Source organism: Ovis canadensis, chromosome 1 (genome assembly GCF_042477335.2).
Source record: "Ovis canadensis isolate MfBH-ARS-UI-01 breed Bighorn chromosome 1, ARS-UI_OviCan_v2, whole genome shotgun sequence".
Classification (NCBI taxonomy): domain Eukaryota; kingdom Metazoa; phylum Chordata; class Mammalia; order Artiodactyla; family Bovidae; genus Ovis; species Ovis canadensis.
This window is the reverse complement of record NC_091245.1, coordinates 229087838-229232016: the sequence shown is the minus strand read 5'-3', so window position 1 is coordinate 229232016 and position 144179 is coordinate 229087838. Positions and strand designations below refer to the sequence as shown.

At 39.8% G+C, this 144179-nt stretch overlaps 1 protein-coding gene and 1 pseudogene across 2 annotated transcripts; both read right to left on the bottom strand.

Annotated features, from left to right (window-relative positions):
• Positions 1-59533: 59533 nt before the first annotated feature.
• Positions 59534-60932, bottom strand: LOC138429614 (MAD2L1-binding protein pseudogene; annotated as a pseudogene).
• A 9290-nt stretch (positions 60933-70222) lies between these two features.
• Positions 70223-101032, bottom strand: SPTSSB (serine palmitoyltransferase small subunit B). 2 transcript variants are annotated; one of them, XM_069560978.1, is made up of 5 exons: positions 100618-101032; positions 99493-100351; positions 87851-87944; positions 73235-73375; positions 70223-71219 (listed from the first exon to the last, which is right to left on the bottom strand). In XM_069560978.1, the coding sequence occupies exons 4-5, from the start codon at positions 73284-73286 to the stop codon at positions 70957-70959; spliced, it is 315 nt and encodes a 104-aa protein (XP_069417079.1). In that variant the 5' UTR covers positions 73287-73375; positions 87851-87944; positions 99493-100351; positions 100618-101032; the 3' UTR covers positions 70223-70956. The 2 variants fall into 2 exon arrangements, with proteins under 2 accessions (XP_069417079.1, XP_069417088.1); XM_069560987.1 differs by lacking the exons at positions 73235-73375; positions 99493-100351; positions 100618-101032 and having other exon boundaries at positions 87851-87942.
• Between the last annotated feature and the right edge of the window lie 43147 nt (positions 101033-144179).

Here is a 144179-nt window from a genome sequence, read left to right as displayed (position 1 = left end):
GCACCATGATTGGAACAATACATGTTTTGGACATAAATTCCTTTCAAGGACTGTCAGATGGAGTAAGATGGAGTTGCAAAGAGTTAAACATGACTGAGTGACTGAACAACAACAACAAGATACAGGTCAAAGATAGTACCACTCTTTTCCTAATTAATTATTTCAACAAGTTTATTGAGAACCTACTCACATATTAGACACTGGCCTACTCTAGACAGGCAATTATGAATAAGACAGACAATTCTTACCTCTAGGGAGCTTATAGTCTTCTCTACTTTCATGCTTCGGTCTCTCAGTTTATTTCTGCTATTCCTGGCAAATCAGTTGTTGCTTCTGGTGGTGGTCAGCTGAGCCAGACCACTCCTTCTGACACACCCGGCACATGGAAAGGAACTGCTGGTGATGGTGGTAGAAGCAGCAGACAGCCTGGCAGAATTGGGCCCTCCTTCTGACTATACTCATGATAATTGTAACATGTCCAACCATCGTTTACTGTTGCCCACTTCTTCCCAAGGGGAGCACTAGATAAGCTCAGTGGTAGTCTCATGCCTCTGGCTAATGACTAATTTGATCTGCGAACCTAGGCTTGATCTTTTGTAGTAGATACTCAGGATGGATGTGTGTGTGTTAGTCAGTTAGTCATGTCTGACTCTTTGCAACTCAATGAACTGTAGCCTGCCAGGCTCCTCTGTCCATGGAATTCTCCAGGGAAGAATACTGGAGTGGGTTGCCATTCCCTTTTCCAGGGAATCTTCCCGGGGATCAAACCTGGGTCTGCTGCATTAGCAGACAGACTCTACCATCTGAGCCACCAAGGATGGATGGGACCGGGTAATAAGGAGGGGATCAAATCATAGAAGCCAAGTTCATTTCAGATTCAAAGAACAAGCATGGAATGGACAATGGAGGGGGGGCCAGTGTTCAAAGTTTAGAGGCAATACTGTATTGGGGTGAAGCTGGGAATTGTAGGAATGGAGCTGGAGGTTGAGAGTTAGGTAATTGATAGATCCAAGAATTTTAAAGTAAAGAAATCTGGAATGTCCACATTGTTCCATTCCTGGATTGCTCAGCTTGCTGAAAGATACAGGGCTGGGCTCTTTGGGGAGTGACATCAAACATATTGCTGACTAAGACATCCCTCATTTGTGGTCCTCTTCCAACAACAACTTTGCATCCATCCAAGGACAAAAGTGCCTTTGTGGGAGCTGTGGGATCCAGTGCTATAAACCAAGGAATCCAGGAGAAGTCTTGTCTACCCATGCATCAGGTAATAGGCAACTGAACCTTGGTCCTGGCCCTAGACCCAGCTGGCTTCAGCCCCTCTTGGCTACAGACCAGGAACCCCTGGAAAACACTGTCTTAGACAGTCATCCATGAACAAGAGAGCCATTTTGGAAATCAGAAATTTCCAGTGCAGAAGTTCTAGCACACCACTGAAACAAAAACGTATGATGCACTGGAGTGGGTAAGGGAGCTTGTTCTGTATCACCCCATCCCAAGACAGCACTGCTTAGAGCCAAGAGAGATTTCTGTGATTTCTCCTGTGGGAGAAAATGAGAGTGTATGAATGAGCACCTTGCCCCCGCAGTTTTGTGGGCTGCTCAAAGAGGCTCATTTCTCTCTCATTCCATCCAGAGTCCCTATTTGTGAGTGGCATGACTGGGCAGGTACAGGGGAAGATGGGAGGCACTGGGCTCTTGGAGGGCATCAAAGGGACACAGATCCTCCTGTGTCACAGACTTCGTCAAGAAGCTTTCTCATGAGCTGCTGGGGACACCTAACAGCAGAGCCTCCCGAACAAAAGTCCAATACCAGATGCATCACATGTGAATTCTACCAAACATTTAAACGAGTTAACACTTGTTTTTCTCAAACTGTTCCAAAAACCAGAAGAGGAAGGAATGCTTCCAAATTCCTTTTATGTGGCTAATATCACCAGATATCAATACAGACAAAGACACCACCTCAAAAAAAAAAAAAAAATTGTAGGTCAGTATCACTTGTGATCATAGACACACAAATTCTCAACAAAATATTAGCAAACTGAATTCAACCATACATTAAAAGGATCATAAACCATGAAACATGATCTATTGGGCTGTATACCAGGCATGAAAGGATGGTTCAAATTCTTCAATTAGTGTGGTACACCACATTAACAAATTGAAGAATTAAGAACACTATGATCATTTCAATAGATACAGAAAAAGCTTTTGACAAAATTCAATATCTATGATAAAAATTTTCAACAAAGTGGGCATAGAATATATCTCAATAAAGGCCATATATATCAAACCCAGGGGTTCCCAAGTGGTGCCAGTGGTAAAGAACCCACCTGCCAATGCAGGAGACATGAGAGACACAGGTTCGATCTCTGGGTCAGGAAGATCCCCTGGAGGAGGGCATGGCAACCCACTTCAGTATACTCGCCTGGAGAACCCCATGGACAGAGGAGCCTGGTGGGCTGCAGTTTTGGGGGTTGCAAAGAGTTGGACATGACCGAAGTGACTTAGCACAGCACACATGTGAAAAACCCACAGCTAACATCATACTCGGAGGTGGAGAGCTGAAAGCATTTCTTCTAAGATCAGGACCAAGACAAGGATTCTGCTTTGCCACTTTTACTCAGCATTGTATTAGAAGTCCTAATTGCAGCAATCAGACTAGAAAAAGAAATAAGACGAGTCCATATTGGAAAGGAAGAAGTAAAATTGTCACTGTTTGCAGATGACATGATACTACACATAAAATATCCTAGAGATGCCATCACAAAGCTATTAGAACTCATCAATGAATTCAGTAAAGTTGTAGGATACAAAATTAATATACAGAAATCTGTTGCATTTCTGTGGACTAATAACACTGGCAGAGAAATTAAGAGAAGAACCCCGTTTACAGTTGTCTCAAAAAGAATAAAATACCTAGGAATAAATCTAAGAATTTAAAAGGCCTACTCAAAAAACTATAAGACATTGGTAAAAGAAGTTTAAGAGGACATAAATGGAAAGATCCCTCATGCTCCTGAATTGAAATAATGTTAAAATTGCCACACTACTCAAGGCAGTCTACAGATTTAATGCAATCCCTAGCAAAATACCAATGTCATTTTTCACAGAATTAGCACAAATAATTCTAAAATTTGTGTAGAAACATGAGAGGCCCTGAATAGCCAAATTATCCTTGAGGAAGAAAAACAAAGCTGGAGGTATTTCTGTCCTTGATTTCAAACTATACTGTGAAGCTACAGTAATCAAAATATTATGGTACTGGCACAAAATAAATTAATGGATGAGAATAGAGAGCCCAGAAATAGGCCCATGCCTATATGGTCAAATAATCTATGCTGAAGGAGGCAAGAATGTACAATGGGGGAAAAGACAACCTCTTCAATAAAAGATATTGCGAAAACTTGACAGCTACATGAAAAAAATCAAACTGAAGTACTTTATCATCATAGAAAGATCCCCTGGAGGAGGAAATGGCAACCCGCTCCAGTATCCTTGCCTGAAAAACCCCACGGACAGAGGAGCATGGTGGGCTGCTGTCCAAAGGATCACAGAGTCAGACATGACTGAGTAACTGAGCACGTGCACATGCAAAAATAAACTAAAAATGGATTAAAGACTTAAATGTCAGATCTGAAGCTGTAAAACTCTTAGAAGAAAATGCAGGCAATACACTCTGACATCAGTCTTAGCAATATATATATATATATGTATATATATATTTTTTGGATATGTCTTTAGGCAAAGGAAATAAAAATGAACAAAATGGAACTATACCAAACTAAAAAGTTTTGCACAGATAAACTGTCAACTAAATGAAAAGGCAACCTATGCAATGGGAGAAGGTATTTGCAAATGATATATTCCATATATATCTGAAATATATAAAGTCATGCAACTCAACTTTAAAAAAGTCCAAATAGCATTAAAAAAAATGGGCAGAATATGTGAATAAACATTTTCCAAAGACATGCAGATATCCAACAAACACATGCAAAGGTGGATCAACATCACTTATTACTAGGGAAATGCAAGTCAAAACCACAGTGAGATAATAACTGTCAGAACTGCTGCTATCAAAAAGATGACAAATAACAGCTTTTGGCAAAGATGCGGAGAAAAAGGAATCCTTGTGCATTGTTAGTGGAATATAAATCGGTGCAGCCACTGTGTGAAACTGCATAGAGATTCCTCAAAAAATTAAAAATATAATTACATGATCCAGCAATTCCTCTTGGGTATTTATCCGCAGAAAATGAAAACAGTAATTTAAAAAGTTATACATACTTCTGTGTTTACTGCAACATTATTTACGTGGGCGAAACAAAACTGCTCATTGATAGACAAATGGATAAAGAAGATTTATATATTTTATATCAGTCAGTTCAGTCACTTAGTCACGTCTGAGTCTTTGTGACCCCATGGACTGCAGCACGCCAGGCTTCCCTGTCCATCACCAACTCCCGAAGTTTACTCAGACTCATGTCATTGACTCGGTGATACCATCCAACCATCTCATCCTCTGTCATCCCCTTCTCCTGCCTTTAATCTTTCCCAGCTTCAGGGTCTTTCCCAATGAATCAGTTCTTTGCATCAGGTGGCCAACGTATTGGAGTTTCAGCTTTAGCATCAGCCCTTCCAATGAATATTCAGGACTGATTTCCTTTAGGATGGACTGGTTGGATCTCCTTGCTGTCCAAGGGACTCTCAAGTATCTTCTCCAACACCACAGTTCAAAAGCATCAGTTCTTTGGCACTCAGCTTTCTTTACAGTCCAACTCTCACATCCATACATGAATACTGGAAAAACCATAGCCTTGACTAGCGGACCTTTGTTGGCAAAGTAATATCTTTGCTTTTTAATATGCTCTCTAGGTTGGTCATAACTTTTCTTCCAAGGAGTAAGCATCTTTTAATTTCATGGCTGCAGTCACCATCTGCAGTGATTTTGGAGCCCCCAAAAATAAAGTCTGACACTGTTTCCACTGTTTCCCCATCTATTTGCCATGATGTGATGAGACCAGATGCCATGATCTTCGTTTTCTGAATGTTGAGCTTTAAGCCAACTTTTTCACTCTCCTCTTTTACTTTCATCAAGATGGTCTTTAGTTCCTCTTCACTTTCTGCCATAAGGGTGGTGTCATCTGCATATCTGAGGTTATTGATATTTCTCCCAGCAGTCTTGATTCCAGCTTGTGCTTCATCCAGCCCAGCGTTTCTCATGATGTACTCTGCATATAAGTTAAATAAGCAGGGTGACAATACACAGCCTTGACATACTCCTTTCCTGATTTGGAACCGATCTGTTGTTCCATGTCCAATTCTAACTTGCTTCTTGACCTGCATACAGATTTCTCAGGAGGCAGGTCAGGTGGTCTGGTATTCCCATCTCTAAGAATTTTCCACGGTTTGTTGAAAAAATATGTATAATATATATATATTACTCTGCCATAAAAATAATGAAATCTTTCCATTTGCTACAACTTGGTTGTACCTAGAGGGTATTATGCTACGTGAAATAAGTCAGACAGAAAGACAAATACCATATTTCACTCAAATGTAAAATTTAAAAAAAACAACACAATGAACCAACAGAGCAAAACAATAAAGACACATGCAGAGAACAAACTGGTGACTGCCAGAGGGATGAGGGATGTGGGTGACGGGTGAAGGAGATTAAAAGGTACAAACTTCCAGCTGTAGAATAAATCATAAGGATATAATATACAAATAGAGAATATAGTCAACAATATTATAGTTACTCTGTATGGTGACAGATGGTAGCTAGACTTACCATGTGTTCTTGGTTGCTCAGTTGAGTCTGACTCTTTGTGACCCCCATGGAAGGTAGCCAACCAGGCTCCTCTGTCCATGGGGATTCTGCAAGCAAGAATACCAGAGTGGGCTGCTATGCCCTCCTCCAGGGGATCTTCCCAAGCCAGGGATCAAACCCAGGTCTCTGCATTGCAGGCAGATTCTTTACCAGCTGAGCCACCAGGGAAGCCCAAGAATGCTGGAGTGGGTTGCCTATCCCTTCTCCAATGGATCTTCCCGACCCAGGAATTGAACCAGGGTCTTCTGCACTGCAGGCAGATTCGTTACCAGTGAGCTACCAGGGAAGCCCTAGGAATTCTGAAGCGGGTTGCTATGTCCTCCTCGAGGGGATCTTCTGAACCCAGGGATTGAACCCAGGTCTTCTGCATTGCAGACGGATTCTTTACTGTCTGAGCCACCAGGGAAGCCCGTGAAAGATTTATCATGATGATTATTTAAATACCAAATCGCTATGTTATATACTTGAAACTAACATAATATGGGTATGTAAATTATATTTCAATAAAATTATGTATGTCAATTATAGTTCAGTAAGAAAGTAAAGTACAGAACATATTGTTAAAGGTAAGTATGTAGTCAAATTTATAATACTCTAATACTGTAATATGGTGGTGTGTTAACAACTTAAGTCTAGAATAAAGGTTAAAGGACAAGAGTATGAAAAAAAACCCACAGTTACCTTAATTTGTTAACAAATATAAACTATAAAAATAGATAATTGTGACATCAAAACCAAAAAAGCAGAGGAGTAGAAGGGTGGAGCTGGAGTTGCTGTCAGCATAAAATGGATTGTTTTAGTTACAAGATGTTTTATGTGAACTTTTTATGTAAACATGGTAACAACGAAAGCAAAAACCTTTAGTAAATTCACAAAAAAATAGAGAGGAATCAGAGTATACCACTATGGAAAATCACCAATTCACAAAAGTAGGCAGAAAGAGAGGAAAAAAGGAATAATGGAACTACAAAACAAGCAGAAAGCAATTAATAAGATGGCATTAGTATGCCGTTAACTAATAATGACCTACTTTATAGCACAGGAAACTCTACTTAATACTATGTAATAGCCTACAGAGAAAAGAGTCTAAAAAAGAGTGTCTATATACATGTAGGTATATTCACTATGCTGTGCACCTGAAGCTAACACAACTTTGTAAACCAACTATACTCCAATTTAAAAAAAAATAAAAATGATTACTCTAAATGTAAATGGATTGAATTCAATAATTAAAAGGCACTGCATGACTGAATGGATTTAATTGAAAAACAGGACTCAACCATGTGCTGCCTACAAGAGACTCACTTCTGCCTTAAGTACACACATAGGCTCAAAGTGAAGAAATGGGAAAAAAATATTTCATGCAAATGGAAAACAAAAGAGAGCAGAGGTATACTATACTTCTATTAAACAAAATATACTTTAAAGCAAAAACAGTAACAAGGGACAAAGAAGCACAGGCTTATTCACAGCCACACAGTTCTGTCTCAGTTGAGGACCTCAGTGAGATAATTTACATGAACAAAGGAAAGGATAGCAGCAGAATGCTCAGAATGCAGCCTCAGTCAATTCAACTTTCTTCTTCTGAATATGAAGAATATCTCATGGAAATACTCCTGTCTGTCATACTTCAGCCATGGGAAAGCTAAGAGTACTCCAAACTCTTCTTTGACCTAAGAATGGTGTATAGCAATGGCTGCTACTTGCAGGTTGGCATTTTACCACATATGGATGACACAGCTTAACCTACCTTTGGGACTAGGAGAGTTTCCCAGCTTCACTTGGAGCTTGACTCACCTTGTTGGCATCTGTTGCCCTTTCTGTTGTGTGTTTTCCATTCTGCTAGATTGCCTTTCCCTGATTGAAAAGATGGCCACTCAGCACTTAGGCCTGTGCAGCACGTAAGTTTTAGTACTAAGTGGGAGTTCCATATGTGTTTTTTCCCAAGTTCTGCACTTAACACTTGTCTTTGTGTTAGGAAGCATGGAATTTTGAGTTCCTCTGAGGCATGAAATAAGATATTATCATTAATAACTGGCTTTCCCATCCTTGCTTTGCTGTCAGAAGAGAACTGGATAATATAACCTATGATTTATTTGGACTGGCTCCCTTAAGAACTGACAGAGTGATGATTTGATTCCAATAATGCTTTATTCTTACTCTCCATTGTTAGTCACTAATTCTAAACTTACTACAAGAGTATAAAACAGTACACATCACCTGAAATTTCACTGGAGTTACCTTTGTCACTATAAAACTTTATAAGCCTTTCAGAGTCTTTCTCAAAATATTATTAGCAGATTGTAAAGTCTAGACAATTTACAGGCTCACTTTTTGACTGACTGACTGACTGAATAGCCCTTACAGGTGTTTCAAAGGGGCCTTGCAGCTGGTTGTACAGTGATGAATGCATTGGTTAATTCATTCAACATAGGTTTATGGAGTGTTTACTCTCTGTTATGCTCTGTTGTAGGTGTTGGTAATAGTGCACTGAATAAAACAGAAACCTGTCCTCATTTAGTGATGGAAGATGGACAAAAAGCAGAGGAAATTAAGTAGTTGTTTTGGTTATTTGAGCATGAGAAGAGCTCATGAAAAGGAGAAAAATAAATTGGGGCAGGAGCTGTAGGCCACTGGTTTGATGGAGACAATTAGGGAAAGTATTTCAGTTTTAAATATTGTTGTCTGGAAAGGCCCCACCAAGAAAGCAACATTAGAGCAAAAGCTTGAAGGAGAGAAAGGAGTGAGCCATGGGGGGAAGAGTTGTACCAGGCAGAGGGAGCAGTGGGGACAGAGGGGTCCTGAGGTGGGAAGTGGCTGTTGTGTTCCAAACCAAGCTGATGGTATCAGCACACAGATGCAGTGCTTCCTGCATGACTGACACTGTCCTAAAGGCTTTGCATCCATTATCTCAGTCATCCATATTTCCCAGCCCCGATTTATAAGTGAAGAAATTAAGGCACAAACAGCTTAGACAGCTTGCCCAAGATTACTCAGCTAGAAAGTGGTGGAACCAGGCAGTCTGGCTCCAGAGTCTGTATGCTCAGCCACGCTGCTCTGCTGCCTGGTTTTTAATCCTTTGGAGATGCAGATGGCACTGCCCATTACACTGCAGTGTGCCACTTTGCATTCAGGAGGAAGTCTTTTCTTGATCTTAATATTGGCATTAGTTGTGCTTGTCTTGAGCCCCTGGTTTATTTCAATCTAATGAATCTGTGATCTGTGATGCTCACTGATCATTGATTCTATACTAGCCATTGAATACTTAACCACTCATATTTCTCTTTCTTTCTTCATGTTGTTATATTTTGTCTATCACTGTAAACTACCTTATATCCTTTTAGGTATAGGGGATGATGAATGACTAGAAGTACATTTTAAAGAAGACTCAGAATCCTTAGTCTGGAACTAGGAGGCAAGGAGCCCTGGCTCTGGGAAAAACTACCCGCCAGCTTGGCCTTACACAACTATGACTCCCGTTTCTCCATTCTCCTGGGTATGGCCCTTCTCTTGTTGCTCATACTTGGGATTCCCACAGGAGCTGACAGAGGGTGAAGAAGCAGACTTCTCTTTGAAATTTCAGCCCTGACTACTGCAGTCTATGTGGCAGTTAGGAACATGGATTGATGAGATCAGGCAAACAATTCATACCCTGACCACCACCCACCTGGAGTCTGAGACTTCACATCTTCATCTGAAAAATGAAGATGAAAATAGTGCTTACTTCTTAGAGTCATGAGTATTAAGTAGGATAATATTCACATACAAAGAGCACAGCACAAAGTTGATGCGTATAAACACTATGGAAATCTTAGCTGTTATTTTCACTAGTTACTCTTTAAGTAACAACAAACAAAACAAACCTCTGTCTTTAAACAAAATCCCTCTGAGCCTGGTTGAAATCTGGCTCTCCACCTTATCCCAACTAATGCCCTGTGGGGCCCTTCTGTGATACTGATTCCTTACATCTTGGCTCTCAAAATGGAAATGGCCTATTGGAAACAGAATACAACAAATATGAATAAAACCAAGGAGCAGAGCCAAATTCCAATTTCCTGAAAGCCTCAGTCATGCTAAAGATAGGGCTTTGCAGAAATGCCATGAGAGAGAGCACAAGTACCTCTGCTTTATCGGTCCCCCTACCTCAACCCCTTCCAATTGCTCAAGAATAGTCTAGGCTATCTAGACTTCTTACAAAATTGGCATTGACTTTTTTATTCTCTTTTTTAAAAAATTTATTCTTAATTGGAGGATAACTGCTTTACAATATTCTGTTGGTTTCTGCTGTACAACAGCATGATCGACTGTAGGTATACATATATCGCCTCCCTCTTGAGTCTCCCTCCCACTCCCACCCCCATTCCACCTCTCTAGGTTGTCACAGAGCACTGAACTGAGCTCCCTGTGTCATACAGCTGCTTCCCACTAGTTATCTGTTTTACACAAGGTAGTGTATATATGTCAGGAATTGCCCTTTTTAGGATCACTTCAAGTTCTATAAGAAGAAAATAAGCCTGCAAAAGAAGCTTACTAAAGTCAATTAGATTTTAATTAGAAATGAAAGAAAGGCTTTTTCAGAAAGCTTGCATGTTTAATACTATTTTTTTTAATCCTGTCAGAATGTTGAACCCTGACTTGGAGTGGAGTGGCTTGGTACTGGGGTAAAACCACGTGCATTAAACTTGACTCCTGACTCTTCATTTGGAGGCTCCCCAGGTGGCGCTAGTGGTAAAGAACCCACCTCCAATGCAGAAGACAGGAGAGATGCCAGTTTGATCCCTGGGTTGGGTAAATCCCCAAGAGGAGGAAATGGCAACCCACTCCAGTATTCTTGCCTAGAAAATCCCCATGGACAGAGGAGCCTGGCCAGCTACAGTCCAAAGGGTGGTGAAGAGTCAGACAACTGAAACGACTGAGCAGGCAGGGATTCATATTCATGAGTGGTGTTGCTGGGACTTAAAGTTAGTTAAGGAAGTTCCATCAAGGCCACGGGGTCCTCCTCTATACAATGGGAATAACACCTACCTCACAAGCCTATTGAGAGGATTAAGTGACATGGATCTAGGAAAGCTAGATCCATGAAAGTAATAGACTTTCAGTGATGTTAATCTGATCTTTCTGAAGTTTTTCTTCAATTATTTTACTTTCTGCCACATCATTAGGACTGCTTAATTTTTCAGGATTTTTACATCCAGGTTATGGATTATCAAAGTCATTTGCTAGTAAGTCTGTCTCTGCTGACTATCAGCCTGTCAATTATGAATAATAGCAGATAATTTGACATTAATATTGCTGAATGCCTTGGTACAATGATTTTATGAAAAAGTTAGAAACTGTAGCTTAAAGGGAGCTTTATTTATTTATCTATGGACAAATTTTGTAAGTTGACAGTTTCCTCATTTTTAAGGTTTTTTATTTTTCTATTTTGTGCCATTACTACAAAAATGTGAAAGTTGGAATAAAATCACTCATAATTTTATTGCCCCCAAATAACCAATATTAACTTTAAATTTTTTTTCTTTTTATCATAGTTCTTTATATGACTTTTTCCACCTAAAAGTCTATCATAACTACTATACCATATTGCTAACATTTAAATTACTTTAACAATGATTATTCTGTGACCTACATAATCATTCTCCTAATTTAGACATTAAGATTCTCCAAAGTATCTCAGCAAGAAATATTCTGGGTGTAAGCCTTTATCTGCATTCCTGATTAGTGCCTGAGGATACATTTCTAGAAGTAAAATTACTGGAGCAATATCAGGTCAATATTTATTCTGTGTAACATATACTCTAAACTTAAACCTAGTCACTTAAAACAACAGCAGTCATTCATTTGCTTGCAATTTTGCAATTTGGGGAAATTTTTTCTTTGCTCTTCATGTTAACTGGCAGAAGTGGCTTGGCTGGGGCTGGAGGATCCACTTCCTAGGTGACTTTCACATGCCTGACAAATTGGTTCTGACTGTTGGCTGGGGCCTAAGATCCCCTCCAGTGTGGGCTTCTCCACTGGCTTCTGAGGCAAAGGAGCTGGAAACTGCCAGTCCTCTTGAAGGCTAGGCCTGAAACTGGCACTGTGGCTCTTCCAGCATGCTCTGTTGATCAAAGCAGTCACAGGTCAGATTCCAGAGGTGGGTGAAGTAGACCACATCATTTTCTAGGGGAAGAAACAGGGAATTTATGGCCACATTTTTGCTGCCATAGACAAAGAACATATTGTTGAGGGTCTTTATACGTAGTTCCCCAAATCACTTTCCAGAAAGCTGCTGATATGCAGTTCTAACAGTTCTGCATGAGAATGTACACTTACCAACGTTAAATATTAAAAATCTAAAAATCTCTATTCAGCATATAAGATGTGAGGTATCGTTTTACTTTGAATATACTTCATTATTAGTGAGCTTCTATATGTTTGATAAAAATTTTATATTTCTTCCTTTGTGAACTGTCTGTTCTTTTGGGGGGTATTTGTTTATGTGTTAAACAAACTGGTAGAATCACATGAGTTTATATATTACTGACATTAAGGATGGGTCATACTTGTAAATATTCCTTTCATTTCTCTCAATTAAAAATGAAAAAGCTTTCCCTGTTATTTGAGAGAAATTAGACAAAATTATTTTCTATTTACATGATTTTCATAAGTCTGGCAGTCAAATGTTGGTCTCAAAATACTATTATATGTTATAACAAAATATTTTTAATAAATGTTTGTTTTACTCACCTAACATGTCAAGAGAAACCCATGAATTAATCTGATTTATTTTCATTTTTGAGGAACTGAACTAAAAAATAATTTAGATAACTTTACTGGAACTGAAATGGAGGAACAAAATTATGTCACCATAATTTTCCCTTTATCCCTTTAGGCTCCTGGTAGGCAAGCCCGTTAACCTCTCTGAAATCTCAGCTTTCTTAACTGTAAAATGTGGAGAGTAGCAGGTATGCTGTGAGGCTTAGAGAAGATGTTTTTAAAGGGCCTAGCACTGGCAGGGCCTAGCATGTGGTGGGCAACATTATTGTTTGCCTCTTATGTTCTGCTGTGTGAATCAAGAAAGACCTTACTGCTTGAATCTCAGTAAGTTCTCTGAATGGCCTCCCAGGTTGGGATTTGGATTGCATGAATGCCATTATTCAGCTTGCCTCTGTCCTTTAGTCCTGGGTAGATGTTACTGCATAGAGCATTGCACTTTGGGGCAAATCAGGGGCTTTGTTCCAAATAGCACATCACTATTGTCAGGCCACAGCTGGAGAAAATTTCTGTGGGGTCATATGATGTACTCCTTGAGAATGACTCTTAGGGGAGCGTCTCAGAGCAATCTGGTGTTGGTTTAACATTCTGAGAGTTCCATGCTGAAAGCATTATGGCTAATATTTTTTACTTTTATGGCACTGGGTAGTTTCCACAGTACTTTCATGTGTTTTGTCTCCTTTGATCTTTATAACCATCCTGGGAGGCTTGAAAGTCCAGGAATACTATTTCCTTAATGAGTAAGAAAGTCAAGACTTGGAGGGGTTATGACTTGCCCAAAATTAAAAAAGCTAGAAAGTGCTAGACCCAGAGGGTTCCTACAGACCTCGTCCAGAAATTTTCTATTGGATCCTCTGCTGCCTAACTCCTCACCACTAGGATGAGGAGATATATAGGATTGATTTTTTTTTTCTGTCTTCCATTAAAATGGGTGGGCAAGTATTGCAGTCACTGTGGACTCTGGAGTCATTATTTACATTTGGATCCTTGCTCCATCTCTTGTTAGTTGTGTGCCCTTGAGGAAATTATTTCACCTCTCTGTACCTTTTATTTCACTCTCTTCTTTCACTTTCATCAAGAGGCTCTTTAATTCTTCTTCGCTTTCTGCCAGAAGGGTGGTGTCATCTGTGATGAAAGAGGAGAGTGAAAAAGTTGGCTTAAAATTCAGCATTCAAAAAATGAAAATCATGGCATCCAGTCCCATTATTTCATGGCAAATAGATGGGAAAACAATGGAAACAGTGACAGACTTTATTTTCTTGGGCTCCAAGATCACTGCAGATGGTGATTGCAGCCATGAGATTAAAAGATGCTTGCTCCTTGGAAAAAAAGCTATGACAAACCTAGACAGCATATTAAAAAGCAGAGACATTACTTTGCCATTGAAGGTCTGTCTAGTCAAAGCTATGGTTTTTCCAGTAGTCATGTATGGATGTGAAAGTTGCTCAGTAGTGTCCGACTCTTTGCGACGCCATGGACTATGTAGTCCATGGAATTCTCCAGGCCAGAATACTGGAGTGGGTAGCCTTTCCCTTCTCCAGCGGATCTTCCCAACCCAGGGATCAAATCCACGTCTCTTCCTTTGCAGGCGAATTCTTTACCAGCTGAACCACAGATGTGAGAATTGGACTATAAAGAACGCTCAGCACCAAAGAATTGATTCTTTTGAACTGTGGTGTTGGAGGAGACTCTTGAGAGTCCCTTGGACTTCAAGGAGATCAAACCAGTCCATCCTAAAGGAAATCAGTCCTGAATATTCATTGGAAGGACTGATAGTGAAGCTGAAGCTTCAATAGTTTGGCCACTGATGCAAAGAACTGACTCATTTGAAAAGACCCTGATGCTGGGAAAAATTGAAGGCAGGAGGAGAAGGGGACAACAGAGGATGAGATGGTTGGATGGCATCACCGACTCAAAGGACATGGGTTTGGGTGGACTCCAGGAGTTGGTGATGGACAGGGAGGCCTGGTGTGCTGCAGTCCATGGGGTTGCAAAAAGCTGGACACAACTGAGCAACTGAACTGACTGTACCTTAGTTTCTTCATACATAAAATGAAAATGCCAGTACCTAACTTATAGGACTGTTGGGGGTTTAAATGAGACTGTGAGAAACACTAGTACAATGTCTGGCATCTAAGTAAATACTAATTAAAACCCCTGTTCTTACTGGATGTGATCTGAGAAATCGAAAGCTTACTTCCGTTCAAACTGTCTGCGCTGCAGGCCTTTTGATGAACCTTGGACTTCAGGCATTGGTTTCAGGAGGCCTCTGTAGTAAGAGAACAATTTTCCGTGGGAGAGGCAGCTTTCCACACCACACTGCACTGAGCCTCCTGCACCACATTATCACAGTTTATCAGATTGGCTCTGAGGAGATGGAGCACAGGACAGGTAAGTATTGACTGTTAAAAAAAAAAAGCACCCATCAACCACTTTTAACATTTTGGTATACTCCTTGCCTGACAGTCAATCCTAAAGGAAATCAGTCCTGAAAATTTATTGGAAGGACTGATGCTGAAGCTGAAACTCCAACATTTTGGCCACCTGATGCAAAGAACTGACTCATTGAAAAGACCCTCATGCTGGGAAAGATTGAAGGCGGGAGGAGAAGGGGATGACAATGGATAAGATGCTTGGATGGCATCTCTGATGCGATGGACATGAGTTTGAGTAGGCTCTGGGAGTTGGTGATGGACAGGGAAGCCTGGTATGCTACAATCCATGGGGTCAGAAAGAGTCAGACATGACTGAGCAACTGAACTGACTTGCCTGCCTTACATAACCTTTGAAAAAGCAGAATTGAAGGAAAGTAGAATATGCTGGATAATTCCATGGACAGAGGAGCCTGGCGAGCTATAGTCCATGGGGTTGCAAAGAATCAGACACAACTGAAGTGACTTAGCACATGCAAAATATGCTACACCCAAAGATGCCATTTTGATGTGTTGATTACTTTGAATTAAAGTTACCAAAGAAACATTCGGTGCAAAAACACTCTGACCTTCCTTTGTACCCCTGAAAGCAAGAAATCTCCCATGTGAAAGGGACCCTCCCTGTACCAGGAAGCTAGAAGGCATCCTTATCATCAGAGACAGGGAGAGAATTTAGGGCTAAGAATGACATGTAATCAAGCCTTGTTACTTCTTTACTAATTTACTACTGGTTTCTTGCCGGGCAGGTATGAAAGCTGCCTGCCTTGGTCACTTCTTTGAGTCATATTTTTTATTGGGCTCTTGTACTTACAAAATTAGATTTGTTTTTCTCCTGTTAATCTGTCTTATGTCAATTTAGTCCATCATTCTACTGGAGTAGCATGACCACACTTTCAGATAGGCATTAACTGTACAAATGAAGAATTGGAGACCTGAGAGTAAAAACTTGGTTAAAGCCATACAACCAGTAAGTGGAGTCCCTGGGTCTCATACCTAGGTCTCTTTGGCTCTCAGTCTAGTGTACTCTCAGCTATTATTTACAGTTCTACTGTATATTAGGAGCAGGTTTCAGGTTTTGAGGCCTTATCCCTGCCTTGGGGCCTTTGCCCTTTCTATCTGCAGTGTTCATCTTGCGATTATCCACTTGGCTCACTCCCTCACCTCCTTCATTTCTCTACAGTGATGCTGCTTTCTTTGTGAATTCTTCCTTGATAATTTCAAATATCTATTACCCATCCCGCCCCACCATATACACTCAAAAATTTCTTTGTGGAGCGTGGGTTCTAGGATGCACAGGCTTCAGTAGTTGTGGCATCTGGGCTTAGTTGCCCCGTGGCATGTGGCATCTTCCCAGGCCACGGATCAAACCTGTGTCCCCTGCATTGGTGGGTGGATTCTTAACCACTGGACCACCAGGGGAGTCCTCTTTGCCGTTTCATTTGCTTTATTTCCTCAAAGCACTTACCAGCCTCTGATAATATTATATATTTACTTATTAACACTCACATTTAAGCTCTGCAAGGACAGAAATAAAAATTACTCTGTGTCCTGCTGTATTCTAGACCTAGAGCAATGGCTAGGCTGTATCCTAGACCTAGGCATCTAGAAGACAATCTATACATATTTATAAAATGTGTACAAATGAAAAATAAATCCATGCAATTTCAAGTTTGAATTTATAGCAATACAATTGACTTCTATGGCAGTAGTCTGAATGGCCTGATTTCTAACTCCAAATTCTTCATTCATTCATTCACCCATTCATTCTGCTTTGATGTTTCTCATATACCTTATCACCACCTAAATTTTTATCAAATACTTATTTATTGTCTCCTTCCTTAATTGTATTGTAAAGTCCGAGAAAGAAGGGATTTTTGCCTGCCTTGCAAACTGCTATCTGATGGTGGTGGTTTAGTTGCTAAGTTGTGTCCAACTCTTGCGACCCCATGGACTGAAACCAGCAGGTTCTTCTGCCCATGGGACTCCAGGCAAGAATACTAGAGCAGGTTGCCACTTCCTTCTCCAGGGAGGTTTCCTCATTTAGACACTGAATATTAATCTCCTGGATTTCAGGAGGATTCTTTATTGATGAGTCACCTGGGAAGCCCAAAGTACTATATCACCATGTAGAAAACAGTATCTGGCACTTTACAGGTGTTCAAGAAGTATCTCTTATATGAATTAATAAGTGTGTTTATTTAGGAAACATTTGTTAAGCTCCTGCTATATTCCTGGCACAATCTGTCTTTAGTCTCATGAGGGAGAAAGACAAGTCAATAAGGAACTGACAACACAGGTAAGATTTACTGTAGAAGAGAGTAATTCAGTGAGACCCCTAAATGACTGTGACAAGTCACAGAGAACTTCTCAGGTAGGATTTATCCTGAGCCAAGCTTGAAGGGTGACAGCATATGCAAAGGCACTGGGCCGAGTGAGGATATGGCAAAGTGTTGGAAGTGAAATATTGTGATAAAAGACTGGGAGACAGAGTTGGAGAAGGGACCAGAGCGGGCTGGAGAGCCTAGGAGCTTGTGTGATGTGCTGGGGTGATGGACTTAATTCTGAGGTGAGTGGAAGATTTTAAGCAGGAATTTGGCATGAGCTGATTCTCTTTATTATCTCACTGTAAGATCAAGAAGAAGGATAAGGCAGCAAAAATCAATCTTCATATTAGATCCACAAAGTCAGCAAATTGTAGGTTTGGTAAGACAATTGAGCTCTTCAGTTTGTCAAGCACAGGCATGAGATGGAACTGTACAGCCCAATTAGCCTCCTGCCTGGCTGGTGAAGAAACCGGTTATAGGTTCAGCCTTCTGTGAGTGGGAGGTTGGGGTGTCCCATGGCTCCATGAAGACGGTCTAATTCCAGTGTAGCTCCTGGTGACAGTTTATGGGTATTTTTGAAATGCCTGCCAGGAGATTTCTCACTAGTGTGAAACCCAAAATTAAATAAAATTCTAAAAGTCTAAGTATCTTGATAAGCTAGTTATTCATACTCTAACTTTAGAGAGTAATAGGAAGATAAAAACTCTCCTTTCCTCACTTTCATCATGTGTACAATTTTGAATAATACATACAAATATTACACTTAATACTTAGAGGAGAATATTTTAAACAATAAGGTGGGTAAGCAGAAAATTAAAGTGATAATATGAAGGTGATATATTAAACAGACCCACACAAATCTGTTCAACTGCTTTATTTTTCAATTGAGGTCAAATTACTATAACATAAAATTAACCATTTTAAAGTGACAGTGCATTCACAATGTTGTGCAACTACTGTCTCTAGGTCCAAAAAATTTTTGTCACCTCCAGAGAAAATCTTGTACCTGTTAAGCAGTTCCTCCCAATTTCCCCCTCTCCCCTGCTCCTGGGTCTGCATTCCCTCTCTAGGAATATTCCTTTCTAGGATATTTCATATAAATGGAATCATACAATATGTGACCTCTTGTGTCTGCCTTCTTTCATTTATAAAATGTTTAGAGGTTCATTCACTTTGTAGCATATATCAGTGTTTCATTCTTTTTATGGCTAAATAATATTCCTTATTTTGTCTGTCCATTCATTAATCAATGGACATTTGGACTGTTTCCACCTTTTGGCTATTGTGAATAGTTCTTTTGTGAATACATGTGTACCTGTATTTGTTTGAGTACATGTTTTCAACTCTTTTTAGTATATACTGCAAATTTATTTTTGGCAAAGAGTCAAAGTAATTCAGTGGAAGAAAGATTCTTTTCAATGAACTGTGCTGGAGTTGGGCATCCATAGGCAAAATAAACCATGACCTCCTCCCCACACCCTGAAAGTGAGAGTCACTCAGTCATGTCTGACTCTTTGTGACCCCATGGACTGTATAGTCCCTGGAATTCTCCAAGCCAGAATACTGGAGTGGGTAGCCTTTCCCTTCTCCAGGGGGTCTTCCCAACCCAGGGATCAAACTCAGGTCTCCTGCATTGCAGGCAGATTCTTTACCAGTTGAGCTGCAAGAGAAGCCCATAATTCAAAGTGAATCATAGATATAAATGTCAAATGTAAAACTATAAACAGTTTTAAAAGCATAGAGAACTGTTCTTAGAAATGACATGAAAAGCATTATTCATATAAGCAAAAACTGGTGAATTGGACAGCACTTTTGTGTTGTAAGCACTATTTATAGAATCCAGGACATGGAAGCAACCTAAGTGTCCATCAATGGATGAATGGATAAAGAAGATGTGGTACCTATATATAATGGAATATTACTCAGCTATAAAAAAGAATGAAATATTGCCTTTTGCAGCAACACAGATGGACCTAGAGATTATCATACTAAGTAAGTCAAACAGAAAAACACAAATGTGATTTCACGTATATGTGGAATCTAAAAAAATGATGCAAATGAACTTGTTTACAAAATATAGACTCACAGACAGAAAACAAACTTACGGTTACCTAAGGGGGAAATGGGAGAGGGATAAATTAGGAGTTTTGGATTAACAGATACACACATATATATATAGAATAGTTAAATAACAGGGACCTACTGTATAGCACAGGGAACTATATTCAATATCTTATAATAATCTATAATAGAAAAGAATCTGAAAAATAATATGTATATTTTTCATATATATATATATGAAACTGAATCACTTTGCTGTATACTTGAAACTAACACAATGTTGGAAACAACTATATTATTTCAATAAAAAATAAATATAAACAAAACAAAAATTTTGTGCTTCAAAAGACACTGGTAAGGACATGAAAGCAGGCTGAAGGAAAACATTTTTAAACCACATGATTGACAAAGGTTTTGTGTCTAGAATATACAAAAAGTTCTCACACTCAACAATTGAAAAAAAAAAGAAAAACTAACAATCCAATTAGAAAATGGGCAAAACACTCTAAGGTATTTCATGAAAAAGTGGATACTGATAGAAAATAAGCTTATGAATATGTTTAATATCATTGGCTGCTAAGAAAATGCAAATTAAAACTGCAAAATATCACTACCTACATATAAGATAAGCTAAATATAGTGATAATACCAAGTGCTAGAGAGAAAGCCAAGAAACTGGATTCCTCATATGTCAGTGGTGGGAAGGGCATAGTTGCTCTGGAAAGATAATTTGGCAGTTTTTTTTTTTATAAAATTAAACATACAGTTACCATAATGATGCAGCAATTGCACTCTTGGGCATTTATCCCAGATGAAAGAAAACTTCTGTTCATGCAAACTTCTATACATGAATGTTTATCGGAGCTTTATTTGTAATAACACCAAATGGGAAACAGTCAATAGTCTGGTACGTTTGTACCATGGAATCCTGTTGTATGTGTGTTAGTTGCTCAGTCATGTCCAACTTTGCGAACCCATGGACTGTAGCCCGTCAGGCTCCACTGTCCGTGGAATTCTCCAGGCAAGAATGCTGTAGCAGGTAGCAGTTCCCTTCTCCAGGGGATCTTCCTGACCCAGAGAGCTAACCTGGGTCTCCTGTATTGCAGGCAGATTCTTTACTGTCTGAGCCATCAGGAAGGCCACCGTAGAATACTATTCAGCAATAAAAAGAAATGAACAATTGATGCATACAACCTCCTGGATGGCTCTTGAGGGCATTGTGCTCAGTGAAAAAAGGTCAGTATCAAGAGGTTTTATACTTTAAAACCTTTAAATATGTTACGTATACTTTATAATTCCATTTTTATAACATTTTCAAAATGATAAAACTACAGTTGGAAAACAAATTAGTGGCTACCAAGAGGCAGGGATAGATGTTGGGAGGGGAAATGAATAAACTGCGTATGAGAGGGATCCTTTGTGATGATGGAACAGTTCTGTGTCTTGATTTTGGCTATATCACTGTACATACATGGGATTGCATGTGCTTATATTACATAGAAACACACACACAAATGTGTGCATGTGAAAACTGATGAACATCGAACATGGTCTGTAGTCTAGTTAAATATATTGTACCAATGTCAGTTTCCTGTTTTAATACTGTATTCAAGATGCCACCATTGGGGGAAGCTAGATGAAGGGTATTATAAATGCTTTAAAATAAAAAGTTAAAAAAAGCCCTAGGTAGTGACTAAAAATGCTTATAAAATTTTTAGAAGCATCTGTATTTTATTAATAATGAATTAAGGCAATAATGATTTTGAACATAACAGAAGTGTGATTTTTAGGACTTGCTGAACATTCTAGGTGAGTTAGAGGGAGTCCTCGCCTGCTCGGTGCCTACAGGCAGTGGGGAAGATGGTTCAGTGAATGGCACGTTGTCTACTGGGAGGTGGGCATGTAAACAGCCATCTGTAATCTGAGTCAAATCAATTGAATAATTATAAGCCAAGTGTGGCAGGAATTGAGAGGAAGGAAATTTTAAAGTGGCCTAAGAAACCGGAGGAAATTTATTCGAGGAGGTGATTTCTGAAGTGAACCTTGAAGGATGGATCTGATTCTGAAGGTAGAGAAGAGAGTTAGGAAGTTTTTAAAATGTATTTCCTAGATTTTTTTGGGTTAGTATTTTCTTATTCAAGCTTCTACATTTTTTCCATACTTACTCTTTCATGCCTTTAGCCTATGAAGCTAGATATGTTTTTTTTTTTTAGATATGTTTTATACGCGGTAAAAATTCACCATGGGGACTAGCTTGAAATGTGCTTTTTTTGAAGTTCAAAGAGCATTTAGAGTCACTTTGTAGTTCTTCAAAGAGAAATACTTTGAGAGAGAACTTTGAGTCCTGGGTTCTATTGCCATTTGCCTAGAGGTAGCAACCTGCAGCCATGTAGCTGGGAACCCTGCCAAAATAAAAGAGTATTTCCTCCACCCTCTTAGTTTCCTTTTCTCTTTTAAATCAGGAAGAACTTAAGAAATAAATCAAAATTGAAAACCAAGTGCTGCAGACAATAAAAAATACTGCCCCAGGTAGGGATACAACAAACCATTTGCAGTTAACAGAGTTTTGATTCTGGTTGTTTTTTTTTTTTCATGTGTGTGTGTTTACTTAAATTTGAGCTCCAGCCCAGAGGAGCCAAATTCCAGAGGAAAGCTGAAAGCCAGATATAAACACACCTGGAGCACAGGCAATGTATTTCATCATTTATTGAAATGAGGGACTTATATTTTACTCAGGCTTACCTTATCTTATTGGCAAGTATTAAATGTATTGTTAACCTAGTAAAGTTTTACTCTATTTTGGCAGACACGACTTTGTCCTTCAGGAGAAGACTGAAAGAACCCTTTAAATTTATTTCACAGATGATGAAACAGACCCGAAGAAAATGCTTTTTCTTCCTCAAAGAATAACTGGTTTTCAAGCTGTTCATTCATTCCTTTGTTTGTTCATTCACTGCCTTCTGAGCATCTATAAGATACTTATTGCTCTGGGTGTTGGGGATATAGAGACCTGCACCAGGGAGCTTACCTAAGCGTGTTTGTGAAGGAGGGCTAATTTAGATAATTTAAGAAGTAAACAAATGAAATGCCTATTTCATCACAGTGTTAAGTGTTGTAAAGAAAAGAAGTACAAGGAGAAGAACTCCCTGATGGGGGCGGAGGAGCCCAGGGAAGGCCTTTTCCAGGAGACAACATTGAAGCTGAGACTTGAATGGTGAGAAGGAGCCATCTGTGTTACGACACTAAGGGAGATTGTCAACAGGTAGAGAAACTGCTGAGGCCTTGAGGCAGGAAGGCAGCTTTAAAGAATCCAGAGCAGACAAGGGCCCCAGGAAGGAGATGCGCTGTTGGGTGAAGAGCTTGAGGGCTGGAGCCTGCAGGCCTCATGGGCCTAGGGGGAGACTTTTGAGGCCATTGAAGGTTTAAATCACAGGAGTTGCAGGAGCTTATTTATCTTTTTAAAGTATTTTGTTGAGTGTGACGTGGAATGGTAGAGAGGCAAGAGCAGAGACAGGGAGGCTAGCACCACAGTCAGGCCTGACAGGAAGGTTCTGGCCTAGCTTGAAGGTGGTGGCAGAGGCGAGTGCAAGAATTGAGTGGATTCAGAATATATGTTTGGAGACAGAACTGTTAGGACTGCAGTTCTTTTGGATGTGGGTTTGAGGCCAAAGGAGAAGGACTCAGAATGAAGGTTTTTGGCTTAAGCGATAGGGTAGGACCATTTCCTAAGATGGGCAAGTCTGGAGAGTTGTAGGTTGGGAACAGTGTAGATGGGAGAGGAATAATTTATTAAAAAAAAAAAAGCTATTGAGATCAGGAAAGATAGGAGTAGATCCATTTTGATAGAGCAGTATGAAGGCCTCACTCAGAAGTTGGCATTTATTTTTACTAAATGAAGTGTCAGCTATTATATTTTATTTTTTTTATTGGAGTATAGTTGCTTTATAATATTGTGTTAGTTTCTGCTGTACAGCAAAGTGAATCAGATATATATATATATATATATATATATATAGATATATATATATATATGTATCCCCTCTTTCTTGGATTTCCTTCCCATTTAGATCACGATTTAGCATTGAGCAGGGTTCCCTGTGCTATATAGCTGGTTCTGATTAGTTATGTAGAATTCGACATTTAAGGTAAGATATGAAAGCTATGTAGAGCCAGCAGAGAGAACATTCCAGACAGAGGGAAGCAGAGTGCACAAGCACAACGGAAGCAAATGGGTTGGCAAGCCAGAGGTAAGCAACAGGAGCTATCGTGGCTGCAGGGTTGGGAGTGAGGTAATCAAAAGAGTGGTTTCTGCTTTTCATATTGCTCAGGGACAAGTTTGACACTGTAACTTAGATGTGCAAAAAGAAATCTTGCTTTCTCTCTCTCTAGAGCTGACCTGATTTTTCTCACAGCTGCCACCCTGAATGGGAGTTGAGGCTGAAAGAAGGGACCAGAAATTAGAAGCTGCCAATTTGCAGTATATTCATCACTCTCAGATGACTCCATTGTCTTTGCAGGGTGGCAGGGAAGAGAGGCCTCAGGTCTGCCCACCAGTTGTCTGCTGTCTTCTAGCTCCTCCTGTCTCCATCTTGACAGGTGGAGCCAGAGCTCTTGTCTTGCCCTTGTCCAGTCAGTCAGGTGATGGGGTTGGGAGCACTTTGCTTACCTGTCTCTGGAGAAATCTCAGTCTATTCCCTTGGCTCAGTTGGTGCAGAGGTCTTTCCTGCAGACTCACCTTTCTTCCATTTTCTCTGATGTCCCAGTTTCTTCTCCCTAAGTTCTGAGGACTCCTGTGATTCCCAATTTAAAGTACCTCAGGATGACCTCATCATTTTGCTCTGTGGCCTCTTTGCCAGCAGCAACATCATCTTCTCATATCCGTCATGAGGCAGACAGGAAACTCTAAATTTCTCCTGTGCCACAAGGAAGGCTCTGGTTAATGATGCTTTCATTACCTGACTGGGCCGCGCTGCCATTTTCACTTTGCTGCATCATTTATTGTTGGTACCCTTTATGGTGACATCTTCCCAGAGTTATGAATAGGAAGCGGCAGAAGCTTCTCTACTTCTAGTTTTCCTCTTAACTCTTGCCTTGCCTGATACCAGCCTCTCAGATCTTATGGTGTGGAGAAGTGTGGTGGTAATGATCCCTAGCACATGATACATCTTGCTTCCCCTACCTCTCCTCTTTTTCTAGTAAATTCTCTGAGCTGGAAGGAGCAGGTGTCCTTCTTCCTTATGGTGGTTTTAAAAGGTGTCTGCAAATTCCTTGATGCTCTTTCCATCAAGAGGTGGAGTCTACATCACTTCTCATGAACCTGGGTAGACATCTGCTCAATGAAAAGAATATGGCAGAAGTTATGCAATGTGACATAAGGCTAAATTGGAGAAGGCCATGCCATTTCCACCAGTTTCTCTTAGGACTTGCTCTGGGAGCCTTCAGTCACCATGTGAGTCCAGCTACCCTAGGACAGCCATCTGAGGAGATGATGTGGATATGAGAGAAAGTGCCAGAGAGGGAGGCAGAGAGAATGAGAGAGAGGGAGAGGACAGTGAGCTGTTAGCTACTCATGTGTGCCCAGCCCAGGTGCTGACATGCAAGTTAAGAAGGCTTCAAGGTGGTGTCAGTTTCAGTCAATGTTTGACTGCACCCTCAAGAGATGCCCTGAACAGGAAACACCCAGCTAAATTCATTCCATGCTCAGATTCACGAGTGAAATAAATGATTGCTCTCATTTTAAATCTCTTTCTGGGTGGTTTGTTCAGAGGACTGAAGCACTGATTCCTTCTGGAGCTCACATTCTTACCACTCTGTGTCTTCTTTCTTCAATAATCTCTACACTGTGGTTCATAACTAAATTGTAGGTCCAGAACTCTATGTGGAGTGACCACTTTTCCTGATTTGGAATGAAGGGATTCATGGGATATGGGACTTTCAGGGCTAAAACTGAGAAAGTCCTGGGCAAATAAAGATGGGTTGGTTAAGGCTTGCTTTTGTTATATAAAGGAAGCTGAATGTATTTACAGAGATTTTAGAATTAGTGATTACTATTTTTAAAATGAGAATTTTAATAAGAAGCAATTCTGGGCATGGATACTGACCTTTGTTCTAGGTTGTATCTGCCTTCCCAAAGGGGTAAATGCTTCATGAGTGGGCTACCACAGGCAAGGACAACTGTAGGATATGAAAATATTTTTTAAAATGTCTCACAATGTACAGATGGGAAGAATGAATCCAGACCAAGTCACTGGTTTTCTCAAGGGCTAATAGAAACTAGGCTGTGATTGGGATCAGATATTTGGATTTCAGTCCAGGGCTCTTACCTCCATATTATGTCATTTCTAATCCTTATCATTATTACCATATGAATTTGGTATAGTAGTGAACCCTGGAAAATACTTAGGCTGAGGAGAGGTGTCTTTATCAGTAAGGTTGCTCACATCTTCACCTCTAGGCAGCACTGATTAGACTGAAATCTAAGTCTCAGCCATACCTGGATAAACTAGGAACCAGAAAGTACATCTGGCTTGAAAACAAAACCCTAAACCAACTTCAGGTCTGTTTGGAAACCAAGTGTTTAACTATCTCTTTAAATGTTAGTGAACAATTTTTGGCTCTAGTGCTGCCGTCCTAGAAGTCAAGTTAACTTTGGGCCCCAATTTTAGTGCTCTTCAGGAAGATGAAGGATGGGAGGCTTCCAGCTGGTAGCAAAGCCAGTGTAACTGGATATGGGCAGGAAGCCTTCCTGGGTGTATGTTTTGGCAAAGAAACCCAGACAGCTTTGGCCAATAAATAGAAGGCTGGTAACTATCTGCTCTGCCTAGAGCTAAAGATGACAAACCAGGTCAACGAAGGGTGGAGGAGAGGAGCATTACTGACTTGGCAGGAAACAAGCATTGTGGTTCTTGCCCCACCTCTGTTAAGAAAGTATATGTGGTGTGCTTAGGTGTGGGCTCAGTGTGTACTAACAGCAATAGAGCTTTTAATAAAGAAGGCAAATTGCTCAGTGATATGACTCCAATGACTTGGCTACAAAGAACCAGCCCCATCCTGTCCAGGGGAACCAGGAGGAAGCTGTTCTGACCAGCAAAGCAACATGCTAACTAGGCCATGAATCACAGACAGATTACATTCAGGTGATGTGACCAGGCATGCGTTCATTTCATGTAATGATCACAAGAAAAAGCCCTATGATTTTGCACAACCCTTGGACTCATTCATGAGAAACTAAAAGGTTAGAAAAAAAGAAGAAAGAGTTAAAGCTCTTGGGATGGGATACTATTTGGAAATTTTTAATCTTTGCGTTTCGTCTATGTTTCCTCCTCTCTCTTCCTTCTATTGATGCAGGGTAGTGAAGTCTTTTCTTTGCTTCTGTGAAGGAGTATGGTTGGGAGAAAAGCAAGCGTAGTCTACATGTCTTTCTGGCTTTGGGGGCAAAGGTGAGGAAGGTGTGGGTTGGAAAGTACTGAAATAACATATTGGCCAGAAACCCAAATGAATAGAGGTTTCTCTGAGACTGGAGAGGGAGTTTCTAGGGCTGGAGAGTAAGGAAAACAGAGCACTCTGAAGTCCTGGGACAAAGAAGGAGCATGTTCTGAATCTTTCAACATTCATTCATTCCTTAACTTCTGTATACACCATGAACTAGTATAAGGGCAGTGAACAAATGCACAAAGATCCTTGCTCTCATGCAGCTTACATTTTAGTGAACATCAAAACGTGTGGCATTCTGGTATGCCAGAATTCTAAGTGCATGGCATGTATTTACTTCTTACAACCTATTGAATTAGATACTATATTCCCAGTTTACAAATGAAGAAATTGAGACATATGTTATATAATTTGCTCATCTCATAGTTACTAGGTATCAGAGCTGAGTATTGAAGCCAGAAAGCTGGTGTTTTGTTTTTTTTTTCTTAACTGTTTGCTTAATTTCCGGGCAAGGCTCTGGGAAGGTGGCAAGACTCTAGAGTTAAGAAAGCTGCTTGGGACAGTTCCTCAGAGACTCCCAGGCCCCAGCAAGGTTAGGGCAGCAGTAGGAAACCTCTGAAATTCCAGGGGCCACCACTTTGATGTTAGATGTCTCCGAGTCTGTCTTTTCCTGACTACCTTCCACTGCCTGGATTCTGACACCCAGCATGACCAGAGGGGAGGGACCATGGCCTGAGGCTGGGTTTCCTCTTTACCCAGCTGGATGGAAGCCCGAACAGAAATTAAAAGAATTTAATTAAAAGAATGAAGATAGTGAAAAGTGAAAAGAATGAAGATAGTAAAATAGAAAGAATGACAAAAATAATAAAAGAGAATACATATTTTTCTGTACTTCTGAGTTTGTGGGCTTAAATCCAGCTGCATATTCTAGGAGGTGTGGGATTAGAACAAGCTAGATAGCATATTCAAAAGCAGAGACATTACTTTGCCAACAAAGGTCCGTCTCGTCAAGGCTATGGTTTTTCCAGTGGTCATGTATGGATGTGAGAGTTGGACTGTGAAGAAAGCTAAGTGCTGAAGAATTGATGCTTTTGAATTGTGGTGTTGGAGAAGACTCTTGAGAGTCCCTTGGACTGCAAGGAGATCCAACCAGTCCATTCTAAAGGAGATCAGTCCTGGGTGTTCTTTGGAAGAATGATGCTAAAGCTGAAGCTCTAATACTTTGGCCACCTCATGAGAAGAGTTGACTCATTGGAAAAGACTCTGATGCTGGGAGGGATTGGGGGCAGGAGGAGAAGGCGACGACAGAGGATGAGATGGCTGGATGGCATCACTGACTCGATGGATGTGAGTCTGAGTGAACTCCGGGAGTTGATGATGGATAGGGAGGCCTGGCGTGCTGCAATTCATGGGGTCGCAAAGAGTTGGACACGACTGAGAGACTGAACTGAACTGAACTGAACTGAACTGAAGCACTGTCAGTGTGAGGAGTTAAAAATCTGAATCTCGACTTCACATCTAACCCTTGATACTGGGGCCTTGTAAGAGGAGCACCTAGGATTTCATGATTGCTAAAGATGGAGACCTAATCAAGTTAGAATATTCATTGATTTTTTCCAGAGTGGGTGTGGTCTACTCTGTGTGTCTGTTAATATTCCGTTAAAAAATAAGTGAACAACATGCAGTATTACTCTCTGATCCATACAAATACATCAGAATATTTAGTTTCCTCACAAAACACAAACCAGAAACTGTAGTAAAGTTTGGGAATGAACTCTCTGTAATCTGTGCCCTCAGCTACCCACACTTGGAGAAGACTTTCAAATCTACCTGTTATAATTCAGAGACATAAACAGATGAAGGTCTTGTCTACATAGGTGAAGCTTATTCAGTTTCTGTTAAAAAAAAAAAATGAGGAAGTGACTGCTAATGAACTGGTTTTTAAAGCCAACTTTTCTTAAGATTTGAGGCCATATCCCTTGAATGTGTGTGTGTGCTTAGTCGCTCAGTTGTGTCTGACTCTGTGCAACCCCATGGACTGTGGCCCACCAAGCTCCTTTGTCCATGGGGATTCTCCAGGCAAGAATACTGGAGTGGGTTGCCATGCCCTCCTCCAGGGGATCTTCCCAACCCAGGGATTGAACCTAGGTCTCCTGCCTTGCAGGCAGGTCTTTACCTTTGGTAACTCATTCAGGTGGTCTAAACTCTCTACATTTTTTTTTTTTTAATCAAGTTGGATTACTGAAAAGAATATATTCTGACTCTATTTGACTTACTCCCATAAAACTTGCTTTCCCTGGGCTGTAATTGAAGAGTATGCTCTGGTTTTCATGAGGTTTTAAGAATGTCTTTATAAAATTGTGGCTTGAAGACATTATCTCTTGTGTTATGAATTTCCCTTTATTTAAGAATCCAGTGCTTTGTTATTTCTAGAATTTATGGGTAGACAAATTGGTTTCCTTTTATAACAGGCAGTGTACTCACTGACTTGACTGATTTCCTCAACCCCTGATCATGAATCAGTCCTCTGAAGCTAGGCATTCTGCTCTCAGCTCTTGCCCTCTCAGGGCACCAGTGACTTTCAGTTTTCTGTATTCCCCCTCAGCTCTTATCACAGGCACTGAATGGATGTTTTGTTCTTCCTCACGTATGCTCATGCAGCAACTGTCATCACACTGCCCTGTCTGTTCCTAAATGAACTTAAGGCATAAGGGTGTCTGCAGTGTCCAAGGGGAGAGAGGACAAAGATGTTTGTATTAATTTCCTTTTGCTGGTGTAATGAATTACCACAAACTGAGTGAACACGACTCTATCTTGTACAGTTCCGGAGGTCAGAAGTCCCAAATCAGTTTCAGTGGGCTAAAGTCAAGGTGTTGGCAGGGCTGTTTCCTCTGGCAGCTCTGAGGGGAGAATCCATTTCCTTGCTTCGTGTAGTTTCTATGGTCACCTTCCTTGCCTTTCTTGGCTTGTGGCTCCTTCCTCATCTTTAAAGTTTATCACTCCAACGCTTGTTTCTGATATTACATTTCCTTCTGTCTGACTCTGACCCTTCCTGCCTCCCTCTTATAATGACCACTGTGATTATATTTGGCCAACGTGGATAATCCAGGATTGCCTCCTTATTTCAAATCCTTAACTTAATCACATCTGAAAAGTCTCTTTTGCCATATAAGGTATGTATTCACAGGGTCTGGGGATTACCAATATGGATATATTAGGGGCACCATCATTTAGTCTACTACAAAGGTCAGTAGTGAACCTGCCAGAGTGAAGGTCCCTCCAGGCCCCAGTACATCCAAGTCTGGGATGTTCAGCAGCCCTCCCTCAATAAGAACACAGCTCAGCATTGTTTGTGAACTCTCAGCATCTCTGCTGCCCACTGTGATCTGTAATTAACAGCAGTTCAGTGCACCTGGTCATCTTGTCTTCCTTCAGAGTTGAGCAATTCTGCTTCCCATTGCTGCTGCTTCCTCTATGTGTTCACATTCACCTTCCCAAGTGCATGAGTCAGGGTTTGCCAGAGAAACAGGCCAGTAGAAGATCTGTATATATAGATACAAATATAACCAGTAGGGTATCTATCATATCTATATCTATCATATCTATATCTAAGATATCTATATCTTCTTAGTCTCCATCATTGTGTGAGCCAATTCTTACAGATACCAGTTCAGGTCAGTCACTCAGTCGTACTCAACTCTTTGCGACCCCATGAATTGCAGCACGCCAGGCCTCCCTGTCCATCACCAACTCCCAGAGTTCACTCAGACTCACGTCCATCGAGTTGGTGAGACCATCCAGCCATCTCATCCTTTGTCGTCCCCTTCTCCTCCTGCCCCCAATCCCTCCCAACATCAGAGTCTTTTCCAATGAGTCAACTCTTTGCATGAGGTGGCCACAAAGTATTAGAGTTTCAGCTTTAGCATCATTCCTTCCAAAGAACACCCAGGACTGATCTCCTTTAGAATGGACTGGTTGGATCTCCTTGCAGTCCAAGGGACTCTCAAGAATCTTCTCCGACACCACAGTTCAAAAGCATCAATTCTTCAGCGCGTAGCTTTCTTCACAGTCCAACTCTCACATCCGTACATGACCACAGGAAAAACCATAGCCTTGACGAGACGGACCTTTGTTGGCAAAGTAATGTCTCTGCTTTTGAATATGCTATCTAGGTTGGTCATAACTTTCCTTCCAAGGAGTAAGCGTCTTTTAATTTCATGGCTGCAATCACTATCTGCAGTGATTTTGGAACCCCCCAAAATAAAGTCTGACATGGTTTCCACTGTTTCCCCATCTATTTCCCATGAAGTGATAGGACAAGATGCCATGATCTTAGTTATCTGAATGTTGAACTTTAAGCCAACTTTTCACTCTCCTCTTTCACTTTCATCAAGAGGCTCTTTAGTTCTTCTTCACTTTCTGCCATAAGGGTGGTGTCATCTGAATATCTGAGGTTATTGATATTTCTTCTGACAATCTTGATTCCAGCTTGTGGCTTTTCCAGCCCAGCATTTCTCATAATATACTCTGCATATGTTAAATAAGCAGGTGACCATATACAGCCTTGACGTGCTCCTTTTCCTATTTGGAACCAGTCTGTTGTTCCATGTCCAGTTCTAACTGTTGCTTCCTGACCTGCATATAGGTTTCTCAAGAAGCAGGTCAGGAGGTCTGGTATTCCCATCTCTTTCAGAATTTTCCACAGCTTATTGTGATCCATACAGTCAAAGGCTTTGGCATAGTCATTAAAGCAGAAATAGATGTTTTTCTGGAACTCCCTTGCTTTTTCAATGATCCAGCGGATGTTGGCAATTTGATCTCTGGTTCCTCTCCCTTTTTTAAAACCAGCTTGAACATCTGAAAGTTCAAGGTTCACTTATTGCTGAAGCCTGGCTTCTAAATTTTGAGCATTACTTTACTAGCGTGTGAGATGAATGCAATTGTGTGGTAGTTTGAGCATTCTTTGGCATTGCCTTTCTTTGGGATTGGAATGAAAACTGACCTTTTCCAGTCCTGTGGCCACTGCTGAGTTTTCCAAATTTGCTGACATATTGAGTGCAGCACTTTCACAGCATCATCTTTCAGGATTTGAAACAGCTCAACTGGAATACCATCACCTCCACTAGCTTTGTTTGTAGTGATGCTTCCTAAGGCCCACTTGACTTCACATTCCAAGATGTCTGGCTCTAGGTGAGTGATCACACCATCGTGATTATCTTGGTCATGAAGATCTTTTCTGTACAGTTCTTCTGTGTATTCTTGCCACCTCTTCTTAATATCTTCTGCTTCTGTTAGGTCCATACCATTTCTGTCCTTTATCGAGCCCATTTTTGCATGAAATGTTCCCTTCGTATCTCTAATTTTCTTGAAGAGATCTCTAGTCTTTCCCATTCTATTGTTTTCTTCTATTTCTTTGCATTGATCACTGTGGAAGTCTTTCTTATCTCTTCTGGCTATTCTTTGGAACTCTGCATTCAGATGCTTATATCTTTCCTTTTCTCCTTTGCTTTTCACTTGTCTTCTTTTCACAGCTATTTGCAAGGCCTCCACAGACAGTCATTTTGCTTTTTTGCATTTCTTTCCCATGGGGATGGTCTTGATCCCCGTCTCCTGTACAATGTCACGAACCTCCGTCCATAGTTAATCAGGCACTCTGTCTATCAGATCTAGTCCCTTAAATCTATTTCTCACTTCCACTGTATACCTGAATGGTCTAGTGGTTTTCCCTACTTTCTTCAATTTAAGTCTGAATTTGGCAATAAGGAGTTCATGATCTGAGCCATAGTCAGCTCCCAGTCTTGGTTTCGCTGACTGTATAGAGCTTCTCCATCTTTGGCTGCAAAGAATATAATCAATCTGATTTTGATGTTGACCATCTGGTGATGTCCATGTGTAGAGTCTTCTCTTGTGTTGTTGGAAGAAGGTGTTTGCTATGACCAGTGCGTTCTCTTGGCAAAACTCTTATTAGTCTTTGCCCTGCTTCATTCTGTATTCCAAGGCCAAATTTGCCTGTTACTCCAGGTGTTTCTTGACTTCCTACTTTTGCATTCCAGTCCCTTATAATGAAAAGGACATCTTTTTTGAGTGTTAGTTCTAAAAGGATAGATATAGATATAGACATAGACATATCTGGGGCTTCTCTGATGGCTCAGTGGTAAAGAATCTGTCTGCAATGCAGAGCCCCCAGAGAGAAGGGTTCCATCCTTGGATCAGGAAGATCCCTTGGAGAAGGGCATGGCAACCCATTCCAGTATTCTTGCCTGGGGAATCCCATGGGCAGAGGAGCCTGGTGGGCTACAGTCCATAGGGTCACATAGAGTTGAACATGACTGAAGCGAACTAGCAGGCAGGTAGGCATAGACATATCTCTATATCTATATGTTTATATATCTCTCTATATATCTATATATCTGTGTCTATGTCTATATCTATATCTATCTATAAGAATTGGTTCACACAGTGATGGAGACTGAGAAGTCCCATAATCTGTTGTCTGTAACCTGGAAACCTAGGAAAGCCAGTAGTGTAATTAAGTCAAAATTCAAAGGAAGTTCTGAGAACCTGGGAAGCTGATGGTGTAAATCCCAGTCTGAGGACTGGAGAAGATGAGATGAGGTGTCCCAGCTCAAGCAGTGAGGTAGGGAAAAAATGGGCACATTTTTCTTTCTTCCACATTTTGTTCTATTCAGACCTTCAGTGGACTGGATGATGCCCACCTACGTTGAGGAGAGCAATCTACTCTACTGAGTCCACTGATTCAAATGCTTATCTCATCTGGAAATACCTTCAAAGACACATCTAGAAATAATGTTTAATCTGGGCACCTGTGGCCAGTTAATTGATGTAAGATTAGCCATCACATTGAGGAAGATGCTCTGCCTGCATGCACAGGCACACAATCCATGAAGGGGCCCTGCTGGACATGGCTGAGCCCTTACTGTTCAAATTCCCTCTAGGTTGAATTGACCCAAATGTTAATTAATGATATGCAGTCTTAAAACTGCAGGTTGTACGAACTGCTCTTGGATAAAGCTGCATGGCCCATGTTTTAAATATATTTTATATAGCCCAGAACATGTTTTTATTTTTCTAGGTACACATCCAGTCATTATGAATTGAATGGATTTTTGAACTTGAGACACCACAAATACAAGTGAAGTGAAGTCTCTCAGTTGTGTCCAACTTTTTGCGACCCCATGGACTGTAGCCTACCAGGCTCCTCTGTCCATGGGATTTTCCAGACAAGAATACTGAAGTGGGTTGCCATTTCCTTCTTCAGGGGATCTTCCCGACCCAGGGATCAAACCCAGATCTCCTGCAATGCTGGCAAATACAGAGAGGAAAACAATTAAAATTTTACCCAGATTGATTGTGTTTATTGAATACAAACTGCATTGGTTTTCTCACTTGAAATCCCACACATTCTTTGTGTAGGTTGTCCTCTGGTTTGGGTATCCAGTCCATGACTGTAGATTCAGTCCTACACAGTCACCTGCTTCTCCTTCAGGAGAGAGAACATCCTGACTCCAGAAAGTGCTCCTGTAACATCCTGTACATATTTCAATCGCTAAATTTAATGAATTCCATTGTCATCATTATGTCTGTCTACCCTACTGGATGGTGGGCTCTTCAAGTCATTTTTATATCATCTATCTTTTATCCACTCAGCAAGTATGATGTCTGAGGCATTGTAAGTCTTCCACAAATATTTATTAAGCGGATTTGCTTATTGAAGGAAGAACTCATGTACTTTATTTGATTATGTGATCCGAGTTTTGCATCATTTTCTGGTTTTCTTTTCTTTTGCATGCCAGAAAACTTCAAGCCAGACTTTATGCTCTGGGATAATAATTATCTTATTCCGATTCTAAAAGATTTTTGACTTCTGCTCATTTTGCTTTAAATTAGCCTGATTACATATTTTTATTATGCATACATGCCCAGTTTCTTCAGTTGTGTCTGACTCTTTGGGACCCTATGTAGCCTGCCACGCTCCTTTGTCCATAGGATTCTCCAGGCAAGAGTACTGGAGTGTGCTGCAATGCCTTCCTCCAGAGGATCTTCCTGACCCAGGGATTGAACCCATGTCTCCTGCATTGCATTTCTATTTTATAAGTGATGACAAATGTTTTTTAGAACTACAAATAACATAATTTGTAAATAAAAATATTTGGCAAATTTCAGTTCATATCTGTTTCATGTTTAAGGAAAATTAATGCCTTTTGCCATAGTGAACCTAATCGCTGTGATGGTAAAATTAAGAAATTCAAGGAGCAATAGCTATTAGATAAACATGAGAAGGTGGTATGTGTGTTCATTGGAAGGACTGATGCTAAAGCTGAAACTCCAGTACTTTGGCCACCTCATGCGAAGAGTTGACTCACTGGAAAAGACCCTGATGCTGGGAGGGATTGAGGGCAGGAGGAGAAGGGGATGACAGAGGATAAGATGGCTGGAGGGCCTCACTGACTTGATGGGACATGAGTTTGGGTAAACTCTGGGAGTTGATGATGGACAGGGAGGCCTGGCGTGCTGCAATTCATGGGGTTGCAAAGAGTTGGACACGACTGAGTGACTGAACTGAACTGAACTGAACTGAAAGGCCTAGGGCCAGAGTGAAATGAGGAAATTGGAAACAATAGAAGAGAAAAGAAAAATCAAAATACTTGACAAGCCAGAGTTTTATTTATTAAAGTTTTACTTTGGAAAATTTGACAGAGTAAAGAAGTCCAGCATTTTCTTGAGCTGGAAACAGACCATTGGTCTTACTTCTAAAGCAAACAGCACTTTCTAAATGAAAACAAATAAATGAAGGCTCAACAAAAAAGCAGTCATCTCACCATGAAGTGCATCAATATTTGCTCTTTATGATGACCAGAAATTGTTTTTTAAACCTGATGCTATAAAATTTTAGAAATTCTTACTAAAGGTTAAAGATATATAGTTTAACATTAGTAAAAAATTGAAAAGAACTTTCCAACAGTAATAGAAGTTGCTCTTAAAAATAAGCTCCAGCTTTAGAATAAAAAGTGTCCTCATTTAAAATGGTTTGGTTTGTCAAAGTTGATGGAAACATCTAGACATTGGGAGGTGGGAAAGGAATGTGCCTATGGGAAATGCTGGGATCTGCAGTGGATCTGGGGGCTGGCTGTCCTTGGCCTTCAGTGAGAGCTCTCATTCTTGGAAGTTTCTCTCAGAGGGGACAAAACATGTAGTCTTCATTATATTTGAAACTTCCTACATTCATTATTAATATTTGATCAGGATATTTCACATGCAAAACCACATTTCTCTTGAAAAATCGGATAGCATGCCACCATAGTAGCCATCACTGAGTAGAACTGAATAGTGGCTGCTCATCTGGGATGGAGCTAGCTCCCCATTGTCCATTTCCCTCTCACCCTTTTATTTCCTCCAGACATTGAGGCTGAATGTCAACTGTCATCCATCCATCCCTGTGATGGTTGGACCTCTGATGGTAGAATTAATAGAATATTAAAATATGTCCTGTGACCTCATCTGTATCAGAAGAATGTGGCAGACCAAGATGCCATATGATCCAGAAACAATGGTAGAAAGCATATTTCCTTTTAGAAGCGAAAATATCCTAGGGATTCATAGGTATGTAATATAGACCTGTACAAAAATCACCTTCCTGTTTTGCTCACTTACTCACTCATAGACTTTGGGTTTAAGATGCCCAGTTTAACTTTTGTACCTGTGATCTTATCTTGGGGCACAGATTACCCCTGAGACTGTTTATTATTCCAAGAGGCAGTCCTCTTTTTTTTCTTTTCAGTGAGAGTCTGGAGTTTGTTATGGTGGCAAAGTGCATGTATCTAGGCCCATGCCAAAAATTTTAATCACATTCCTGTATTTCTCAGCTTCCCTTGTTTCTAGCCATGCAATCCAGTTTTGACCAATGAGATGTAGGTAGAGGATGCTGATGAGCCAGGGACTATTTTATTTCCCTATAAAAGATGACAGGCACAGCTGGCTTGGCCCTTGACCATTCCCTCTTTCTTCTTTCTTTGAAATCAACAAGTTTTCTGGATATGCAAAAGCTACCTTGTACCCATGGGGAGATAGCCATGGGGGGCAAAAGCCAATCTGTGAAGGATATTGAACAAAAATATAGCAGGAGTTTTTAATTTTTGGTGTAGCTGAGTAGCTAACCTAGTTTTGGTTATATGAGAAAAATAAATTCTTCATTGTTCAATTTATGGTTGTTCATCTTTTCTGTTACTTGCAGACAAAGGTGTTCCTGGTTGATACGGTCTTTATCCCACCTCTCCACTCATATGCACAATGCTTCCCACCATTCCTCTACATGCCACACTTGTCAGATTATATTAACACCCCAACTCAGTTCCTGATGGACAATATTTGTAAGGTAAATGGAGCAAGGTCTTATTCATCTACAAAATGAATAAGACAAATTCCTTGCCTTTAAGTAGCTTGTTATCTATAAAGGAAAATTAGGTAAAGGCACACATAATTGCAACACAAAGTAGACTAGGACAGTATTATGGAAGAAGTACAGGTTGTCATGGAGCAATCCGAGGGAAGTGACACAAGTGCATATTTTGGTTCACAACCTCCTTGGGAGTTTCCTGGGTGTAATCTAAAATTGGCTCCCACACACAGAGGGTAGGGAGAGACTCAGGGAAGAGGCAGATCACTCCAGTTTGGTAGGTGACAAGTTTAATAAGGAAGGGAATAAATCTACATTGCTTATCTTGGGTGGCCATAAGATGAGTAGATTTTCCCACTTACCCACCAGGATCTTAAATTTGAGGATAGCTTTCTCATTATTAGAGAACTTTTGGTATTTAGTAAAGATAGGCCTTGCTGGCTATCACTGAAGCCTTGCTGGGTGAATTTAGTAAGGGCTCCTATGTGTGTTGGCAACCCACTCCAGTACTCTTGCCTGGAAAATCCCATGGATGGAGGAGCCTGGTAGGCTGCAGTCAGTGGAGTCACAAAGAGTTGGACATGACTGAGCAACTTCACTTTCACTTTTCACTTTCATGCATTAGAGAAGGAAATGGCAACCTACTCCAGTGTTCTTGCCTGGAGAATCCCAGGGACGGCGAAGCCTTGTGGGTTGCCGTCTATGAGGTCGCACAGAGTCGGACACGACTGAAGCGACAGCAGCAGCCTATGTGTGTACCAGTGGGAAACAGAACATGATTGTACCAGTGGAAATCAGAACATGCCCACCTAGCCCTGAAGAGACAGGAGTTGACAGCTTTAGGAAGCTGGCCTGCTTGTGCACACCATGCACACTGCCTGGGTAGGCCGCACACTTAGGCGTGAAGAGGTGGACTGAGGATGAGATATACTAGATCAGGACCCCCACTTTCTCCCCTCTGTCAATACTATGTGTTCAAATCCAGGTGCCATGTGTTTCAGTAGGTCCAGCTTGCAGCAGGACAATAGGATCCCAGAGGAGATTGAATAATTCCCTTTCACCCAGGGGTGAAAAGTCTCTGATCCAGGTGAGATGTCCCACTGCAAATTCCAGGAGATAATTCCCAGGAGTGATGGGGCTTGGTGTTCTCAGCAGCATGACAGGTTGATCCATGGTGAGACCCTGGGCAGTGTTTTTTTTCCTGCCATTTCCATAACTTTACAGTACTGGGTGCCGTGGCAGGGATGCCTAAGCAGGCATATAGGGCAACAGATTATTCAAATGTCTCAAAGCCTGAGAGAGTATTTTAGTTCACCCTGCCAAGGTGATTTTATTTGATAGTAATTTAATGTATTGTCTTCATATTCCATTTTTGGTTTCTACCAGCCCTATTGTCTCGCATATTGTAGGGGAGATAGAACCTCTATTTAATATCATGTTTTTTTGCCTAGTCTTACACAGATGCCCTTTGAAATGTGACACCCAGATCACTGCCTGTTTTAGGAGGGTGTCCATACATGGTCCTCAGCTTCTCTAATCCCCTAACAGTAGTAGCCTGGTTTGCATAGCTTAGGTTAAACCACACACAGTGTCCACACAAACCAAGACATGTTTTGAGCCCTCACTTGTAGGGAGGGGGCCAATATAATAAATTTACCAATCCCTCCCCAGTTGAGAACTGTGGTAGATGAGCCCGATCATCCGTAATGTTGCCTTGGGCATTGTTTAGAGCACACAGGACATGCTGTTACTACATTAACCAAGTCACTGTACTTCAAGGGCAATTTGGCATCCTTGGCAACATGCTGGCCTACCCAAGCACTATGGTGGCTACCCCTTTTATACACCCAAATCCACTGTATCTATTAAAGGATCAGCTGCTAGGGCTCGTACCTGAGCTGGAGCATCAACTTCTGTATTGCCAGAGGGTGTCAGTGCTTTATGAGCCAGGACGTGGAAAACAGTGAGGACTGCCTCTGGGGCAAAACCAAATGTCCTTCCACACTTCCTGACCCACAGGGGCCCACTCTTGGATCACCTGTGCTTGCTTTCCATTGTCCAGAGCTGGGACCACAATCAGAGGGGCACTCTCTCCCTCTGTTTTCTCTGTCATGGTGCCTGACCCATAGACATATCCAACCCAAAGGGTAGCTCTGCTTGGGACATGCCCAGAGCTTTAATTGATTTCACTGGTATTTTTACCTTTTCACAGCTGGCTTGCTGCTCTGACCCCTGGTCCAACATGTGCCCTTTCTTTAACACTGTGCTGGGTAGGGAAGAAAAGTCCTCTAAAAGCATAAAATCCTTATGAAAGCCGGCATCTCTTTCACATTAGGGATTTTACAGGCTTGCATCTTATCAAACACAGCTTCTGGGACAACACAGGTCTTACCCTACTAAACAACTCCTGTCAAAACTTTATGGTGGTACCTGGGCCGTGACTTTTCTGTGAGTTTACTCCCATCTTCTCTCTTGTAGAGGTTCTAGCAAAGCCTGTAAAGTGTTCTGCAGCAGAGGCAAGTCTTCACATTGTTAGTGTGATATTATCATCAAACAAATCAAGACAGTATATCATCAGTGTAATGGACCATGTTCCTGATGTGGGGGAGGAGGATAACAGGGACAGGTCTTGGCCACCATCACATGACATAATTTGGGACTGTGCAGGTAACCCTGAGGAAGCACTTGAAAGGTCCATTGTTGCTGCTCCTATTTGCAGACAAATTGATCTTAGTTATCAGAAACCTGTAGTTTTCAAAATCTTTTCCAAAAATCTTTTTGAGGATAAGCACTTTTGCAGGTACACTTTTGTCAAAGCATCAGAGTAAAACAATAACTGCCTAAATAATGGCAAAAGACAAAAAAATGACCAAGTTAAAGGTCTGATTAGAGTTCATTATAATGCATTATAATGCAATTATCAAAGAATTTGGTTATTTCTGTCACATACATTTTAAAGTTATGACTGATAACATAGTCCTTAGCTCTTTTACAAACAATTTTGGTAATACCCTCTGCAGGTAGGAAAAGATCACACATACACAAACATACATCTATAGACTTACATAAACATACAGACAAAAGCAGAAACTCCATGGCTTTTATCCCAAATCTTTAGCTATGAGTCAGGTACCCACTCATATGGCTAGAGCTTTTTATTGATATTTTTGATCTTATGGAGGCTGTGGACTAGATTTTTGGGCAAAGGAACTTCTACAACAGTCTGTATTTTAAAAAGTCTCTTTCCCTGTCTTTTTTTTCCAGTCTCTGTGAGCAGTGTTTTGGTTATCTCCCAGGGTGTTTATATTTCAAAGACTTAATAAAGATTTACAACTTCAAAAGACAGAGAAAAAAATGTGAGTTTTCTGCTAGGGTTTTGAGGTAATTGCTATTTAAAATTTCCCTGTGTAATTGGGTGGCATCAAGTGTTTCATCTGCTTCCTCATCAATCACCATAGCATTCTCTTTATTCTCTTCACATTCCCAGGGATTTCACCTCTTAGTGTCCTAATCAGGCTTTATCACAAGCACTTGGACCTATTCATGACAACTTGTGTCCTCCTATCTTTGCAAAATGGTATGCTGAGGTCTCAAACTTATTGTCCTACTCTCCCATCTTGTCTGATGGCCCCAAACCTAAGAGTAATGGACAGTTCCATATCTTTCTCTAACCTCAGCTTTTCTTCCAACTTTTTAACTCAAGCTCTGGCCTCCAATGGGGCTTTGATGTCCAGGGATGAGCCCGGGTCTCCTGCATTGCAGGCAGATTCTTTAAGAATGCAGGAGACCCCAGTTTGATTCCTGGGTCAGGAAGAACCCCTGGAGAAGGGAATGGCAATCCACTCCAATATTCTTGCCTGGAGAATCCCATGGACAGAGGAGCCTGGTGGGCTACAGTCCATGGACTTGCAAAGAATCAGACAAGACTGAGCAATAAACACTTTCACTTTTAGGCTTCCCTGGTGGCTCCGTCGGTAAAGAAATCGCCTGCAATGCGGGAGACCTGGGTTCAATCCCTGGATTGGGAAGATCCCCTGGAGAAGGACATGCAACCCATTCCAGTATTCTTGCCTAGAGAATTCCATGGACAGAGAAGCCTGATGGGCTACAGTCCATGGGGTCGCAAAGAGATGGATATAGAGTCCAGCCCATTGCAGCAGCCCTTCATTTTCCTTCTTTGGTGCAGTGTGCTATGTGCAGTTTCTCAAACCCAAAATGCCAGCTGGCATTTTCCAGGCATCCCCATACTTATGTGGCATTCCACAAGCATCTGACTTACAGGCCATCCAGCCCCACACAGAGATTGATGGTCAACTCAGGATTTCCCCCGTGGATGCCTCTTTTTCAAAGCCCATTTCTTCAGTCTCCTGCCTGACTTTTGCCAAGTAAGCTTTCAGTCAGCTTCCTGGGTATAATCAAAAACTGACCTCCATACACAGCAGGGAGAGACCCAAGAAAGAGGCAAATCATTCCAGATTGGTAGGTGGTTGGTTTAATAAGCAAGGGAACTTACTTAAGAGGCTTGTTTTGGGCAGCAGCATGATAAGAAGATTTCTGGGGACTTCCCTGATGGTCTAGTGGCTAACACTTCCAATGCAGGAAGCCTGGGTTCAATCCCTAGTCAGAGAACTAGATCCTACATGCCACAACTAAGACCCAGCACAGCCAAATAAATAAATGCATATTTTTTAAAAAGTGGATTTCTGCACCTATCTGCTAGAATCTGAAAAGTTTACAGAGAGGCCTAAACTGGGTTCAGTCGCATCCTCTGTCCAGACTGTCCCAAGGATTCCACACTTTCTCAAGGCTGTGCCCTCAGAACAGCTGCCACAGTGGGAGTGGTAGGTAGAGTGTACATTCCAAGGACAGAGGGTGAGTAAGCAGCCTCTGATTACCTGGGTTCAGCTCAAGGATCCTGTCTTTTCAATAACCTCCCCCAACACTACTGCACCTAGTTCTTGGTTGGAGTTGTCAGGAGAGATTTCTTAAGAAGGTTGGGATTGGTGATGAGTCTTGAATGTTTAATAAAATGTTAGAGGATTGCCTGCTAGGGAGAGACTGGCATGAGGCAGAAACATGTGTATCATGTTTGGGAGTGTGGGTTTGGGAGTGTGGGTTCTGCAGCTCCCTTCTCTGTCACTCCATACCCACTAGTCTCATTTGATCTTTGAGTGAGCAAATTGGTCCCAGCTCTGCCTCTTCACACATGTGTCTCCTCCGGCTCTTGGGTCTCACTTCTCCTCTTGTCTGCTTGGCCATCCTGGGAATAATGTTTTCTTAGAGAAGCCAAACTCAGGTACATCCCACCTTCTTTTGCTGTCTTCTACTGTGTCCTTTGCTTTTACACAATTTATATGTTCATTTGTTTAGCAATTGTTAATATTTATTGAAGACCTCTAGTATTACTGGCATATTATATATGTCTGTTGGCCATCTGTATGCCTCCCTTGGAAAAATGTCTATTCAGATCCTCTGCTCACCGTTTAATTGGGTTGTTGGTATTTTTTGATATTGAGTTGTATGAATTCTTTATATATATTTGGATATCAGCCCCCTATTGTATAGATCACTTGCATATATATCTCTCATTCGATAGCTTGCCTCACCACTTTGTTGATGGTTTCCTTTGCTGTGTAAACACTTAGTTTGGTGTAATCACATTTGTTTGTTTTTGCTTTTGTTGCCCTTATCTGAGGAGATATATCCAAATGCTAAAACTAATGTCAAAGAGCTAACTGCCTATGTTTTCTTCTAGAATTTTTGTGGTTTCAATCTTTCACTTAAGTCTAATTCTTTTTGAGTTTATTTTTGTACATAGTTGAGTGTATTGTATATTTTCATGTTACTAATTAGCATCATCTTATTTCAGCTGGAAGAACTCCTTTAGTATTTCTTACTGCCATTTCAATAAGTTGGTAAACTCCTGTTGGTGGTGAACTCTGTCAGCTTTTGTTTGTCTGGGAAAGTCTTTATGTTCCTTCATTTCTGAAGGATGGCTTTGACAAATACAGTACTTCTGGCTGGCAGTTTTTTCTTTCAGTATTTTGAATAATATCATCCCACCATCTCCTGGACTTTAAGGTTTATGCCGAGAAAACCACTGATACATAACAAGTTAGGTAAATAACATAACTTAACTTGTTCTCTTGTACATAACAAGTTATTTTCTCTTACTGCTTTTAGGATTCTCTCTTTATCCTTAACTTTTACCATATTAATTATAGTGTCTCAGGTATGTGTTTCTGGGCTTATCTTATTCAGAACTCTCTGAGATTCCTGGACCTGAATGTCTTTTTCCTTCTCCAGACCAGAGATTTCAGCCAGCATTTCTTCAAGTAAGTTTTCTAGTCCTTCCTTGCTCTCTTATTCTGGGATCTCTTTAATGTGAATTTTATTCTATTGATTTTGTCCCAAAGGTCCCTTGAGGTATCTTCACTTTTAAAGTTATTTTTTCATTTCCCTCTCTGTCTGGGCAAGTTAAATTGTTTTGTCTTCCAGCTTGCTGATTTATTTTTCTGCCTCATCCAATCTGCTGTTAAACTCCTTTAGGGTATTTTTCAGTTCTGTTATAACTTACATTTGATATTTTCTTGTATTTTCTATCTCTTTGTTGAAGTTCTCACTATGTTCATCCATTCTTCTTCTGAGTTCAGTTAGCATCTTTATAACCATTGCTTTGAACTCTTTATCAAGGAGATTATTTATCTTCATTTTGTTTAGTTCTTTTTCTGGGGTTTTATTTTGTTCTTGGATTGGAACATATTCTTCTTTCTCCTCATTTTGCATACAGCTCTGTGCTTGTTTCTGTGTATTAGGTAAATCAGCTATCTGATTTGTCTTGAAGGAGTGGCCTTATTTAGGAGTTGTCCTGTGTAGTTCAGAAGTGCAATCCCACTGGTCCACCAGAGCCAGGAGCTCAAGAGATGCTCCTTATGTGGTCTATGTCCCCCTTCCTGTTGTGGTGGGGCTACAGCTGCTGTGGTGTGCTGGTGGGCTGGGCTATTGCCTGCCTTTCCCCAACTGTGAGGCCGGGCTGAGCTGTAGGGATGGGCAGGACTCTCGGTGGGCATGCCCAGTGATGCTAACAGATTAAGGAGAATTCCAGAATGGCACCCTCCAGTGCTGGCATTAGTAAGGTAGCTTGAGTTCATAAAAATGGCTCCCATCAGTGTCTCAGTCCCCGGGGAGTGTCCCAGCTGGTTCTTGCCTCTCAAGTAGATGTATGAAGATTACTGAGTCCCCTTCACCTGTGGTTCATGTGCTTTTCAGCCTGATGTTTTTCTGCTGGATTTTGGGTTGAGTTAGCCTGCACATGAGCTCTTTGAGAGTGGATTTCTATTACTTGCAGTTCTATAGTTTTCTTTGGTATATTTACCATTGATTTTCAAAGTCAAATATTCCCACTTCTCCTGTGTAGGATCAAGGGGCTGATGTAGAACTCTAATCTCTCATTCCTTAGGGAAAAGATCTGTACCTCTGTGATCTCTCTTAATTGTGGATCACTGTGACTGGGATGTACACTTTTTTTCTTGGTGAGGCCCATATCTCTGCCTCTTCTCTCAAGCTCAGTGTGGTTCTTTTGCCTTTTTTTGTGGAAGCTCTGTTCATCCAGTTATTCTCTATATAGTTATAGGTGTGTTGTGTTTGTGGGAGGAGATAAGTCAGGATCTTCCTATGCTACCATCTTATATACATGTTTGTGAGGGATTTTTAAAATGTATATATTATGTTGGAAATATTGGTATTCAAAAAAGTAGTTTGGATATATTCTAAAATCTAAAAATTTAGATTTCATCAATTCGTTAAAATCAGAAAAAATTTAATGGCTTTATTTTTAAAAGAAATGTTCATTCTTTTAAGACTTAGCTGAGACTTAATTTATACATAAATGATTGCTTGCCAAAGTATCAAACATGAATAGCAGTGTAGCAAGAAAATAAATGAGCATGAATAATTATTTACACAGCAAAAGAAACAATCAACAAAGTGAAGAGACAATTTACGGAGTGGAAAAAAATACTTGTAAATCATATATTCAAGAGGATGGTTAACATAAAAAAATATATTAAAAACTCATATAACTCAATAGCAAAACAAACAGTCCAACTCAAAAAGTGGGAAAACGATTTGAAGACATTTATTTTCAAAGAAAATATAGGAATGGCCAACAAGTGCATGAAAAGATACTCAATGTTATTAGCCATTGCATCCATGCTAATTTGCTTTAGTTGTGTCCAACTCTGAGACCTCATGGATTGTAACCCATGGATCAAAATAAACTGTGGAAAATTCTGAAAGAGATGGGAATACCAGACCACCTGACCTCCCTCTTGAGAAATCTGTGTGCAGGCCAGGAAGCAACAGTTAGAACTGGACATGGAATAACAGACTGGTTCCAAACAGGAAAAGGAGTACATCAAGGCTGTATGTTGTCACCCTGCTTGTTTAACTTATATGCAGAGTACATCATGAGAAACGCTGGACTGGAAGAAACACCAGCTGGAATCAAGATTGCCGGGAAAAATATCAATAACCTCAGATATGCAGATGACACCACCCTTATGGCAGAAAGTGAAGAGGAACTAAAAAGCCTCTTGATGAAAGTAAAAGAGGAGAATGAAAAAGTTGGCTTAAAGCTCAACATTCAGAAAACAAAGATCATGGCATCCGGTCCCATCACTCCACGGGAAACAGATGGGGAAACAGTGGAAACAGTGTCAGACTTTATTTTTTTGAGCTCCAAAATCACTGCAGATGGTGACTGCAGCCATGAAATTAAAAGACGCTTACTCCTTGGAAGGAAAGTTATGACCAACCTAGATAGCATATTCAAAAGCAGAGACGTTACTTTGCCGACTAAGGTCCATCTAGTCAAGGCTATGGTTTTTCCTGTGGTCATGTATGGATGTGAGAGTTGGACTGTGAAGAAGGCTGAGCGCCGAAGAATTGATGCTTTTGAACTGTGGTGTTGGAGAAGACTCTTGAGAGTCCCTTGGACTGCAAGGAGATCCAACCAGTCCGTTCTGAAGGAGATCAACCCTGGGATTTCTTTGGAAGGAATGATGCTAAAGCTGAAACTCCAGTACTTTGGCCACCTCATGCGAAGAGTTGACTCATTGGAAAAGACTTTGATGCTGGGAGGGATTGGGGGCAGGAGGAGAAGGGGATGACAGAGGATGAGATGGCTGGATGGCATCACTGACTCGATGGACGTGAGTCTGAGTGAACTCCGGGAGTTGGTGATGGACAGGGAGGCCTGGCGTGCTGGGATTCATGGGGTTGCAAAGAGTCGGACGTGACTGAGCAACTGAAATGAACTGAACTGAACTGAACTGATGGAATTTTTTGTCCATGGAATTTTCCAAGCAAGAATACTGGAGTAAGTTGCCATTCCCTTCTCTGGGGGACCTTCCCAACCCAAGGGTTGGACCTATGAATCTATGTCTCCTGAGCTGTCAGGCAGGTTCTTGACCACTAGCGCCACTTGGGAAACCCATTAGCCATAAGGGAAATGCAAATCAAAATTACAGTGAGATATTACCTCATGCCTATCAGGATGGCCATCATCGAAAAGAGAAGAGATATCAGATGCTTGTGAGGATCTGAAGAAAAGGGAACCCTTGCGTACTATTGTTGGTGGGACTGTAAACTGGTACAGCCATTATGGAAAAATATATGGAGGTTCTTCAAGAAATTAAAAATATAACTACCACATGATCCAACAATTGTTCTTCTAGGAATATATCCAAAGGAAAGAAAAGCACTAACTAGAAATGATAATTTCACTCTTATTGTTTTAGCAGCATTATTTATAATATGTAAGACATGGAAACAGTCTAAGTGCTCATCAATGAATGAGTAGATAAAGAAGTTACGGTATACATGTAATAGAATATTACTAAACCATTAAAAAAAAAACACAAGAAAATTTGCAGCAACAAGGATGGACTTTAGGCATTATCCCAAGTGAAACAAGTCAGATAGAGATTGACAAATACTAATATGATTTTAATCATATGTGAAATCTTAAAACAAACTCACAGAAAAACAGATTATATTTATGGGTACCAGAGGTGGGGACGGGGAGTAGGTAGAACTGAAAGAAGGAGGTCAAGAGGTACAAACTTTTGGTATATATATACATAAGTAAGTACAAAGGATGTAATGTATGATATGATGACTATAGCTAACATTGCTGTCTGATTATATATATGTATATATATAATATGTATGTATATATGAAAATTATTAACATTAAATCCTAAGAATTCTCATTACCAAAAAAAAATTGTTTTGCTTTTTAAAAAACTATCTATATATGATTATGGGTCCTACATAAATTTATTATGTTCATTTCACAGTATATGTAAGTCAAACCACTATGCTGTACACCTTAAACATATACACTATTGTATATTAATTACATCCCAGTAAAACTGGGAAAAATAATTATTTAACCAGCAGTAATAATCTAGACTACCTTATCATACATTTTGGATGCACAAAGAATAGAAAATATTGTCATAAGATTTTATAGCATACAAAAATGTTTGATCCTAATTCATCATCATTAATACTCCTGTCTTCTTTGATCGTGATGGAACTAATTTATCTTTTGTCAATTAACTAGGTTTATTTTATTTTTAAATTTTTTCTGGCTGCACTGCCGCAGTTTGCCAAATCTTAATTCCCAGACCAGGGACTGAACCCAGGCCCTCGGGAGTGGGAGCATGGAGTCCTACCACTGGACTGCCAAGAAATTCCCTCATTAGGTTTATTACATGAGCCATAGTATAGGCATATGTGCAGGATAGGGTTTGAATGCCAACATTTGTCATAGACTACTTTAAAAAGATACAGGACTTCACTGTTGATTTCATTCACTAGGTGTAATCTTTTCTTTTGAGATGGATCATGCTACCCTTTTGGTGTTCTTTTCTTCGGGAGGAATGAATGAGCTGCAAGATCAACAAGTAACGCACTTAACTGCTAAAACAGACAATAGGCAAAGCGAGAAAGTAGAGAAAGCCATCTCATCCTGGGGGATCCTGGCTCTGGGGGGCTGGGATGGCTCAGGATACACCGGAAGCAGCACCTGTCCCATACAGGCCATGTTTTCTGTAGCACTTTCCTGGAGTACATTTACCTTTAGTTGAAACTGCTGGTCCTGCATCAGCATTGGCTGCCTCAGTCTTAGCTGGGCCATACTGTTGCCTATATGGCTGTAGCTTGTTCATTTTCTCTGCTATATAGCATTCCATTGTTGGAGGCTGCCATAACTTATTTAATTTGATGAATTCTTTTTTAACATCTCTCATTCCTCTAGGCTGCTCTGCTTGCAATGCAGGAGCCATAGGAGATGCAGGTTCAGTGCCTGGGTTGGGAAGAGGGCACAGCAACCCACCCCAGCGTTCTTGCCTGGAGAATTCCACAGAGAGAAGAGCCTGGCCGTTATGGTCTAAGGATCGCAAAGAGTGACTTCAGACATGACTGAAGCAGTTTAGCACCTGTACACTCTAGGCTGCATCTCCACATAGGGTCCAGTTGATTTTTTGTTGGATAAATGGATACTAAGTAGATGATGTGAGATAATAAGGCAGAGCTAGTTGGGGTCTTATTGTAGAGAAGCCTAAAAATCTAGTAAGAAGTGTGCACTAGTTTCTTGGACAAACAAGCTTTAGGGAGGTGAGGTTAAAACTACAGAGTATGGAGGCAGTCTATTTGGATTTGAAGGCCAGTTCTACTTACTAGCATTTACTGGCTACGGAACTTGGGGCAACTTACCTGATATCTCTGTGGCTCAATTTCCTTATCTAAAATGAACGGGTATCACAGGAAGATTATAAAGATTAAATGAGTAAATCTAGTAAATTATAAATTGACTACACCAGTACCCAACACTTAGTTAGTTCTATAGCAGTAATTGTTTAATAAAATGAGAATCCACTGTAGGTTTTTGAACAGGGAAGTGACATTTTTGGTGTAGGATGAAAGGGTAGTAAAGGGAGGGCCAGTGGTCCAGTTACTATTTAGCTACTGTTTTTGTCAAGAGGCTGATTCTCATTGACCCAAGGTGAACTGACTGCACAGGAAATGCTAAAGAGCAACTCACCTGTAGAGAAAAAACTTGAAAATTAGAATGAGATATGTACATTTCCAAGATTCCATCCTTTGCCTCTACAGACAAATTGTGAATGGGTGGTTTGGAATTATAACCTGTAATTAGAAAACTTTCATCTTTTGTAATTATCAGTTAGCAAACTGTAGTTGCTACAGCAGTGGAATTTCAAACCAGCAGGAGAGGGATTTTTTTTCCATTCCACTGAAATGGCACAAAGTAAGAACTGCCCTCTTGCCTACGTACATGGCTGGTCTGGTGAGATTTGCAGAAATTTCCACTGGGAGTTTCCTGCAGTGAAGTTGTCTGGGTTGTGCTCTCTCACACACAACCTGATATCTATCCAGGTTATCTCATGGATCAAACTATGGAACAGTGAATATAAAGGTATCTGGGAAGAAACAGATGCTACACTCCAACAGCATAATTTGAAAATAATATAAGAAAAGAAACATTTATGGAGTTAGGAAAAACACCAAGGATAGTGCAGAAGCCTGGACTAGATAACTTGGGAAGACATGGCCACCCTAGGCTGGAGAGGCAGTGGGAGGGAGGGCTTATCAGAACCAGAAGAGGGCTAGAGACAGAAGATGTGGGAATTGGTAGAGGAGAAATCCAACTGCTAGCTCCCCGGTAAGGAGGGAGCTGTGAGAATGAATACAGGATAAATACCAGACTTTCCTCTTACCCCACCTCCTAATCTCCTGCCAGTGTACCCACTGGCTGCACCTGTCTGGAAGCTGGAAGGCATGGGAGTCCATAGATGTCTTCATAAGGGTCAGCCTTTCAAAGGTGCTGAGCAGGTGGAAAAGATAGGAATGGACCTGAAGAGGCAAGTAACTAATGTTCAGCAGAAACAGAGAATTATGGCATGGGCCAGGTAGCCCATTTGGCTACTTCAGAGTCAACCTAATCTCATAAAACAGCTGTAATTAATATTAGTAGTAATAATTGATACAGTAAAAAAAATGTGGCTTTTATCTACTGGGCATCTCCCATGGGCCAGGCAGTATACTCAGCACATTGCATACTTTATTTTATTTAGTCTTCATGATAGTCCCATGGCTAGTATCAGTGCTATCTTGCAGAGTAAGAAAATTGAGATTTAGAGAAATTAGATGACTTGCCCCAAATCCTATAACTCATAAGAAACATCAGAATTAAAGTTTAGTCTCATATTTTCTAAAGAGAAGGTCCATGCTTTTTTTTTTAAGATGAATTTATTTGTATTAAATGGGAACAGTACAGAAATGATAGATTCAAAAGTTCAATTTTATCTCTGTCCCCCCAAACATGTCCCTCCTCAGGAGTTTTCACTGTTAATGGTAGAGTATGTCTCCTTCCAGACTCTTTTTTCTATATATTTACAAAGTTGCATATTTATAAGCACCTACATAGCTATTTTATTTTACAAAAATAAGATCATTTTGTTTATAATTTGTTCAACTTATTACTCTGGTCTTTTATTCCTCTTTGGACCCCTGCCTACCATAGTGACTTGAGTTATGTTATTATTCTGTGGCTTAAATAGGTATAGCTACATAATTAGGTATAAAATTCCTTGTGCTTCTAGGTGGTACACAACTATAAAACAAGAATTAATTAAGAACCAATAAAATTTCAAAATAAAAATTAAACTATTTATGTTAATGTAATTCAGTTTAACATACTTGAATTAAAATTGCCAATGCGTGTGTGCTAAGTTGCTTCAGTTGTCGCCTGACTCTTTGTGACCCTATCGACTATAGCCTGCCAGGCTCCTCTGTCCATGCAATTCTCCAGGTGAAAATACTGGAGTGAGTTGACATGCCCTCCTTTGGGGATCTTCCCCACCAGGGATTGGACCTGTGTCTCTTATGTCTTCTGCATTGTCAGACAGGTTCTTTATCACTAGCACCACCTGTGAAGCCCGTAAATTGTCAATGGTTCAGTTTGATAATAGGAAGAACTATTAACAAAAGCATTTTCCATGTATTTCTACAATTACATGTTCTGAGAGTGAACTTTTGCAAGCTAATTAGATCAGAGGGCTACATACATTTTCTTCCTACATGGTACTAATGATTATATTACTAATCTTGATTAGTCTGTTTAGAGTGATACAACTCTTCAACAAATATTTCCCTCCTCAAACTATTGTTAAGCTTTTAGACTGCACAAAATGAGGTAATTTGGCCTATAGTTGACCTTGGTGCTTCATTTCCATTCTAGGTCTGCCTCAATTCTTTCATCATTAGACTGCTTCAGTAGAGTGTGTTTTACATACTGTAATTTTCATGATATATAGCAAAATCTTAGTTTACTAAGTTACTTAAGAAATAGAGTTTTAGTCCATGAGAATGTCTTTCAGTTTTGAGTATCACTTCAAACTAAAGATTTATCTTTGTAATTGGTTAATGTAAGTACAATATCAGACATAGAATGTTGTCATTTGGATGTTAGGACATGCCGGCTCAAATGCATTCAGTTATGCCTATTAGCACATAGAAGTTAAATGCTATCCCTTCAGATGATCAATTAATAGTAACCTGATTATAAACCACAGTGCAAAATTATGAGCACTGGATTAGTATCTGCTGTTGGTACTGAGTGACCCAGATTGGGTCAATCCCGATTGACCCAGAATATACCTAAGTTATTTTTTTCAAGAGTTTCAATCATTTGAGAAAAAAGAATTATAATAATCTCAAGGTATTTGTGGATACCATTCCCTCCAACCCCTACCCCCTCACTCTAGTATAAGTGAGCATTTCCCAGTTTGAGAATCACTGTGCACTATGTTCCATGAATACTTTCCTGCATGGAGTACAAAGGTCATCAAGATTGGAGGCAGTTACCACTCTACTAGTTTGTACTGTGGCTTGAGCCCCCTTTTTCCTGTTTCAAAATATATTCATTCTAAAAGATGACAGGGAAAATCATAATGGTGATTGTATTGGTATGTAATAACCTCAGAAATGTATTATCCTGCTGTGTAACTCATCCAGGAGGCACTAGTGCCAGACATGTGTTTTTGTTTCTAGATCTTTCCTTGCAATTCAATATGAGAATATCTCATTTAAATGTCCCTTTAAAATGCTCCTTGTTTTCGAAATTCCTGGTAGTTAAGAAAAAGACACAAAAAGTTAATTTACCTTTTTCCCCCCTCTCTCTCCTTTTCCTCTTTCCCTTTCTCCTCTCCTCCTCCTCTTACTTCTTTTTTCTAAAAAAACATCCTTTGGGCTATTTTCTTTGGCTTGGAAGTACAAAACAGACACATTCCCAAGTTGATAAAGGTTATCAGAGCAGAGCTATTACTAGACTTGGCGAAGGCAATGGCACCGCACTCTTACTCGACTAGGATCTCCAAGGTTCCCAGGGCTGTGCTCTCCATACTAGACATCTGCTGAGGAACATAAATCAATACTATATTAGGAAACATTCCTCTTTACTGAATTCCAATAATAAATATAGTAGGAATGAGGGAAATACAAGCCATCATTAGGCAAATACCACAGTAATAATTATTGCAGGCAAGATCTACTGATGGATAAAATCAGTTGTTGAAAGCTGTTTCTAAATAGGATATTAGCAAAATTGCAAAACTGTCTCTCCCTAGGGAAAAATGATAACTTGTAACAGTAATTTGCAATGAAGAAATCCAAATGGTCAAGGTCAATGTCACTGGTACTGAGACATAACAGTATTTCCTACCCCTTTTATATAATATACTGAGAATTACACAAGATCACTTTTGCAGATATCTTGTCAAAAAAAAGTGTACACTTCTGTTTAATCATGAGATAACATCACTTAAACCCAAATTGAGTGATATTCTACACAATACCCATCTACTACTGTTTAAAGGTCATAAAAGACAAGGAAAGACTGAGAAATTATCACAGGTTGGAGGCGATTAGGGAGACAGTCAAATGCAATGTTGGATCCTGAATTGATCCTGGAACAGCAAAAGGACATTAAGGGAAATACTGGAGAAATTCAAATAAGATCTATAGTTGTCAACTGTATTGACTGAATATTGGTATATTAATTTCCTGGTTTTGATACTTGTGCTAAGGTTATACAACATGTTAACATCAGAAGACAGTAAGTAAAGGTTATATGGAAACTGTACTACTTTTGAAATTTTTGAATTATTTCAAAATAGAAAGTTTAAAAAAAATAAAGACAGGACAGAGATTTTGTCTTCTTGAGAAGGGAAGAAACAGTTGAAATCTTTAGGCCTAACTTTAGAGGATCAGGCATGTTGATAAAGTTCTTTGAAAACATCAGTATATTGTAGTTTGCATGAGGAATTTTACTGATTTTATTTTGTATTCCCTTTCTCATTCTCCATCAAAATATCTTGCTATTCCTTGGCAAGTGTGATTTAAAAATTGTGTTTTTTTTAAATGTTATTTTTTAAAATTCTGAGCATATAATTTTTTTCTGTTAAGAACTCATTTCCAACTTTACAGGAAGACAAAATGAGTTTTGATTCTCCTAGTTACCTATGGTAATCTGCTTTGAGGGACTGTATCTCATCTTTTAAATGAGTCACAGTTGTATCTAAATCTAATAAAATTAATCAATCATCAAGTGTCTACTTACCACTTGCTGAGAACTCAGAACATAGCTGCTGTCCTCTATTAAACTTATTAGCTCACAACATCTTTGAAGAAACAAGGTGAACACTGAGAAATCAGGGCAAAACCTTAAATGAAGCTCTGAATGAGATCCTGGTACAGGATTTAAGCACTGTTGGAGGAGAAGGGGTTAGGGACAGGAATGGTCAGTGTAAGTTTCCTGCACACAAAATTATTTGAGTATTAATACATCAATTTATATATCTTAAATATATATATATATAATTATATATCAAAGGTAATCTCCATTAAGCTGTTAAAAATAAATTATTCTCAGTCTTAAATTGTGGGCAGAAATCCACAGATGGTAGAGGAGGAAAAGATTTCATAGAGAGAGAGAACAAACCACCCTGGGGTGGTCAATGACAGGGACAGCCTACCTAGAGTGGGCAGTGGATACTGACCTGAGGTTGGATCAGTAAGCAGTAGTAGGGGAAGAGGGGAGGTTGGATTATGGAGATTCCTGAAAAGCAGGTCAAGGATATTAGAGTACAGGTCTGCTGCAAATAATAGAGAGCCTTTCCATGTTTGGGAATAGGGAGGCTGTTGTACTAACCCAGATGGGACCTGAAACCATGCTAGGTTTGCATGTTGATATTGGGGATGGGGAATGGATATGGCATAGAATATCATAGGAAACATTAAGATTTGATGAATATAAGATGTGAGGGAAATAGAAAGGAGTCACAGAGGACATGAAGCTTTTAGTCTCAGATGGGTGGATACCACTACCGCTGACAACAGGAAAATCAGGAGGCAAAGGAATTTAGGGGAAAAGGATATCATTTTGATATAAAGTTTGAGAAACTGCAAGAGATTCAGATGGAAATGTTTTAATTATAGTTTTATCAACATTCATTCATTCAACAAACAATTACTTGCTTTGTGCTAGGATTTAATGTGAGGTGTTGAAGATTAAAACAAACCTGTGATATGGCGCTTATCCTTAGGGAATCTGGTAGAGACAGACATACATGCTATGTTTGTAGGGAGGATGAAAAGATTCTAGGAGCACAAAGGAGGTACAATTTCCCCAAGGTTTGGGGAGTATAAGATTATATTAGTAGCTCAGGCAAAATAGGAAAGATGTGAAATTTTTTGTCATTAGCAAGAAGTAGTAAGTGATATCTAAGAATGACTGAGTCCAATTTTAATGAAAAAATAAAAAAGGGCAGGTGATCAAGGTGTGAGTCCCATTGATACTCTCACTGAGAGAACAGGAGAAAGTTGAGAGTCAGTGATAGAAACAGAGAAAGTACTGGAAAAGTTGGAGAGTCTGTAGTGTTGTCACAGAGACCAAGAGAGAGTTTCAAGGAGGAGAGAGTTTGCCAATTGTTTGGATTTGAAACAGATTTGAGGGGATTATTTCAGTGAAGTGGAAAGGGCAGAAGCTGGACAGTAACTAGAGAGGAAATAGAAGCATTGAGCACTCATTTGAAAAGTGTGTAATGAAAGAAAGTTGTACAATAGGAAGGTAACCAGAGTGGGCACCAAGAACTAGTGCAGTAAAATCTCCACTTGTTCACTCTACTGAGAAAATATTGATTCATTTACCAGGCACTGGAATGGGTACTTCAAATATATATTTCTATTATAGTCCTCGTGACTTATTGAGTGGATATTAACTCTCCAGCAAACATTTACTGAGGGCTCCTTGGTAGCAGATAGCACTTCAGGTGATGATGATACAAAAGTGGACAAAAGCAGTCACAGTTCCTTCACTCTTGGCACTATTGTCTGAAGGGAGAATTCACATTAAATAAATCATGTCACACTTATGAAAAACTGCTACAGGAAAGAAAGCATTCTAGTATGGGAAACAGTGATCATTCAAATAAGGTGGTGCTCCAGTTCAACTTTGTCCTGTGAACAAAAGCTCTGCTAAACAAATTAACAGAGGAAAGGCCATGACATCTTCATGAAAAATGTTCCAATTTGCAGAGAAATATGCAAATCCCTTATGATTATACAGTGGAAGTAAGAAATAGATTTAAGGGACTAGATCTGATAGAGAGTGCCTGATGAACTATGAATGGAGGTTCATGACATTGTATAGGAGACAGGGAGCAAGGCCATCCCCAAGAAAGAGAAATGCAAAAAAGCAAAATGGCTGTCTGAGGAGGCCTTACAAATAGGCATGAAAAGAGAAGTGAAAAGGAAGGATATAAGCATCTGAATGCAGAGTTCCAAAGAATATCAAGGAGAGATAAGAAAGCCTTCCTCAGTGATCATTGCAAAGAAATAGAGGAAAACAATAGAATGGGAAAGACTCTTCAAGAAAATTAGAAATACCAAGGAAATATTTCATGCAAATATGGGCTCAATAAAGGACAGAAATGGTATGGACCTAACAGAAGCAGAAGATATTAAGAAGAGGTGGCAAGAATACACAGAAGAACTGTACAAAAAATGACACAGATAATCATGATGGTGTGATTACTCACTTAGAGCCAGACATCCTGGAATGTGAAGTCAAGTGGGCCTTAGAAAGCATCACTATGAACAAAGCTAGTGGAAGTGATGGAATACCAGTTGAGCTATTTCAAATCCCCAAAGATGATGCTGTGAAAGTGCTGCACTCAATATGCCAGCAAATTTGGAAAACTCAGCAGTGGCCACAGGACTGGCAAAGGTCAGTTTTCATTCCAATCCCTAAGAAAGGCAATGCCAAAGAAATGCTCAAGCTACTGCACAACTGCACTCATCTCACACGCTATAAAGTAATGCTCAAAATTCTCCAAGCCAGGCTCAAAATTCTCACAACAATACGTGAACCATGAACTTCCAGATGTTCAAGCTGGTTTTAGAAAAGGCAGAGGAACCAGAGATCAAATAGCCAACATCCACTGGATCATGGAAAAATCAAGAGAGTTCCAGAAAAGCATCTATTTCCCCTTTATTGACTATGCCAAAGCCTTTGTGTGGATCACAATAAACTGGAAATTTCTGAAAGAGATGGGAATACCAGACCACCTGACCTGCCTCTTGAGAAATCTGTATGCAGGTCAGGAAGCAACAGTTAGAACTGGACATGTAGCTCCAAATAGGGAAAGGAGTACATCAAGGCTGTATATTGTTATCATGCTTATTTAGCTGATATGCAGATTACATCATGAGAAATGCTGGGCTGGAATCAAGATTGCCAGGAGAAATATCAATAACCTCAGATATGCAGATGACACCACCCTTATGGCAGAAAGTGAAGAAGAACTAAAGAGCCTTTTGATGAAAGTGAAGGAGGAGAGTGAAAAAGTTGGCTTAAAGCTCAACATTCAGAAAACGAAGATCATGGCATCTGGTCCCATCACTTCATGGCAAATAGACGGGGAAATACTGGAAACAGTGGCAGACTTTATTTTTTTGGCTCCAAAATCACTGCATGGTGACTGCAGCCATGAAATTAAAAGACGCTTACTCCTTGTAAGAAAAGTTATGACCAGCCTAGATACCATATTCAAAAGCAGAGACATTACTTTGCCAACAAAGGTCCGTCTAATCAAGGCTATGGTTTTTCCAGTAGTCATGTATGGATGTGAGAGTTGGACTATAAAGAAAGCTGAGCATCGAAGAATTGATGCTTTTGAACTGCGGTGTTGAAGAAGACTCTTGAGAGTTCCTTGGACTGCAAGGAGATCCAACCAGTCCATCCGAAAGGAAATCGGTCCTGAATATAGATTGGAAGGACTGATGTTGAAGCTGAAACTCCAATCCTTTGGCAATGTGGTGTGAAGAATTGACTCACTGGAAAATACCCTGATGCTGGGAAAGATTGAAGGTGGGAGGAAAGGGGACGACAGAGGGTGAGGTTGTTGGATAGTATAACAGACTCAATGGACATGAGTTTGAGTAAACTCTGGGAGTTGGTGATGGACAGGGAGGCCTGGCGTGCTGCAGTCCATGGAGTTGCAAATAGTCAGACATGACTGCGTGACTGAACTGAACTGAACTGATGCAAATGGGCACACTGGGTTTGCTGTTACTTTTAGGGCCACTTTGATTGTGGACACTGATGTTAGATGACTTCAGGTGGAGACTTGTTCTGCTGCCCTCCTAAATGTTTTCACTCATGAGCGGTACCTTTTCAAAGTCAGAAATGGATCCAAGAATGTGCTCCAAAAGTGGTGGAGCTGGTGTTTGGCACTGGACACTGGATCAGTTTGACCAAACATCCCCCACTCCTCAACCTCTCTGGAATTTAGAACCTTCAGATACCCCTTACCAGTGCTGGGAACTGGGGAGGTTTGGGCAGTATTCCTACTCCAGGGGTGCTGAATTTTCTCACTTCAGTCTGGACTCCCTCTTTCTGTTCTCCTAGCTCCTGATTATTTTCCCTTTTGCCCAGATGCTGATGGTAAACTGAAATCACCTCTGACTGGTTTCTTGTTTATAAGTAGATTTTTGTCTGTGGAAGAGTTAGGCTCCCACCCTCCTGAAATTTTTCCCCTTTGCCCATCACCTGGCAGGCAGGCACCTTCAAGTTTCCTGGATATATGATCATCATTAAAGCAGATAGACTTTTGAGCTGGGTTTGAGTGTCCTCTTATGGTAATTAACTCAGAGCCATCCTGGTGTGGCTTTGGAGAAGTGAAAAGTGTCCTTCCTGCCTTTCTTCTCTGAATTTCTCAATGCATTCAGGTAAATGTGTCTTACAAGGCTCGTATCTCTGCTTGGCTATGGAATAAGGCACTGTTGTGGTCAGGTTGAAAATTATTCATTATTGTAATAAATTTGAAAATATATAACTGTTAAAGTCATGATCACCAAACCAGAAATAAAGATGAAGTCCAATGTGGTTCCCTCTTATTCTTTCTCTGATTAGCATGCTTTCCTATTAGCCCAATCCTCCCTAAACTAGGTCTCAGAGTATAAGTAGAATCAATTTTTATTTGTCTGAAACTCACCAAAATGTAGCATCTTTTCCCTCACATCCTCATGGAGTTACCAGCTCATTACCTTTGATTTATTGGAGAGTCTGAAGTCTTGACTGTAAGAAGAAACTTTCCCTCACTCTCTTGTGTCCTGAAATGTTTGGCTCCAAATTTTTCTTGGAGCCAAAAAAATTCCTAATTTTTTGGAATCAAGAGTTTCATTAAATCTTTCCCTCCCTTTCTAACAACCCAAGGACATCACCTGGAAGTGACCTTTTAAAACTTTACACATGTAAAGTAAGCTACCATGATTATGATGGGACTGACTTTTTTTAGTTTCAGGAAAAGTTACTATGAATCCATTCGCATTATATTTAGGTTCATGAGTCATACCCACATTATGTCCCTGGTAAAAATTATGAAAAGCCACAGAAAATAGGAGAAAAGGAGCATATGAGTGTCTATTTATGGGTCCATGTTTGCTTTCCTACCTCGAATAGAAATACTCAACTCCACACTCTCTGGGAAAATTAGTCTTTGATTCAAAAAGATGTTCTATGACAGTATTACAGCCCTAACCATACCATCAGCCCACCAGGAAGTCTGAGGAAGAGAGACAGGCAGGCAACCAGAAGGACAGAAACTTCCTCTCACGAGGAAGTAACCAGCTCCAAACAAAAGATGAGTCACTTGGTGCCACCAGAGAAAAGATAATTTAGCCATTGTGTTCATGATTAAGAAGCATTCCAATTCAGTCATGGAAGACTTTTAGTGTCACTAGTGCCTGGAGCCAAATGTAATCTTTCCAAGCTGTGGTTGGGATGGAGGGTCATCTACAGAACAAGGTCAATTTGTGACCCTGGCTGGGCACTCTCTAGCTGAGCTTGGGTCCAGACCAATCTCCACAGTCACAGTTGCCCTGTGCTGTTATCATGGTGCCCATGAGCAGAGTTGCTGCAGCTCACTGAAGGCATCCACAAGGAAAATGGCTCGCAAGAGTCGGCGCAAACAAGCTGCTGTGCTTCATCTTGGGTCCATGCTATTGATGGTCAAGCAGGACAAGTCAAGGTGGTAGGACTGAGACAGGCTGGGACCTGGGACTCTTTCCTGGAGGGCTTGCATTTGTACTTCGACACATATCTCCTGCAAACAGAACATAAACATAACTATGCTCATGGGGAGGTAGGGCAAATTATGAACAATCAAATACAAAATGCCACAAACCAACTAAGCTTTCTGATGTGCTGAGAGCAAAAGCAGGGTCCTATCCATGATACCTGCACACAGCGCTACCAAGAGGGTGAGCAGACCACTTAAGCCACCCTTCTAGCCTGACCTGCCTATCCGCCTCTCCCCTCCCCCCATTTAAGGAACCAGCATGCCTTCCTTGGAGAGTGTGAGCAAGGGCACCTGTTCTTCATTTTGTCTCCCTTTGAAGCAGCATGAGTCCCAATAAAGCACTGCCTGAGTTCTTCATCTGGCCCTTAATCAATTTCTATTGATTACAATAGAACTCCTTGGAACTTCGGGCATTGCCCCCAAGGAGCATCAGCACTTGTGCTAATGTTCAGGCAAAAAGACCCTCTACGTGTCCAAGGACACTCTCCAGTTCTGCCAGGACATATTAGCATTTCCTGCTGCTCTCCTCAGCAGTGGCTAGAGATTTCTTCTTCACCACGTCCTCTCCCGGGTCTGCACTTCCAGCTTCTGGGGGGTAACGTTACTACCCTAGGACTGAACTTTTTTTACAGGTAATTTAGTGTTTTCTCTGAATTTGGGGAAGGGATAGTCAACTTCATTTACAAAAGGATGTATTCTGGAGTCCAAATAATATGAACAATTGGCAAGGGAGAATCTTTTTATTAGAGAACAAACTGATCCTAACTCCCAATTTTAACATGACTAATTGGTATTTATCCCTAAATAACTCAGTGACTCAGGCATCACTTCACGTAGGAAGGCTTCTCTGAATTTCCCCACCTCCTTCCAAAGACACAGAGTCAGAAAACCAGAATGTATGCTCACCCTCTGTAAAATTATGTCTCAGTCTCAGAGTGCTTTCCATATTAATAGATCTCCTGTACTCACACAACCAGAAAATGATAGAATGCAAAAAAAAGTATGGTATAGGGGATGGTTGACCTGGATATTCAGAAGGTACCATTTCATCCAATGGTTAAACACATTTCTTTAGAGCAGACTGCCTTGGTTCACACTTGAGCTCTCTCACTGACTGTAATCTTGAGCAAATCACTTAACCTGTGCCTCACCTTTCTCCACCTGTAGAATAGGAATAAATAGTATCTACCCAAGAGGGTTGCTGTGAGAATTTAATGAATTATATGTACAAAATGCTTATAGCACTGCTTGACACATTGTAAATGCTACTGAAGTATCGCCAATTATTATTCTGGCATGTGGTTGGTCTAGTAAACAGGTAGAATTTGAGATGGAGCTCAAGGATAAGTGAGTTGGATAAAGACAACTTTTTACCAGGATTTAGGAACACACTTTTATAAGGCTATAAAAAGTAGTGGTTAAGGTGATATAAATAGTTGTTTTCATTTTATTCCTACTAGTCTCTATTCACTGCAGTGGTCTGGGAAAGTAATCCTTCGGGATTTGGCCCAGTGGAACTTACACTCCGCTTCCCTACTCCTGAGCTCATGACAAATTCTGATATATTGATAATGATATTCTTTCCAGTGAGAAGATGCAACCTTAGAATGCATCTCCCTGCCAATGATTGGAGGAAGCAAAAAGATAAAACCACATACGGCATTCCCTGGTGAGTCCTTGTTTCACCACAGAGAGACTTAGAGTCTGAAGAAGTTAAGTGACTTGCCCAAGTGTTATACAGCCAGTCAGAGTGAGAACTGGAACTTGGACTTTTCTACTCTTTGGTTGATATTTGTCATTCCATCATATATAATGGTATTTATTTTCCTAACATCAGTTGGTTAGCTTAGTTCCTAATTAGAATGGCTTCTGACACCAAGTACATTGATGTAATTTTATTAATAAATGGTTAAATATACATATATATAAAATACATGTGTATGTATGTGTATATGCATTTGTGTAGATGTGTTGTCAAAAGTTCATCAGTAACAGAAGTAAAACCAATGAATCATTGAACCGGTAATCAGTAAAAGTTTATTGTGCTCACATCACAAAGATGGTTCACATACCAGGAGCCCTCAAATCAAAACATGGAATAAGGCTTAAAGTGTATTGCTAAAAAACAAATTATTCATTGGAAAGACAGTGCCTTTTTATTCTTCACCATGATTGGTTATAATATTAGAATTTTGTTAAATGTTAGGGAACTGGGTTAGTGGTTGCTGCATAATCTGCTTGGGGAAACAGTTGTAAGTTTTGCTTTTGATTTTCAGAGGCATAAGCAAGAAATGACCCAGGTCAAGTCGGTCTTGTAAAATAAAATAAATTAAGCTTTGCTTGTATGATTGAACTGATTTTTTCTGCTCAGGGAATTTTCCAGGCTGGTCTCTGTTTGTTTCTGATTTTGACAATATCACGTATTTATTAAAGACATGTAGATGCAAATAATTAAAAACAATAGAAAGCATGATACACTCATTCATCCAGGAGATGCCTGACACCATTGTAGTGAAATTCATAAGCCTTGCTTGCTCTGCAGCAGTGCTGATGGCACTATCTGTCTGGCTTAACCAAATTATTGTGACATGATCTTGTACTCAGGTTGCAAATTGAAAAGCTCCACCAGGCTCATCAACAGCAGACTGAGGATACTTAGAGCTTTGTGCCTATAAGCATAAATTGTGATATTTTACAGCTTTTAAATGATGCATGATGAAATGATTGAAGACATCATTACATGGAACAATATCCAGCAGAGAGTGTGATATTCTTAATGATTTAGCACTTCAAGCCCTTATGGGAGTGTTAAGTACTTTTACTAAAGAACTGTAGGGAAGTGGTGTTTGTTACAGTCAAGAGTGAATCTAGACCAACAGTAGAGACTTGACCATATCATAGACATGTTCAGGGAACCTGGCAAATGGGAGAAAGTAAGTGGAGTGTCTGGCTCTAAGCTGAATGTGAGTGATTTAATTAGCATTACTGAAACCCTGGTAAAGTGGTTCTCAATCTTTGCTGAATATTAGATTCACCTGGGGACTTTTAGCCCTCCCATGCTGGGGGCCTGTTCTAGGGATTGTGAATTAGTTTTTTGGGTGGGGCCAGGTGGTGGTGGTTTTCAAAGCTCCCAGATGATTCTAATGTTTAGCCTAAAACATGAAGCAATGATGTGGTCCTTGGGGAGCAAATGTAATCAATTAGCTTTTTTTCTTTTTGATCCTCCTTTTAAACAACTCTTGTGTAGGGATTGCTGTGAGAATTAATGTAGGAGTGGAGAGAAGGAGCAACAGGTAGGAAAATACAGAGGATGGGGAACAATTTCTCAAAACCATCACCTACTTGTTCACAGTTTGGAAACTCTCCTTATAGATAAGTCATTCAATACAATTTATAATGACAAATCATATCTGGAATATGACTCTATGCTTCCTAACATGGATTCGTAAAAATGACTTATTCATCAATTAAATTCACTTAATGAACTTTTGCAAGAATACATGGGGCAAAAAAGTACAGTCTCTACTCTCCAGAAATGACAGCTGGATAATTTTGTGGAAAATATCATAGGAGAGGCACAAAATATGCATATTTGGGCAATGGACTTTTCTTCTTCCCTCCTTTGGAGCCAGGTACTTTCTATGGTTCATGAAAATGTAACTTGGGTGGGGAGGATGGTACTGCCTTTGTATGAGGTGCAAGAGATAAACTAACAGAAGATAATATTCAACAGCTGATTTTTTTGGATCTTTTGTCTATTGGCTAGAGCAGGGCATGAACCCCCTTCCCTCTTTTTTTTAATTCTGCTTAGAGCTGTACTTCCTCACCTCTGATTCCTCATTTTTCTCCCACCTGGTGGTGACAACTGAGATTGCAGTGAATGACAGTAAAACCTTCCTGGGGTTACATATAATACTTGACAGGGTGAGGGCTAGGAGGAGGTTAAAAGGACTGAGGGGCTATGGGAGACTGGGAGGATGGGGTATGGATTAGGTGTGGCTACTGAAATGCGAGCTGAAGCCCCCAGAGAGGCCTCTCCCATAAACCCACTGTGCATTGAATGAATAGATTTTCTCACCTCAGCCTCAGGTAAAAGACAGATTGATTGCTCTTTGGGATTTTGTATAATTATTCATTTGTAGGCTATATTATTTCCATAACAATGAGGGTTAATGCTGGGGTTAGGAAGGCCATAGGATTTCAGAGAGAGGTCAGACGCTTGTCAATAACCAAAGCTTCAGGAAGCTGAAGCTGGACTTTCATAGACTGTAGACTTTTCAACTGGAAAAGTCACTGGAGACACTTTACTCCACTCTGATTTTCTAATGAAGAGCTAACCTTGAAAAATAGTGATGGAGTGGGGGTGGAGATGAGGTGAGGCAGAGAGAACCTTATAAGCCAGGCTGTAAGAGAAGGAAGATCAAAGACCCACTGGATAAAGGAGAGATCAGTTGCCTGATTATTCAGGTTTTAACACTGGGTAAAATTGAGTTATTTTAACTAAAGAAACTGAAATATTAATATGAACCAGATGTGAAGCATTTAGTTATGACTTATGTTAGAAAAAAAATAAAAGATTAGGGTAGTTCTTGGAGAGATAAGGACAGAGGAGCAGCATTGCAATTTACTTGGAAGTATTGCTGTTCAGTCACTACGTCATGTCTGACTCTTTGCGACCCCATCAACTGCAGCATGCCAGGCTTCCCTGTCCTTCACTATCTCTTGGAGTTTGCTCAAACTCATGTCCATTGGATCAGTGATGCCATCCAGCCATCTCATTCTCTGTCACCCCCTTTTTCCCCTGCCCTCAATCTTTCCCAGCATCCAGGTGCTTTCCAATGAGCCAGCTCTTCGCATCAGGTGGCCAAAGTATCGGAGCTTCAGTTTCAGCATCAGGACTTCCAATGATTATTCAGGGTTGGTTTCCTTTAGTATTGGACTAGTTTGATCTCCTTGCTGTCACTTCGAAAGCATCAATTCTTTGGTGCTCAGCTTTCTTTATAATCCAACTCTCACATCCATACATAACTACTGGAAAAACCATAGCTTTGACTAGATGGACCTTTGTTGGCAAAGTGATGTCTCTGCTTTTTAATATGCTGTTTAAGAAGTGAGGCCTTCCCATGTAAGCTCTGAAAACAAAAGGATAATGCTTCTTCCTTTTCCTTTTCCCTCTTCACTACTCTCCCGCATTTTCTCTCCTCTTCCTTTTCTCCAGTCCAGTGTCATCACTGAGTGGCAATCCATGCTGAGTGACATGAGCCTCTCTCCAATCAGTGCTTCCCTAGTGATGTAGATGGTGCCACCCAAGGAACTCACCTGCTGTGTGTGGGGATGGCTGTGCCAGCAGAGGATGGAAGGTGGGGCATAGGGGTCTCTCGCCTCCATTTTGCAGTCTCCCTCTGCCCCACAATCAGACATCTGGGTTAAGTGTTACCTCTGTTAGAAGTAGAAATTCAACAATAAAAAGGAGCAATTTGAATTTTAAATTTCATATGGAAATGATTAGGAGTATGAATATTATCAATGGAATACATCATCATTGCTATAAAAATAGACTTTGGCCTTACAGTAAAAGCAACTGTAATTTTATTTTGGAACTCCTTTTGCCTTCTCTTTTCTTATAATCTCCAAGAAAATAATTGAAATAAAAAATTGGTCCTCTCTTCCTTGCTAACTCCACCATTAAATCTCCTCAGTACTATCACATTCATTATTATCAACATAATAATTCAAGAATGAATCAAAGAGAACCCAAACCCTGAAGTCTGCTCTCAAAGCCTTTTCAAGCTCTAGAATTTAGTGTTGGTTCAATTTAATCTGCAGGAATAGTGATGCTTACTGGTGTTTTGGTTAGTCAACTTCGATGATGCAATGTACCTAGAGAATAACATTCTATTTCATGGTGGAAAATTGTAGTCTTTCCTTTCAATCAGAAGTGTAAGGACTCTTGATGAGATACAGTGAAGCTTCAAATGCTACAAAAAGTAGGTGAAAATGTTGGTAGCCAGCGTGAGGAACTCTGCCTGTGGCAAAGGTCATGAGGAAGGAGGCTCAGCATACGCAAAGGCAGGATTGAGCCTCAGGGGAACCCCTGTTCCCGAGCATCTACCTCCAAAACCAGAGCCTGCCTACTTTACTGCTTTATGCTGTCATCTACACCTCTGACTTTATGAGGGGCTGTCCCCCACCACCTCTCTCTGAGAAGGAGTTAACTTAGAGCTCCAGTTAATAAATTCCTGGGTGTGACAAGAGTGTTTCAACTTACAAACTCCTCTGAAAGTTCTGTAGCTTGCCTGACAGGCTCATCCAGCCACATGTGATTGTTCACAGCCTCCCAACCATGAGAGGCACAGGACACTTACAACATTCTAGGAATGTAGGGGCTTCTGAGGAGTCAAAAATCATTAGAATAGGACTGATTAAGGGTTTCATTTGTTGAGCCAGTACTTGTTGCCAAGTTTTCATATCTTTTATTTGTAGATATAGTTGGCATGCAGAAAAAACAGGTAGTAGACCTGGTATTAGCAACATTAGATCTTTGAGTTAAGTACTTTCTTTGTTATAACCCACTGCACCTTTGTTCTACAGGAATGTAACTTTATTTAGTACTTTGAGGGTGATGCAGATTAAAGAAAAAACACTTCAAGGGAAAAAGAGTTTTCTGGTTGATAGACATTTATCTAGGAAAATAGCCATAAAAATGTTAACAGGCCCCTTGGCCAGAAGATGATGTAAAACCACCTGGGACCTTTTGTATACGGGAAGGTATGCAAGAGGAAAGCCTGGTCTCAATAAGGGTCAGGACTGCTGCCCCTGCATAACTCTGCATATTCCATTATTTCTTTATGTACAACTTGGGGTATATAAGCTACTTTTGAAAATAAAGTTGTGGGTCTGCCACCAATGCTTGGCTCCCCCATGTTGTTCTTTTGTCACTTTTCTGGCTGAATTCCCATCTGGAGCATGGAGGCTCACCATGTATACTTATTTGCCCTGGTTTCTAAGACCCACACAAGAGGGAGCTCAAGGCGGGGCACCCTTTGCTATTCAAGTGGGCGCCGGTGGCCTATGTAGATGGTGCAAGTTCCTTGTCTTGGAATTTTATTGGTTTTCCATGTAAACCAAGTTATTCAGCATCTTTTCTCCGCTAATTTTCCTACTATACTATTCTTTCCTAATCTCTCTTTATATTTCTAAATAAATAAGTTTTTCCTCGCTGACTCTGTCCCCACTTCGAATTACCCTGGATCTACCGGGGCTGGACCCCGGCAGAAAATATATGAAATTTGTTTCCTTGGACCTCTCAAAAAGACTATATCCTTTCTTTAGGGCAGCTAATCGCTCTGCAAATAACTTTCCCAAAATGAGGAGGAAGTTTCCTTTAGATGATTTAAAAAAATACTTCATGTATTTAATGAAATTACTCCTTTGCTCCAACCCATAAGCAAGATATGTTGATGTTATTATTTGTTGACTTTTATAGCTCCAAAAACTACATCACATTACACTGTGTCTCTGATGCCACCATTTTAGTCTGGCTCTCATCTGTGTTGGCTCCACCTGCTCAGACTCATTCCATCTTCTCACATGCAACAACAGCCAGTGTCCTCATCTTAGAGTGTAAATGACCTCCCACCCCACATTGCTCACCTGCTGAAAGACTTGCCCTGAGAGAAGTCTGAATTCCTCTAATGCAGTCCCCTCTCTCCTATCGTCTTGTTTTCTCTCCAGCACTCTGCTGTTTCTTTCGAAAGACTTTACAATAATTTGAAAATAGTTCATTTGCTTATTTTTTATTATATCATTTTGCCCAGATTGTATGATTCATAAATTCAGGGATATTTCTGTCTTGTTCATCTTTGGTTCCTAGTGGCAATTGCAAAAATGGACATGATGGACTTTTCACACAGCATTTTTGAAATAAAAAACTTCAAGCATATACGATAGAGAACTTTATAACGAACACCTGAATACCTAACCCCTAGTTTCTGTGTACTTTCTTCATCATGTGTTTATCCATCTCTCCATTCCTCTATCTACCCATCAACACATGGTTGACTTTTAATACATTTGTTGAATGAATGGGTAAATGAAAAATTTACCCTTTGGTAAATAGAAGTTGTATGTCCTAAGGTGACTCAACACAAACACTACACTTCCTTGTTTCTGTGTGGACACAGGGTATGGAGAACTATGTTATGTTCCGTACTACGTGTATCTGTTTAGCTCTGTACCGGGCATTGGGCTAGAAAACTGAGGAGGCCAGAAAAATGAGAAATAAGGACAAATTTCCTGCCTTTCAGGGGCACATGCTTGAATAGTGAGAAGATCCAGATATATTAGTATCTGATGGAACAAGAAAGAAGTAGAGAATGTAGAATAGAGATTTTTTTTCTTTTTGCATGCATGGCTTGTTAATAAAGACCAACCAGTGCTATCTCAAAGTTAAAACTGCCTGATTTCTTGGCCTTTTATGTTTGTTGTTGCACAAGTAGGCAGAAACAATTGTTGACTTGGCCAATACCAATGAAGGAATATTTTATATTCCTAGTTCAGTGAGTGACAAATGCAAGCCCACTGGAACTCTTAGCTTTTTTTTTTTTTTTTTAAGTTCTGTACATACCATTGAAATATACACATTATAGAAGCAAAGGAAAACATATAAAAAGTATTGCTTATTTAGGCTAACTATTGTCAAGGTAAAGAGCATCTCTGCCTAGTCTGCAAAATTGACAGAGAAGAGCAGGTAGAGCTTTCTTCCTTCTGCATGCACATAGTTTTTTTTTCAAACTACGGTCGATTATATCTTTTGGACCCTGCATTTATTATTTTGATTGCTCAGAGGAAATGCTTACCTTTGAAGTGACATCCTGGGGCAGTGCTTCGCAATATCCTTTATTAAGCTTTACTGTGTCTATTCACATTTATTTTAATTCTTATTTTTAGAAGGAGGATTTTAAGAAGGTCAATGCATTTAAGAAGGTCAGTGATTGAATTCCAAGAGTACTTAGCAGGGGTCCATGTATATAAGGGGTTGAATCATTGTGAACTGGGAATGCATCCAAGTTTATGCTTAACTGAGAATCCTCTGTGAAATATTTAAAAGGGAAAGCGTTCTTTTAAAACAGGCCCATGGGCTTGGACAACATAAAAATGGTGAACACAGCGCTGCATGAGCAGTAGAAGCAGAGCTGAGATCTGGGCTTGTTGTTCTTCTGATCTTGGCTATATCCTCAGCCCCTCACCCCTTTTATTGATGACATTCTGCTTTCTAGCATGTCAGGGACCCTCAGCCAATTAACTTTCATTTGCTCACACTGTCCTCCCATGGGCTTCTACGTGGCAAATATTTCAGGGCTCAGTATGGTCCTGACCTAGATTTGTTTCCTGGCTTTGCCACAAGTAGTTAAAGGACCTTAAACAAGAAATGTACTTTTTCTAGGTTCTAGGTTCCTTATCTGTAACTGGGAGACCTTAATACCTATTTGAACATATAAAACATGTCTGCCATGTAGAAGACTCTTGATAAATGTAGTCTTACCTTACCATCTTAAGATCAGTTGCTACCTTGGATTAGTAAGAAATGATGTTTGCATAGAAGTATGGATGTAAGTATCTAGATATTGAGTGCAATAGGAAAAAGCAAATCTGGAGGTGGATATTTTATTTATAAAATTAAACCTAATTTTATTTTGAAAAATCAACAAATACATGTTCAGATCTGTTTTATCTTCAAAACATGTTTTTGTTTTTTAACAAACATGCAAGGTAATTTGGCATGCCAAATATCTTTCTCTCTAGCTCTCCTTGAGATTTTCTTTCATAACACAAAGAAAGGTGCAAATATTGTCCAAAAACTATTTATATTTTTACCCTCCATATTTACTAACATTAATATTTATTGAGAGGAAAGGAAAACTGCAAGGTTTGTTCTTTGGCATTCATATTTGACTCAACAGTATAATTAAAAACTTGTATTTGTTTCTAAGATAAACACTTTGAAGGAAATTTGATAAATCTTGTTTTTGCTCTGCAAAGGAGCCACTATATCAAAGCATTTAACTGAAGCTGTCGAATTCCTGCTGGTAGAATATTACTTCCAGCCTATTTATTAGCTTTTCTTCCAGTAGCCCAATATATGATCCCTACCCCCCTCTCCACTGAGTGAAAGCACAGAAAGGATGCAATTTCTTGTCTCTTTTTCCCCCCAGCATCATGCAAGGCAAGGCAGCATCACAATCACAATATCTGAATTTATTTTGATTATATATTTTTTCTTATGCTTAAAATTATTTTGTATTATAATACTTACTGGGTTATCAAAAATCAACATTGTTGCTTTTAAACTGTTACAAAGCCAGACTTTTAGAGACATTTGAAACAATTCATGAACCATGTCTGAAAGGAGTTAATTGCCTTCAACCAATGCCTTCAATTCTTTTGCACTTGAAGGAAAAGAATTTTAGGTATTAGCAGGTTACTAGAAAATAAGACTTTAGGGGTCCATATAATTTACTCAGATCTTTTTGTATATTGTAAACAAAGATAGGATACTTTGACTGTAGCTTATGAACGAATTTTTAAAAAACATATCCTTAACTATAGAATAGGTATCAAGGGAGCATTTTCAATATGATTCTGATAGATCTCTTATGAGCCTACTTTCCAGAAAAAGCTTATAGGCAATTTACCAATTAAAAACAAAATCTAAACTCATAGATTTAAGTTGAAAGAATATGGTACGTGAGGTCAGGTCATTGTGTTATCCATGGTCTGATGCACAACATGGTGTGTACAAAAGAACCTAAAGAGACATTTATCTCAAATTTCAGGCAGGATCTAAGACTGCATAGAGAGGGGAGAGCTTTTCAGGTTAGACAGTGAAAGAAGCCACAGTATTCACCTAAATCAATGCGTTGGAAGCAACATACACATATGCAATGCCAGTTTGCAGAATGCAGAAAAGATCAATTAGAAATTGTACTGTGATAGCCACACATTTTGGAGAAAAATTCCCAAGCCAGGCGAATGTGGATTGGGATAAAAACATAGGCGGTGTACACTACCATAGCAAAGATGGTTAGTATGATGGTATTGAACATAGATTGCTCCCAAGGCTCCAAGACAGCACAGCAGCTAATGATTTGATATTGATAGTAGAGCCAGGATAAATAGTCCTTCACACGCTTGAAATCCATGGCTGGTTCCTTAAAGCTGCAGAAAGTCTGTCCTGTTAAAAAAGGTAACAGATTAGAACAAAACATAAATAAGGCACTGAACACAGAATCACCTTAGATTTTCATGATCTCAGCATGTTAAAAATTTTCAAAGGTTAGTGAACTGAATGATCATTGAGTGAATTACTAATAGGAATATTACATGGACATAATATACAGCATGTTAATCATAGAATTAATAATATTGTCATTACTACTAATAATTACTGCTAGAATTAATAGCAATATTATTAACAGTAATATTTATCTAAAAATCATTAATACTAGTAATAATTCTAGTGATAGTAGTATTTACAATTGAGGCTAACCACATTTTCTTTAGCCCTGTACATCGAGAGAAATAAACATGAATTTTCTATGAATTTTCCTACAACTGTATTTTGGAAAAAGAAGTTTAAAAAATAGTATGCAGGAAAGAGTTAATATAGCAAGCCTGAGGCTGCTATCTTTAGAAGGGCCCCTGGCTGGCATCTGGGAACTTGGTTTTTGGAATGTTCTCTTCATTCCCTAATGGATAAGGATGATTCACCATGCCTAGACTGTGTAAACACTGTAATTTATGGTGAACACCTGCTTTATTCTGGGAGCCTGGAATTTTTGTAATTGCCAGGCAGAGAGTATCCATATAACCAGCTCCAATAAAAATCTTGGTGCTGAGTCTCTAATGGGCTGCCCTGGGCAGAAACTTGACATGTTATCACGGTACTTTTTGTTGGTAAAGAAAGAGGCACGCTCTGGGTGTCCACTCATGGGAAGGAGTGAACATCTGAAGCCTATAAATGAATTTCTTCAGACTCTGCCCATGTCTCTCTTCCTTGCTGATCCTGTTGTTTATCATTTTGCTACAATAAACCTTAGCTGTGAGTGTGAATATATGCTGAGTCCTGTGAGTCTTTCTAGTGGGGCACTTGATGTGGTTGGTCTTAGAACCTCGGAAACAAAGGGGAAGCCGAAAGTGTACCTTTGGGTGTTCATTTGGTTTGGGGGTAGAGAACTTATGAAAGCCAAAAAAATGTTTTGTTGGCCCTCAGATAGGATCACAGTTAAAACTTCCTAGAAGGAAGGCCATCAGACACTCATAGACATGGTGGGTGTCCTTGTAGATACAAGCTGACCTGTGCTTGTTCTCCTTACTCCTAAGAATATCATGGTGCCACATCATCTAAGCCCACCTTGATGACTTTTACTATTAAAATCACAGTTACATCTTTTGAAGATCATTCCTATGTTCTGACATGAACGTATCTCTCTTTTCTTTGATCCTCATTTGAGTAAAAGCAAAATATTTTTGCTGCATAAGACCGTGGACTCCTCAGGTTACGGGGAGATTCTCATGATCCTAAGGCCTAGCATAGAGACAGTCATCAGTGAATACTTGCTGAACAAATAAGTAAATGAATGAATAACATGTAACTAACTTAAAATAGAGAGGACTCATAGTCTGGACCTAAGTGGGATACAGTTGGCTATTGCTGACTTTCAGTACCTTGGCTTTGATAATAAGTACCCCTTTCTGATAAGGATAATTTCCACAAAAACTTAAAATGGGAAAGCTTTTGTGTTACTAGGTCATGATTATTTGTAATAATGGTCAGAATAATCCAAATAAGTAGATAATACAAACTGAAGTTGTTTTTACTTTCCTATGAAAAGAAAAGTGAGCCTCTCATCTTTTCTAGAAGCTGGAGTTGGGAACTAAGTAATTGGATATAAAAGCATTGCCCTGGCATCTGGACTTCAGTGAGGAGTTTCCTCCAGTGTTCTTCATCCCTAACTCTAGTTGCAGAGAAAGGTCTTAGAGAAAATGAGTGACAGAAGGAGTGATAATTTTAGTGAATAATATTATCCAAGCAACCAAGACTTTCCATTGATAGACTCACAGAGAAAATTAGGAGATATGACTATTTGAGCTTTTAGGCTGTTTCATTAGACTACTGTATGTTTCAAACTAAATTTGATTTTTAAGAATTTCATTCATGGATACCCATACTTGCTCCCTCTTCATTACCTAGACAGTTTAGGGTGGTGCCAGGTAAGTGACCAGGAACGTGAGAGTCCATTCATAGGTATGAAGCTCCAGACTGTGCTGGGTGAAGATGGGAGAATGATGGCTCAGGGAAGCCCAGATCTTCTCCTTAAGAAGCTTGATCTGGTTGTGAACACAAGTAGCAATCAAACAATATATATAAATATATAATTATCAACTACATTACACCCTAAAGGACAGGAGCAATGTATAAAGGGGCTGTGGGAAAATTAATCCAGCCTGAATATGTCTGTGAGGAAGAGATATTTGAGGTAAAATCCAAGAGATGATTGTGAGTCTAACAGATAAGTCAGGTGGGGAGCATGGTCAAGACAGAAGAATCAACTTGTGTTTGTTCAAAAGTTAGAGGATGGAAGGAGTTTGATAGGTGATTGGGTGGGGCAGTGAATGGAGCACAGAGATCTGGGGAGGGAGACTGGGAGTATGAGAAAACTGAAGAAGAGGAAATGACCAGAGTGAGGCCATACACTCTAAGCTTGAACCTATGAGTGAGGGGGCTCAAGAGGTTTTTAATACGGGAATGCTGTAGTGGGTTTGAGAGGATGAGGCTTTAAGTTTATTAGACGTGTTGCCTTCCCTGTATTCTAAAGCCAAGTTGAAATGCTTTTGAATTTTCAGTAAATCTATGCCTCTGCCCTCCCATAGGAATTAGTCATTCAGAATCAACCATTTACTGAAAATCTGTTTAAAATATTTTCAATTACTCTTTTTACTTTTATAAATGAGATAAATCACTCTTTTAGAAAATCATTGGCTTTCTTCCCTATACATTTTAGCTTTTAAAAATGTACTAATTAATTGCCTAGCCATTGGTTTCTCTTAAAAAATTAAATTTCTTGCTTGAGTAGCCCCAGTGGACACCTTGATTGTACCCTTGTGAGGGATCCTGAGCCGAGGCACTAAGCTAACTTGTGCCCAAATTTCTAAGCCACAGAAACCCTGAGGTGATCAGTGTTCACTGTTTTTAGCTGTTAAAGTCAAACAATCAAGGAAACAACAGCTCTAATGCATACCAACATGCATCACACCAAAGCTGGATACCTGGTAAAGCCTTGGTTACATATTGCTAACAATTTAAAGGATAAGATTGAATTTTTTTATTCTCACCCATTTCTACAGTGCCCTGGATCATTTCCCAGCCCTCTCAGTTGTCACCTCTGACATGCTTTTATGGTCCCATTTCATTCCAGTCTCACAAAGTAGGAGAGTCAATAAAAAGCATTGATGTCCCCCTTTCCTTTGGTTCTTTTCCCCCTTATTAATGAGATGCAGTTTTAAAGATTATCTATTTACTGTTGGTCATGAAAAGGTGAGAAGAGAGTTGGTTATTATTGGTAAACCATCTGCTATAACCTATTGTTAGAATATACACTATATTTAGATTCTAGATTTGCTTAGTTAATATGTTTTTCCTTCCTATTGAGTCTATTTTTAAATTTCCTATGGGACAACATGCAAGATTTAAGAAAACCACTTTAGACAATTTAAGATGAGTAATGTGGGAAGGAGAATTCATTCATTCATTAAACAACTGCACTTTGAATACTGCTATGTGGTTTTTTCTGAGTAGTAACAGCTTCAAAAGGAATCTATTCCAAAATGGCATTGCAGATAGAAGATGCTCTTCTTGGCAGCAGCAAACTGGACCACGTAGCAAACATGCAGTGATGAGGGCCAGGAATGAGCACCAAATGAGGGGAAAGGGCGTGGAAAATGCTAAGAAGCAAGCTAGGAAAATAGGCTGAATTTGGGAAATAAGCTGACAAAAATGGCATGAAATTAATTATCCACAGGTAACCTGGAAATGTTATTGTTGTTGTTTAGTTGCTAAATTGTGTTCAACTCTTTTGTGACCCCACGATCTATAGCCTGCCAGGTTCCTCTGTCGATGGGATTTCCTAGGCAAGGATACTGGAGTAGGTTGCCATTTCCTTCTCTAGGGGATCTTCTTCACCAGGAATTGAACTCGCACCTTCTGCATCTCCTGCATTGGCAGGATTCTTTATCACTGAGCCACCAGGAGAGCCCAACCTAGAACTAGATAACAGCAAACATCTTAATGTCTTAATTTTCACTGTGAAGTGTGAAATTAACTTGTCCTTAAAGACCTGATGGCATATCCTAGTAACGCTAAACAAAGACATAAAATGCTTACTCTATTTAAGCATACTATGCATCTCCTTGTTTTTAATTATGTGTTTTTTAAAAGATGATTCCTGTATATGGAAAAGAGGGAGCAAGTAGTTCGTTTTTTCTCTTCCTCCTCCTTCTTTTAATTTTTCCTCTAAACTTGATGATTTTTTAAAACCCTCTTAAATGTTTAAGGAGGTTGTGCATTCAAAGGTGACACTGCCTAAGCACATGGTGGTATGCGTTCAGTAGTACAGTGGCCTAGATGGGTCTGGCTCAAGCAGCTGAAGCTGTGCGTAATGCCTTCAGCTGAGTGGGGAGGACTGGGAGGCCATGCAGGACACAAAGTCAGTGAAGTGCTTGGTAAAAAATGGGGGTGGGACAAAGGCCAGCACTGTTGCCTGGAGGGATGGATTGTGAGGCCAGAGGAAAAGCTTTCTCTGGGCCATTGTTTGATTTTTAATGTTTCTTTCTTTTAATGGAAGTATAGTTGTCAATGTTGTGTTAGTTTCAGGTGTATAGCAGTGATTCAATTTCTGTGTGTATTTATATGTGTGTGTGTAAATATATGTATATATACATATATGCATATAGATGTATGTATATGTGACTAAGCCTAAGCACTGGCTCAAGTTCTGATTCCTCTACTTGCTGGGCATGTAACCTTGGCACAGTTATTTAATTATTCTGGACCTCAAGTTCCTCATCTGTAAATGGAAATAATAATCCTTTCTGTTTAAGGTTGCTGTGAGGATTAGCAAAAATGCAAGCAAAACATCAAGTAAAGGGATTTGTATATGGAAGAAGTACATAGATAGGAAGATGGAATCTAACCAGAGACAGACTTTCCTCTCTTTCTACCTTCCTTTTTATTTACTACCATCCTGGTAAGTGCACTAGGAACTGGAGATTCCATAGTGACTGAGACAATCATGGCCACTGTTCCCCAGAATGATAATTATAATTTAGCTGGATATAGTCCACATATATGCATTTTAGACAATATTTACCATGTGTTAAGTAGCTAAAGTGGAATCCTAGAATGTTAGTGGCTGGATGGACTATAGAATCCCCTAGACCCAGTCATTAATTTTAAAGAAAAGGGTCAAGCCTATGAGGCTAAACATTAAATGGATATTAAACTGCTTGATGTCAAATTGGTTTGTCAAACCGAATTAAAGTGACTAGATTATTCCAGGTGGTGAATGCCCTGTGTTTTGTGAACTGATGTTGGATGAAGGAAGTAGACATTCCAGTGGAGGGTTTCTGTTATCTTCAAAGATTCAAAGTTGAGCAAGGACATTGGTATCAAGTGTGTAGGTATCTGGAAGAACTTCAGCCCCACCTTCTCTCAATTTCCCCAGATTCTACTCTTCTCTTACTCAAGACTCCTGAAACCCCAGATTCTCTTCCAGTCATATAAAGTCTGAATGCCCACTTATTGCAGATATTACTGGGAACTGGCAAAAGCCAAGGTTCCTATTAGCAGTGTACAACTTAGCATGGATAAAAGAGCCAAAGTAGAGTTTTGCCAAGTTGAGGGGAGAAAAAGCTGGGAGAAAGATTATTAGAGAATGATTAAGAGAGTCTCGGGAACCAGAGGGAGAGAGAGATTCCTGCAGGGAACCCAGGGAATGAATGGGGACACAGTGACAGTAGAAAACAGGACTTGGAATTCCGCTAAGAAGTTATATCATAACTAATTGGAGAGTTAGTGGCTATTTTTAATTTCCAAATGATTTTTTTTTATTTCTGAATATGATCACTGAGTGATTTTTCTCTCACTAGATTGTATACAGTGAGGAAAGGTAAGTTTTAATCTCGTCTCTCACAATGAGAGGGAAAAGTCCTGGGATGTGGGATCCACATGAGCCAGGGACAAAACTTTCTTCTGGCCTGAGCAGAGAAGAAGGTTAGAATAAATAGAGCAATTAAAAAAAAAAACCCATATGCTCTCATAAACCCATGTAATACATGAGTCACAAAATGAGAACACTGTTAAAGGAACCTTCAGGGTGGGGACGAAAGTAGAGGCTGGGCTTGCTCAGGAGGCTTTTTGGTTTTGGCCCTCTCCATGGGAATGGAAGCGGTAAAAAGTTAGGCAACCACAGTGAAAGATGAGTACTTGATGATTTGTCAGGGTGGTGTTTACCTTGGGAATACTGCAAAAGACTTGATCCTGTAGCCCTCCTCTGCCTAAAGAAAGGACTCCAAATGATTGGATTTTCTAAGAAAGGGATTTTCCTTTCTAAACATTGGCTAAAAATGAATCTTCCCTCCTTAGGTGGGAAACCACCAAAAACACATTTTGGTTTAAATCTCCTTCTAAAATGTCAGAATCTGGGGCTAAAGAGAAAAGTCAGAAGGATCTACACTTGATCATGGGCTAGCTCCTTCCCAACTTATTTTGGAATTCTACATCAATCACTCAGCTTTTTCTGTGCTTCATATTTGGAACCTGAAAACCTGAGAAGTGGGAAAAATATCCTGCCTGCTGCCGCAGAGGGAGATGCTGTATCTAAAAAGAGATTGTGTCTGTACTTGGAAGTAGCTTTCTTTAGAAAGAGCTCAATATGACTGACTCAAGTTGAAGCCTTCCTTTAATTAACTAATTCATTTAGAGAAGGAGCAGAGTGATTTCCTTCCAAAGACTACAGTGTGAAAAGTGGTGATAAAAGCGAGTAAATTTACAGAGGAGGAGACTGATAAGCTCAGTCAGCTGATCAAGGCCACTATCAACAGTGATAACTCAGGCTGACAGTATGTATCCATGATATCATGGCGTGAAAATAGCACTATTCTACTGTCTTCCTCTCCCAAACTCACAGCCTCAGTCTAATCATGAGAAAAGCACCTGGCAAATTTTCAACAGAAGAGCCTCTAACAAAAAGCCTGCCCTTAAAATTCTTAGCACTTAAAATTCTCAAGGTCATCAGAAACAGGCAAAAACAGAAAAATTGTCACAGCCCAAAGCAGTCTAAGGAAACATGACAACTAAATGTAGTATTTTAGCCTAGATGGAATCCTGAAAACAGAAAAAGGATTTTAGCTAAAAACAAAGTAAATTTGAGTAATGTATTGGCTTTAATAATTGCACATCAACCCTGGCTCATTAATTGCAACACGTGTCATATTAATGTAAGGTGTTGATAGCAGAAGCTGAGTGCAGGGCATATGGTAATTCACTGTATTATTGTCTCATTTTTCTGTAGGTCTAAAAATGTTCTAAATATTCTAATGTTCTAACAACAGCAAAAAAAAAAAAGAAGAAGAAAGAAAGTCCTAAAACATCCAGTTATCCTTACTCCAAACTCCAGTGAATTTTGCTTATGTTGTCTTTCCCTTCTGGAAATCTCTTCCTCATAACTCTGAATGTAGCTAAATAATAGCCTTCCACAAAAGACTGACTTTCAAACATTTTCAAACACAATATAGAAGAAAAGTACACTTTACACTGTGATCCGTGGTACACAGACATACACATACCTTTAACTGAAATAAACATCTCTCAAAATAATACTCTTCAGTGCATGCTGACATTTTATTTCCGATTCTGTTCTACTCCATTCATTTCTGTTCTGCTGTCTTCTGTGTTATTGTCTTCATTCATTACAAAATACCAATTGTGAACTACCACATCAATTTTTGGGGGGCTGTGCTGCACTGCACAGCTTGTAGAATCTCAGTTACCTGACCAGGGATCCAACCTGGGACATGGCAATGAAAGCCCAGAATCCTAACCACTGGGTCATCGGAGAACTCCCTACCACATCAATTTCTTAACCCACCAATTGCAACCTGCAGTTGGAAAAACTCTCCTTTAAGGTTTAACTCAAGATGTCTCTGCATTGTCCAGTTTGGCAAACACTAGCGACATGTGGCAATTTAAAATTTTAGTGCTCAGTAGCCACATGTGGCTCATGGCTACCATATTGGACAGCACAGATACAGAATATTTCTATCACTGCAAAAAATTTTGGGGGGCAGTGCTGTGGACTCTCTCCATTTCTTATTTGGACTAATGTAATAGCCCATCTACCACTTGTCTTCTTTTCACCTTACACTCTTCCATGCTGTTGCTGGAATTAACTTTCTAAAATAACAGATTTATTTTTCTGGTTGAAACCCTTCAATAGCTCTCCATTTTCTATGAAATGAAACATTCATCTAAGACCTCCACCTCTCTGAACTTTCCTGCTAAATGCCATTCACTCTTAAGCTTCTATGTTCACCTGCTTACTTTTCTAGAAATATTTTTTCTTTTAGAGAAAATCTTTTTTGTTTTCAAGATGTAGCTCCTATATTCTCTCTTCTACGAAACATTCTCAGGAGACTACCTTTCCCAAGAAATGTATATTGCTTTCTTCTATGGGTTACCATTGTAGCAATTATGCTGTGTTATAATTAGCCACATATTCAATACAATGTTTCCCCATTAGACTATGAGGTCTTTAAATACTGAGGATAAGCCACAGTCATCTCTCAATCCCCAGTGTCTGGAATGTGGGATACTTATACACCAGCTCATGAGCTGGTTGGCTGACTGACTGACTTACTAAATTTTAAGGTTGTGGAGCACAGGGACCACACTTGTACTTATTTAATATTTCTGTAGCACAATCTGGGCACATAAAAGGAACTTATGAATTCTCATTATCTGCTTTCAGGCAATGAGTTTTAGACATATTGTTTTCTAAGTACTGTCAAATTCAGTGTAATCTGTTTTTTTGTAAGATGGAAGGGAGTTGGTACTAATTTTTTTTATTATGACAAATGCTTTTTAGTTTTCTAGTACTGTTCAAAGTTCATGGACTCTGTGAGGGAGATAAAAACACTTCTAAAGTTGTCTTAAATCCCATTAAAATGACTTTTTACAAGGGAGTATTCTAGGTGAATAACAGTTTAAGATTGGTAGGTAGAAAAGTGGTCCTAATGGGAATAATTCCAGATGAAAACATCTGAAGACCTGAAGTGTATTACAGCTTTTTTTTTCTATTCATCTCTTTTTCTCTTTATTTCTCTTAATTCATTCATTATTTTGTGTCTTTGAGAAAGTTCCAAAGGCTTTCTGTGTCACAGCCTCTCTATGTGAAATGGAGATAATTGGTAATTTTCTCTCTGTCTCAGTGATGTAGTAAGGAATATAGGCATAGTTTGTGAGTTCTTCAGGAATATTTTTAAGAGTCATAGTAATAGATGTTTGTTGTTGTACCTTGTGGATTGGTACAACTTTAAACTATTTGCAAGATTTTATTAAATCATAATTTAGAGTCAAAGATTCTTCATAGAATAGTCTATAATGCTCATCTCAGCAATGGAGTGCTTCGGGAAAAAACCTCATTCCTATTTATGTTTGCTAGATGAATTGCCTAGTACATTAAGAAATTGTAATAAAACAACACATGTATATAGTCATTGCCACAAACTATTACTTGAAAGGTGTTATAATCTTCATATAATTTTTAGATGTGTTTGGGCAGGGCCACCACATACCATTGTGTGGACTGTGTGTTGCATAAGCTTGTGTCATTGTTCATATCTCAGGGACCTAACCACAGACTGCTTCTTTACATGAACACAATTTGATTGACAGAGGTAAAATTTGTATTATTAAAGGAAAAAGCTCACATTGTGTCTGTGTAAGAATCAGACATATCAATAGTTTATTGACTTCCTCTAAGTTTGGCTCTAAGTTTTCTGTGGGTGACTCCAGTTTTTTCTGTATCCCACAGAAGGTTCTATTTTTGCTTAACATTTTCTGGAGAATTTCCTTTTCATCTTAAAATACTCTCCAGTCACCCTTTGGCAAGTCAGATACCAAGGTGAATATTGGATATCAGACCAGAAGTGATGGATTTGAAGTCCAGGTCTTCAGAGGGAGCTTTAAAAAACAAAAACAAAAAAACTTAAAAGTTTGTGAGAAGCAAATCAAATAACTATAGGGCAATTAAGGAACTTTCTTTATACTGTCATGAATTAGATGGACAATTTATAGACTCCTCAAAGAGGAAGAAATAAACAATTTTTAGTTGAAGCATATTTCTGCTTTTAGGCAGCTAAGTTATTCAGTTTTATAGTCTTATACTTAGAAGTGAGTTACTGAAATAGTATACTAAGAGGAAAAAGTCTCGACAACAATTTAGCCCAGTTGTTGTAGGTATGGTGTTAGTTTGACTAATACACAAGAGTAGAGTATTTTTGTGGAACCAAACTTTTGGCTTCCAATTTCCATTAAGACCAACAAAAGCAAAACAATAGAAAACACGTATTTCTAGTCCAACTATCAACTGAGGCCACTGGGCAACACAGTGTATGTTGAAATACTAATTTCAAAGCAGTCCTTGCTGTTTCGCATTTTATCACAGACTCTAGAGGAATTTATGAATGAAGGACTTCTCTCTGGGAAAGCAAATTTGGAATTTCACTTTAAAAGAAAATTTCATAATCATTTAGGAGATACAAAATTCAGATTAGATAAATTTCAATGTCATGTGGCTATTAAAAAGATGATGCACATATTAAAACCAAGAAAAAAACAGTACGTATATTAATGCTGAATAGATGTTATGAATAGGAAGAGAAACTTGTAATAGGGGATGATATAGTGATTCCTGGTATCCTGTCATCGACTCATATAGAAACAGGGCAAGGGGTACTCCCTGATGGTCCAGTGGTTAGGATGGTGTGATTTCACCATGTCTGGATTGTTATTGGTCAGGAAACTAAGATTCTGCAAGCCATGTGAGGACAAAAAAAAAAAAAAAAAAAGCCTCTCAAAAAAAAAAAAAAAAAAAAACCAGCAAAAAAAGAAACGGGGCAAGTATCTTTATTTCTGCTCACTTGGGAATGGAGAGTAGGACTTCTGGACCAACTTTTTAACTCTAATGTCACTTCTTAGGATGAACCTCTTTACTTTATTGTTTTGTTTAAAAAAAAGAGAGAAAAACCCTGTTACCCTAAGGAACGAAGGAAAAAATACAGCTTCTAGGTTGTATTTTCCTTCTGCAGATATTGTTTCCAAAGCTTACCAATTTGTTTTTTGTTTTTAGAAGTAAAACGTGAATATAGCTACAACACTAACAGTTGACTTAAAGACATGAACAGTCATTTTTAAATGTCATTAAATGTACACACATGTTAAAGCACATTATTCACAATAGCCAAAAAGCAATCCAAATGTCTAAATGGATAAACAAAATGTATTAATAGCACATACCTGCAATGGAATATTATTTATCTTTAGAAAGTAAAGAAATGGTGACATATACTGTAACCAGAATGAACCTTGAGGATATTATGCCAAGTGAAATAAACTAGTCATAAAAAGACAAATGCTGTATGATTTCACTTATCTGAGATATCTGGAGTGGTCAAACTCAAGCAAACGAAGTAGGATATTGATTACCAGGGGCTGGAGAAAGGGAGAAATTGGGACTTGTTTATTGGGTATGAAATTTCAGTTTTGCAAGATACATTAAAAATACTCAAAACAATATCTTTTAAAAGTCATTGAGAGTCTCAATTTGTAGTGGGGCACTAATAGTCTAGCAAAATTGCTTGGATGGACCATCTGGAATTGAATAAATGAATAACCCTAAAATATCTTCAAATAATCATTTTAAGGTCCCAATTGGGGTTTTCCTCTCCTTGGCTTTCAGGATATAAGAGGAAAATTGGAAACTGCTGAAATGCAAAGAATCTTCTGAGAGGAGGGTTGGTCTATTTAGGTTGATTCTTGGCATCTGTGAAATTTTCATAGTTTAATTTCCTATAGTACTTGTGGGAATTATAAATTCTGTGATATGCTTACCTGTTTTTGACAAGACTGTGAAATAAGGGGCTCATAAGACCCCCAAACCCAGAATATTTAAAAGTAAGCGGAAAAGTGGCTAAATCATTTGACTGAAGCTATTACTTTTCTACTGTCATTATAGACCCCTTTACTGGCAACTATGTGCCATGTGCATCATAACAATTCTGATTTTCTCTTTTCATCCCCAGGTCTTCACCATCAAACCTATACTTTGGTAAAGGAAATACCCGCTTACTGTTCATTTCTAAGGACTCAGTTTCCTTAGGAGCTAGAAGCCTGGAGCACAAAAATCAAGCCTTTGTCTCATCCCTGCCTATTGCCATTATATTCAATGTGTCTTCAGATATAGAAGACTTTTTTCCCAAGGAAGATCTGAAGGCAAGGAAGGTGAGTTACTACAATATTGATTTGTCAAAAGCATACTTGCTAAGCATTTGTTCCCAGTGTTCTGCCAAAGGAAATCTGGTTGCATAAGCAGTTGGTCAACCAAGACTCTTCCAATAGTATTTTCTAATACTAATTTTCTGGTTTTTCTTTTTTTTTTTTTTTTTTGGTCCTTTGGGGGCAATTTTTTGGATGACATTGAATAGATTTACTCATAAAACATTCAATTGCTTTTATTTTTCTGACCTTCCCCCTCCTCCTCTTTCTTTTCCTCATTCTTCTGGCTTATTCTTTACATCTTATTGCATTGTCTGAAAAGCTTTTGGTGATGAGTTCAATAAGCCTTTGACTATGTGGATCACAATAAGCTGTGGAAAATTCTGAAAGAGGTGGGAATACCAGACCACCTGATCTGCCTCTTGAGAAACCTATATGCAGGTCAGGAAGCAACAGTTAGAACTGGACATGGAACAACAGACTGGTTCCAAACAGGAAAAGGAGTATGTCAAGGCTGTATATTGTCACCCTGCTTATTTAACTTGTATGCAGAGTACATCATGAGAAACGCTGGGCTGGAAGAAACACAAGCTGGAATCAAGATTGCTGGAAGAAATATCAATAGCCTCAGATATGCAGATGACACCACCCTTATGGCAGAAAGTGAAGAGGAGCTAAAAAGCCTCTTAATGAAAGTGAAAGAGGAGAGTGAAAAAGCTGGCTTAAAGCTCAACATTCAGAAAATGAAGATCATGGCATCTGGTCCCATCACTTCATGGGAAATAGATGGGGAAACAGTAGAAACAGTGTCAGACTTCATGTTTTTGGGCTCCAAAATCACTGCAGATGGTGACTGCAGCCATGAAATTAAAAGATGCTTACTCCTTGGAAGGAAAGTTACGACCAACCCAGATAGCATATTCAAAAGCAGAGACATTACTTTGCCAACAAAGGTCCGTCTAGTCAAGGCTATGGTTTTTCCAGTGGTCATGTATGGATGTGAGAGTTGGACTGTGAAGAAAGCTGAGTGCCAAAGAATTGATGCTTTTGAACTGTGGTGTTGGAGGAGACTCTTGAGAGTCCCTTGGACTGCAAGGAGATCCAACTAGCCCATTCTAAAGGAGATCAGTCCTGCGTGTTCTTTGGAAGAACTGATGCTAAAGCTGAAACTCCAATACTTTGGCCACCTCACGCAAGGAGTTGACTCATTGGAAAAGACTCTGATGCTGGGAGGGATTGAGGGCAGGAGGAGAAGGGGACAACAGAGGATGAGATGGCTGGATGGCATCACTGACTCAATGGACAAGAGTTTGGGTAAACTCCAGGAGTTGGTGATGGACAGGGAGGCCTGGCATGCTGTGATTCATGAGGTCGCAAAGAGTCAGACACGACTGAGCAACTGAATTGAACGGAACTGAACTGAACATTGAACTTGCATAGGTGTGATTTTTTTGTGAGAACAGTAAGACAGTCTTACTGGTTTTCTTTTTATTTTTTTCAGTGCCCTTTTACTACCCTCACCTGACTTGCTTTTGTATCTCAGTTATCACTGCTTTTAAGAACGAACGGAGAGCTAAGCTGACTCCAAGGCTCATGGAGATAGATACAGCATTGTTGAGGTGTTCTCTCTGCTAACCCCCAGCTCAGGGGAGATTTCCCTACCGGGTTGGTTAGCAGTGTAGGTCAGTTTCTAGGGTGGGACAGGGAGAGTTGAGAATGGAGGGGCAGGAGTAATAGAGTTACCTCAAGACATCACTGCTTTTAGGCAATTAAGTTAATTAGATTTTGTAATTTGATACTTAGAAGTGAGTTACTTAAGTGAGATACGAAAAGAAAAAAGCATCAGTGACAATTTAGCCCAGTGGATTCCTCATTCTTCTGGGCAGAATGGTATAGACATATTATGCTGGCTTCATTCTCCTTTAGCTGCTCCCAGGTGCATGGGTACCTGCATGCTTCTAGTGAAAAGCAGTAAAGGGCTGAACTCTAAGATTATTCTTCTAAATAAGTAACAGTTGTTTGTGTCCAAAGAACATTGTTGATTCTCAAGGAGAAGGCTAATGGCAACTGAGCATATTAAGAAAAATATTTCAACCAATAGATTTGTAACCAATTTAACTATAGGCTCAAACTGGATGAGATGAAACGTTCTTTGCCCTCTTTGAAAAAACATGGGCTTGTTTGTCAAGAATACCAGAGGAAATCTGCCAAGACAGAAAAATATTTGGGTTAAGATATTGTAGTAGGTTGAATGGTGACCCTGCAAAAGATACATCCACATCAAGAAACCTGTAAATATAACTTTATTTGGGGAAAGTGTCTTTGTGGAAGTAATTAAGTTATAGATCTCTGAAAAAGCTCATCTTAGATAACCCAGGTCAGTCTTAAATCCAATGACAAGTGTCCTCGGAAGAAAGGCATGGAAGTGAGGGCTAGCGAAGACAGGCAGAGATTGGAATTATGTAGCCATAAGCCAATAAGCCATCAGAAGCTGAAAGAAGAAAAGTAGAATGTCCCCTAGGGTCTTTAGAGGGATTGCAGCCCTGCTGATATATTGATTTCAGACTTCTAGCCTCCAGAACTATCAGAGGATAATTTTCTTGCTTTCAGTCACCGACATTGTGGTCCAGAGTTACAGCAGCCCTAGGAAATGAATTCAGATCTCTTCCTTGAAGGTACTAGAATCGTATCATGTGGAATTCTCTTTAGGGAACAGAAACAGCATTTATTAAGCAGCACTGTGGCAGGCACTGGCTAAATGTTTAACTTAAATGATTCCTATTTTATGATGAAGAAACTGAGGCCCAAAGTCTCACAGTAACCACGTGAGGAGCTGGGTGAGAATCCACATAAGAGTCCTGCCAAGAGGCAGGGTGGAGTGTTTATGAGCCCTGTCTCTGGATCCTGTCTGGGTTTGGCCCTGGCTAGGTTGCTCAATCCTTCAGACTCAATTTCCTCTACTGGAAAAAAAGGACTGATAATAGACTTCACTCATACAATTTCTGGGAATATTAAAAGGTATAAAATATTTAGAATAAAACATAGAAAGAAGGCCTAAGTGAATATTAACTGTTATGATTATTATATGCTATACTAATATATTATTGCTGAGGCTATGAATACCAGGCAAAGAATAAATGAGAATGAGATCATTTCAAGGCAAAATGTGTGAACTTTGGAGAAGGAAATGGCAACCTATTTCAGTATTCTTGCCTGGGAAATCCCATGGACAGAGGAGCCTGGTGAGCTACAGACCATGGGGTCATAAGAGTCAAACATGACTTAGAAACTAAACCACTACAAAACAGATTTAATAAAAGTGGGTATGTGGCCAGTGGTAGTCAAGGTTTTATCCAGTCCATTTCCTTTTCTTTCTTTCTTAAAAAATAAGTTGAAAGAAAATGAATGTCCCATATGAACATTGACCAGCCTTACTTTCATTAACATTTTGTATGAAAATGTCTTTATCAAATTTCTCTCTTAATTTGGTTAACTGAGAACTTATTGAAACATTTATTCCTTTCTTGTATCAGAAGTCTTCCAGGATAAGACACTGCTCCATTTAAATAAAAAATGAAGGATGCAGAAACAGAGCAGCTTTAACCAGCAGACCCATAAATAAGATAGTAGTTGGTGCTATGTAATCCTTACTTTGGCACTTGTACTAGAATTGGCCAGAGGTTCTTAACCAGGAAGCCAATAACTTGCTGTGTGTGAGGGGGGAGGGTGTGGAATCTATGAACCTCTTGAAATGTTTTCAAGTTTTGCAGAAACATTTTTTTGATATCCATTTCAAAGTGCTAGTCTCTCAGTCATGTCTGAGTCTTTGTAACCCTATAGACAGTAGCCCGCCAGGCTCCTCAGTCCGTGGAATTCTCCAGGCAAGAATGTTAGAGTTGGTAGCCACTCTGTTCTCTAGGGGATCTTCCTGACCTAGGGAATCATACCTGTGTCTCCTGCCTTGCAGGCAGATTCTTTACCATCTGAGACATCAGAGAAGCCCACTTCAAAGGAGCCTGTAATATCTCTAAGTTAAGAACCACTGTTTCAAAGCCTCATTATTAAAGCTAATTACACATTTCAGTCCTATATATCATCTAAGTGCCTTTGTAAAATCAAATATATCGTAAATGTCTCACGGTTGCTTAAGAGAGAACCAGAAACTTCATCTTGTTAAAGATGTCATCTTGTAAGGAAAATGGGCAGATTTCTAAAAACAATACTCCATGATATAACCAGAAGAATCTACCTACCTAGGAGAGTCCAGGTCTGATTTCTTGTCCTTGCTTCCCCTGGGGAATGATTCTGTGTATATTACTTCTCCTCTCTGGGTTGCAGTTTCTTCATCTGTGAAATTAAGATTTGAATTAAACAAACTCAAAGATGACTTCAAACTTTAAAACAATTCTATTCTATATAAAAGGTCTTTAAACTGTAGAGAGATGATCTCCCATAGAATTCTAGAATGTATTATATTAATAAAAACAAGGTATCAGAAACCAGCCTTATCTTAAAATTTATTTTAGAGGTTACAGCTTGAGGACATGCCATTGACTAGTGACTTCCAAATGTACTCTGAGGACTATAAGGTGCCACATTACTATCTATGGCGGGGTTAAAGGGAGGCCCCAGGTGGGACAAAGAGAGAGAATCTAAGAGCCCCCACCTCATTTATATCGGAGTAGACTGCTTTTAATCTGCTTTAAACACTAGGTTTCTGGGTTTTCTATATTTTTTATAAACAAAAACACTAGACTTTGTTTATAGAAAATAAAAATATTTCATAATTTTAATTAGTCTCTGTTGATATCTATATGAGGGGAAAAGGAAAAAGATTAGGTTAATCATTGTACTTAAACATTCATCTTTGAAAAAGCACCAGAAGCAGAGACAGAAGCTGTAAGGCTTGTTTCCTATTTTGTCATTTATTAGCTGTATCACATCAGGCAAGTCAGATAGTCTTTCTGAAGCTCTGTCCTCATGTACAGAATGGTGGTGCTAGTGGTAAAGAATCTGCCTGCCAATGCAGGAGACAGAAGGGACAGAAGAGTTCAACCCCTGGTTGGGAAATCCCCTGCAGGAGGACCTGGCAACATGCTCCAGTATTCTTGACTGGAAAATACCATGGACAGAGGAGCCTGGCAGGTTACAGTCCATGGGGCTATGGAGAGTCAGACAAAACTGAGCACAAGCACAATAGAATGATGATAATATTTTTTCACAGGTGAATTATAAGAATCAAATGAAATGATATTTGTGAAATTGTATTATAATTGGTGAAGCATTTATAAAGATGGTGAGTAGGACTTTAGTGATGAGCTCTAGGGCTCTGCATCTTGTCCTCACAATGGTAGCATTTTTGTCCATCTGAATTATGTCAGGGAAAGTACCACTTCAGTCGTGTGACCCCATGGACTACAGCATGCCAGGCCTACCTGTCTATCACCAACTCCCGGAGTTTACTCAAACTCATGTCTATTGTGTCGGTGATACATCCAACCACCTCACCCTCTGTCATCCCCTTCTCCTCCCACCTTCAATCTTTCCCAGCATCACGGTCTTTTCCACTGAGTCAGTTCTTCACATCAGGTGGCCAAAGGATTGGAGTTTCAGCTTCAACATCAGTCCTTCCAATGAATATTCAGGACTGATCTCCTTTAGGATGGACTGGTTGGATCTCCTTGCAGTCCAAGAGATTCTCAAGAGTCTTCTCCAACACCACAGTTCAAAAGCATCAATTCTTTGGCACTCAGCTTTCTTTATAGTCCAACTCTCACCTCCATACATGACTACTGGAAAAACCAGTAGTCAAACCTTTGCTGGCAAAGTAATGTCTCTGCTTTTTAATATGTTGTCTGGGTTGGTCATAACTTTCCTTCCAAGAAGTAAGCATCTTTTAATTTCATGGCTGCAGTCACCATCTGCAGTGATTTTGGAGCCCCCCAAAATAAAGTCTGCCATTGTTTCCCCATCTATTTGCCACGAAGTGATGGGACTGGATGCCATGATCTTAGTTTTCTGAATGTTGAGCTTAAGCCAACTTCTTTGCTCTCCTCTTTCACTTTCATCAAGAGGCTCTTTAGTTCTTTGCTTTCTGTCATAAGGGTGGTGTCATCTACATATCTGAGGTTGTTGTATTTTTCCATGTAGTCTTGATTCCAGACTTCATCCAGCCCAGAGAAAGTATAGGTGGTCAAATTTGCAGATGAACAAGAGTTATGGGATGGAGTTATAAAAGACTTAGTTGATTACAGAGTCCCAAGAATGACCAAGGGTAAAACTTTGAGAAAAATACAAAGTCTTGTTCTTCAGTTCAAAAAGTTAATTGTCCAAGGATAAGATAGGGGAAAATGTGGACCACAATCAATTCAAATAATAAAGACTAAGGAATTTTATTTGACTTCAAGTTCATTATGAACCAATAGTGTCGTGAAATGGTTTACAAAGAAGTGATCCAATTGAATTAGTCTGTTTGATTTATTATAACAAAATACCATAGACTAGGTGACTTATAAATAACAGAAATTCATTTCTCATGGTTCTGGATACTAGGAAGTCTAAGATCAAGGCACCAGTGTGGTTGTGTTCTGGCCAAGTCTTCTTTCTATTCCTAGTTGCTACCTTCTGGCTGGTCAAAGGGACAAGGGATCACTCCAGAGCCCGAAGAACACTAATATCATCATGAAGATCCCATTCTCACAACTAAAGCACCTCTCAAAGGACCCACCTCCTAATACCATCTCCTATGGGGGTCAGGATTTGACATATGAATTTTGAGGGGAAAACATTCAGACCATAGCACCAATATTCTTTATATTTTTAGAATTGTTGTGCCACAGATAAGAAAAGGGGACCACAGCTCTTGGCTTTGGTTAGCATCCTTCTTCCATCTGATGAAAACAGTCACTCCAGAAAGCTGACCATGTCTTCAGGAAGCCAGATGGAGAAAATCTGGAAGGCTTCCAACAGGAAAGGTTGCAAGAAGATTTGAGGGGAAGGAATGGATCATGGAAGTCTTAAAAGATCTAAGAGACTTTAAATGGTGTTATAAGCTATAATGGAGGGAAAGGTTTGGAATTATTTTATTGTTTTCAGAGGTTAATCTCAGAAAAACTGGGGAATTCCCTGGTGGTCCAGTGGTTAGGACTCAGCCCTTTCACTGTGGCGGCCTGGGTTCAATCCATGGTCGGGGAACTAAGATACCATAAGCTGTGTGACATGGCCAAAGACAAAAACAAAAACTCAAGAAAAACTTTAAACAGTAAGGGTAATCTAAAGGGGAAAGGGCTAGCTGATTGAAGTAGTGAGAATTCCATTAGGGAACTGTTCACAGAATCTGGATAATACCTTCTGGGGGTTGCTAAGGATAAGGAGGAAGGGTTGAAGAAGAGATCACTAAGCTTTCATCAAATCTAAGGTGCTATTTCCATAACAGAATTCAATATCCCATTGGAGAATGATTTGCTTCATTAATTTTTTTCCATAATAAGAGAATATGGATTTTGAAATTGGCAAACTGGAGTTTGCTGTCATGTGATCTTCAGGATATTGATTAACCTCTATAAACATCAGTTAAGTGTTGGTAACACAGAGATGATTAGTTATTTCTGTGTTGTTGTGAAGATTACACAACGTTGGTAAATGATACTTAATGGAGCCTGGTTTTAATAATGGCTCAATGATGGTAACTTTTAATCAGAATATTATTTGTTCCTCTTATTTCCTACATGCATTTTATTGTTTCTCCCAAGAGAGTCCTTTTAGGTGACTCTTTTGAACTCATAAAGCACAAATGATGTAACTGGGTAAAATGGTGAGTCTCATGAGTCTGGGAGAAAGAATTCACCCTGTAGGTCATGGGGAGGGGTACCATATCATTTATTTTACATTTGCATCAGGGTTTCCTAAATGGAGGAAACCTGTAGAACCACTTTTTTTGTCCTGAATTATAACATGATTTTCCTGCCCATCAAGATCAGAACTAGGCCAACCTGATTGATTTTTCCTTTGTTTAAAGTTTTACGCAATAAGATATCCTATTAAAAATTTAATGACCAAGCTTTCCCTTGTGGAGTAAAATATCTGCAGCCTCAAGGAATAGAGTTGGTAATTGAAGTATCAGGGTTTGTTACAAATTCTTACTCTAATTTTTTTCTATCCATAAAATGACTCTAAGCTAGTTTTACTTAAAAATTACTCTTAAATGGATGAGTTAATAAAGGAGAATCAGTTTGCTCTTAGGAGAAGATTAAAAAAAAGAGAGAGAGAGAGAGATTCCCCTATGATTGGGGAAGAGGCCAAAAGAATTCTCTTTAATAGCAGTAGAGGGAAACATTAAAATTACTAGGTTTCCACAGACAGTTACAAGTTGGCATTTCACCTTATTTAGAAGGTAATAAACACTGTATTTGAAGAAGTACTAAGATAATCCTGACTACAGATCTCACGCAAAAAAGATTATTAAACTTTCAAAAGAAACAAAAAAGATTATATAACACTCTTAGGTTTAGATAAGACGACTTCAAATACAAATTTTTCCCACTTTTCTTTCTTCTTCTGCATCGGTAAACACTTACTGATATTTATTGGGCATGACATCCTATGAGGCACAAGTCTGCTCTAGAACAGAGATGAACTGGCATGTTGGCTGGTGGATGTGAGAGAAGCAGAGGTATTACTGCCCCAGAAAAATTGCTTTGGACATGCCATCTTGAGCACTTTCCCTTTTTTAATTTTCTTGTTCAATTTCTACTTATATTCATTTCCAAATTCTCCTTTTAATCTTTTCTGAGATCTTGAACCCAAAGTGATAACTTTAGCCCTAATGGACATCCTTTGAGCTTATAATGGAGCCAAAAGGCAGGGATGTGATATTTGGATAGCCAATGGTCACCAAGGAAACCACCATTCTGTACTGGTAATAATAGTGGATATTTATTGAGCAACTTATGTCTCAGAATTTTATATGTATTACCTTAGTTCACTTAAACAACACTGTACCAGAGGTACTATTTCTATATCCATTTTACAAATGAGGAAACTGAGGCACTGAGAAACTTAAATATTGACCCAAAGTCTCACAGTTAATGTTGAGAACACACTCTTAACTACTGTTCTTCCAGACTGCCTCTCTTGGCAGACACCTCTGGTAAATCATCCATCCATCCGTCCATCTAGTCAGATATTCAGTAAGCATGTACTAGGGATATATAAACTGTGAATAACACTGACATACTCTCTTCAGACCACTTTTTAGAGAGGAGGAGAGACAGTTACACAGGCATCCCATGCACTGAGATAGGTGCTAAGACAGGGAAGTGGAGGGTACTCTGGGGCATGGGAGGAGGCTCTAATCTAAACTAGGAGCCAGTGTCAGGACAGGCAGGTCAAAAAGTTCTTGTCCTCGTCACTGTGTGCTCTGACTACTTTGTAACAAAGGGCATATAAGGGAACCCGAAAGAAAGGTCTTTGAAGCAAGGCCTGTGTTGTTCCCCCAGTACTTGACACAGGTGGCTGCTCAATTAAAATATTTTACTAAATAAATGAGAATTCTAACGCTCCATAACGACTCCATTACAACAGGAGGTTTTTGATTTATTTCTAACTTGACTCTTAAACACTTCTCATCCAAGCCTAAAATAAATGTTCCCTTTTGACTTAAAAAAATAATCAAGTCCCTGATCCCTTTTAAGCCATTTTCTAAAAGTCCTATTTCAGGCGAGCTGCCACACCCATTATATTTTACTAGAACAGTGTGTTCTCAGGTATCTTTTAAGTATCAAATATCAGATATCTCAGGTATCTTTAATCCTGAGGAGAGACTGTGGGTTGGTCTGGGAAAGCAGGTTGCTTTTTCCCTTTTCTCCAGTTGATCAGTGGGGTTCCTATGTTCTGTAGTTCTGAAAGATCTATTCTCCTTTCACCTTTCCAGAGAGGCCTGGAAATTCTTCTTCCACTCAAACTCTCCCGTAGTCTCTTCACTCTTTCAAAAGGTGTTAACTTTGGGAAAGTGGTTCTTAATCATTGACCACACAATCCTCTTACAGACTATAAGAACCAATACAGTACTGTAAAGTAAAATAAAGTAAAAATAAAAATTAAAAAAAAAAAGCAGGGTGACCAAAAAAAAAAAAAAAAAAGAATCCAGGGCACAGCAAGAGAGAAAGGCCAGGAGAAACTGAAAGACCAGGCTAATGACTTTCCTTAACAAGAATTTTTGTTGTCATAAGGTGGTGTTTATTTGGGTTGTAGTTCTTTAAAAAAGGCAAGAAGTTCTGTCTTCCTTGTGCTTGCTTGGAATGTTAGGGCTAATGTAATATTTTCTTTGGTGAAACAGCAGTAAATTCAAGGTAATAAAACAATGCTGACGGGAAGGGGAAATGAAGCTCCCGGGGGTAAAAAATTAACTTGGAGCAGGTAATCCTCATGGCCCATCCCATACATGATCTTTATATTATCTAATTACATAACTGTACTTCCTAGCCTGATGCCACAGTTTAAAATTGTAACTTGTTCCCTTCCCTGTTTAATTTTTCTGCAGAGCCCTTATCTCCTACTCATGCACTGTATAATTCACTTAAAATTACATATTTATATGACAGCCCCTCTGGAATGTTAAGTTTCTTAAGGGTTAGGAATTTTGTCTGTTTTATTACTCATCCAGGGCCTAGAATTGTCCTGGTACAGAGTAGATGCACCATAAATATGCTGAATAAAAGAATCATTAATCCTGATCAAAGCAATATTAATAAATAATAACTACAATCAGATTTTTCATGGATTTAATTTATAGACATTTGGTTGGAAATTTAAAACTATTTTATAGAAATCTGACAAAACATGACAATATGATCTCTATAAAACCTTCAATGGTCAAAAATTGCGTGGAACCCATTTTCATCAGCATGGTATGCTCTTCTAAACAGATATATGGAAGGATAAGCTTGACCTGGTGAGAATGGAAAATCCTGAGGTTTCCTGATGCAGATGGATTTGCTTGAATCCCTAAAGCTAAGGGTATGCTTTGGCTCAGTGTGCTCACACCTGTTCCTGGCAACAAGTTCAGGTGTTAGTGACTACCCCTCCGAAACTCAGACTCACTAATTTTATCTTCCCATTTTTTAACAAAACATTATCTCAATTCTATGGCTTTTAGTACCGGCTCAGGTAGTTTATAGAAACTCAAAATATAGAAGTTGAGTAGAGGAGAATATTAATTATTGGAATCTTCTATATTTGAGATTGTTAAAACCCACTAGAGATGCTTCCTAGCAGTGACATGTCAGTGTGTTCTGAGTACTATCGTGGCTGCTCCAGCTCTTCCTTTCTCCTGAAGACTTCTACTTCTGAGCCATTCTAGTGTAAGTGAAACTGGGGTTGTCTAAGTGGCAGACAAGTACACTTGGGCTGAGATTCAGGTACCCTCCTTCCTTCTCTCACCTACTGTGGCTTCTCTCAACAACTGGCCTGAAGAAATGATAAAGGACTAGACTTAACTAGAAACAGGAGGAAGGACTGGTCTCACTGAACTTGTATTAATCTAATGAGTGCATGAGTTAAAAAAGTTAGGGTATTGCAAACCAGTTCGCTATAGGACTGCATTAAAGACATTTGACATTTCAAAACAGAGAAAAGCTTGGGCAGGCGTGTTGCTGCTGCTGCTGCTAAGTCACTTCAGTCGTGTCCGACTCTCTGTGATCCCACAGGCAGCAGTCCACCAGGCTCCCCCGACCCTGGGATTCTCCAGGCAAGAACACTGGAGTGGGTTGCCATTTCCTTCTCCAAGGCTGAAAATCACATTTGTATCACATGTATCACTCAATTATTTCATCTATTTCAATGTGGCCCTTAGGAAAGAGGTTCATGTAAACTATTGGTCTGGTGGTACATGAAGATTCATGAACTCCAAATTCTGAACCTATATATTCTTTTAATACCTTGTATAATTTATTAAAAACAGCGCAATAAAGAGATATAATTAAAACATGATACAGTTCACCCAAAGCACACAATTCAGTGGTTTTTAGTATACTCACAGTTATGCAACCATTACTAATCAGTTTTAGACCATTTTTGTTAGCCCATAAAGACACCTTGTACCCTTTAGCAGTAACTCCCCATTCCTGCTCAACTTCACCCCTCCCCTCCTTCAGTCATACTTAACCACACACACACAAAATCTACTTTCTGTCTCTAGGTTTGTCTGTTGTGGACATATTATATAGATGGAATTATACAATATATGGTCTTTCACTTAGTATAGTCTTAGATGTTCATCCATGTTGTGGTACAAAGCTTTTCCTTTTCATTTCTGAATAATATTCCATTATTCCATTCCATATCACATTTTATCTATCCATTCACCAGTCAATGGATACTTTAGTTATGGTCTCTTTTTGTGTGTTATAGGTAATGCTGCAGTGAACATCAGTGCACAAGTTCTTACATGGACCTAGATTTTCAATTCTCTTGGATAATACTTAGGAGTGAAATTATATGAGTTATATGGCTAGGCTATAATGGTAAATTTCAGTTTTTTTGTGTGTGTTAATGAATATCTTGTGTGTTTATTCTCTTTAAAACAACTGATCAAGATATCACAAAGTAAAACAAATAGCTTACACAAAGTACCATGGAAAACATAAAGTCAGCATATCAGCTGTTAACACTAAATAGAAACAGACTAAATACCTTTATTAAAGGACAGAGATGATTTCTTTCAGTTAAGAAACAAAATCCAATTTCAAGTTATTTACAAGTAAGAAGCAATTCAAAGTGATAAAGCAAATTTGAAAATAAAAGAGAACAGGTACATGCAAATAAAAAGAAAGCACAAGTCACATCATTAATATTAGATGAGATAAATTAAAAGGCATAAACAAGACAAGAAGAGACACGTGATCATAAGAGGTGCAGGTTAGGATCATGTCTAGCGTTAAAGACACCTATGTACACCAAAACTTACAGAGGCTAAATATGTGCACTTTGAGGTGACCTTTTATCCATGTATGGGTTTTTTTTTTTTTTTTTTACTTTATTTTACTTTACAATACTGTATTGGTTTTGCCATACATTGACATGAATCCACCATGGGTGTATAAATTTCAGTTTTTTGAGGAATTCACAACCTATCTTCCACAGCAACTCACTCATTTTATATTCCCACCAGCAATATATGCTGGTTCTAATTTCTCCACTCTCTCTCCAACAATTGTGATTATCTTTCTTTTTGATTAGAGTCTTTTTGGTCGGTATAAAGTGGTATCATGTGTTTTTGATATTTATTTCCCCTAATGGCTAATGATGGTAAGCACCTCTTCATTTGTTGATTGGTTGTTTACCCACCTTCTTTAGAGAAATACCTGAAGTCCCTTGCCCATTGTAAAATGGGTTAGTTCTATTTTAGTTGTTGAGTTTTTTCTCTTTTGCCTTAAGAATGGGGGATGGTTGGAAGAAGAGAGCCTCAGACCGTTCACTTGCTCTTAACTAAAATAGAGCTTCTGCAACCCTGGTGGTGGATGAGATGCTGGTGGCCTATTTTCTCCGGACATAACATAGCCCTCAACTGTGATCTAGGTTGAAAGTGAGCCCAGTGTTCTTGGCTGCACTTCCCCTCAGAGTAGAGCACCATCATGTCCAGGTGGAGTTGGTGAAGGAAGTGGATTGTAGCTCAGAATCCAAGCTCTTACTGTTCTTACTGAAACTTAATAGATTGTCTTTAACAAAGTTTTCTTCATTTGTTTTATTTCCTCAGGACAATTTCTAGAGACCAAATAGTTGTTTATGTACAATTTTCAACAGTAATTTTAAAGTTATTGTTGTTTTGCTAGAGAAGGTAGGTTTACAGAGTTCCTCATACCACCATACTGGAAGTTGAGTCCCATCTGGATAATTTTTAATGAAGATTTTCCATCTTGTATACTTGGTAGTAAAATAGTTTATGCTGACATAAAAGCCCAGTGGATATAGAATTACAAAGGACAGTTTTTACGTAAGTATTTGCAAATTTACAAACAGTGGATTAAGAAAGCTAACTGAAGTTGAGGATTGGTTGACTTTCAACTTTATATCCACTACATTTCTAGAATGCCCATGAATTTGGCTGGCAAACCATTGTTAATTTGTTGTTATCAAATAGTTGTATAGAAATCTTTGGGTAATGAGGGTGATAGTACATTTTACATGTTTGCTGTTGCTCTAGTAATCGATGCATAAAACCATCAACAGCCATTGAAACAATCATCAAAATGATTCCTGTTTTACAGACTTATGGATTCCAGGGGTGGAAGAGGGGGATTGGATGAATCGAGAGATTGGGACTGACATATATACACTACTTCTTGCCTCGGAAATCCTATGGACAGAGGGGCCTGGTGGGTTGCAGTATATGGGATAGCAAAGAATCAGACACGACTGAGCAACTAAACAACTTATAAAATAGATAACACAGGTAGCACAGGGAACTCTACTCAGTGCTCTGTGGGGACCTAAATGGGAAGGAAATCCAAAAAAGAGGAGTTATAGCTGATTCACTTTGCTCTACAACAGAAACTAACACAACATTGTAAAGCAACTATCCTCCAATAAAAACCAATTAAAAAATAACAATAAAAAGATGTCTTTTAAAAAGTATAGGAATAATTCAGAAGTGAAAATTAAGTTATTAAAACTTCATTAATTTTACACACTAATCTATAGAACTCACAAGCAAAAATAATCACTCATTTCTTAACATTTATTTAATTCAGAAGAACTACCAGACCACAAAGTCATATAGGAAAACAACTGCCCCAACTTTCTTGGTGCATTTATTTGTAGTTTTAGGGATAAAATTTAAAGTTAATAATTCTTCAAATTCTTTATTTGATCAAGGGCTGGGTTCATATGTTGATTGCCAATCAGTTGAATGTCATTTTAGTTGACACAGATCTAGAATCTCTGCTCATATCTAAACTCTTTTCCATCCATTCATTATGCCATATCCTCACCCCCTTGTCAAAGTTATCTATATGTACTTTTCTCCTTGGGTTTAGAAGTCTAGTTACTTATAAGTGGTCACTTAATCGTCTCAGAGAGATGATATGGGGTGGGAGGTGGGAGGGGGATTCAGAATTGGGAGCTTGTATACACCCGTGGTGGATTCATGTCAATGTATGGCAAAACCAATACAGTATTGTAAAGTAAAATAAAGTAAAAATAAAATTAAAAAAATAAAAGAATAAAACCCTTTAAAAGACCAAAAAAAAGAAAAAAGAAAATACATACTGCTTAATTGGAGATGGAAATGGCAACCTACTCCAGCATTCTTGCCTGGAAAATCCCATGGACAGAGGAGCCTGGTGGGCTACAGTCCAGGGGGTTGCAAAAGAGTCGGACAAGACTTGTCCACTAAAACAAACAGCAATACAGCTTAATAATCATGATAAAATGTTAAAATGTATCCCTTGTTGGAAATTCTTTACTTTGGGGGCAATTGACTTGTGTGTATTATTGCCTCAAGTAGCTTATGGGCAAAAAGTATTGTATAAAAACATAAAACAAGATGAACAAAATATTTAAGAATGAAATCAAGCAACACCCAATGACATTTCTCTGAATAGTGTTACTGCATTATACAAAGATAAAAAACAAAAGTAATTAACAAAGTAATTTTCTCTTCTTTTGGCTGGGAAAGTTTCAGTAGTAAAGTTTGGCTTCTGTTGACTGAAACATCTTAGTTTCTAACATAGTTAAAGGCAAATGGAAAAACCCATTCAATTCTTAAAATTTTTAGTGCAGTTAAATAATACGCTGGTACATTGCTTTATGGCTCGGTATTATTATTCCTTCTAAAGACAGGAATTCTATCCTTTAAAAGCTACGTTACCGATCAAGCATGTATTTGGAAGATGCTTACCTCCCGGTTGGGCTGGGTATATCTCCTGCGGCTTAGGTGAGCACCAGCGCTTTGGCTCCTCCCCAACTGCTGCGAGCTTCCTACTGCGCTGGGCACCTCAAAGCTCCGGGAGTTAGGTGTTCGGCCCCGCCCTCTGCACTATTGCTAAAACTCCAGTTCTGTCAGCCTGATTCCGGTGATTAATTATTGACGAAAGGAAAACACTCCCAGGCAAACTTGTGTCCAACCGGTCGCTGCTCCCAGCGACTCCTTTCAGAGGGAATGCCGGCTGCACCACTCCCCTCCCCCCTTGCCTACGGTCCCAACTTCCCACACGCTGCCACTCTCGGTCCTGGGCGATCAGGCTCGTCCTCGGAGGAATGCAGCCCAGCGACTTCTACATTTTTAAATTTGGTTTCCTGCAGCACGTTAGCACTTCTCTAGGGCCAGCCTCTCAGAAGGAGGCGCTTTCCGGAGGCTGGGGAAGCCGGGGCTCTGAGAGCAACGGAGGAGGCTCAGGCGTAGCTGTCACCTCCGGCTGCCGCAGTAAAACCCCGAGTCGCGGCGGGGATGGGGAGGAGGGGATGGGGAGGCGCCCTTTCCCTCGCTCGGGTTTCAGCGCCAACACTACCAGAGGGGCACGTACTTCGATGGTAGTGGTGGGAGCGGGCAAATAAATAGAAGGTGAAGGTGGGAGCTTTGGGGCTTTAGCCTAGGGAAAAACCTACGCCCAGCATCTATCGATCTGCAGACTTCGGCAAGGGGCAAAGCCGGGCGGATGCTGGGTACTGCGGTCTGAAACTCGGCAGCAGGCTGCGAAGTGAACCCGGGCTCCGGGCCGGGGCGGCAGTCGGCCCAGCAGGCATCCCACTGCATTCGTCTGTCAGAAACGGAAGAAAGCAGACTCTTTTAGCTTTGGCAGTTAATTTTGGTGCCTCTGAACGTGCAAAATGCCTCCCACCCTTCACTCCGTCCATCCTGCACGTCCCCTCCTCCCAGTAGCTGGGAGGTTAATGGTTGAAAGGCTGGATCCCATCGGGAAACGGAAGGATCGTGCCCAGGGAAGAGAATTAATTTGGGCCCGGACTGCGGCAGGAAGGCAGTTTGGGGAGAGAGGGCTTGGAGGAGGCTGGGTTGCCCACACACACCGCACAGGCTGCCGCGGCTCCAGCACCACCGAACCCAGCGCTCGTGCTCTCGGCGCTCAATTATCTTCCCCAGGAGGCGCGGGACCGTGAGGAGCATCTTCCCTGATAACCCTCATGCCGAACACCATAGTGCTTAGACAGAATGCCGCGATTGCTGGATGAGATCTCAGAGGCCCTTGACGCTTCCAGCCCAAATATCTCCGTAGCTGAGACTATGCCCAAGACCTGGGGGAGTCCGGGGCGAAAGCGTCCTTTGATTGACGAGTCTTTGGGCAGCAGCTGCCAGTCAACCTCCACAGCCTAAGGAAAAGACTCCGTACTTGCTCGGTCTCATAGTGCTGAAGCGCGAATTTTAGCTGCGGGCAGGTTTCTGCTCCCTCCACAAAGCGCTTCCAGTAGGTTCCAAGCTGCCTGCCTTTGCAACGAACAGAGAGACTCACACAATTGGGCGGGGGTTTCTCCAAGCAGGAGGAAGGTGTCCTCAAAGGAACCTGAAGGTGTTGGGGCCAGGGAAGGGAACCAAAAGAAAATGAGCACCTTGGAGTCTGTGTTGCCCGTTTTACATTTTGTTATCTTCTATCTTGTATCGATATATTAGCAACCTCTGCTAATATTTTTTTTATTTATTACTTTATGTTCATATTTCTTACCCCTTGGCTTCTCCTGACAAACCTCGTCAAGTTGGGAGCACAGGTGTGACCATTCCCATTGAGAGATAAGGAAATAGAAACCTTGAGGAGTGACTTGTCCAAGGTCACCAAGCCATTTTGTGGTGGGATCAATACTATTTACACTCGTTTTTAGGTCTTATTATTTATTCTTTAGTTTTCTTATCAGATTCTGACAGCTTCCCCGCATCCTCCCTGTGACTGTACATTTGTGGAAATGTAGAAACAAGTCTCTCTTTTTCTGTCGAAGGTTTTTGAAATGGCAATGAGACCTTGCAATTATTTGAACTGTAGGTGGGAGAAACTGGTATCTCTTGCAGAAGCATCTATACCATTAAAAATCATTTTAAATGATGTATGTAATATAACCACACATATCTTTGCACCCCCCCCAATGGAGAATAGGTTTTTTTAAAAAATACAAACAGAACATTCTCAAAACTTAACTAGATCGCAAATAAAGATCCACCTTTTTCTTTTTTCTTTTTCATTTATTTTTTTAAGCTTTTTATTATGCATTGGAGTATAGCCAGTTAACATTGTTGTGATAATTTCAGGTGAACAGCAAAGAGACATACATGTACATGTATCCATTCTCCCCCAATCTCCTCTCCTATTCAAGCTGCCATATAACAATGAGCAGAGTTTCATGTGCTATATAATAGGTTCTTGCTGGTTATCCATTGCCAACACTTTTTTCTAGATGGACACATTTTAAGTGGCAGAGATTATAAATAGCACATTTCCCCTTGGTTGATATAGCACAATTAAAAATTTAAGAATGTGTTAAACCTAGATTAAAGGGAAGCACAAATGGGAAACTACAAACTCTTTAGAAACAGAAGAAAAACAAAAATCCTACGTAAAATCAGGAGAGTATAAAAAAGCTTTACAATCTTCAATGTATTTATTGCAAAACAACATACAAACCAAGAAACTTAGAAGAAACTGCAAAAAATTATGTTAATTCCTTGAAAATAAAAGCAGAAATTAATAAAATAGAAAAATAAAAAGCAAGGCAAATTGATCAAAAAAGAAAAAACATTTATTGAAAAGATAAAGAAAAAAATCAAGAAACAAAAATACAAGCCTTATTAAAAAATAAAGATGGTATACAACCACAGGTGAGTAGGATATTAAAAACAAAATAACAGATAATGTTTTTTGCCCTCAAGGAGGAGCCTCCTTTTGTGCTGATAACTAGAAATTGTGAGGTAACAAATGGTTAAGTCGTACCACAGCTTATGGAAAGTGGAATAAAGTTTGAAGAAGTAGGCAAAATTGTTTAGCATGTAATAGTATAAGAATATGAAGTAATTCTAATTGTATCAACTGAATTTTGAACCAGGCCTTTCATCATGATTATCATAAAGCAGTTGTTGAATAACTGAAGAGCACATGTGTGCTAGAGTAGAAAACTTTATAAAGTAATAAAAGTTAAACAACTCTATGCCTTCCGGGTTACCTGGGCGGTTTGAAGACAGAAATTACAGGGAAGGGAATAGGATCACTTTGTAAAATCTTAATAATGACCCAGAAAGATCATCTGGAAATGATCTCTGGAGTTCAGAACACCGGGAAGGAGAAAGGGCTTGATGTGAGAATCCACTGAAAACAACCAGCCGTCAGGTATCCAGCCCTATACACATCTGCTGAGGATGGTCTTACTTCTAGGGGACCAAAATTAACAGCCTGAGATGTGAATTTTCCCAAGCTCCAAACCTGCCCAGAATGTTGCGGTAGAAAGAGTATGCACTTTGGAGCAAAGTCTGGGTTCTATTAACAGCTTTTCTACTAAGAAACTCTGTGGTGGTGGTAGTTTAGTCCCTAAGCCATGTCCAACTCTTTGTGACCCCATGGATTGTAATCTTCCATGCTCCCCTGTCCTTGGGATTTTCCAGGCAAGAATACTGGATTGGGTTGCCATGCCCTTCTCCAGGGGATCAGGAAGATCCAAGGATCTAACCTGGGTCTCCTGCATTGGAGCAGATTCTTTACATTCTGAGCCACCAGGGAAACCCAAGAAACTCTGTAGTCTGAGACAAATTATCTAATATTTCTAAATTTTAGTTTTCTTATCTATGATGTGCAAATTATATTGCCTCCATGGGGCTCTATCTTCCCTACTCCCTGTTCACCACCCGCCTCCCCCATGCTGACACCTCCCCCCTTCTGTAAATATCATCTTTCAGGATATTATCTTCTGTCCATTGACATGTTTCCTATTTTGTCAGTAGGACTCTACCTTCCTTCCCTTCCTTTCAGTGACCTAGGTACCTCCTCTATGACTCTTCAGCAATCAGGAATCCAAACATCATGACTGAGTACCTTTGGAATGCTTTGGAGAGATATCCCTGAATCTAAAAATAACTCACCCTTCTCTTATAGGATGGATGGCAAAAGCAGGATTGCCCTTACTCCCTCCCTTCCTTCCTTCCTAATTAATATATATTTTGAGTTCCTATGTGGCTATACTCTAGCAGCATGAGTGTCATTGTGCCAACTCACTGATTACAGTTTAACAGAGATGCAGTGCTTCAGTTGAAGCCTTTAATGGAAAGATTCTGATATTTAGCCATTCCTACATTTAATATTAGGATAAAGATCATAATAAGAATCAGTAGTTTGTTCTAAATATTGGAAAAGCAGTATTTCATTAAGGTACTAATTGCCTGTCCCATTAATCATCAACAAACATATGAGATATATCATAATAGGCACAATTATGACCTTGAAAGGCTATTCTTAGCAATAAAGATACCCCAAGAGAACAATATAGAAATTCCCAGAGCAGCAGTGAGATCAGTTTAACTGAAGATTTTCTGAAGCATCTATTCTTAAGCAGCATCAAACACTGTATTTTCATACAATATCCTAGGTATAACTGCATCAATGTGGATAAGACAGAGAAGACAATGAAAAGTCAAAGGAATTGAGAGAAAATAATAAGGCTCCAACCAGCTATACCAGCAGGAAATGTCCCCTTTTAGGTATTAACTCTTGTTCTCTACTATTGATCTTATTATCAGGAGGGGGAAAAGAAAAAAAAAAGTAACATATTTAAAAGCAAGAACAGAAGTTTGAAGCAAATTTTATTTACTTCCTTCTGGTTTTCTTTTATGGTGTGCAGATTAACCCTTCCTTATTTCTTTTAAACCTTGTAGATTAGCACCACTTATTTTTATTGTTGTGTGACCAAAAATAATTGCCTGCCATTTTAGTAAACGATATTGCACTCCGTCAGTTATGGGAGTCTGCCCATTGGTGTGTCCTGAGGGGAATTCAGGATGGAGAAAAACAGGATACTGGCTCTAGATAATTAAGATGCATAATAAAGAAATAATTTCAATGACTACAGACTCTTGCATCTTCCTGTGGGTAGAAAAGCACTAGAATCATTAACTTGAGATGTGTGCTTTTGTTTGTTGTTTGGTTTTGTGATTAGCAGTAATCTTTTGATGTTCTACTACTTTTTCCCCTCCACAGCAAAAACTCATAAACGGAGACTTCTGTCTTACCTCTTGGGTTTCCCTGGTGGCTCAGGCAGTAAAGCATCTGCCTGCAATGTGGGAGATACGGGTTTGACCCCTGGGTCAGGAAGATCCCCTGGAGAAGGGAATGGCAACCCACTCCAGTATTCTTGCCTGGAAAATCCCATGGATAGAGGAGCCTGGTAGACTACAGTCAATGGGGTCACAAGGAGTCGGACAGGACTGAGCGACTTCACTTTCATTTTCACTCTTACCTCTTTGGAACAATTCCAAGGAACTATCTGAGAGGTTGCCTTCCCAGGCAATCAGTTCAGTTCAGTTCAGTTGCTCAGTCGTGTCCGACTCTTTGCGACCCCATGAATCGCAGCGCGCCAGGCCTCCCTGTCCATCACCATCCCTGGCAATAGTCCTCAATAAGGTCACCAAATAAATCATAGCTTGCAGCTTTTAGGTTGTGTATTTCTTGTTTTTATTTTTATTTTTCAGTTGACAGTGGAATACTCTCCCAGAGCAGAACTCTTCATAACACTCAACAGATTTATAAAGGTATTTGAAGGGATTGTCATATATTAATGAATCTTACATATTTTATTTTTTAACTTTTTATTTTGTTTTGAGGTATAGGCAATTAACAATGTTGTGATCTAGTCTCCTCAAACTCCCCTCCCATCCAGGCTGCCACATGATGTTGAGTGGAGTTCCATGTGCTATATAGTAGGTCTTTGTTGGTTATGTATTTTAAATATAGCAGTGTTTTTAGTCTTCACTGAGTTACCAACTAGCTATACACCTTTGGCTAAACCAGCTAACTTCTCCAGAACCATGTCACAATTAACTCAAGTACTTGAATAGATTATTGGAATACATTAATCAACTAAAGGAACCAATCTCCAATTATCTGCTAGCTAGCACAAAGTCCCTTTTCTAATTTTAATATTTATTCTTTTTTTTTTTCAGAATAAGTAGATAATTCTGTTTCCCTGTAAAATGGAAGACATTTTTTTTTCCCCCTCTCCTGGCTATGTTGATATAAAAAATGCACCTGATAGCCCTCATTACTATCAATTCTTTTGTTTCAATTTTCCTTTATCAACATTTTATTTTCTTCATTAATTAGGACTGTTAGGTTAAAAACAAATAAAACAGGGAAGTTGTATGACTGGAGTCTTTGAGCTGTCTGTAAAACTTCAAAAGAGTAATAATATGATGATAATGACTATCATTTATTGAACTACTACCAAGGTTTTCCTTAATCATCTGTTTTTCTTGCTACAAATCTGCAAGGTAGCTTTTATTTCATTTTTATAGTCAATAAACCAAGAATCAGGGAGGTGGTAATTTTCCTAAGGTGATGCAATTATAAGACTTGGATGCCAAAGCCTGTCTTTTTACCCTATACTCTTAGTTCACTTGATACAATTTCTCCATGATTTCTCAAATGTCTTTTTTTCCTGATACTTTTCTCAAAGAAAGTGGCTGTGTTGTGCTGTGTGTTAAGAGAACCAATCTTGGAGCCAAGCCTCCCATGTTTAAATCCCAACTTGACCACTTAACTTTTGTGAACAAGGCCAGCTAACTTAAATCTCTCTAAAGCCTCAGCTTCCTCATCTGCCATAAAGGATAATAACCATAATGAATTGTTTAAGTTAATATACAGAAAGCATATAGAAAAATAAATGTCCCATAAATGTTCACTACTACTGTTCAGAGAATTCAATGAGATTATAACTCAGTATCTGGCCCTTAGACAACACTTAATACAACAATTTCATTTTTAAAAGCATTTTAATAACATATATAGTTTTAAACTAGTGTTTCAGGAATATGATTAGGTTCCTTCCTTCCCTTCATCGCTCCCTTTCCCTTTGTAACTGTCATTCCCTATCTTTTGTTCCTCCCCTTTTGTGCTGATAACTAGGACTTACTCAACTCTACTATTGACAAAACTTTTTTTTTTTTTTTCCAGAGAGACCTATTGTTTACCCTAATGTGTCAGACCAACATAAATATACTTTAACTCAGTATCACATATTCAGGGAAAGAGCTATTTATTTCCCTCATCTTTTTAAAAGACTTTTGCTAAAACAGTAGTTGATAAAAAATAAGAAAGTTCAGGTTTTAAAAGGAAAAATTAGCTTAAATGTGAAAACTTTCTATTTTATGAGTAAGAAAAGTTGATTGACTATAATAATGATGGAACTCTCAGTATCTGAAAAACAGATTTGTCTAATGTGGCTGTTTTAGGGTTCTCCAAGAAACACAACCAATTGTCTATTAATCTGTCAAGATATTTAGTGTAAGGAATTGGCTTATTCAGGATTCTGGAGGCTGAGGAGTTCCCATATATAAGGCTGGCAAACTGGAGACCCAGGAGAACTGATGGTGGAAATTCCAGTCCAAAAGCTAGCAAGCTTGGGACTCAAAAAGTGTTGATTTTTTTTTTTAATTGGGGGATAATTGCTTTTCAATTCTGTGTCGGCTTCTGCCATACAACAACATGAATCAGCCGTAGGTATACACATGTCCCCTCTCTCTTGAACCTCCTCCCCACTCCCCACCCCATCCTATCCATTTAGATTGTCATATAGTACTATGTTGAACTGCCTGTGTTATACAGCAACTTCCCACTAGCTATCTATTTTACATATGGTAATGTATATGTTTCACTGCTACTCTCTCAATTCATCCCCGACCCCTTGCCTGGCTATGTCCAAAGTCTGTTCTCTATGTCTGCATCTCTCTTCCTGTCCTGCAAAGAAGTTCATCAGTACCATTTTTCTAGATTCAGCATCCCACTACTGGGCATATACCCTAAGTTGATTTTTTAGTTCAGGTCTGAAGACAGGAAAAGATTGACCTGCAGCTCAAGCTGTCAGGCAGGAAGAGTTTTACCTCTTACTCAGCCTTTTTGTTCTATTGGTCCTCAACTGATTGGATGAAGCCTCAAAAGAATCTGCAATAGAGAGGGCAATCTGCTTTACTTTAGTCTACAGATTCTAAGGTTAATCTCACCTAGAAACACCCTCACAGCCAAACTCATATTAATAATAAATGTTTGAATAAATTTCTGGGCATCCTATGATCCAGTCAAGTAGATACATAAAATTGATTATCACAGTGGCCAAAAATTTTGATTGATCCAAACACTGCTTTTGACTTTGACATAAGACTGCATCTTTTCCAGAATAAGCATAGTTCGCCTGTCCCTTGCTAAGGGATTTATTGCTTCTTTTAAGGATTTTGATTTGATTTCTCTTCTTATATTTAATTAATTGAGTAAGACTCTTTAGCTATAATGAATAGCTGTGTAATAAGAAAGTGAAGAATCTTATCCCATCATTGCCTGCTCCCTATTGAGTGAGTTGTCTGCCATCTTCAACAAAACCTCTGTCTCTGACTCTTATGCACTATGACAATTCACAGCTGTTCTAATATCTTAACATTTTTCTGTGGAGAATTTGACATTCATTGTAAAGTTATTTTTAATGACTGTCAAGTTAAACTTAGGGGCCAGGGATAAAAAGAACAAATCCAGAGTGAAAATAAAACACAAGAAAATAAGGCAACAAGAAAACGCATATGTCAAGAGTAAACAACAGGAAAAGAAGCTTATGGAAACACAATGGCAACTAAAAATGAAGCCATGGTCCTTTTTGGTTCACCTGCCCCAGTTTTTAATATCTGATCTAGTGACCTGTAGTTGAAATTTGTATGATATTTTTTTGGAGGACATCAGGGAAATTTAGTGAAGCCTCTCACAAACCATGTACTAATCACCTAAGAAATTCTGCCCAGCAGGTCTAGACTTTTAAATATTAGGCAGACACAGCATGCATCTGTGTAAATTAAAACAGAATTCCACCAAACTAGCCACTGAAAGTTTATATTGACTTCCTCATTTTTTTGCTTTTTAAATGGCTGTCACTTTCTTCTGTTATATGTATATTTAAAAAAAACAGCATTGTTGTGATATAATTTGCATACCATTTAAGTCACTCATTTATAAGATGAAGTTCAGTGGTTTTTAGTGAGTTCACAGAGTTGTGCAACCATCATTACTAATTCCAGAATATTTTCATGACCCCAAGAAGAAATTTCATATTTTTAATCATCATTTCCAACCGTAGGCAACTACTACTTAGCTTTCTGACTCTGTGGGTTTGCCTATTCTGGACATTTCATGTAAGTGGAATCATGCATTTAGTGATCTCTTGTGACTGGTTTCTTTTATTTGGCATAACATTTTTAATGTTCATTCATCTTATACCATTTATCAATTTTCCATTCATTTTCATTTCTGAATAACATTCTATTGTATGACTATACCACATTTTATTTATCCATTCATCATTTGATGGGCATTTGAGTTGTTTCTACTTCGGGAGTATTATGAACATTTGTGTACATACTTTTGGTAGAGGCATATTTTTATTTCTCTTGTGTATAAACCTAGGAGTGGAATGGCTGGGTTATGAGATAACTCTAACTTTCCAAAGTACTACAAAACTATTTCCTAAGTTGGGTGTACAATTTTACATTCCCACTAGTAATATATGAGGGTTCCAATTTTTTTTCACATCCTGGTCAACACTTGCTATTGTTTGTCTTTGTGATTGTAGCCATTCTGGTGTGTGTGTGAAATGATATCTCATTGTGATTTTGATTTGCATTTCCTTAATGAATCATTATACTAAGCAATTTTTCATAAATGTATTCACTATTTGTACATCTTTAGACACATGCATATTCAATTTTTTGCTAGTTTTTAAAATTTGGTTATTTAACTGGATCTTTTTATTGTTGAGTTGTAAAGAGATTTTCTACATATTTTGGATACAAGTCAGTGTATGATTGCCAGTATACAATTGCCAGTATACAATTTGAAAACATTTTCTCCTATCCTGTCACTTGTCTTTTCGCTTTCTTGATGGTGTTCTTTGAAGCATAAACGGGTTTTAGTAATCTGATGAAGTCTAATTTGTCTTTTTTTCTTTGATCTGTTGTTCTTTTGGTGTTGAAGGTAAGAAAACATTGCTTAGCCAAGGTAATGAAAATTTCCTCTCATGTTTTCTTCTGGGATTTTTAGAATTTTAGATTTTACATTTAGGTGTATGATCCATTTTGAATTAATTTTTGTGCAGAATGTGAGGTAAGTATCCAAATTCATTCGTTTGCATGTGGATGTCAAGTTGTCCCAACACCATTCATCAAAAAGACTACTTTTCTGCATTAAATTTTCTTAGCACCCTTGCCAAATAAGTGTCCATTTGTATGGACTGAATGTTTGTGTCGCCCAAGGGACTTCCCTGATGATCCAGTGATTAAGAATCTCCCTTCCAATGCAGGGGATGTGGGTTCAATCCCTGGTCAGGAAACTAAGATCCCACATGCCACAGGACAACTGAGCCCATGCACAACTGGAGAGAAGCCCATGCACCGTGACGGAGATATTGCGTGCCACAGCTGAGACCCAACACAGCCATAAATAAATTCATAAATATGTTTTAAAAATATGAATGTTTATGTTCCTCAGCATTCATACTTTGAAGTCTAATCCCCAGTGTGGTGGTAGTTGGAATTAAGAACTTTAGGACGTGCTTAGGTCAGGAGGGTAGAATCCTCATGAATGGGTTGAGTGCACTTGGAAGAAGCAGCCAGAAAGCTAGATAGCTATTTTTTCACCCCGTAAGAACACAGTAAGAGGTCAGAAGTCTGCAGCCTGGAAGAGAGTGCTTTCAAGAGCTCAACCATAATAATACGCTGATCTTGGATTTCAGCCTCCAGAATAGTGAGAAATAAATTTCTATTGTTTATACGTCTCCTAGTTTGATTTTTATTATAGCAGATAATGTAAGAGATTATTTTTGGAGACTCAATTCTATTCCTTTGATCAATATAGTAATCTTATGCCATATCATGCTGTTTTGATTACTGTAGGTTTACTATAATAAGTTTCAAAATTGGCAAATGTTGGATTTCCAGTTTTTTTCTCCTCTTTTAAGATTGTTTAGACTATTCTGGATCCCTTGCATTTTCATATGAATTTTAGAAGCAGCTGTAAATTTATTTGAAAAAGGCAGCTAAAATTTGATAGGAATTTATATCTCTGGTTCCAAATAGGAAAAGGAGTACATCAAGGCTGTATATTGTCACCCTGCTTATTTAACTTCTATGCAGAGTACATCATGAGAAACGCTGGACTGGAAGAAACACAAGCTGGAATCAAGATTGCCGGGAGAAATATCAATAACCTCAGATATGCAGATGACACCACCCTTATGGCAGAAAGTGAAGAGGAACTAAAAAGCCTCTGGATGAAAGTGAAAGTGGAGAATGAAAAAGCTGGCCTAAAGCTCAACATTCAGAAAATGAAGCTATGGCATCCAGTCCCATCACTTCATGGCAAATAGATTGGAAACAGTAGAAACAGTGTCAGACTTTATTTTTTTTGGCTCCAAAATCACTGCAGATGGTGACTGCAGCCATGAAATTAAAAGACGCTTACTCCTTGGAAGAAAAGTTATGACCAACCTAGATAGTATATTCAAAAGCAGAGCCATTACTTTGCTGACTAAGGTCCATCTACTCAAGGCTATGGTTTTTCCAGTGGTCATGTATGGATGTGAGAGTGGACTGTGAAGAGGGCTGAGCACTGAAGAATTGATGCTTTTGAACTGTGGTGTTGGAGAAGACTCTTGAGAGTCCCTTGGACTGCAAGGAGATCCAACCAATCCATTCTGAAGGAGATCAACCCTGGGATTTCTTTGGAAGGAATGATGATAAAGCTGAAACTCCAGTACTTTGGCCACCTCATGAGAAGAGTTGACTCATTGGAAAAGACTCTGATGCTGGGAGGGATTGGGGGCAGAAGGAGAAGGGGACGACAGAGGATGAGATGGCTGGATGGCATCACTGACTCAATGGACGTGAGTCTGAGTGAACTCCGGGAGTTGGTGATGGACAGGGAGGCCTGGTGTGCTGTGATTCATGGGGTTGCAAAGAGTGGGACATGACTGAGCGACTGAACTGAACTGATACAGATTGAATCTACAGATCAATTTGGGGAGTATGCCATCTTAACAATATTAAATCTTCTGATCTATGAACATGAACTTTCTTTCCATTTCTGTACATCTTTAATTTTTTTCCAAAAATGTCTTGTAATTTTCAGTGTACAAGTCTTACACTTCTTTTGTTAAACTCTTTTTCTAAGCCCCAAATTTGAATAAAGATTAGTAATGTTTAGGAACTATGTCTTGGTTAACCCAGCATCCTGCTTACCTAGTTTAGTATCATGAATTGTGGTTATTGATCCCTGTGCTTATTGAAGTAAATGGAGAAAATACATTTTATACTTACAGAAAGTTTACAGTATTTTTCCTTTTTGTTGCAGCATCCCTTTAAGAAAACAGAACAAATATTGACCCTATTTAATAAGAAAGTTAACTGATGGATATATAAAGGTCAAGAAGTTTAATTGACATGACCAAAGATACTCAGTCCATGTCAAATATAAAATCAGAACACAATTAAACATTTTTTCCAATGTTGTATTAATTCTGAAAGTTTTAGCCTAAGAAGCATGTTGAGAAGTTCAGGGTAAAATGGGAGATGGCAGTAAGTGATTTTTGTTGAATTACATTAAAAATGTATTCTGTCATATTATCCGGCTTCTTTAGGGCTAAAATAGGGTTTCACTCTGGGGATGTATTTCTTGAACTTTTAAGTTAGCAAAGTGATTGTAAAAATGCTTACAGTTATTTTAATGCCACATTTCAGTGACTTGTAGCCAATGTGAGGCTACAAAAAATTTGACTTAATAAAAGTTAAGGTGTAACTGAAACAGATGGAGTTAAAGATGTGGCAAACCTTGTAGACTCTCTTCTACTTATTTCAAAGGTACAGATCTCTTACAAGTTGACACTTCTTATAATGGTCTCTGATTCAGGCTTTAGAATTAATTGAACATCTAGTTAAGCACTCAGTTGAGAAATCTGTATGCAGGTCAGGAAGCAACAGTTAGAACTGGACATGGAACAACAGACTCGTTCCAAATAGGAAAAGGAGTACGTCAAGGCTGTATATTGTCACCCTGCTTATGTAACTTCTATGCAGAGTACATCATGAGAAACACTGGACTGGAATAAACACAAGCTGGAATCAAGATTGCCAGGAGAAATATCAATAACCTCAGATATGCAGATGACACCACCTTGTCGGGGTCCAGTCTCAGCAGAGTCCAGGGATACCTTCAGAAGGGACGATGTTGGTGAATGAATGAATGAATGACATGGGGTGACCAAGCTTCAGTGAGCGAGGCCCATCACTTTATTTTCAGAGAGGGCTTTTATACCCTGAGTTGTACATTGAGCAAAGTGAAAAATGCAGAGTCAACTCAACATTCCATCAGTATTAACCAGGTTCCTTCCAATACCAGGTTCCTTCCTGCAAGAGTCTTATTTTTTATACATTATCTTCTGGCCTGGAGGCCTCTTGATATTTTATGACCTCTTTTTGATAAAGGTTGGTCAGCCAGAGCAATAATTTTCCCCTGAAGTGTTTCTTCTTCAATTCCTAGCCTGCATCACCCTTAAAGTACAGAGTTACATTTTTATGGAGCAAAGGTTTAGTGGGTTACAGCAAAGAAATAACTTATTAACTCAAAGTCTAATGTTGTTAATGCAAAGGCTACTGCTTGTTTTTTCTACATCCTGACTATATGCACTCCCAGGAACACAATGGATAAGGGATGTGGGAACTTGGCAGCAAGCATTGGCTCAACAATGTTGCAAGAGTCTGGATAAACCTGCCAAGCAAGCTAGAATGCTAACAGGGGGATTTAAATTGAAATACTCCTTTCATGCCCAAGAGACTTATTAGCTAGAGCCCTAAGTTGATTTTCTCCAGAGAAAGGTGGTCGGGGATAGCCCCCTGTTAATGTCAGAAGAGTTGGTGAAAGGCATAAAATAGTAAGACACAGATTCTGGTTTTGCGGTTGATGTCTGAGCAGGTCCAGGGGGTCTCTCGAGTCCTGAAGCCTTGCTTATCAGGTCTCTTCCCCGACCTTGTCATGGGTGAGATCTCCCGTGCTGGCTCCCGGCAACCACTCTTATGGCAGAAAGTGAAGAGGAACTAAAAAGCCTCTTGATGAAAGTGAAAGTGGAGAGTGAAAAAGTTAGCTTAAAGCTCAACATTCAGAAAATGAAGATCATGGCATCCAGTCCCATCACTTCATGGGAAATAGACGGGGAAACAGTGGAAACAGTGGCAGACTTTATTTTTTTGGGCTCCAAAATCACTCCAGATGGTGATTGCAGCCATGAAATTAAAAGACGCTTACTCCTTGGAAGAAAAGTTATGACCAACCTAGATAGCATATTCAAAAGCTGAGACATTACTTTGCTGACTAAGGTCCGTCTGGTCGAGGCTATGGTTTTTCCTGTGGTCACGTATGGATGTGAGAGTTGGACTGTGAAGAAGGCTGAGCACCGAAGAATTGATGCTTTTGAACTGTGGTGTTGGAGAAGACTCCAACCAGTCCATTCTAAAGGAGATCAGTCCTGGGTGTTCTTTGGAAGAATGATGCTAAAGCTGAAACTCCAGTACTTTGGCCACCTCATGAGAAGAGTTGACTCATTGGAAAAGACTTTGATGCTGGGAGGGATTGAGTGCAGGAGGAGAAGGGGACGACAGAGGATGAGAGGGCTGGATGGCATCACTGACTTGATGCACGTGAGTCTGAGTGAAATCCGGGAGTTGGTGATGGACAGGGAGGCCTGGCATGCTGTGATTCATGGAGTCTCAAAAAGTCGGACACGACTGAGCCACTGAACTGAACAGAACTGATCAACTGATAACGAAGCTTGTGATGGGATGAAACAGATATTAAGAGACTGAAAGGCGAGCAGCATATGCGTATCTAGCATTTATAGGGAGCGCTTACCAACCAGGAGGACATTGTCAAGTTCAGGCAAATGGACCAAGAGAAGAGTGCTAGCCTTGACTACAAGATACTGATGACACAACTCTCAATAGAAAGGGGAAAGGAAGCCTACTGGACATTTTTTGATGATAACGAGAGGTACGATAAGAGAAATGCCTGTTATTAAGAGTATCAGCATTATGGCCAAGAAGAAACTAGTGACTGATTGCTGCATTTCAGGTCAGAATTGAATGGATATGATGGCTGCCTGGACCCCAAGTGAAGAAATGTTAATTATAAATAGTTAAAAAAGAAATGGCTTTTTACTCCAGGAAGTATTCCCTGAGGTAACCAGGTGAAAATAATAGGGTTTTTGTTCTCTGTAGGAAAATTTGGTAGGGGAAGGTTTCTGAAATGAAAGTTAAAGACAAAAGAAGAAGAAAATGTGAGTTGAGTTATTCTTTACCACATACATGTTACCTATCAATTGTTTAAGGGGCAAATCAATGAATATAAAGGAAACGTAAACACTTAATCTGTCAGTTCAGTTCAGTCCCTCATTTGTGTCTGACTCTTTGCGACCCTATGGACTGCAGCATGCCAGGTTTCCCTGTCCATCACCAACTCCTGGCACTTACTCAAACTCATGTCCATTGCATCAGTGATGCCATCCAACCATCTCATCTTCTGTCATCTCCTTCTCCTCCTGCCTTCAATCTCTCCCAGCATCAGGGTCTTTTCAAATGAGTCAGTTCTTTTGAAAGTATTAGAGTTTCAGCTTCAACATCAGTCCTTCTGATAAATATTCAGGACTGATTTCCTTTAGGATGGAATGGTTGGATCTCCTTGAAGTCCAAGGGACTCTCAAGAGTCTTCTCCAACACCACAGTTCAAAAGCATCAATTCTTCAGTGCTCAGCTTTCTTTATAGTCCAACTCTCACATCCATACATGACTACTGGAAAAGCCATAGCTAGATGGACCTTTGTTGGCAAAGTAATGTCTCTGTTTTTAAAATGCTGTCTAGGTTGGCCATAGCTTTTCTTCTAAGGAATAAGTGTCTTTTAATTTCATGGCTGCAGTCACCATCTGCAGTGATTTTGGAGCCCAAGAAAATAAAGTCTGTCACTGTTTCCATTATTTCCTTGTCTATTTGCTATGAAGTGATGGGACTAGATGCCATGATCTTAGTTTTCTGAATGTTGAGCTTTAAGCCAACTTTTTTATTTTCCTCTTTCACTTTCATCAAGAGCCTCTTTAGTTCTTCTTCACTTTCTTCCGTAAGGGTGGTGTCATCTACATATCCGAGGTTATTGATATTTCTCCTGGCAATTTTGATTCCAGCTTGTGCTTCATCCATCCTGGCGTTTTGCATCATGTACTCTGCATATAAGTTAAATAATTTAAATAAATACTCTGCATATAAGCAGGGTGACAACATACAGCCTTGATGTACTTCAGTTGGAACCAGTCTGTTGTTCCATGCCCAGTTCTAATGAAGTTCTAAACACTTAATGAAGGCCATGAAATAGACCGTTGGCCTATGTGGGTGTAATATTTTTAGTTCTACTATGTTCAGATCATTCTAGCAGTTCATGAAATTTGTAACTGTGCTAAGCCACAGGCTTGACTTCTGAATTTGAGGTTAGAATGAAAGAGCAAGTTGCTTAATTAGGAAGTGCCCCATCTAGTAAATAAGAGGTAATCTTTAAAAAGTTGTTGGTTATCTAGGCATTTCCCTCAAACTGTTTATGCGAATAATGTATAATCAATTCCAGGTTATCAGGGTGAAAGTTATTTTGACTCAGTGCTTGTTCACGTGTTACACAATTTTGTGGAGGGTGTACTCAAAAGTCTGAGAGGCCTTTGGAAATTACAAATCGAAACATAAATCATTCTAAGGGCTAAGGCTATTTTAGGTCTCAAAAGAGTAGCACCAGGGTTAGGCTCATTGAATTCAACAAAAAAGGACCTGATTTTGGGAAACAAAGAGCAGAACTGTGAATCTGGGCTCATTGTAGGACCTGATGGTAGCTCTGAAGCTGTAAGGGATTTTGGAGCACAGATTTTTTTTCTTTGATGTTCATAAGCAGGACAAATCTTTTCAGTCAGCAGTATATTAGTATTAGTGTCCTCCCTTTGGAGGCATTTGGCTCTGAGGTTGCCTCTAAGTTTAGAAGCTGCAGAGGCAAGAAGACACCCTCCTTTCCTCCTTTGTCCCTCTCTCTGCAGGCATTTGAGGGATAAACAAATGAATAAATGCGCAGCCCTCCTTCTGATTTTGCAATCAATAATGACAAAGGAAGGAGCAATTAAGGGGTAGATCAATAGCTGAAACAAAGTGAGCACTGGGAATCTCTCTTTACTTTTGAAAAATATATTAAGATAATTTTTTTTTTTCTGCTTCAGGATTTCATTCTTTACTCTTAAACAATATAGTGGTTTGTGTCACTGTATCTCAGTAATGGTGCATTTTCCCCAAATCTTCTATAATGGAATTTTTCTTTCATCATGGCTTTTACTTTTAAATTTTTTTAGCTCAGTGATTGGCTTTACAAGTAGTCAGGTATTCCTAGATAACATCTTGCAGTGTGTGCTTCTCCTGGCCTGCAAAAATCATGGTTTTCCTGATTCAAATCAGAGAATTTGTTTTCCAAATTCAATAAAATTTTCCAAATTCAAATAAATGGAAAGACATCTAATGTCCATGGATCAGAAGACTTAATTTTTTTTAAGATAGCATACTCCTTAAATTGATCTACAGATTCGATCTGTAGAGAGGGATAGCAGTCCTATTGAAAACTTAGCCAATTTTTTCACAGAAATTGACAAGCTGATTCTAAAATCCACCCGAAAATGCAAGAGATCCAGCATAGTCAAAACAATTTTAAAGGGGAAAAACAAAATTGAAAATCCAACACTTTCCAATTTCAAATCTTTTCACAATAAAGCTACAGACAATGTGAATGTTGTTTTTCATGGAGGTGTAGAGCAAGGTTTATTGTCTTAGCAGATTTCAAGACAATTGTAAAACCTCGTAGTTTTAAACAAGACTGAAGCTCATTAAAACAAAAACAACAACAACAAACTGAGGCATTCTTAAGGGAGAACTATAAACTTTTCCAGACAAGGTCTTTAACACTGAAGACTCTAGTTCTGTATTATGGCCACTGACTTTTAACCATCCTAGTAAACACTACAGTATAATGGGAGATTTTTGACCTCCTGGACCTCTTACGAATGATGGGATGACCATCTTTACCCTTGCTAAATCCTTTTAAAATATCAGTTGAAGCCCTTATGGTTGACTTCCCCCTGCCCTTTTTTTTTGTCCATGAGAAAATAATCACCATCCTTTGAAATGCCTGTCCTCTCTAGCTATCTCAAATAGTATTTTGGCCTATCTGGGAAATATTTTTCCTATTCTTATCTCCTAAAGCTAATGTTTATTTTCTCCAGTTTTAGTCACTTAACACGTATACAAGGCAGATGTTAGGTGTTAAAAATTTAGTTTTCAGCTTAGCTGTTGGGCCATTTAATTTAAACACAATCAGGCACATTCACTTACTGATTCACTTACTGTTGGTTTCAATAGATATCTGGATATCTAGATTACTTGGCTATCTGAAAATTAATGCCTATTGACATGTTGAATAAGATGATGTTTATGAGTCTTTCCCACCACATAGCAGGTACTTAGTGGTTATTTGTTTTCTTCCTTAATAGTGAAGTTGACAGTGGAAGCTTTTTTAAGTGACAAAATTACAATCTAAAGTGAAATGGGTTAACTAAGGCTTGAGTATTCCTCCTGAATAGATTTTGTGTTCATATATACAGAGAGCCTTGTTAGGATCCAACTAAAATTAAAAATTCAAAAAAGTTACGATACTAATGTTTCATACTTGCATCCCTGGCTTAACACACTTTAAGTTTCCTCTATTTGAAAATGACCCTTTGGTATCACTTGCAAGTGTTTTGTATAGAAAACACAGTTCCTTATGATTTCAAGCCCAATCTAAGGATTGTGGGATCCTCAGCAATAGAACAAGTCATTTGAGTTATTCTGGAAAGTTACAAAATGTTATTAGAGCAATGAATGCCTATAATGGTCTCATTCATTGATTAATTTATCCAACTAATGTTCACTGATACTTTGCCCACCTGATGTGAAGAACTGACTCATTGGAAAAGACCCTGATGCTGGGAAAGATTGAAGGCAGAAGGAGAAAGGGATGACAGAGGATAAGATGGTTGGATGGCATCACCGACTCAATGGACATGAATCTGAGCAAGCTCCAGGAGTTGGCGATGGACAGGGAAGCCTGGCGTGCTGCAGTCCATGGGGTGGCAAAGAGTTGGACACAACTGAGCGGCTAAACTGAACTGAATGTTCACCGAACATCTGTATCCAGCTGTGCCCACTCTGGTATTCAGCTGGTTACAAACACAGGCTGATTTCCTCCCTTCCTGGAGTATTATTTCTGTGATGGTAAATTAATTGATCAAACCTGTTTTAGATACCATAGTTTTGAAGGGTTTATTTATTTATTTTTAATTTTTTCCTTGTTTATTTGAAGTTTTCTTTCCATATCTTTTCAGGTGAAAAACAACCTAACTATATTTTTCTCTCAATATGGGGTTACGATATTTTTCTCTCACTCTCTGTGTTGAAGGATTTATTTTAAACAACAATCCTATCATTGAAGAATAGGCCAGGGAGCCAGGTAAAGTTGCCTTGAATGAGAGAAGTCTTGAAGATCTCTGTCGTTACCTTTTTTGACAACTGTCATCTCCTAAGAGTACTGTAGGGAAGATTCTTATAATATAAGCTGATGAGACGTTAAACCAAAATATTTCTGAGGCCCTCTTCAGCCTAGGATTTAGTGAATGGGTGGTAAACCTGAGAAGAGGGATCTCTCTAAAATAACCCCAGAAAAACACAAAAAGTGCCACTTAACTCTGTGTCACTATAGTAAGCTCTAATGAGCAGGCAGCTCTGGGTTATGTCTATTACACTATTGACCATTGCTCATCCTTTATCATTTTGAGCAAAGAAAGTCTGGAGACTAATGGAAAAGCATTATAGAATTTTATCGATCTTTGCTTGTCACTGTGAACTGGACGTAGAGACTTGTTAAGCTAAATGAGCTCAACTGAGACTCTGGCTGTCAACATTTACTCAGAACCTGTGCGTTAGCCTCTGGGTCTTCAAGGGTTTTCTTTTGACCAGGCATAAACATTGCATATGGACAATTTTGACTTGGGATTTCTGGTAATTATTTTAAAAATATGAACTGTTTTTTTTTTTTTAGTGAAGTATAGCAACTTTTGTTGTTTGTTTTTCAGAAATAGATATATTAAGAATTTATTATTATAAGGTATTTTTCCACTTTAACATTTGGTATCATTTCCTCATGGTTAGTAAGTAAAATTATGACCTCCTGCTTTGTTGAGTGGGCAGTGTTAATCTCACTTCAGTGTCCTTTGTGGTTGGAGCTATTTAAGCAGAGGCTTGGGAGGGGATTAATATTATAGGGCGGTGTCTTTCAAAGTGTGATCTTTAGACCAAGAGCATTAGACTCATCTGGGGACTTGTTGGAACTTCCCCCTGGTCCCACTGATTCATATCCATGCTAAAATTTGAGAACTCTGTAATAAGAATATGAGCCTTAGATCAGTACTTCTGTAGAAAGAAGAAGCTGAAGGAGAGTATCAGCAATGCTTTTTTTTTTTTCCCCTGAAGCTCACAATCTCTCTTTCCCCTGCCTTCTACTCCTATTGCTGCACACTGAGCTATTGCTTTGAGGATCTGACTTGTGCTTTGGAGGCTTTGGGATGGATCATTGGACTGGATGAATGAAAATTTGTAGGATTTGGTCAGTCATGATGAAGTTATGCCCTGACATCATGGCTTTTTCAGGATTTATAAAGTTCTGTCATCTTTGACGGAGAAGGCAATGGCACCCCACTCCAGTACTCTTGCCTGGAGGGTCCCATGGGCGGAGGAGCCTGGTAGGCTACAGTCCATGGGGTCGCTAAGAGTCGGGCACAACTGAGTGACTTCCCTTTTACTTTTCACTTTCACATATTGGAGAAGGAAATGGCAACCCACTCCAGTATTCTTGCCTGGAGAATCCCAGGGACGGGGGAGCCTGGTGGGCTTCCATCTATGGGGTCGCACAGAGTCGGACACGACTGAAGCGATGCAACAGCAGCAGCAGCAGCAGTCATCTTTGGCTTTACTACAGATAAACTGATAGCCCCAAATGGTACTATGAGTTAGACAGAAATGGTTGAAGATGGATGTTATTTCACAATCTTGAACTAGCTTCTGGTTGTTGACCTTTCCTAGAGAAGTTGGGAATGTTCCACTCCTTTCTGAAATAAGGTTTTGAGTCCTATTGTATAATGCCTGGCACTTAGGGTTTCTCGAAGGTAAGCCACTCATTGAGAATAGACACTGCAATGGCTGGGTTGATCATATGGCCTTCTAGGCTACTTGGGCACAAATGCTGGTTCTGTTGCTTGCTCCATGTATGACCTTAGCAAAAGTCCCTTTCTTCCTCTTGGTCAATTTATTTATCTGTATATCAGGCTGGTAGTAATGTCTACCTTTTACTAAGTTTTAAGCATTCATTTTAGGAATCAGTGAACTAAAATGGACTGGAAAGGATGAATTTAACTTAGATGACCATTATATCTACTACTGTGGGCAAGAAACTCTTAGAAGAAATGGAGTAGCCATCATAGTCAACAAAAGAGCCTGAAATGCAGTACCTGGATGCAGTCTCAAAAACAACACAGAGATTTCTGTTCCAAGGCAAACCATTCAATATCATGGTAATCCAAGTCTATGCCCCGACCAGTAATGCTGAAGAAGCTGAAGTTGAACAGTTCTATGAAAACCTACAAGATGTTCTAGAATTAACATCTAAAAAAGATGTCCTTTTCATTATAGGGAACTGGAATGCAAAAGTAGGAAGTCAAGAAACACCTGGAGTAACAGGCAAATTTGGCGTTAGAGTACAGAATGAAGCAGGGCAAAGGCTAATAGTTCTGCCGAGAGAATGCACTGGTCATAGCAAACATCCTCTTCCAACAACACAGGAGAAGACTCTACAAATGGACATCACCAGGTGGTCAACATGAAAATCATATTAATTATATTCTTTGCAGCCAAAGGTGGAGAAGCTCTATGCAGTCAGCAAAATCAAGACTGGGAGGTGACTATGGCTCAGATCATGAACTCTTTATTGCCAAAATCAGACTTAAATGGAAGAAAGTAGGGAAAACTACTAGACCATTCAGGTATGATGTAAATCAAATCCCTAACAATTATACAGTGGAAGTGTGACATAGATTTAAGGGACTAGATCTGATAGACACAGTGTCTAATGAACTGTGGATGGAGGTTTGTGACATGGTACAGGAGACAAGGAGCAAGACCATCCCCAAGAAAAAGAAATGCATAAAAGCAAAATGGCTGTCTGAGGAGGCCTGACAAATAGCTGTGAAAAGAAGAGAAGTGAAAAGCAAAGGAGAAAAGGAAAGATATACCCATTTGAATGCAGAGTTTCAAAGATAGCAAGGAGAGATAAGAAAGCCTTCCTCAGTGATCAGTGCAAAGAAACAGAGGAAAACGATAGAATGGGAAAGACCAGAGATCTCTTCAAGAAAATTAGAGATACGAAGGGACCATTTCATGCAAAGATGGGCTCAATAAAGGAGAGGAATGGTAGAGACCTAAGAGAAGCAGAAAATATTAAGAAGAGGTGGCAAGAATACACAGAAGAACTGTGCAAAAAAGATCTTCATGACCCAGATAATAACGATGGGCGATCACTCAGAGTGGGACACGACTGAGCGACAGAACTGAACTGAACTGAAGCTATTCATGAGTTCAGTTCAGTTCAGTCACTCCATTGTGTCGGTCTCTTTGGGATCCCATGAACTGCAGCACGCCAGGCCTCCCTGTCCATCACCTATTCCTCGAGTCCACTCAAACCCATGTCCGTCGAGTTGGTGATGGCATCCAATCATCTCATCCTCTGTCTTCCCCTTCACCTCCTGCCCTCAATCTTTCCCAGCATCAGGGTCTTTTCAAATGAGTCAGCTCTTCGCATCAGGTGGCCAAAGTATTAGAGTTTCAGCTTCAACATTGGTCCTTCTAATGAGCACCCAGGACTGATCTCTTTTAGGATGGACTGGTTGGATCTCCTTGCAGCCCAAGGGACTCTCAAGAGTTTTCTCCAACACCACAGTTCAAAAGCATCAATTCTTCTGTGCTCAGCTTTCTTTATAGTCCAACTCTCACATCCATACATGACCGCTGGAAAAAGCATAACCTTGACTAGACAGACCTTTGTCAGCAAAGTAATGTCTCTGCTTATTAATATGCTGTCTAGGTTGGTCATAACTTTTCTTCCAAGGAGTAAGTGTCTTTTAATTTCATGGCTGCAATCACCATCTGCAGTGATTTTGGAGCCCCCCAAAATAAAGCCTGACACTGTGTCCACTGTTTCCCCATCTATTTGCCATGAAGTGATGGGATCAAATGCCATGATCTTTGTTTTCTGAATGTTGAGATTTAAGCCAACTTTTTCACTTTCCTCTTTCACTTTCATCAAGAGGCTTTTTAGTTCCTCTTCACTTTCTGCCATAAGGGTGGTGTCATCTGCATATCTGAGGTTATTGATATTTCTTCCAGCAATCTTGATTCCAGCTTGTGCTTCATCCAGCCCAGCGTCTCTCATGATGTACTCTGCATAGAACTTAAACAAGCAGGGTGACAATATACAGCCTTGCCATACTCCTTTTCCTATTTGGAACTGGTCTGTTCCACGTCCAGTTCTAACTGTTGCTTCCTGACCTGCATACAGGTTTCTCAAGAGGCAGGTCAGGTGGTCTGGTATTCCCATCTCTTTCAGAATTTTCCACAGTTTATTGGGATCCACACAGTCAAAGGCTTTGGCATAGTCAATAAAGCAGAAATAGATGTTTTTCTGGAACTCTCTTGCTTTTTCCATGATCCAGCAGATGTTGGCAATTTGATCTCTGGTTCCTCTGCCGTTTCTAAAACCAGCTTGAACATATGGAAGTTCACAGTTCACATATTGCTGAAGCCTGGTTTGGAGAATTTTGATTATTACTTTACCAGCATGTGAGATGAGTGCAATTGGGCAGTAGTTTGAGCACTCTTTGGCATTGCCTTTCTTTGGGATTGAAATGAAAACTGACCTTTTCCAGTCCTGTGGCCACTGCTGAGTTTTCCAAATTTTCTGATATATTGAGTGCAGCACTTTCACAGTTTCATCTTTCAGGATTTGAAATAGCTCAACTACTATTCCATCACTTCCACTAGCTTTGTTCATAGTGATGCTTCCTAAGGCCCACTTGACTTCACATTCCAGGATATCTGGGTCTAGGTGAGTGATCATCTTGGTCATGAAGATCTTTTTTGTACAGTTCTGTGTATTCTTGCCACCTTTTCTTAATATCTTTTGCTTCTGTTAGGTCCATACCATTTCTGTCCTTTATTGAGCCCATCTTTGCATGAAATGGTCCCTTCTTATCTCTAATTTTCTTGAAGAGATCTCGTCTTTCCCATTCTATTATTTTCGTCTATTCTTTGCATTGATCGATGAGGGAGGCTTTCTTATCTCTTCTTGCTATTTTTTTGAACTCTGCATTCAAATATCTTTGCTTTTCTCTTTTGCTTCTCACTTCTCTTCTTTTCACAGCTATTTGTCAGGCCTCCTCAGACAGCCATTTTGCTTTTTTGCATTCTTTTCCATGAGGATGGTCTTGATTCCTGTCTCCTGTGCAATGCCACAAACCTCCGTCCATAGTTCATCAGGCACTCTATCTATCAGGTCTAGTCCCTTAAATCTATTTCTCACTTCCACTGTATAGTCATAAGGGATTTGATTAAGGTCATACCTGAATGGTCTAGTGGTTTTCTCCACTTCAATTTCAGTCTGAATTTGGCAATAAGGAGTTCATGATCCGAGCCACAGTCATCTCTTGGTCTTATTTTTGCTGACTGTATAGAGCATCTCCATCTTTGGCTGAAAAGAATATAATCAATCTGATTTTGGTGTTGACCATTTGGTGATGTCCATGTGTAGAGTCTTCTTCTGTGTTGTTGGAAGAGGGTGTTTGCTATGACCAGTGCATTTTCTTGGCAGAACTCTAATAGCCTTTTCCCTGCTGCATTTTGTAGTCCAAGGCCAAATTTGTGTGTTACTCCAGGTGTTTCTTGACTTCCTACTTTTGCATTCCAGTCCCCTATAATGAAAAGGACATCTTTTTGGGGGGTTAGTTCTAAAAGGTCTTGTAGCCTTTGCCCTGCTTCATTCTACATGTTAAATTCCTGACACTTGATCAATACCCAATAAACTTTAGATATTACTATTATCATAGAGGCTCAGTGGTAAAAATCTGCCTACCAGTGCAGGAGACCTAGATTTCATCTCTGGGTGAGAAAATTCCCTGGAGAAGGAAGTGGCAACCCATGCCAGTTCTTACCTGGGAAGTCTCATGGATGGTGGAGCCTGGTCGGCTATAATCCATGAGGTCACAAAGAGTCAGACACATCTTAGTGACTAAACAACAACAAATTACTATTATGACTATTGTGTAATAAGAAAATTACCTACAACTGAAGAGATAGCTAATTAGTATAGTACGTACAACTAGGAAATACATGTAATCTGTCAGGATAGAGTGAAATAACTATAGTCAGGCACACACCAATTCGATTTCTTGGTATGGATCTTCTGGCAAGTAATTCAGTCACTCCTGAGCCTTGATATTCATATCTCTGAAATGGAGCTAATTTCTGCTTTGAAGGGAGGTTGTGAGCAGAAACAGGAACATTTTGGAAGAGGCTGATATATTTGATACAAATGGTATTATTCTTTTTATTGCTGCTTGCTTTTCTTGAGCTAAATTTTAAATAGCAGCTTCTCTTCCCTATGGAAATCTAGGGAATCTGATATAGAGGAAATGTGTATATGCTGTGGAATGGCCCATATGCCACTTTGTTATTAGAATATGACTCATTATTTCTAAACTTAGTGTTTTATTTTTATGCTATTTGCTTTTCTGAAAAATCACTATGTTTGGATCCAATCATAAACTTTGAATAATAAAAGAAAGTAACCTCAGTTAAATGCATTTTTGGGAGCTACAGCTAGTCACTCATATGAGGTTATTCAACCAATTAGTGATGTTGTACTTAGCACTCAATTGTATCTGATTCTTTGCAGCCCTATAGACTTAGCCTCCAGGCTCCTCTTTGCATAGGATTTTCTAGGCGAGAATACTGGAGTGGGTTGCCATTTCCTTCTCCAGCAGATCTTCCCCACACAGGGATGGAATCCGTGTCTCCTGTGTTTCCTGCATTGCAAGTAGATTCTTTACCCACTTATCCATTGGGGAGGTCCTAATTAGTGATGTATGGAGGACTAATATTTTGGTAAGCAACTGTGAAATTTTTGTTGCGCTAGGTCTTTGTTGCTGCGTGTGGTGGGCTTTCTCTAGTTGTGGTGAGCTGGGGCTATTCTTCATTGCTGTGCATAGGTTTCTCATTTGGGTGGCTTCTCCTGTAATGGAGCATAGGCTCTAGGTGTGCAGGCTTCAGTAGCTGCAGCACATGGGCTCAGTAGTTATGGCTTGAGGGCTCTAGAGTTTGGACTCAGTAGCTGTGGCTCATACATGGGCTTAGTTGCTCTGAGGCGTGTGAAATATTCCTGGACCAAGGACTGAACCCATGTTCCCTACATTGGCAAGTGAATTCTTATCCGCTGTACCACCAGGGACATTTGAGCCAATAAGTGTCTGAGGCTGGCCCAAGGGTTGTAGCAGAACAGGGGATCTGGGTGGAACTGGGTTAGGGTACAGATCTTCAGATTTGTTCAGATGTTCCAAAGATGCTCTAAGAGAGAAGCTTTGTCTTCCAGAGTGCAAAAGGGAAAAAGCATGGGCACAGAGTAAGAGAAGCCTCTTTTAAGTCTCAGTTTGGCCATACACTGGCTGAGGGAGTCCAAGCAACTCCATCTGTAGATCTTCTTCATTTGAGTCTGTTTCTCCATCTGGAAAGAGGTATTAATAGTTTAATGCTTCCCTCCCAGGTTCCAGTGAGAAGTTCCTGACATAGAACTGGCTCTTTTTGTGCTGTATTAAGGGTGGTCTTCAGGGAGCAGTAATAATGTGCTGTTGACTTTGCTGTGGAATTTCCATGTATGGAAGCACTTATCCTCCCCTTTATCTCTGAAGACACTAATTCATAACTTATAGACTCTGAATAGAAGCAAGAAACTTTGCTTGTCAATAAAGTCCTCATGAAAATAAAGCAAAGGAAGGACACAGAGGAATTTGTTGGCTTTAAGACAGCTGGGAAAATGAATACAGCTAATTACATGCCATGAAGACACTTTTTTCTTATCTCTTCTTAAGAAGAATTCAGACATTTTCAGGATGATGCCCCTTGTTCAGGAAGCTGATTAGGCTACACAGGTAAAGAAATCTTAAAGAAAAAACAAAAGGGGGAAGCATTTTACCCTCAGGCTCCATCACCCCCATTCCTGCTGTGTTATGGATTCAGCAATGTCTCTGGGTCTCCATCTCTTCACCTATGACCCTTAAAGAGCACACACCTCAGGAGTGATGTGAAATTTTATGGGTTCAGTGTTCCAGTGCTTTATGTGGATGCAAAGATTTTAGTAAAAAAATTTATCTGTGTACTATTTAGTGTGCCATCCAGAAAAACATTACAAACTGTGAGAAAATTTGATATACGATATCTTAACAGTAGGATACATTAAATTATGGTCATAACAAAAATTGGGAGGAGTCTTAGAAAAACCTAGGGTTGGATGATTAGGAAATTTCAGATAGTTCATGACATTGAAAAGTGAAAGTGTTAGTCACTCAGTCATGTTTGACTCTGCGACCCCATGGACTGTAGCCTGACAGGTTCCCCTGTCCATAGAATTCTCCAGGCTAGAATACTGGAGCGGGTTGCCATTTCCTTCTCCAGGGGATCTTCCTGACCCAGGGATCAAACCCAGGTCTCCTGCATTGCAGGGTGATTCTTTATTATCATGGCGTTACTGAAATGTTTTCAACCAGGATTGTAAAAAGCTGATCTCAAGTGATCCAACGAGGACTTGCGGCTCTGCAGAGCAGAGCAGCCTTGCTTCCCAGTGCTTACCTTTAAACTTTCCCTCTGTATTCCTAAGGAAGGGCTATGCTTCTAAGGGAAACCAGTCATAATAGTCTGGGAATCAAAGCAAAGTGTTTCTGCAGGAAACTGAATGATAGGCTTCATTTATGGTTTTCCATAATTGGCATTTAAACACAGTGGTTCTGCTTGCTCAGCTTTATAATGTAACAGATCCCTGTGTATAGGAGGGAGAAAGAAAGAATATGCCTCTAAAAGTTCGGTACCTTTTTCATGAAGAATACTTGAGAGGAAAGAGATGACCATCAGACAAAGATGAAAAAAGGGAGCATAGGACAGAGAAAAAAGACATCCCATGCAGTGTATGGTTATATGACAATTGTTTGGTTCGGGCATTTTGTTGGAGAACATTTTCTTTCAGAATTTACATCATTATTTTGTGTTGCTTTTCAAGTATATTGCATGATTTCCTATTTATTTATATATTTCTCTCCCTTCCAGGCATAATGGAAAAGACACTTTGAGTTTCAGGTGATGATAGGCATGCAATTTTAACCACTTATTTGAAAGGTGACATATATTGAGTGCTTTTTTAAATGTGCCAAGTACTGACATAATCACTTGTGTTTTTATTGCTTTATTTATTATTTTCTCAGGACAGTCATATGAGAAGAGTATAATTATTATTTTTATTATTATCACCTTGTGTGTGCATGCGCACTCAGTTGTGTCCGACTCTTTGTGACCCTATGACTGTAGCCCACCAGGCTCCTCCGTCCATGGAATTTTCCAAGCAAGAATACTGGAGTGGATTGCTACTTCCTTCTCCAGGGAATCTTCCCAACCCAGGGATCAAACTCATGTCTCTTGTCTCTCCTTCATTGACAGGCATTCTTTCCCAACTGGGCGACTGGGGAAAGCCCACTATCACCTTAGAAATGAGGAAACCAAAGGCAAGAAGTTGCCAAGTTTAGGCAACTATCAAAGCCAGGCACATGTTAAAGCCACATGTCAAAGTTTAGGCACATGTCAAAGCCAGGGCATTTAGCTACGTTTTTATTCTGTATTGAACTTCTTGATGGTGGCCGTTCTATCTCATCCCTCTTGATATCTTCAGCTCTCAGCTCAGTGTCTATAATATAATGTCTGTTGAATGATTTACAGAACCCAAACATCTTTAAATAGCCTTCTACAAAACTACCGATAATCTCTTTTCCCTCCATGAACATAAAGAGGTGCAGATTATTAAGGGAAAATTTGGGATCCCATTTGGAAATGTTAGCTTTGAAATGCCAATTAGACACCCAAATGTGAATGTTGGTTAAATAATAGTATTGATGGGCCCAGTGCTTAGTTAGAGAAGTCAGGACTGAAGATGAAAATATGATTGTCTTCAGTGAATAGATAGCATCTAAAATCATGGGCCTTGATGACATCTATGGTGGGGTAGGGTGGGGTGGAACTGAAGACTTAGTCCTGCTGCTGCTGCTGCTGCTAAGTCGCTTCAGTTGTGTCTGACTCTGTGCGACCCCAGAGACGGCAGCCCACCAGGCTTCCCCGTCCCTGGGATTCTCCAGGCAAGAACACTGGGGTGGGTTGCCATTTCCTTCTCCAATGCAGGAAAGTGAAAAGTGAAAGTGAAGTCACTCAGTCGTGTCTGACTCTTAGTGACCCCAGGGACTGCAACCTCCCAGGCTCCTCCGTCCATGGGATTTTCCAGGCACGAGTACTGGAGTGGGGTGCCATTGCCTTCTCCTAGACTGAGTCCTGGGCTTCTACAATTAGCAGGTGGGCATAGAGGTAAAAGTTGGAATTGGAGAACTTGGAGTGAGGGACCATGGATGCTAAGGGAAGAAAGTGATTTGTGAAGATGAGTGTAGAAGACTGTGTCCAAATGCAGTTGGATGAGGACAAAGAACTGACCGCTGCGTTTGCTGAAGGTCCTTGATAAGAGTGGTTTCATGGGCACAGTGGAAAAGAAAGATGGTTAGAGTGGTTGGAGAGAGAATGGAAAGCGAGGATTTGTCCATCTTTTAGAATGCTGCTATAAAGACGGGGGAGCCTGGTGGGCTGCCGTCTATGGGGTTGCTCAGAGTCGGACACGACTGAAGTGACTTAGCAGCAGCAGCATAAAGAGCTGAGGGATGGGGCAAAAGCTGAATGGGGACGAAAGGTCAAGGGAGAGATTTTTTTCTTAAATAGGTGACTATTAAGGCATATTTTAGGCTCAAGGGAATGACCTAGTGGTGAAGGAAAAACTGAAGGTGCAGGAGAGAGGGGGGAGTGATTAGGACACAAAGAAGTGAGGGAAACAAAGCCAACGGAGCTCCAATGGAGCATCCTCCATATTCCCGGAGGGAGGGCGGGATATGTGGTGCTGACGGTATCATTCCTCCTTTACTCCTTTCTTCCACATTATTAAACTCTCAAGAGCTGGTGGATTTCAAAAATCCTGATACAAGGATATGCTTACAGATCAATACACACAGAGAAACTGTTTTGCCAGAAGCTGGTGTGAGAATCAGGTAAAATTTAATAACCTAAGATGATTGTATTATTAGACCTACATTTAATATTGAACTTTAAACTTTTTGCTGTTTTCTAGGGATGTTATCCCAGATTAAAGGAAGAAATTTGCATTAAAAGCAAAACCCAAGAAAATTGCTAATTAAATAGTAAAATGTGAAAGTTTTCCAAATCAAGAATGATGTCTTCTGTTTTTGCTCAAAAAATTTACATCTTTGCAGAAATGATGGGAATACTTCTGTCTATGATCCATTTTTGTAACTTCGGTGTACTGAAAACCTATCTATTCCTGGCACTTTTCAAACACTCTTGCAGACTTTTACAACAAAGCAAATAGAGTGGTTTTATTATGGTTTGACAAGTGAGAAAATTCAGTGTGATTCTGCAAGGTTTAATGATTTGCTCAAGGTCACCCAGCTGGTAAGGTGAGATTGAAAGCTCATTCTTCTGGATTCAAAATTGCTTTCCCTTCTATGCACTGTCTTGATATAGTAAATGTTTTGGTATAAATAATATCCACATTTAACATGGAAAAACATTTGGTCCAAAATACTTCTATTTTTCTTCCAGTCTAGTGTATAGATACAGTTAAAAGGAAGGGAGAAAGGCAGGAAGGCTGGGAGGAGAAAAAAATATGAAAACTAGGAAGAATACTCTCATGAACCCTCATATGCTATGTTCTGGCTTCAGTAGGGGTCAACTCCTGGCCAGACTTGTTTCTTCTCTATCTAATCATGTTTTCTTTCCCCTGACAATAGATAATTTTGAAGCAAATCCAAGCTATCACATCACATCATTCATTAGTATTTCATTGTATATTTCTAAAAGATGAAAGACTGTTTTTAAAATGTGACTTCAAGACCATTGTTGTTGTTCAGTCGCTAAGTCACATCTGACTCTTTGTGATCCTGTGGACTGCAGCACTCCAGGCTTCCCTGTCCTTCTCTATCTCCTGGAGTTTGCTCAAACTCATGTCCATTGAGTCGGTGATGCCATCTAACCATCTCATCCTCTGTCAGCCTCTTTTCCTCCTGCCCTCAATCTTTCTCAGCATCAGGGTCTTTTCCAATGCATCAGATGGCCAAAGTATTGAAGCTTCAATACCTTTGCTGCTGCTGCTGCTAAGTCACTTCAGTTGTGTCCAAGCCTGTGTGACCCCATAGATGGCAGCCCACCAGGCTCCCCCATCCTTGGGTTCTCCAGGCAAGAACACTGGAGTGGGTTGCCATTTCCTTCTCCAATACATGAAAGTGAAAAGTCAAAGTGAAGTCGCCCAGTTGTGTCCAACTCTTAGCGACTCCATGGACTGCAGCCTACCAGGCTCCTCTGTCCATGGAATTTTCCAGGCAAGAGTACTGGAGGGGGGTGCCATTACCACATGTTAAAAAATTAGCAATAATTTCTTAGATTCGCCAGATATCCAGTCATTATTTAAATCACTCCAACTGTCTCATGTATGATGTTCAGTTCAGTTCAGTCACTCAGTCGTGTCCGACTCTTTGCGACCCCATGAATCGCAGCACGCCAGGCCTCCGTGTTCATCACCAACACCCGGAGTTCACCCAGACTCGTGTTCATCGAGTCTGTGATACCATCCAGCCATCTCATCCTTGGTCGTCCCCTTCGCCTCCTGCCCCCAATCTCTCCCAGCTTCAGAGTCTTTTCCAATGAGTCAACTCTTTGCATGAGGTGGCCAAAGTACTGGAGCTTCAGCTTTAGCATCATTCCTTCCAAAGAAATCCCAGGGTTGATCTCCTTCAGAATGGACTGGTTGGATCTCCTTGCAGTCCAAGGGACTCTCAAGAGTCTTCTCCAACACCACAGTTCACAAGCATCAATTATTTGGTGTTCAGCCTTCTTCACAGTCCAACTCTCACATCCATACATGACCACTGGAAAAACCATAGCCTTGACTAGACGGACCTTAGTTGGCAATGTAATGTCTCAGCTTTTGAATATGCTATCTAGGTTGGTCATAACTTTTCTTCCAAGGAGTAAGCGTCTTTTAATTTCATGGTTGCAGTCACCATCTGCAGTGATTTTGGAGCCCCCGGAAATAAAGTCTGACACTGTTTCTACTGTTTCCCATCTATTTCCCATAGAGTGATGGGACCAGATGCCATGATCTTCATTTTCTGAATGTTGAGCTTTAAGCCAACTGATTTGCTCTCCTCTTTCACTTTCATCAAGAGGCTTTTTAGCTTCTCTTCACTTTCTGCCATAAGGGTCGTGTCATTTGCATATCTGAGGTTATTGATATTTCTCCCAGCAATCTTGATTCCAGCTTGTGTTTATTCCAGTCCAGAATTTCTCATGATGTACTCTGCATAGAAGTTAAATAAAGCAGGGTGACAATATATAGCCTTGATGTACTCCTTTTCCTATTTGGAACCAGTCTGTTGTTCCATGTCCAGTTTTAACTGTTGCTTCCTGACTTGCATACAGATTTCTCAAGAGGCAAGTCAGGTGGTCTGGTATTCCCATCTCTTTCAGAATTTTCCACAGTTTATTGGGATCCACACAGTCAAAGGCTTTGGCATAGTCAATAAAGCAGAAATAGATGTTTTTCTGGAACTCTCTTGCTTTTTCCATGATCCAGAGGATGTTGGCAATTTGATCTCTGGTTCCTCTGCCTTTTCTAAAACCAGCTTGAACATCAGGGAGTTCACGGTTCACGTATTGCTGAAGCCTGCCTTGGAGAATTTTGAGCATTACTTTACTAGCATGTGAGATGAGTGCAATTGTGCGGTAGTTTGAGCATTCTTTGGCATTTCCTTTCTTTGGGATTGGAATGAAAACTGACCTTTTCCAGTCCTGTGGCCACTGCTGAGTTTTCCAAATTTGCTGGCATATTGAGTGCAGCACTTTCACAGGATCATCTTTCAGGATTTGAAACAGCTCAACTGGAATTTCATCACCTCCACTAGCTTTGCTCTTGGTGATGCTTTCTAAGGCCCACTTGACTTCACTTTCCAAGATGTCTGGCTCTAGATTAGTGATCACATCATCATGATTATCTGGGTCGTGAAGATCTTTTTTGTACAGTTCTTCCATGTATTCTTGCCTCCTTTTCTTAATATCTTCTGCTTCTGTTAGGTCCATACCATTTCTGTCGTTTATCGAGCCCATCCTTGCATGAAATGTTCCCTTGGTATCTCTAATTTTCTTGAAGTGATCTCTAGTCTTTCCCATTCTGTTGTTTTCCTCGATTTCTTTGCATTGATCACTGAAGAAGGCTTTTTTTAATCTCTTCTTGCTATTCTTTGGAACTCTGCATTCAGATGTTTATATCTTTCCTTTTCTCCTTTGCTTTTCGCCTCTCCTCTTTTCACAGCTATTTGTAAGGCCTCCCCAGACAGCCATTTTGCTTTTTTGCATTTCTTTTCCATGGGGATGGTCTTGATCCCTGTCTCCTGTACAATGTCACAAACCTCATTCCACAGTTCATCAGGCCCTCTATGTATCAGATCTAGGCCCTTAAATCTATTTCTCACTTCCACTGTATAATCATAAGGGATTTGATATAGGTCATACCTGAATGGTCTAGTGGTTTTCCCTACTTTCTTCAATTTAAGTCTGAATTTGGTAATAAGGAGTTCATGATCTGAGCCACAGTCAGCTCCTTGTCTTGTTTTTGCTGACTGTATAGAGCTTCTCCATCTTTGGCTGCATAGAATATAATCAATCTGATTTTGGTGTTGACCATCTGGTGATGTCCATGTGTAGAGTCTTCTCTTGTGTTGTTGGAAGAGGGTGTTTGCTATGACCAGTGCATTTTCTTGGCAAAACTCTATTAGTCTTTGCCCTGCTTCATTCCACATTCCAAGGCCAAATTTGCCTGTTACTCCAGGTGTTTCTTGACTTCCTACTTTTGCATTCCAGTCCCCTATAATGAAAAGGATATCTTTTTTGTTTTAGAACTAACACCCAAAAAAGATATCCTTTTCATTATAGGGGACTGGAATGAATGATGTTACAGTTAGCTTACTGCATCCCAGCAAGTGTCCATTTAGCAGTGTCGCTGCCTGAATGGTTTCTGAAGTCTCTGTTTCTCCAGCCTCTGCTTTCCTCCTCCTTGCAATCTGTTTATTTGCCCTGTAGAGTAGTCACATTCTGGCTTTTGCTGATCCCATCACTGGGCTTTGGTTTCATATGTTTCCCTGATGATGTTTCTTGGAAATTGATTAATGATGCTTGATAACATTCAGCAGTTTGAAAGCAGCCATATACTATATAGCTAAATATTTAAAGTTATCAACTAAAGTCAGCTAGTCATTCCCACCCACAGTTCCTCTCCTCTTGGAGCTGAAGGAACCTCGTGCTCCTGGGGACCTGCTTGAACTGTAAGCCCCTGAGTGGCTGTCAGATGTGCTGGGGCAGGGCGGGGTGGAGTCAGGCACTGGGACTGTGGCTCCTTGCTGCAGCTGGATCCACCTGCACCTGAGTGGGGACTAGGTAGGTTAAGTTCCCCAGAGAGCCAGGGGAGCAGTTCACCTTTCCCCACACCTTGCTTCTCCATCTCAGGATTTCCGGGAAGTGTAAAACGTCCCAAAATTATGCCTCCAAATAGAGGGGTGGGAGGGAGCACCATTGTCTGGGGGAAAACCAGTTACTGAGACCCCTACTTCCATCAGTGTTTGCTGTTTCTGTTCAGTGAGGGCACTGTTGACTGTTGCCATCTTCCCTCTCTCCTCCCAGTTATCATAGAGCTGCCCATACCCTGTGAACACTTCTGTATGGGGGATGCAGGCCTGCTCTGCTCTGGACCTCATTAAGAGTCTTTCTAAGCTGTGAGATTCTATAGCTTTGCCTGTGGAAGTCACCCTGCTGTTACACCCAAGCTCAGCTGCAAAAGGGCCCAGAAATCAGACACAAGAACTGCTGAACTCTGGGAAAATCATATGGCCACTTTACCTAAATGCCACAGGGGACAGATTTCAATAATTTTGTGTTTAAAATTTAAATCCATCATCTCTAGCATCAAAAATCATACAGTTTGAACCAGATTGTCTCATTTCAGTTGAAGAGAAACAAAATCACTCTCCCATCTAGATTCATCCATGGTTACTATGGAGATGACTTCCTTTGTGTCAAGATTTACACAGACATTTTAGAGGGGCAGAGAAGTTGGGCTGTTAAACTCTTAAAAGACCTTGAGAGGTGGGGTGAAACCAAAAGCAGACAATATATACAAACCTTGAATTTGAGCTGCTGACATTTTAGTCAGGACACATCACTTGTTCATGGTGAGGGGGGTGGCCTGTGTTATGCAGATAATGGTGTCCATCTTCACAAGTATTTAACCTCATATATACCACTGTTGGGGCTTCCCAGGTGGGAGTAGTGGTAAAGAACCCACCTGCCAACGCAGGAGACGTAAAAGATGTGGGTTCCATCCGTGGGTTGGGAAGATCCCCTGGAGAAGGGAATGGAAACCTGTTCCAGTATGCTTGCCTGGAGGATCCCAAGGACAGAGGAGCCTGGCAAGCTATAGTCCATGGGGTCTCAAAGAGTGGGACACGACTGTAACAACTTAGCATGCATGCATATTGCTGTCAGCTCTAATGCAATCATTCTATTCACAGCTTGCTCTTGATTTCATAGAATTATCAAGTCCATGACTGTGTGGATCACAACAAACTCTGGAAAATTCTTCAAGAGATGGGCATACTAGACCACCTTACCTGCTCCTGAGAAATCTATATGCAGGTCAAGAAGCAACTGTCAGAACTGGAAATGGAACAATAGACTAGTTCCAAATTGGGAAGGGAGTACGTCAAGGATGGTATATTGTCACTGTGCTTATTCAATTTATATGCAGAGTACATCATGTGAAATGCCAGGCTGGATGAAGCATAAGCTAGAATCAAGATTGCTGGGAGAAATCTCAATAACCTCAGATACACAGATGACATCACCCTTATGGCAGAAAGTGAAGAGGAACTAAAGAGCCTCTTGATGAAAGTGAAAGAGGAGAGTGAAAAAGTTGGCTTAAAGCTCAATATTCAGAAAACAAAGATCATGGCATCTGGTCCTATCAGTTTATGGCAAATAAATGGGGAAATAATGGAAACAGTGACAGACTTTATTTTCTTGGGCTCCAAAATCACTGCAGATGGTGACTGCAGCCATGAAATTAAAAGACGCTTGCTCCTTGGAAGAAAAGCTATGACCAATCTAGACAGCATATTAAAAAGCAGAGACATGACTTTGTCATCAAAAGTCCGTCTAGTCAAAGCTATGGTTTTTCCAGTGGTCATGTATGAATGTGAGAGTTGGACTATAAAGAAAGCTGAGTGCTGAAGAACTGATGCTTTTGAACCGTGGTGTTGGAGAAGACTCTTGAGAGTCCCTCGGTCGGCAAGGAGATCCAACCAGTCCATCCTAAAGGACGTCAGTCCTGAATATTCATTGGAAGCACTGATGCTGAAGCTGAAACTCTAGTACTTTGGCCACCTGATGAGAAATGTCTCATTTGAAAACACACTGATGCTGGGAAAGATTGAAGGCAGGAGGATAAGGGGACAACAGAGGATGAGATGTTGGATGGCATCACTAACGTGATGGACATGAGTTTGAGTAGGCTTCGGGAGTCGGTGATGGACAGGGAAGCCTGGTGTGCTGCAGTCCATGGGGTCACAAAGAGTTGGACATGACTGAGCGACTGAACTGAACTGATAATGCGTAGCCAGTAGGATCAGAATTATAAAGCACATATGAGCTCTACTGAAAATAAAAATAGGGGAAAAGGAAAGGAATTTAAAAAACACACTGATACCCAGTGAATCTGAGTTTTGGGTCTCACTTAGAGGTCCTGGATTGTTTTCTCATCCTAAAGCATACGAGCCATTGGGCTGGGCTGGACATGTCCATCAGTGTTCCAAAATGTTTCCCTGGAGATCATTAAGAGCCAATATATTTACTTTACTCTCTCTGCTCCCTCAATCCTTTCACATGCTCCCAAACAGGCCAGCACTAAATTATTTTTAATCCCTTGATTAAAATGAAAATCTTGTGCAAGATTTATGTTCTACTTCATAATGTTTTGGTGTGTTTTAATATAAACTATTTCAAATCAATAAATTACGCCAGATATTCAAGTAAAATAAATGCTCCAGAATCATGTGTCCTTTGGCTCTGAGGACTGTGTAGCATATGGCCCATCCTCCTAGTGGTGCACAAAATTCCATCCGACAGATCATAGGGAAGGACACTTTTTGCTAAAAGATCCATTGCCTCTGGTTCTCTGTGGTGTTTGATGTTCCATTTAAAATGATGTTTTTTTCAGCCGTGTGTTCTCCTTGACAATGCAGCTAGAAAGAGGAGCATAATCAATAATTCACACATTATTACTCACTAGCAGTGGCTAGTGATACCTCAAGGAGAACATGCATTCAAACAATGATAGTTGCATAGTAATTGGTTATGGGGGAAATCATGAATGAAAATTGAGTGGCAGTTCAATTAATATATTGTAGGGATGAGAAAACCAAAATAATTACCTGTAAGGCATGGAACTGAGTGATGAACACCTAGGGAGTCTGGAGCTTATTTCGTTATTTTTGGTTTCTTAATGCTTAGCTCCTGTATGTGTGTGCACGCATGTACACGCATGCTTAGCCGCCCAGTCGTGTCTGACTCTTTCCTACTGCAGAGACTGTAACCCACCAGGTTCCTCTGTCCATGGGATTCTCCAGGCAAGAATACTGGAATGGATTGCCATTTCTTCCTCCAGGGCATCTTCCCAACCCAGGGATCGAACTCGCAGCTCCTGCTTCTCTTGCATTGGCAGGTGAATTCTTTACCATTGAGTTACCTGGGAAGCCTAGTGTCTAGCACATAGGAAGTACTAAATAAATGCTAAATGAACAGCTGGGGAAAGTAGGATTCACTTCTAAGGCCACCGTGATTTCCATTTGGGGAGCCACAGGTTCTTGGTGCCATAGGGACAGATTTACATAAACTCAAAGAGGATTTCTGCTTGTTGCATCACTCATTTTTCTGTCTGAAACTAGTGGTTGAAATTTGACTTATACTGCATTTTTCCATTCTGTGTCCTGTCCTGTGGCTTCTTCCTTTGCAATGCCTTCCTATTTCTTAATTTTTCTGTCTTTCTCTGGCTCAGACCCTGGTGCTTTCCCTGATAGAGAATTACACTAGCCTTCTAGCTGGCCTTTCTGCTTTCAGACACTTCCCCCTGCAAATATCCTGGCAGGCTGTCTATAGGGTAGTATTACCAACTCACGTATCATTTGTACTACCTCTTGCCTAAAAACCTTTATCAATGATCCAGCGAGTCCAGCTGAATTTCTTTCCTTGGTATTGAAAATCTTCCCACTCTCACCTAACCTCCTTTTGGGGCTTATTTACAAGGCCTAAAACCTACATCACAAAAGACATAAAACCTATCTACATCCTTGACAATCTAGTTGCTTTACAACACTTCCTCATGCCTGAGGATGTGGTATGAGAACATTTTGTTAACCTGAGAGGTTACCTTTGACACTTGATGGTTATCAGCTTAAGGGTGGGGGATTTGTCTTGTGTATCTTTGAATTTATTCCCCAACATAGCAAATAGCATGGTGGAGATGCCCACCAAAGATGCTAACTCTAGCTTCTCCATGGATCCCCTGGCATGAGTCAGGAGGCGGGACTCGGATGTGGAGGGCTGTCCCTGATGCTGAGGTGCAGGGTTAGGGCACATGATAAAGGGAGCAACAGACTCAGAGTGATGGGCAAGATTGGGAGAGCTGATGCTGAACGGCATGTTTCATGTTTCAACTTCCTGCAAGTGTTGAATCCCTTTGGGCAATCCTAGTGTTCTCTGTTCTCAGGCTTGCAGAATGGCAGATGATGAAACACATTCAGAAATCTTCCAAATAATGTCATGGAGGGGAATCAGCTGGGAGAAAATCCCAGTATAAGCTAGCACAGAGGTCCCCAGGTTGACAGCTTGAAGACATGAACCGGGGATAATAACTAGCTTTCCCATACAGGGGACCAGGATGCCTTATAGGGGCATGACTGGCTCAGCAGGTATTGCAGGGTCAAAAACCTAATTTAAATACAAAAACCAGTCCAAAAATTACAGTGTGCATTAACATACCCCAGTGTTTGGAGAAATCTGGCTATCGTTTAACATATGTATGTGTGTGTGTGTCTGTGTGTGTGTGTAGCCTAAGTGAAGAAGGCTGTAGATGGTGCTAAGACTTTCTGAAGCCACACACCACAGAGCCTAGCGAAAGAATTTGTTAACTCCAAAGACAAAACCTGGGTCTAGGACAACTCTGATTTCAAATATTCTCTGAACTCTTCCCAAAATAGCACTCATATTTATCATACCCTGTGCCTTTATATCTCCTGCCCAAAGGGTAGCTCTTTTCAATCGCAACACCATAGTCACAGGATTTTCTTTGAATACAGATAGAACATTTTCCCTTTGCTCTATCCTACTTTCCTTTTTCTCCTTTGCCTTCTCTCACTGCTCCTCGAGAACTTTCTTTTGCACCTTGCCGGAAGGTCAGCACTCAGAATCAAATCCAAAGTGAAGCTTTCTGGAGGAGGGTGGGACCCAGAGGCGCAAAATTCTTTTGTTTTTTGCCATGGATTTTTTTTTTTTTTAGCACAATAGTAAGAACCCTTAAAGTTGTAAGAATTAAAATTTCTCTTGAGAAATGTTTACTTATGGTAGAACAAAAGTCAGGAGACGGCAAAATTGTCACCAGGAATAGAATATTTTCCAGCTCCAAAAATTCTTTTCAAAGCAAATATGTACATTTGATACCTGCAAGTTTTGAATGTGCAAATAATGACTCAGTAGATGGATGAACCCATGCTCTGGTTTTTTTTTTTTTTTCTTTTCCTCAAGGGTTGGGCCTATTATAACTCTGACTAAAGGTTATATATTTTTTCTTCCCCGTGCATGCTTGCGTGCATGCTAAAGTTGCTTCAGTCATGTCCAACTGTTTGCAACCCTACGAACTGTAGCACGCCAGGCTCCTTTGTTCATGAGGATTCTCCAGGCAAGAATACTGGAGTGGGTTGCCCTGCCCTCCTCCAAGGGATCTTCCCAACCCAGTGGTGGAACCCGTATCTCTTATGTCTCCTGCATTGGCAGGCAGATTCTTTACCACTAGAGCCATCTGGGAAGCCCTTTTTCTTCACCAACTGATGAATTTTCTGGAATGAGATGTTTTCCATTCCTGTCTCTAAAATATATAACATCTGTGGAAAATGCTAAACAGATTTTTATCTCCCAGGGACCCCCTTTGAAAACTCATATTATAATTTAGGCTAAATAACCTAGTCTCACCCTATCAATTATTCAGGGACCCCGACTAATGACTTACATCTGGTGACCAAGGGGTTTGGTGGGAATCTCCAAGATGTTGGACTCACTTGATTTTTAGTACTCTCATTTTGAGATGGGTAAAAAAAACTGCCCTTACATAAGCAAGGACCCTTGAATAATGGAATTTTAAAATGTTTTCAGAATTAGTTCTAGAGATAAACATGTACATAAAATCCTAAACTGTAAAGCAACATTCCCTGATGGCTCAGATGGTAAAGATTCTGCCTGCAGTGCAGGGGACTTGAGTTCAACCCCTGGGTCAGGAAGATCCCCTGGAGAAGGGAATGGCTACCCACTCCACTATTCTTGCATAGAGAATTCCATGGACCCAGGAGCCTGGCGGGCTACAGTCCATGGGGTCACAAAGAGTCAGATACGACTGAGTGTCTGACACTTTCACTTTCAAAGCAATATGCTTACATAAAATCATGAACAGTAAGGCAGTATTCAAAGTTAGTTTTCTTAAATATGTGCAAAGCAAGGTATTCATGGTTGAATCATTAGCATCAGTTGGTATTGCCCTGGCCTTCAACACTTAAAGTTTCTACCTTCAAGGTGAAAAGCAGGCGAGTAAATCAAGTCAACCTACTTGGCACATAATTTCATGAAAGTCTGTAAGCTAAGTCACTTCAGTCGTGTCTGACTCTGTGTGACTCCATAGACAGCAGCCTACCAGGCTCCCCCGTCCTTGGGATTCTCCAGGCAAAAACACTAGAGTGGGTTGCCATTTCCTTCTCCAATGCATGGAAGTGAAAAGTGAAAGTGAAGTCGTTCAGTCGTGTCTGACCCTCGGCGACCTGCAGCCTTCCAGGCTCCTCCGTTCATGGGATTTTCCAGGCAAGAGTACTGGAGTGGGGTGCCATTGCCTTCTCTGGAAAGTCTGTAAACTTACCTTCAAAAAAGTTAATCAAGAGCCATTTTTATTTTTTGTTTGAAATTTTAAAAATTGATGTACAGTTGTTTACAGTGTTGTATTAGTTTCTATTTTACAGCTAAGTGATTCAGTTTTACATATATTGATATACACACTTTTAATATTCTTTTCCATATGGCTTATCACAGGGTATTAAATATAATTCTCTATGCTATACAGTAGGACCTTGTTGTTTATTCATTCTATATGTACTAGTTTGCCTCTGCTAATCTCAAAAGAAAGAAAGTGAAATTGGAGTTGCTCATTCGTGTCTGACTCTATGACCCCCATGGACTGTAGCCTGCCAGGCTCCTCTGTCCATGGGATTTTCCAGGCAAGAATACTGGAGTGGGTTGCCATGTCCTTCTCCAAACTCCCAATCGATCCTTCCCCCACTCGACAACCACATGTTGCCCCACCCTCCCCCTGGACACCTCATGTCCATTCTCTCTCATCTTTGAGTCTGCTTCTTTCTCTTTTGTAGATAATAAGTTCATTGGTGTCAGATTTTAGATTCCAGATATAAGTGATATAATGTATTTGTCTTTCTATTTTTGATTTCATTTAGTATGACAATCTCAAGAGCAGTTTTAAATGCATAAATTTAATCTGTGACACATCTAGTCTACAGTTATTGGTTACCTGTTTCTTGTGGCCCAGTGGAAAACCCCCAAGCCCTGATGGAGCTCATTCACCTAGGTGCCACTGGTTCTGAGTCATGTCTCCAGGTGGCCCCTAATCCCTGTTGGGGGCAAATTGGATTTGAGGAAGGACCTTGGTCTCCTTTATATCAGGAAATTATAGGAGGTTATCTCCGGATTCATGCTTCTGGGTTTAGGTCATCTTGAGAATCTTGGAAGCAAGCAGGTGATGCCACCATCTATTTGAATTAACCTATTTTTTTTTATTGTTTTTATTTTATTTTTTTTGTGTTTTTTTTTTTTTTTTTTAGTTTTTTATTTTTTAAATTTTAAAATCTTTAATTCTTACATGCGTTCCCAAACATGAACCCCCCTCCCACCTCCCTCCCCATAACATCTCTCTGGGTCATCCCCATGAATTAATCTATTTTTAATCAAATCTTACATGTGCAATAGAGTTACATTGGGAATTTCTACCAGTCCTCTTTAGTATGCTATCAGTGGCTTCCCTGAGAGCTCAGTTGGTAAAGAATCTGCCTGCAATGCAGGAGACCCCAGTTCGATTCCTGGGTCAGGAAGATCCCCTAGAGAGGGGATAGGCTACCCACTTCGGTATTCTCAGGGTTCCCTTGTGGCTCAGCTGGTAAAGAATCCACCTGCAATGCGGGAGACCTGGGTTTGATCCCTGGGTTGAGAAGATCCCCTGGAGAAGGGAAAGGCTACCCACTCCAGTATTCTGGCCTGGAGAATTCCATGAAACGTATAGTCCATGGTGTCGCAAAGAGATGGACATGACTGAGTGACTTTCACTCACTTTACTCCCTAGTAAGCAGTGCAGGTGGGATTAGCCCCATTTTATAAATAAGAACATGTAGACCCAAAGAGGTATAACTTGCCCAAGGTATAACTTCAGTTCTTAGTATTCCTTTATGCTTCTGATACATAGCTTTGATTGCCACTGGGAAGGTTTCATAGAACTTGGAATTCCTGGCAGTAATTCTTAAGATCAATTCTTAGCATATTATTTTTGGAGTAAGCTGTGGTTGTGGTTCTGGAAATTTTTGCAGTTCAAGAGATTTTTTTTAAAATGTAAAATAGTTTTTTTTCTTTTTAATGTGAAATATGTGATGGCATCATGTTGCCCCCTTATGGAACTTTTGATATATGCAAAGTTCTTTACTGAGTTAGACTTTTATTGAACCAAGGCACATAAAACACAATTTATAAGCATCAGCATTTCTTAGGGTAACATGTTATCTTACAGTTTTCATCTTTCAAATGTACTATTGCTGAAATTTTGCCATATTTAAGGAAAATGTGATTATGGGTAAGTTGACATAAATCTTTGTGAAAAATTTTAACTATATGTCATGGTCCCTATCACCCACACCTACAGGCCTAATAATTTTGTACACATTTTTAAAATGTATCTGACAAAATGGGGTGGTAGTCTTAATATTTTACTAAACTTGGGGCATAAGATAGCTTGAGTTTCATATTTGTGAAATGTTTGGAAATTTGGTTAAGTTTTTTTTAAAAAGTGAGTTTAAGTTCCAGCTCTGCCTCTTGTTGGTTGCATAGCCTCAGGTAAGACTCTTAATTTCTTTGAGCCTCAGCATTTTCCTTTGTAAAATGGGGAGAATGGTGCCATTTGTGACTCATTTGAAACAATTCCTGGTGCAGAGTATGTATGCAAGAGTAAAGGTTGTGGTGGTAGTTGTAGTAGCTGTAAGCCCTGGGACTTATCTCCTCAATTATTACCTGGGGAGGTTGTACTGAAGGAGGTCCAGGCCCTCTTGGGTTCTTTGTCTCTGATCTTAGGGGTGCAGGATGAATGGAGAAGGAGAGGCACCAAGGTCAG

Coding starts and splice junctions, on each gene's coding strand:
- SPTSSB (XM_069560978.1), bottom strand. CDS start 73,286: ATGGACTCTCACGTTCCTGGTCACTTACCTGGCACCACCCTAAACTGT. Junction 71,220..73,234: donor CACCACCCTAAACTGTCTAG/GTAATGAAGAGG, acceptor CTTTTTTAACAG/GACAGACTTTCTGCAGCTTT.